General features: G+C 37.8%; 2 protein-coding genes and 2 long non-coding RNA genes across 5 annotated transcripts; 2 read left to right on the plus strand and 2 right to left on the minus strand.

Moving 5' to 3' along the window:
* Positions 1 to 7,719: 7,719 nt before the first annotated feature.
* LOC110303406 (uncharacterized) lies at positions 7,720 to 29,591 on the minus strand. The gene is made up of 3 exons (XR_002378920.2): positions 29,347 to 29,591; positions 8,630 to 8,792; positions 7,720 to 7,784 (listed from the first exon to the last, which is right to left on the minus strand). It is a non-coding gene; the product is annotated as an uncharacterized LOC110303406 (long non-coding RNA).
* On the plus strand, positions 29,577 to 65,785 carry Epyc (epiphycan). Of its 2 annotated transcripts, XM_021174501.2 has the most exons (8): positions 29,577 to 29,625; positions 32,923 to 33,012; positions 35,237 to 35,413; positions 49,880 to 50,054; positions 54,044 to 54,202; positions 55,002 to 55,204; positions 56,362 to 56,457; positions 65,218 to 65,785. In XM_021174501.2, the coding sequence occupies exons 3-8, from the start codon at positions 35,249 to 35,251 to the stop codon at positions 65,386 to 65,388; spliced, it is 969 nt and encodes a 322-aa protein (XP_021030160.1). In that variant the 5' UTR covers positions 29,577 to 29,625; positions 32,923 to 33,012; positions 35,237 to 35,248; the 3' UTR covers positions 65,389 to 65,785. The 2 variants fall into 2 exon arrangements, with proteins under 2 accessions (XP_021030160.1, XP_021030161.1); XM_021174502.2 differs by lacking the exon at positions 32,923 to 33,012 and having other exon boundaries at positions 29,582 to 29,625.
* Positions 65,786 to 75,991: 10,206 nt separating this feature from the next.
* On the plus strand, positions 75,992 to 77,859 carry Ccer1 (coiled-coil glutamate rich protein 1). Its single transcript, XM_021174722.2, has one exon. The coding sequence runs from the start codon at positions 76,443 to 76,445 to the stop codon at positions 77,640 to 77,642; it is 1,200 nt and encodes a 399-aa protein (XP_021030381.1). The 5' UTR covers positions 75,992 to 76,442; the 3' UTR covers positions 77,643 to 77,859.
* A 16,516-nt stretch (positions 77,860 to 94,375) lies between these two features.
* On the minus strand, positions 94,376 to 96,792 carry LOC115032136 (uncharacterized). Its single transcript, XR_003837775.2, has 3 exons — positions 96,644 to 96,792; positions 95,718 to 95,783; positions 94,376 to 94,440 (listed from the first exon to the last, which is right to left on the minus strand). It is a non-coding gene; the product is annotated as an uncharacterized LOC115032136 (long non-coding RNA).
* Between the last annotated feature and the right edge of the window lie 47,387 nt (positions 96,793 to 144,179).

A 144,179-nucleotide genomic window follows, 5' to 3' on the forward strand; every position in this document is an offset into this window, starting at 1 on the left:
AGAATGAAACGATGAAGCAACAGAAAGAGGTTCAGGTCCCTTGGAGCGAAACAATAGAGCAGTAGAAGGTGGTGGTTCACTATCATTCCTTACATATCTTTTCTTAGATCTTATATATTATCTCCAGTAACTGAATCCTTAAATTTTGCAGTTATTATAACATAGCATGCAAACTATACAGCTCTTATTTTGATTATGATTTGGGGGATTTTTCTAAATAAAACGATTGAATGTTTTCTAACGAAGTTGAAGTGTGATGTTTGTTTCAAGCACACCATTCCCAACGTTCATTTAGGAGCACGTTATAGTTAGAGAGTGTTATAGTCTCAATTATTTTGCTGGCGTGAGTACAAACAAATATGCTCTCCTATCTTATTTTGCTTCCAGTAAGCATACAAAAATTATAGTCTAAGTAAGTTTGTGATCAGTTTTTTAAAAGTCACTACTTGATTAGTCAGCAAGGTATACTTTGGTGTTGCAATCTTGTTCTATGAATTTTTCATATACCATAATTACAAATATATAATACAAAGATCAATACATGGATTTCTACATGCTTTACAAATGATTTTCCCAGCAAACTGATATATTTCAATAGAAAAATTACCATATACAGTTGTGAAATACTAAAAGAGTTCAGTAGATTCCAAAGTCCTTCAAAACCTTATCACATTTGAAACATGAATTCTCATTAAGAAAAAATGATGTGGAGTATTATATATCTATTTTCACACTCAATTTAGAATTAGATGCCAAATAAAATATTCTTAAGCCAGGAAATCAAATTAATTGCTATAAAATTTAAAAATTATTTTAAGGCACATACATTATGAAAATTATGTCATATACAATTACGACCTAGCTATTATCAGACCTGGAAAAACCATACACAGAGAAAAAATTATATATATATGTATATATATATATATATATATATATATATATATATTTACACATATATACATATACATACATACATATTTACACACACATATACACACACATATATATGTGTATATATATATATATGTATATATATGTATGTATATATATATATATATATATATATATATATATATATATATATATAACATGTCATGATTTGAAAATATATTTTTGGAAATTCAAAAGGAAAGAAATCATCCAGATGGGTAAAATTCATAAGGAATCATATTCTACATAAAGTCAGGATCTCTAATATGACCATCTCCCATTATATACAGACTGGTTTTCTGCAGTTTCTGTGACTAGTGTTCACAACACTTTGAAAGTATTAAAGGAAATATTCCAGAATTAAAAACATCCTAAGATGCAAGTTGTGCATCATTTTGAGAAAGACAATGAATGCCCTCACTGCCCTACTGTAACTCCCCACCCCCACCCCCCAAGTCAGGAAGAGACCCGTCCCTTTCTGCAGTGTCTCTGTGCTGTAAACTCTACCCGGTCTTTAGTCACTCAGTAGCCCTCTGAGTTAAGTGACCTGTGTCACAATATGATGTTCTTGGTCAAATACTCTATGCATGAGACACAAGGCCAGTGGCATCCTCTGCTTCATTTCATTTCATACTGTATGCATTGTGTCATCTCCAGTCATTCCCATTGGAAAGCATGCATTATGATATTTTGAGAAAGGAATATCAAATAACTTATTATCACAGACTGCTATTTTTATTCTCCCTCTTTATTAGTCACTACTGTGAATCTCATATTTGGGTTAACTTATAAATTCAACTTAGTCCCAGGTATGCATGTGATGGGAGAACATACCATAAATATGGTTTAGTACTGTCAGTGGGTTCAATTACCCACTATGGATCTTCACATGCATCTTACACAGATAATAAGTGAATACTTGCATATTCAGATCTGCACAATGATTTATCCTGAGGGAGTTAGTATTGTTTAAATGGAGACAGGATAACAAATCAAGTGAAAAGATATAAAAGCATTCCCAATCTGCGGACATTTCATGAAATGTTCCTGCCTGATATTTGAAATATTTGCCTCCTTTCTTTTCTTCTTTCCATCTTCCCTCCCTTCCTTTCAGTCTTATCACCACTCTCTCTTATCTCCACCTTCAATCTCTCCCTGTTTATTCCCATTCCTCCTTTCCTGCCTGCCATCCTGTATTATCTTCTTCTATCTGTTTCAAGTATTTATTACAGTGTGTGTGTGTGTGTGTGTGTATGTGTGTGTGTGTGTTGTGGTGTGTGTTGTGGTGTGTGTGTGTGTGTTGTGGTGTGTATGTGTGTGTGTGTTGTGGTGTGTGTTGTGGTGTGTATGTGTGTTGTGGTGTGTGTTGTGGTGTGTGTGTGGTGTGTGTGTGTTGTGGTGTGTGTTGTGGTGTGTGTAGATGCCCATGTGTTAGGCTGCATTGCATAGGTACAATCAAGTTTTGTTCAGTTTATATTATAGTGCATGACACAGAGATTAGTATAATATAAAAAAAAACATGAATAATTTTATTTCCCTGCCCTTACTTAGACTGCCTTGTCTGGCTTCAGTGGGACAGTGGACTGTCTTGTCTGGACTCAGTGGTAGAGGATAAGCCAAATTCAGCAGAGGCTTGATGAGTGGGGAGTAAGGGAAAGGTGGGAGTGACACCTAGAAAGGGGGAGGAATTGTGAGGGGGTACTGGGAGGAGAGGGAGGGCTGATATGGGGTTATAAAGTAAATAAACAAATTTAATTTTAAAAAGAAGATCATTTATTTTAGGCAGCTTGGAAATGCTTTTAACACATAAATGTACTTAAATTTAAGATGTAAACTGGATGGGTAGATAGATGTTGACACATTCTAGTTTTTGGTTAATTTATCCAATGATTTTGGGTGTCACTGTATTGAAATATTTACATTGTTACTGATTGGGGCCAGACGCTGAATATGTAGATGTTATTGCAAGTAATGTCAAACAGATCCATGGTTGGTTGGGTAATTTTACTGCCAACAATACAGGTCAAAGTATCCATATTCACATATGGTATTAGACCACATGGTAGTCATATTTCTGATGTCACATATGTGACTACAATGGAAAAAATTAAAGAGCATTAACTAAGAAATCTCCTTAAACAATTTTGAATCAAAAGGGTCTTTAACAATGTGTATTAGTTATGGTTTCCATTGCTGTGAAGAGACACCATGACCAAGGCAACTTTTATAAAGGACAACATTTAATTGAGATTGGTTTACAGATTCAGAGGTTCAGTCCATTATCACCAAGGCTGGAAGCATGGCAGCTTTCAGGCAAGCATTATGTTGGAGGAGTTGAGATTTCTACATCTTGTTTCTAGGCAAACAGGAGAAGACTGGCTCCCAGGCAGCTAGAAGGAGTGTTTCAAACCCTATGCCTACAGTGACACACTTCCTCCAACAAGGCCACACCTACTCCAACAAGGCCATACTTCCTAATAGTACCATCCCCTGGACCATGCATATTCAAACCACTACAAAATGCTTATTTATTTTATAATTTCAAACACAAAATAAAATAAATCACCACGCTTTACTGTCTTCCCTATGTAAGTAACATGAGCTTAACACAAATATGCAAGGAGAAAAGGTGACTACAAAACAACAGAAAGAAAGATGTGATAATAGAATGGAAGTTAATATAATAATAATGCTATTAAATAATATAGACTTCTAGAACAGGTGTGTTGGTACATGTCTATTGTCCTAGTAAGAGTAAGAGAATCAAAAGAAGCTCAACACTTTAATCACAAGAGTGGTCTGCTTATCAACCAGCCCCTATGCCAAAGCCACTAGAGTTATCTATTTATAAAGAAATATATATTTTTTAACTGAGAAAATCCTGAGAGATTTAAAATCCATGATAGTAACCTGGCTCAAAGATCAACTATAAAACATAAGTTTATCCTAGGGTACGCATATACAAAGGCCAGAGACTAGAGACAGAGGTCAACATAGACATTACTGTCAAATATGAATATTTGTTTGACAGATAAATACATAGGTCCGTACTTTAACATTGAAAGCTCTAAGAGATCTGCTGCATCTGGGAGTAGAAAGCTTATCAACCTGTGAACACTTCTTATTTTTCCAAAGTTATTTGTAGCATAGAGATTGTGCAGCTGTCAAACTAATGCAAAGAAAAAAGTAAGATCAGAATATTTATGGAACTACAAAGAAGCCCAGAATAAAAAACTTAGCAATGCATCCGAAGCCCTCTGTCTCATTAAGGACATGGCACAGTGAGTACAAGCTGCTTTGGTGAAAAAAAGATTATATTTTTTATTGGATATTTTATTTATTTACATTTCAAATGTTATCCCCTTTCCCAGTTTACCCCCTAGAATCCCCCCATCCCATCCCATCCCATCCCATCCCCTCTCCCCCTGCATCTGTGAGGGTGATCCCCTACCCACATACCCACTCCTGTATCCCTACCCTGGCATTCCCCTAGTGCTGTTTACCACTGCTCTGGTCTTTGTCAAGTACCTCACTGATTCTAGGCACTGAGTTCTATCTATAAAACAGACAGCAGTGCAGTCCGTCTTAAAGATTGAGAGAACAGATGCTGATCTTTTATCACCTGACATGTAGAAAGTACCCAATAAAGGATAAGTTAGAATTTTATTATTAGCTGGCACTCAGGCATAAAATTTTAAGGACTTTCCTTTCCAAAGAAGACCAATGTACAAAGCAAAAAATGGGGAAAAATAAATGATTGACCTGAAGTTAAACCTTTGAAGTCTTGATGAAGGGAAGACAAGGGTGATGACATAGAGTTGAAGGATGATGTTATGATGATTCATGAAATAAATTTGTTTAGCAGAGAGCAAATTATTTGGAGAAAAGACTGAGGGCTTAGTGCAATAAATGCAGATTGAAGAGGTTGTGGTACCTACAGGTTAAAAGGAAGTTATTTGAGCCTTAGGTATTATTTACAAAGTCTTAAGACTGAGCAATGAAAAGGAAATCAGAGAAACTAAACTTCTACAGTTTTGCTATATCTTTTTGAATAAAATACTATCATCCATTAAAACAAAACAAAACAAAACAAAACTTTCTTCAGATGAAAGCCCAATGACAGCTGTGATGACCTTCCTTGAAGTGGTTTTTCAGGGTGTTCATAGAGACCCATAACAATACAAGATATTGTCAGTGCTTTTGGTTGCCCATCAGAACTCATAGGAAATAATTTATTTCTAAACTCACTAAAAATTCATTCATAAATATGGTGATTTGAATGGAAAAGCCCCTATAGGCTCATAGAATTGAATATTTAGTCACTAGGAACTGGCACTATTTAAAAGGGTTTGGAGGTGTGGCCTTGTAGAAGAGAGTATGTCACTAAGGGTAGGCTTTGAGGTCTCAAGAGGCCAAGCCAGACCCAGTGTCTGCTTCTTCCTAACTCTTTGTGGATTCAGATGTAGAACTCTCAGCTACTTCGGCACCAAGCCTGCCCATGTGCCCTCATGCTTTTGCCATGAGAAGAATGGACTAAATTTCCTGAGACAGTAAGACTCAATTAAATGCTCTCATTTATACAAATTGCCATTGTGATTGGTGGTGTCTCTTCACCAGAATAGATACTGACTAAAACAGTAAGGCATGGAAAAATCAACATGGTACTGACCAGGATTACATCCTTCATTCTAGCTAGCTTTCACAATACCAATATGTGTTGTGTAGGTTTCTGGAAGAATAAGAATTATCAACAGTCTTATCATTTTTGAACCCTGTGAACTATGACCAGAGTGGAAAGTTGGTACAGATGTTAGAGTTACAACTTACAATTTTCTAATTGGATTTATGGACCATTCCATAGGAAGTCAAGTCCATTGTAGGTATACTCATAGCCCTCAGGGTTGACTACTATTGGTAGTATTGTAACTAGACGTATTGTCAAACTGTCCTCCAAACCCCTATGTCTACACTCATTGATTAGGACAGCTCTCAGCCTTAATCAAAGATGTTTCATTATAAAGTAGGAATGGATACAGAAAATGTGGTACATTTACACAATGGAGTACTACTAAGCTATTAAAAACAATGAATTTATGAAATTCTTAGGCAAATGGATGGAGCTAGAAAATGTCATTCTGAGTGAGGTAATCCAATCACAAAAGAACACACATGATTATGCACTCACTGATAAGTGGTTATTAGTCTAAAAGCTCAGAAAACCCAAGATACAATTCAGAGACAACATGAAGCTGAGGATGGCCTTGTCGGACATCAATGGGAGAAGGGGCCCTTTGTCCCGTGAAGGCTTGATGCACCAGAGTAGGGGAATTAGAGGGAACGGAGGCAAGTGGGAGAGGGTGGGTGGGTGGGAGTAAACCCTCATAGAAGCATGAAGAGGGGAATGGGAGAGGGAGTTTCTGGGGGGAAAATCAGGAATGGGGATAACATTTGAAATGTAAATTAATATCTAATCAAAATAAAGTACACAATAGTTAATACAGTGTCTTATTTGGGGTTTTCATTGTTGTGAAATGACACCATGACCAAGGTAACTCTTATATTGAGACAACTTTTAATTGGGACTGGCTTACAGGTTGAGAGGTTCAGTCCATTATCATTAAGGTAGGAACACTGCAAGATCCAGGCAGCCATGGCACTAGAGGAGCTAAGAGTTCTACATCTTCCAAAGGAATCCAGGAGCCGACTACTATCTACCAGCCAACTAGGAGGTGGGTCTCCACGCCTACCAACACAGTGAAACACTTCCTTCAACAAGGCTGTGTCTCCTAACAGTACAACTCCCTAGACCAAGCATATATATATATGTGTGTGTGTGTGTGTGTGTGTGTGAGAGAGAGAGAGAGAGAGAGAGAGAGAGAGAGAGAGAAAGAGAAAGAGAGAGAGAGAGATTGAGAGAGAGATTGAGAGAGAGGATTTATTGGAATGACTTACAGGCTGCAGTCTAGCGAATCCAATGGAAGGCCTAAAAATCGAGTAATTTCTCAGTTCATAAGGCTGGCTGTCTCATTTGATCTTTGGTGTACTCTGGAATTCTAAAGAAATAGGTTCTAAAGTCACTGAAGGAATGAACTTACTAGCAAGGTGGGGTAAATAGGCAAAGGGCAAAGGTGTCCTTCTTTTCTGTTCTTCTACAGGCTTCCAGAAGAAAGTGTGGCCCATTTAGATGTGGGTTGTCCAAACTCAGATGATCTGTAGTATAGCTGTGCCTTCCCAACTCAACATCAGGATGAAAGAAGTGTCTTTTCCTAGGTCATATGATCTGGACTAAAGGCGTGTCTTCCTGCTTTAAGATCCAGATGAGATTTAATTCTGTTTGTTGTTTTAGCTATAAAATATTATTTTTAAATGACATTTGGTTGAGCAAGCAAAATTTCTAAGTACAGAAAGTAACTCTTGAATTTATAAAGGTTTCCAAAGACAAGTTGAAGATTTCCTGGAGAAAGATTAGAACAGCAAAATGGGTAGAAGGAATTATTTATTACTGTTACATTTTTGGTTTTGTTTTTTGATTTTTTGTTTTGCTTTTGCAAAAGCCATCAATAAAATTATAGACAATATACAACAGAGTGTCAGAGTTTGTTTCCAATGAGAGAAATTCTGCCCTGTGTTCTGTTTTCAGGGCTTTTGCTTGTATTCAAACTAATACAGCAATGGGCAAAGACAAGTCAACAGGATGTCTTCTACTTCTGAAAATTCACATCATATAGCCACTCTTTAAATTAGTCTGGAAAATAAATCATGAAAATTAATTTGACTTACTTTAAGTTGAAGTCGAAGAGAGATGTCAGGAAGAGCTTCAGAATGCAGCATCAGATGCAAATGTGACAAACCTGAAGTTTTAAATGCAGAATTACTGATTTTGACAGAAATGGCCATTATCCTCTGTTTCAGAATTGTATAAAACAGTTAACAGTTCTATCTAGAAAATTTAAAGAATACATAAATGATTTCTTTCTGGCTGTGGAGAAAGGGGTGAAATCACCAAATATCAGTTCCCAGCTATGGTTTGTAGTGCTTGGGAGGAAGGGATCCTGATGTGTCAGGACATAGCTTGCAATGGAGCTGCCATCACATCAGTTTGGTTCTAGGAAGGGAGATACAGGGCACGGCTGATGCAATGACGGATATAGAATTATTTGGTGTTTGTGAAATGTTTAGCACTGCAATTCAACATAGCAACCTATTATGAATAGTTTATTTATATCTTATGTATATTCCCAATGTAATAAATTAATAAAATTCAAATCACTGAGGGCCACATAGTGTTGTGAGCTTTACAATTTAGTGTTCTGTAAATAATATATATGCTTGGTAAAATTCAAACATGGAGGACAATCTCCACTTGGGAACAACAACAGTTTTATTCTTCAGTTCTATCCCACTCTGAAAATCTAAAATCAGCTTTAAATACTTAAAGTAAATGTTTACTTGTTTTATGTTGCTTTATTTTCTCTATATGTTTAGCAAAATTCTTTCACTGATTTTTTTTTCTTAATTTAGAAACTTTAAAGAAGTTACTTAAATTCTATTATGGAATGTCCTATAGCATACTTTTGATATGATATATGATACATTAATATGATATATATATATCAATCATATTAAATATACATTACCATTTTCCTCTATTAAAGGTGTGTACTAAGTGCATGTCTCTATTTTAGCTGTATCTTACTGTAATCCAGAGAGTATCTTCATGCTGGCAGAATCATATCTTTGGGTGTGATTCCTTGCCTGAGCAGCCATATTGCTGGCTTAAAATTCCTCTATAGGGAACCATGAAATTCTTCTGTAATAATAGGACTTGAGAGGCATATTCAACCATTGTGAGTCTCACCCTATGAATAACAAAGCAACAAATGTGTTTAGAAGCAAAGATTATAGACCCTACTAGCTAGCACCTCAATCATGACGTAGAGACACATATACTGTAAAAAGAAATCTTTTGTTTAATCAATTATTCAGATACTTTGTTAGGCGATGCAAAAAAAATCTGGATATGCAATTGTCTCACTTTCTTACAACATTTACTGTTAAATAAATGTATACAATTTTAAGTTGCATATGTATTTTCTTTCCTGATGGGCAGTCCAACCATTGATCTACCAACTATTGATGCTCATTTATTCTGTTAGTTTAGGATTTCATAAGTTTTTGCCATAATTTGATGGAATTAGTTGTTATAGCTTTAAGACAAAAACAGGTTTTTGAAAAGGATTTGGGTGCAAGACATCTTAGACAAGAAGAAACCTACCCTCCTCTGTAGATTTCAGCCCTTACTCATTAGACTTAAAAATACATAAAGACTTAGCAAGTGTCATTTCAGCTGGAAGTGAAATTAATGAGTGATGCGTTGTTTATATCACTTCATTGCTCACAAGATGGCACATTTATGGGGGAGGATCTCAGCAAATGAGCTTTAAAAAGAATGAGTGATCATCTCAATTCTCAGGAACACTAAATGACAAAGATCAATAATTTTTATGTTATTTGACAGAATCGTTTGGTTTTAAGAAATAATTTGAAGTGTTTGCTAAAAGATCTCAGCAGAATAGAATGAGAGCTGCCACATCAAAGCTCTGGCATCTGTAAAAATGCAGCTGTGACCAAGTTTACTGAGGGCAATGAATTAATACTTAGCTATTCTAAAATGAAGTTATGAAATTGAGAATGCTCACAAAAATATAATAAGCTCCTCGTCTTCTAAAATGACCTTTACAGATGCCATGCAAGTATGTGCCAATGAGCTTTGTAATTAAAAGCTACATAATTAGTTCTGTGACTCCATGCCAAAACTATGTTGCAATTCTGCTAAGTTTAAATTGTGCAGAGTGGTAAATGAAAATGATTATTCTAAAATCTTGTCCCATTTAGCATGTTCTCCTCTATACACATACAGAACACACACACACACACACACACACACACACACACAGATGGGGGGAGGGAGGGGGTAGAGAGAGAGAGAGAGAGAGAGAGAGAGAGAGAGAGAGAGAGGAAGAGAGAGAGAGAGAAAAGCAGCTCAAATCTGGAAAGAATTATGTCATCTCTTTATTGGCAAACACAAAGGAAAAGTTCGCAAGAAAAATTGCTTTACATTTAATTTCTCATATTTCATGCATGCATGCAAGGGAAAGTTGGCAATTTTCTTCTATGTATCATTTGTTACAATCCTAAGATTGCTTAGTCTACAATACTGTAAAGATGTCCAAATGTTCTTTCTCATCTGCCTTACTAAATGACAAGGAGTTTGATTCCAGATGGAATATATTAAATAATATCATCTATCAAAAGTTACATAACTCCCAGAACATAAAACTTTTTGGTAAAACAAAGGAAAAACAGTTCTGGGGTTCCCACTTTACTCTACCCGCCCTTTCCTTTACTTACAGTGATGATGATTAGTTTCTAGAATAATATCTAGCAGTATTCTTGAAAATCAATAAAGATTCAGAAATAGCTATTCTCCTTTTCTAAATGAGAAGTGTACCCCTCTTACACTGCTTAAGCAAACATTTATTGGGCTGTGAAATTTCCAGGGAAGTGTGGAAGAATATGAAATATCTATATACAAGTATAGCCAGCATATCAGAGACAGTCATGAAATGAATTCATCTATTCTGAAATAAATAGAAATGTCAAGTTTTATTCTTTGTCTGTATTAAACAGAACAGGGTAACTTCTAGAATAAGAAATCTGAACCAAGAAAGCAGTTCTATCTGTTTCTAAACTGTTAGGCAAGCAGATATTCTAGTCTTTAAGGTTATAGGGAAGACCAAGAAGAAAAAAATGCAGTTAGACAGCACATCTGCTTTCAATCACTGAGGGTGAATCACGGGGTATTTGAATAGCATTTATTGTATTCATGCGACCTGGAGAAATTATGATAACCTAAACAGCAGGTGTTATGACTTCAGAATAAGTCAATGAAAATGTCCTACACACTGCCTCTTTCTTGCTTAATCCAGGAAGAAGCCTTGTGATCTCACAGTGGTTGGTGAAAAGTTAGATGACTTTTAGCCACTCAATTGACTTTATGTAGGATTCCTGGCCATCTCCAGATTAAGTTTGGTCAGTCTAAAAAACTCGAGATTAAAATACATTCTAATGCAGGAATAGATTACTGCTGATAATAAACTTCATCCTAAAAGACAGAGACAAAGAGGCACTGCCCAATTTCCCCTTTGCTGCTACTTCTACTATCCATACAAGAGATTTTGAGATAAGCATTTGGGAGTGAACGTCTCTTAGATGTTACACTAGTAAGGAATTAAAAAAAAAAAGACCTGAGGTAGAAAAGTCAATAAAAGATATTTTCATGAACAACAGAAAATTCATGGGGATGAGACCATTCCTGGACTCTTGGAGACTACATGGCACAAAATATGAAAATTCCATTCTAAGAGGAAAGCTGTTTCTTTATTCAAAGCTCTTTCCAGTCTGACTGTTTTTTTTTTCTCCTCTGTAAAATGGATAGCTGGATATTCCTAGATTGACAGCAACTGAAAACTTTCATAGAGTTTGAAAAATAACCATGTTAACATATGGACAGGGCTGTGGAGACATCTCAGTGGTGGAGCATGCATCTAATATGACGATGCTGGCTTGGGAAGACATTTGCAACAGTGAAAACATAATAGGGGATTAAGATGCAGGTCAGTAACACATGGCTTGCCTGACATATGTATGGCAGTGTGAGTTACCACCAGTTCTTATTCACAGAACTGCAAAGCAGAGAACAGAATTGCTTGTGTAGATATTACCTAATCCTGACCCTGTTGGGTGAGAGCAAAGGGGACCAGTTTTTTCCTCCACCCTGAGATTGCTATCTGAAAAAGAATAAATTTTCACCATCAAAAGCATCTCATTTTCCAATTCTGAACTCTAGGGGTACTTAAAGAAATATACTTTGTGTTACAATAAACTTGCTTGTTCTCCCTTCTTCATCAGAACCCCAAAACTCTCTTATGGCAATTTAACCTTTTTCAATAAAAACAATGCTACAAAACCATCTGTAAAATGAATAATTAGCAAGCCTAAACACATTCTCTCCACAGGAGAAATTCAAGTATCTGTTAAGGTAACTGGGAAAAACTGACAAATCTGCATCATCCTGTATAAGGTATCAGCCACATTTCCTCAGCATTTGGAAAGAAGTTTGTCAGTGTTTTAATTTTGAATTTTGAGGAAGGAGAAAAATGGGACAGAATGGCACCATGTGTAAGTAATAAAAATTCAATCTCAGACAAACCAGCTCCTCCCATAGCCCTCGCGATAAAAACCACTTTCCAGACTCTTCTGCAATTGATGCCAGATGTTAATCACGGAAGCAGAAGATAAAGAAGTTATGTTGTGAGAAATCTCCATTTTAAAGAGTAGGAAGTTAATTTATGAAGAAAAAAAAGGAGGGGAGGATGGAGCGCATCTGGTTAGGCTATCAGCCTTTGGTGACACAATAAATCATTTTTCCACAGATATTTGTGTTTTATATAGTCAAAATCTCCTCTTCAGGTTAAAACACATACTTCTGACGAGTAAAGTCTTGGACAGTTTGAGGTCAGCAGGCATATGACCAAAACAAACTGCTATTTTAAGAGGTTTTTGAGAGCTTTTATTTTTTGCATATTTAATTATCTTTAGATGATCCTAATCACATCTGCCACCTGTAGTTATAGCTCTGAATCCAGTCTTCTCTCAGAACTGAATCTACCTGCCACAGCTTTCTTAGGAGCACCCTGTCCCAACTGTTATTTTAGAACCAAAACCTCAGCATGCCTCAATTAATCTTCTCTTCCCTAAAATTTCTTTACTTGATCTGTCTTTCCACTTACAATGTGCTCTTTATTGTTGAGTAAAAATAAATTCTCTTTATTTAAAAATCGATTTTTTCATACAGTATGTGTTGACCACCATTTCCCCTCTCCCAATTCCTCTCCAAGCACCCAAATCCACACCCTTTATTTCTCTCTTTTTCATTAGAATACAAGCAAGCCTCTAAAAAATAAGATAAAATAAGGTAGACACTGACAAAGCAGTTTGAAGCTAAGTGGTTACATAAATGCCAAGGACGTCCTAAAGGAGGCATTTCAGAGAGTTTTGGGTTTGACTTTTGAAGGTTGTGGGAAATGACAGAGTCTCATTCATTGTGAAAAAAATCTGAGGTTACCATGAGAGTTCTGAATTCCCCTCCATGTTGCTTTTTCCTTTCCTTCCCTCTCTCCTTCCCTTCTCTCTGTTGTCTCTGTTGCCTCTTTGTCTCCCTCCCTCCCTTCTTCCTCCTCACCTCTCCATCCCTCCTTTCCCCCCACTCTCTCTCCCTCCTTCCTTCCCTCCCTTCTTCCCCCCTCCATGTTATGAATCAGAATGAAACAGATAGCCTTCTAGTCACATTTCATTTCACATTAGAGATCTAGGTGGAAGAGAATAAACATTGCAAGGGACCCAAGACAATAACAGCAAAGAAGTCTCTGACTTTAGCAGATGAGACATTTTAGGTCACATCTCTGCACTGATATTCAGCCTGTGTAACGAAAGGAGGGACAGTAACCAATTTTTACTGGGCAACGTCTAGCAAGTTATTCATAGTTAAGTTATTCTATTTCAGCAAACTCGTGGGAAGTCTTACTGGTTTAAAATAAAAGCAAAAGAAACCAATTCTAGTTCCTAGTTTCCAACAGAGAGTAAAAGAATAGTTTTGCTGTGGTCCAGACTTTCATGGGCATCTTATAACTTGTTAGTTATACTGCCTTAATTTGCAACCTTCAGTTGAACTCTAAACTGGCAATGTGGAAGTGCATTGAAACAAACAGCTATACATGATAACACTGCCAATAATACTCTGATGAGATTTCTTCTTGTAATATAATTGTCAAATCTAGTTAAATATCTATTACTTCCAACAAAGAAAGTTACTGTTTAGTGATCACAAGCTTATCACTGTGTTTTCTCAATTTCTATCTAAATTAGCAATATCTTAATATTAATAGAATGACAAATAGAATAATATAGTTGTTAATTTATGTAATAAAGTTATTACATAATTTTGCAATTATGGCAATATGCTTGATAAGGCTGAATATTTAATCTGATCAAAAGAGTAATATGAATCTACAATTAGTTTTTTGACTGAGTTTTCAAAAAATTAAAATGAAAACCTGCCTTCTTGTAGGCTTTGTTTCATTTGGTTTTTTGGTGCTGTCTTATTTTTTCTTTTGGTGTTGTTTTATTTTGTTTTCTTCATTTGGAGTTTTGTTGTTGTTGTTGTATTAGTTTCTTTTTTTTGAGAAAGAAATTAAAGTTAGGTGGTTAGAAAGGGGAGAGGTTGCAGAAGGGGTTTGGAGAGGGGAAGAATACAATCAGAGAATATTTAAATTTAGTTTTAAAACAGTAAACATATAATGAAAAAGAAAATATATAATTTCTTAAGTATGTGTATGTCCATATACATATACAAAGAGTTTAAGTGGTGTTTTACGATAGTGGGACTAAACTGCTTGAATTTAAAAAACACAGACTAGCATGTTAAAAATCAGAGGTCGGAAGCATTACCTTTTGGAGTTGTAGCATAATAGGGCTCCATAGACCTTACCAAACATCATTAGCTATTGCCTTGACTACCCTTCAGAACTTGATAGTAAACTCCTGCTGCTGAAGGTACCACATGCTTTAGCCATAGATCACACAGAAATAAAGTTGGTGTCCACTCAGAAGCTTCATCTCTATTGGCTAGAATTCATAGTGCTATGGTTTGAGGGAAAATGTTGTGAACTCTGTGAGTTGCTATTATATCCAGACTGGCAAGACATGTTCATTGGCACAAGAGTGGCACAAATGTCATAGAATAGCCATTCACTTTCTGACTGAATTTAAGTCCTATTCCACATAATGAAGCCCATACCTGGCACAGTTACATGAGCCAAGTACCTGTGATCGTAGTCTGTAGTGGAGAAATGACTACCACTACTCTTCTAAATGGCCATAGCATTAAACCAACTAACTCCCAGTGACTTATTATACCTATAAAGTAGTGAGTCTCTCAACCCTAGTTAGAGAAGCGTGTTTTTGTAGTATATGCTATTTAACACAGAGACCCACAACTTTGCAAGGCATGAAGAATAAGAAAGTTAGGAATGCTCAGTCATAAATGGGACATCTACAATACACCATCTCCCAAAAAGCCCAGGGAATGTTGTGGAAGAAAGTTTATAAAAGCCAGAGGTGATAGATGATTAGCAAGGATTTTCCAGACACAGCTAGAAACTTTCCTGTTTGAACTCACAACATGATGACACACACAAGATCTGCACATGTTTAAGCCAGTCAAAATCTCAGCATGGATAGCTTAGGAGAGTACGAAATTCCTTTCCTACCAAAGGACTTATTGGGAATGGATAGATGCTGGGTTAGGGTGTTAATTTACCTTTTGATGTGGCTTTTGGTAGGTAGACCATTCACTAGGGTAAGGCCACACATCCACAAGTATAAGGGAAGCACGAAACATATTAGTTTGGGGGATGAAAGAGAAAACATTGACACAAGTTGCATGAATAAAGAAGAGGTATTGGGATGCGGTAAAAAGGGCATGAATATGATCAAAATAAACTGTATGAAATTCTCAAAGGATTAATGAAAATGAAATCAAGATATTATGAATCTTATAGTAGCTAAAGTTTAATTGCTTCAATCCATAACCTGACTGTAATTATTTGCATAAAATGAAAGGATTCTAGAGTTGTAAATATTTATTGATTGATAAACTAACTGTTACTCAAATGCTGTCTCTGTTACTAGTTCTACAAACCACAGTCTACTTAGGAATGGATTTAGAAATTCAAAATTTACTTCTCAGAGCAAAATATGTTAATACTTTTGTCAAACAATTAACATTTATTAAATGCATCAATATTTTGAGCATAGATTTGCATAGCACAGCAGAAGAGTAATGCATAGATAAAGTAATTAGAAATAGCAACATGCTTAATTATCTGTTCTATTAAGAAAATTTAATTACAAAATTTAATCTTAACTCATAAAATTAAGTTTGTGCCCACAAATATTTACAGTATGTTGAAGTATACATGATTGGCTATCAAGTCACAGCAAACAAGTTCTTCTAAAATAAAATGTCCTTTTCCTATCTATCTCTAAATCTTGACAGAGTCATCTTTGACATGAGAATGCTAAACTTAATATTTAATAATCCTAAAGGTTTCCTAATAAATCTAAAAGGAAATTCTATTTCTTCAAGTTGGATTCTTCAAACATTCTTCTCTGTAAAAGATATGGCAGATGGACCTACCTATTACAAACACTTGTACAAACACAGTCTTTTCCTAAAATTCATAAAGGCTTGCACTTCCCATTCTTATCACACATGTCTGAGTTGATTCATCATCCTCAATTTAATGGAGCAATAGCAGCCAACATATCAAACTGTTGCTATAAACATTGCCCTTGGTACTTTTAATTTTGTACCATTCAAAAGTCTTAAAAATTAACAGTAGTAATATTTCTACCACTTGGCTTCTTAAATAGAAGACTTGGAAATTCCCCTTCTCAGCTTAACATATCAGCTCTTCCACAAAGGAGAAGTGAAAAACAAATACTGCATTGGCTGCCCAAATTCAGCTCAGAAGTTCCTCTACTGTCCAGGTAGTCTCAAAGGTCCCACTCAGGCTGACAGGTTTTCCACCTAGTTATGATCATCAGTGTATCTTGTTAATCTCTTTTCCTTATTTTACAATTTAAGAAAGATTATTTACAACACAAGTTGATTTGTCTAACAAATACACTTACATTGATTCTTATTCATATTTAGGAACAGAAAAGGGCTTTTGGGGAATTTGTAGCAAATTTTTTTATTGAATATTTTATTTATATTTCAAATGTTATGCCCTTTCCCAGTTTCCCCTCCACAAACTCACTATCTGGTCCCCCATCCCCTGCTCCTATGAGGGTGCTCCCGGGAATTTGTAGCAAAGTTTAATTAAAAACTTTCAAAAAATGAATGAGTGCATTACCACAAAACTGTGCACTGTTTATAGATCACTCTCTGCTGAGTTTAGGTATTCTTTTCTTTAGAATTTCCATGGGGATGAGATTAGCTGAATACCCAACAAATGGGAGAGAGAACCTGTAGAGACCATATTCAGCAGTTAGGCACAGCCCCCAACTGAGGGATTGGGGCCATCCACCCATCTCTAAACTTTTAACGCAGAATTGCTCCCGTCTAAAGAAAATACAGGGACAAAGAGTGGATCAGAGATGGAAGAAAAGGCCATTTAGAGACTTCCCCACCTGGGGATACATCCCACATGCAGACACCAAACCCAGATACTATTGCTGATGCCAAGAAGTGCTTGGTTACAGGACTCTGATATAGCTGTCTCCTGAGAGACTCTGCCAGAGCCTGGCCAATACAAATGCAGATGCTCACAGCCAACCATTGGACTGAGCCTGGGTCCCCATTGGAGGAATTAGGGTAAGAACTGAAGGAGCCGAAGGAGTTTGCAACCCCATAGGAAGAACGACAATATCAACCAACCAGACATGCCAGAGCTACCAGGGATTAAACCACCAACCAAACAGTACACATGGAGGGACCCATGGCTCCAGCTGCATGTGTAGCAGAGGGTGGCCTTATTTGGCATCAGTGGGAGGGCAGGCCCTTGGTCCTATAAAGGCTTCATGCCCCAGGGTATGAGAATGACAAGAACAGAGAGGTGGGAGTGTGTGGGTGGATGTTGGATGACCCTCATAAAAGCGGGGTGGGGAGGTGGAGTAAGGGGTTTGCAGAGAGGAAACCATGAAAGAGGGATAACATTTGAAATGTAAATAAATTAATAACCAAAAAGAAAAAAAGATAAAATAGAATTGAATCATAATGCTTCTCTGTATAGTGTCAGAACTTTTGGCTTTGGATCTTACCATATCTACAGATGCCTTTGACTGGGTTAATATCATGTGACATCCATGTGATTAATTTTAAACATTATCTTATGTTTATGTCTCTGTTTACACACTGCACTAACAAAATCATGAGCATTTGGTATAATTTCCTCATCTAAACAAATATGTTATGAAAATACCACAATTGCTCCCATACTGCAAACATGCAAAACTACATTTTCTGGCTTACAGTTCAGCTATGGTATCTTCTATGACGAGTCAGCAGAGTCTGACATAAGTCAATGGCTACAGAAGTTTCCAGAGCATATTTCAATCTATTGATGTGTACATTCTATTCACTGTTTAGTTGCTCTCACCTTCTTTTGACTTATAAAATAGAAATTGCAAGATAAAGATATTTGTTGTTGCTGTTGTTTTTAGAGCTTCTCAGATATTTGTTTTGATAGGTAATAGAAGAATTCTTAAATCCTCCAACTCGGTTGACAAGTCAGAGTGTCCTTTTATGGAGTCAATTATATGTTAATTCTCAAATCATCCACTCCTCTCTGCCCCTGCTTTGACTACAGTATCTTTTTAAGTTGCACGCAGTGCATATTCAGTATACAGTCTATATTTTGGTGCTTTCACGTTTTGCAAACTCTTGACAAATCACATTACATTTGGTTGTCTTGCTCTTCCATGCACAACTATGTGCCTCAAGTTGGAGACAAATACTAATTTTTCAAATACTTAAATTCTTTAAGTGTTTCACTTGTCTCATTTTTCAAGCATGTATAACAAGATGGCTTTCCTTATGGTGAGTCAAATGGTACTTGTGGCAATTGTATTAGTCAGGTGTATCTCAATAAGTAGATCAATAATCTGATGGAATTTATTAGACTGGCTATTAGGACCAGAAACTCTGTAGTTCCATAAAAACTATTCAAAGGCTGGAAACTAAATTATATGCTTAATCCAGAGGATGGAAGCCTCAGAATATCTGGGGGCAAAGATGATCCCTAGCCCATGGTTCTGGGCTTAAATGTTCCATGGAGACACCAGTGTGAGTTCATATTCAATGGCTGAAAAGATTGAAATCTTATTAAATGATAGTGGCAGAAAAAAAAAGCACGCATGCAGTCAAAGATAATAATAATTGGATCTTATCTTTCCAGTTTTCAGCTTTTCAGTTTTCAGAGTGGCTCTTCCCTCTTAGTTCTGTGGTCTGGAGGCCAGAAACATACACAGACATAGTCTGAAGTGAGTTTTACCAGTTTTCAAGTTGTCATTTGATTTTATCATGTAGACAGCAAAGATGAACTATCACATTATTCAAAAATTTAGAAAACCTTTGACCAATAAGATCTCATTCGGTAAATATTAACTATTGTCATCTTAGACTGACTGCCTCATTCATCTTTAAAATATTTTCATAGGAATATACCAATCCACTAATTGTTGAGCTCAGTAAATGACTAATGATGTGACTGAAATTCTCTGGCATAAAACTCTCCAAAGTAGCATTATTTAGTTTTTAAGTATCCATGAGAAATATTGGTACTTTTATTCATTGGCCAGCCATAAAGGTCTTAGCACTTTTTTTGTAAGTTGTTTAAAAACATTGTACCCATTTAATTCATTTTTACTTTATATTTATTTGGGTTGCATGCATGTGCATATGTGTGTGCATGTATGCAGCTCTGGGTAATGAGGTGCATCTGTGCACACGTGCATGAGGGTGTGTGTGTGTGTGTGTGTGTGTGCGTGTGTGTGTGCGTGTGCGTGTCTGTGTGTGTTGGTACATGTGGAGGTCAGAGAAAAAGCTACAGGAGTAAACTATCACCTTCTATCATTTCAGCTTCAGGTTTCTAGAGCCATTTTTGAAAGATTTGACAGTGAGGGCTATTAGCTGCTGATATATCTTCCCAACCTGTCTTTTTCAAATACTGAATTAAATTTTCATGCTAGTGTTCATTTTTATTTTCTATTTTATTATACTAAATTTAATTTTATAACCTCATTATCTTTTCATTATTTTTGTTGATTTTCCTTTCTTATTCTTAGAAGCCTTAAATTGAGTTTTAAATCATGTTAAATTTATCATGCCTTCAGATTAAATATTCATTCTACTAATTAACCTCTATGACTAAGTTTTTATCCAAAGTACTTGGAAATGCATTGATATTGATTTGAATGAAAATGGCTTTCTACTTTCTTCCAATATTTTTGTTGATCTCTGAGTTACTTAGGAAAACATTTCTTAATTTTGATGGAATCTGTCATTTCTTTATATTTGTTTCATCTTCTAGCTTAATGGAATTGCTGATACGCATTTTTTTTTTTAGGGAAAATGGTCTTATTATATTTTTCAGGTTTTATTTTTTGATTGATTTGTTGGGTATTTTTTTTCTTGCCTGCAGTATAAATACAACAAAAGTTGTATTTAAGGTTTCTGTTTTTAACTCTGATAACTTTTGGATACGCGTTCTCTTTTGTGTGTTTATTCCAGGAGATAGAATAGGCTAGGCAACGGATGGACCTGGAGGGCATCATCCTGAGTGAGGTAATCCAGTCACAAAAGAACTCACACAATATGCACTCAATGATAAGTGGATATTAGCCCAGAAACTTAGAATACCCAAGATATAAGATACAATTTGCTAAACACATGAAACTCAAGAAGAACAAAGACCAAAGTGTGGACACTTTGCCCCTTCTTAGAATTGGGAACAAAACACCCATGGAAGGAGTTACAGAGACACAGTTTGGAGCTGAGAAGAAAGGATGGACCATCTAGAGACTGCCATATCCGGGGATCAATCCCATAATCAGCCTCCAAATGCTGACACCATTGCATACACTAGCAAGATTTTGCTGAAAGGACCCAGATAGAGCTGTCTCTTGTGAGACTATGCCAGGTACTAGCAAACACAGAAGTGGATGCTCACAGTCAGCTATTGGATGGATCACAGGGCCCCCCAATGGAGGAGCTGGAGAAAGTACCCAAGGAGCTAAAGGGATCTGCAACCCTATAGGTGGAACAACATGATGAACTAACCAGTACCCCAGAGCTCTTGACTCTAGCTGCATATGTATCAAAAGATGGCCTAGTCGGCCATCACTGGAAAGATAGGTCCATTGGTCGTGCAAACTTTATCTGCCTCAGTACAGGGGAACGCCAGGGCCAAGAAGTGGGAGTGGGTGGGTAGGGGAGTGGATGGGGGACTTTTGGGATAGCATTGGAAATGTAAATGAAATAAATACGTAATAAAAAATAAAATAAAATAGGTTTGGATATTCTTGGCCATCTCAGAGTTACTCGATACTGTAGTTGGCTTTGATTCAGCACGACTTTCATATCTAATGTTTGTATAAAAGCTTAATTTTTGAAGAAAAATTTTCCAAAGAATAAGCCAGTGTTATATTCCAAGTTGGTGGGAAATGCTTTTATGAACTAAGTTGGCATTTGTGAGAAGCTTATTAGATCTTACTTCCCCAGGAATATCGAGCTCAGAACCTGGCAGGTAGAGCATAGCCACGTGCAGAGTATCTCCTTGGGAAAAATGCACAGTTATGGTTTTCTATATGATTGTTCACTCATATGTCCCTCTCTGTCTTGCTTTTCTCAAAATTAAATCGCACTGAATAAAGATCTCCTCATTCGCCCATTCACAACCCTTGCGTCAGTTGATTTTAGTCTGAGGATCATGTGACCTCCTTACAGGTCTGTGCCTTTTATGGTTTTTTGTTTGGTTTTATGGGAGTCCACACTACAAGCCGCTTTCTTCTACACAGTACATTTAAGCTCCTTGGAAATTTTATTTTCCTTTCCCACTTAACACTCCTTGTATAGTTTTATAGAGTGGGTGCTCATCCTTTCTGTCACCTCCAAATAAACTATGCAGAAGAATGTGAGATAATGCTTATAGTTAGCATGAGTAAAATAAAAATGGGTCTATTTTACCTTACCAGTCTTATTTTTTAATAACGCACATGATAACTCAAAATTTAATTCTTTTTACCATAATTTGATAGTATATACAATGAAAATAGCAGTGTTTACTACCTCAAATATTTCTTTATTCCAACCACATAGGACTCCTGGTCTTTTAATTAGCAAACATTTATTGAAAGAAAAGATTAGAAATTAATATTTGTAAACTTTTCTGAAATCATTGAGAAATTTATGGAATGTAATATGATCACAGTTTTCTCCCACTTTCGATGAGCTCCTTCCAGATCTATTCCTATAACCTTCTCATTCTCTTCAACCATATCTATATCTATCTATATCTATATCTATATCTATATCCATATCTCCAACACCAACTTGTTCTGCACAAATACTCCAAGCAGTAAAGCCATCCTTTGAAAAATGGCACATTGGACAGGAGCAACACCCTTGAAACAACTCACTTTTCCTCTTCCAGAAATCATCAACTGACAGTAATTCCTCAGTTAAGAGTAGGAGCTTATAAGCCATTCTCAGCCAAGCTAGACTTTTGACTGGCTTAATCAGGTACAGGACTTGTGAAAGCAACCACAACCTCTGTGCATTCATCAGGGTAGTAGTCTTGTCATGTCCAGAAGATATTGTTTGTGGTTGTCCACCATAACTTGATAGTAAGACTCTACCTGTAAAGACACTATACACTTTGTCATTTAGAAATTAACTTGGTAATGAGAAGGAAGCAGCCTTCTGTTAGCTGTCTTTTAGAATATCAGAGGTTTATATGTATGCTATCAAGGTAAAGAATAATACATACATACATACATACATACATACATACATACATACATCATTGATAATCTTAGTCAACTGTGAACTCTATGAACTACAAAAATGACCTCACTCATGAAAAGACGTGTAATAGTGGCACAACTGCTACAATAGAAGATCTATTCCACAGGAGGAAGCACACACACACACACACACACACACACACACACACACACAGGGCTCACAACCCAAGGCTGGAATTTTCCATGCCCCTCGGGTGGACAGACCATTAATATTTTGCTATATGGAGATGGTATAAAGCTGACCTCCAAATTCACATCTTGCTATCAGCTTATCAGTGCCACTCTCAGACCTTATCAGAGAATTTTCTTTGTACAGTAGACAGTAATTAACACAGAAGTTCACTACTTACCAAACTGCAGAGAATAAGAGTTTGTTGCAAGCACAGACACAAGAGTGATCTCTATAGCACATTACATGATCTTAAGGCTCAAGATGGGTGGGAAGCTTGCAATAGGCAGAGATGAGGGAAGAAAAAGAGAGAAGTAGCTACCTAAACCCTCTATTTTCCACTCAGCACAGCTAGCTGGACATTCTTGTTATCAAAAGAATAATAAAAATCAAATCAGTGTGTGCCAGCAAAATCAAAATACACCCCATATTTCCAACTAGATAATTTTTGCTAAGTCTGAAATTCTACAGTAGATTTCTTTATTATTGCAAACAGAATGTGGTATTCACAAAGTAGTCCATATTATAAGAAGAAGGTGGTACAAAATTCTATCCTCTGCCTGCACTGTATACAGCCAAAATAACACCTAAAATAATATCTAAAATAGTTTTCAAATAATAATAAAGTTAATAAAACTTCCAAACTTTTATTTCAAAGTACCTTATATAAATTATATAAAGTACCTTATAGTAATTATGAAACTTCTTTATATTACCCAAGTACATTTCCCATTAATGATCATGGCAGGAATACATATCTTTAAAACATTATATCTGAAATTACAGAAACATAAAATTAGGAGAAAGCAAACAGTAGCAACTTTCAAAACTCTGCTGAACGTCACCTTCTGATGCCAAGAGCAGGAGACCATTAATCACTGAAGCAAAGACAGAGTGAACGTTTGGAGGATCTTGTGGGCTCCAAATCAAAAGCCTATTCATATATGCCTAGGAAAGCCAAGGTACAAGTATATCATTCTGTAAATAAGTCCACGAATTAATTTATTTTAATTTGGGCCAAGTGAGTTAAACAAGTTAGACAAGCATAAAGCAACCTCAGCCAGAAGAAGACTCGCTATGAATAATGATAAATCTCACAGTGAGGCGTACAGGAGCCAGAAATTAAGACTGTCAACATAACAGGCTTGTGTAGACCTTATTACATATAAGGCAGAGAAGATTTTTATTAAGTAGCCCATAAATGTGTTATGTATAGTTTTCTTGCTCTAGTAAAAGCATCTATTGATTTTAAATGTTTTCTTCAGTAAAATATATTTACTAAAGGAGACAAAATTTATTGAGTTTATATATAATGTGCATAGTGTGTAGTTACCTCAATGGTGACTGAAGGAATCCAATCCACACTAGAAGACATTCATACAAGTGTTTGACAGGATAGATTTACTAAGAAAAATCTCATCAAGACATGCTCTATTTTGAAGCAAGCATAGCAAGTAGAGCATATATTCTTACTAGTCAATGGAAAACTCTAAAGGATTCAGGCCCCAAACATACAACCAAGGAAAAACATCAAGAAAAATCAGACAAATAAGTAAATAAAAAATATCATCCCATGTCACTGGTATAAAAGAGGAGAGCTGGAAATTTAGACTTCAGGTTTTGTTTTGTTTTGTTTTGTTTTGTTTTGTTTTGTTTTGTTTTTACAGAAAACCTATGTTGGTAGTGCAGAGGTTCAGGCAATATATTCCACCACACCACACCACACCACAGCACACATTTCCCTTGTCCCAGTAGTGTCTGTGTTATGAAACATTCATTAATGTAAACAGCCAGTGTTAATACATCATCATTAGCTAAGGTTCGTAGATAACTTTTATTAGTCTTCTAGTTTTATTATATGATTCTATGGGTTTTAACAAATATGTAGGGCTGTAGATAACCCCTTTTCTATTTCTGCAGGCTACCAAACAGCTTTGCTGTTTCTGAAATACCTGTGTTTGCCTGCAGTATTTTATCTTCATTTAGCCTGTGTCAAGTTGACATGAAAACATTTAGCACAGTATCTAAGGTCAACTATTACTAATGGGACAAAGTGAATGGTCTGAACAGAGTAAGTTTCATCCTGAAGCATTTACTTATGTGGGCTTGGGGAACAGTTGAATAGTAATTATTTTATAAGATTGTTGTGAAGATTAAGTTGAACATTAGAACCTTTTAATTTATGTTCAAGCAAACAAGACTGTGCATTGAGATATATACTAAATGTATATATTTTGAGCTAGTATTTCTGGTAATGAATGCTGTTTTTCATTAGTTCCTTCAACTCAGATAATTTCTTTTTTACATTTCAGGTAAGTGGAGTCAAATGTTTTAAATAAAATTGCACACAGTATTCTATAATAGCTTATAAAATTAATCTATTGGCATTATGTATCTTTTCTGGAGATATACAAACATAGTTGTGCTTTCAGTGATCAATATGTGTTTTTTTAATTTTTGCAGAATATTTATAGCCACTGAAACTTGTGATAAAAATATATAATTCATACTAAAACAATATACTAAATACTATATACTTAGTATATAATATTTAACACTAAAGTATTATAATAATATTTTAAACTATTATAGCAATAGTATAAATAATATATTAAACTAAAAGAGTATAAAATATAGTATTATAATAATAAAAACAATATAGTAAAACTAAACTTTTAAAGAAAGACTTTGTTTTGTGTGTATGTATGTATGTATGTGTGTGTGTGTGTGTGTGTGTGTGTGTTTGTCTGAGTGTATATATGAGCACTTGCATGCAGGTGTCAAATGGATCTAGAACAGGGTGACAGATCCCCTGGAAGTGTGTTACCAGAGCTTGAGAGCTGACCAGCAAAGGTGCTGATAACAAAGTTAGGCCCCTTTTAAAAAGCAAGCAACAAGCATTCTCAGACTCTTCAGTGATCTTTTAAAAGAATTACAACTAAAGAAGATATGATGAGGAACAATTTGAATCAAATTTCAATAATTAAGTGAGCATTAATGGTGTCTGAAGACAGTAGCTTCTATTTATTTTATCTATTTATCTATGTATCTATTAATGTATCTCTGTATTTCTCTCTGTGTATATGTATGTATGTATGTATGTATGTATGTATGTATGTATGTATCTATCTATCTATCTATCTATCTATCTATCTATCTATCTATCTATCTACTTATTTGCCAAGCTAAGTATTGAGTCCAGGCTTTGTATATACTGTACAAGCATTGTACTGCTGAGTCATTTATCCAGACTTTTTAATTTTTATTATGAGATAAGGTCTTATTAAATTTAGTTGTGCTCCTTTTGTAGCACAGGCTATCCTCAAATATCTGATCTGTCTGCTTCACCCTTCCAACAGACCATGATTACAGGTGTGTGACACTCCTTCTTACTTCTTATTTTAATGATTAATTGATCATGAGAAATTTGAATAATTATATGAAAAATTCAATGTGTCATAAGCTAAACACAAAGCAGAATACTGTAAACACTACACACCACCCATTACTCTTGGCATCTTGCATCCAGTTCACTTAGAAGACAGATAAGAATCATCACTTTAGAGAAAGAAGCTTGAAATCAGCCAAAAACGCTTTCAGAATGTGTCTCTGCTGAGATTCAATGACTTGTATTATTCAGAATTCTTTCCTTCTTTTTATGAGTCTCTAATGATTATCATCTCAATTTCTCTTTCAGGCCACCAAAGATTTAAGGGACGAATTTTGGGTCAATGTCTAACTTAATTCATTAGGTTATTGGATAATGGGTATTCATCAAATTCCTGTTGTCTCTTTTTGGCTGGAAATATACCAACCAAAGGACATTATTTAAACAATGTTTTTAAGGACATAGCTTTGCATAAAAGGGACTATATTAACTAATAATTTGCATGATAAAGAAATGTTATTTTAATTATTATTAGAAAGATTTCTTAACTTGAATGGAATGAACAGACACTGTGGAACTTGGGTTTCATTAGAACAGAGCATGATGTGAAATGAGTAGCCAGTAATTATATGTAATTCTCTCTCTCTCTCTCTCTCTCTCTCTCTCTCTCTCTCTCTCTCTCTCTCTCTCTCTCTCTCAAACTATTCTTTTAAAAAACTTTTTAATTGACAGGAATTGGCAGGTTTGATAGTGACTAGTAACTAGGAAAACATTTTGATAATGTGTCTCTTCCTTTAATGACTTAAAACCAAAAGATAAGAAATATGGAATAGGTATTGCCATCTCCTCCACTTTCAAGCTTAAGGAAAACAAAAGCCCTAGGAAGAGTAACACCCTTTCTCAGTTAGTACAGTGAAGCCCCCTGTCCTGGGCCAGTTTGATGTCTTGTGTTCTAAAAATTTTTTTTTGAAGTGACATGCCACACAGTGGATTATTATTTGGACATAAAAAGATGAACAGTATTGATAGATCATTCATAAAAGACCATATTGACAGTCTTATTTACACAAAAATGCCAGAAATGGCAGACCTACAGCCTGAAAGTAGGCTAGTGGTTGCTCACAGCAGGAAGACACATTGGAAACACTAGAGCTTGACCACTAAGTGGTGCAGGATGCCAATGGGCAATGGGAAAATGCTCCAAAAGTGATTGCTGAGATACTATCCCAGGGACAGAGGTGAGCTGGTCACATGACCGTCTAGCTCACTTCCCTTTTGGTGCCTGTCATCTGCGGCTTTCACTATTTTGTATCTTTTTATGTGTGCACATGTTATCTCCTCTAAACTATGAATTTTCCAAGTCTAAGAGCTTAGCCCTCCGCCCCGCCTTGCCCTCCCCCCATTCATGTCCAGAGAGTATTGCAATGCAATGCCTTACATGTGGTAACACTTAGTCAATATTTGCTTTTTAATTGTTCAGAATCATGAAATCTTTTACTGGCTGACTTGTAGTGTGTTGAAAGCTGATGTTTCATTTATGTGTTTATGGGTTTGTGGTGAGTGTGTGTGTGTGTGTGTGTGTTTGTGTGCACATACATGGGCTATGGTGCCTGTGGAGGCTGGAAGACAACCAAAAGAAAAACTAAATGGTAGCGAAATTCAAGTGTCTCAGCACTGGTCCATGCCATATTTTTCAATACTTACCAGTAGACAGATTTATCAGCAAAGAAAAGTAGAGCCTACGTCAAGAAACTCATACGCAACAGCTTGGAAAGCATCTTTGAATGGCATTTTGGTTAGCCTCAACAAAATTAGCAAAAAACTAATTAAAACAACATAGAAACTAATTAATCTATGAGCTTTTTGAAGAACTAGATAATTGTCATCAGTGCCAATAGTACTGCAACGATTAGAATAACCTAAAGAAATCTTGACACTTATTAATTGATGATTTATTTAATTAATTAAAAGAACAATGGCGGATGGCGAAGCTAGGGAGAGAGCTCAGTTGCTAAAGTATCTGCCAGTCAAATGTAAAGACATGTTCAAGAGATCCCTGCTACCAATAGAAAAAGATGAGGGTGGTGGATGCATGAGTTTGTAACCCCATCTCTGGTGAAAGAGACAGACAGAGCAGCCTGACGTTAGTGGGTGAATAAGATTATCTGAATTGAGGAGCTTTAATTTCAAAGAGATATTCTTTCTCAAAAATTTAGATTGAGAGCAATAGAGGAAGATATATGATTTATGCATTCCCATAAACACACATTTACACATAAAAAAACCAAAATAAACACTGAGCATCAATTGTGGATTGAGAGCTCTCATAGACACTGAAAATGTAACTCTGACTAGTAAAGTTTATACTATTATAGGTTTTATATCATGTAGAAACTATAATTGGAAGGACAGAATGAAGCAGTAATGAGAACGGGCAGAGAATCTCAGAGGAAGCCTGCCCAAGCAACATGCATATAAGCAAAGGGGTTGTAAAATGAAGCAAGCAGTAATATAGAGCAGGATAAGAAGAACAAGTCTATTTTCATGGGCAGGAGTCAGGAAAGCCTCCTGGTGGTACCACTTAAGTAGATGCTTAGCAGTATATTAAAACTGATAGGAGAAGATACTAAGAAGAGACAAGTGAACAAATATGGACTGTAAGAAAATAAAGAAAGAATGAATGAAATCCCAAGCATTATGTGAAGAACACACATACAGATTCTTGCCTAGACAGAGAAGGGAAGGCAATGATTTATAATAAGTACAAGTGGGTCTTAGAGAAGAAAGCAAAACACTTGGTGTTTATCTCTTTTTTGGTAATGAGACAATGCATATAGAACAGTGGTTCACAACTTTCCTAATGCTGCAACCCTTTAATACAGTTCTTCTTGTGGTGACCATTAGCCATAAAATTTGTTTCAATGTTAATTCATAACTATATTTTTTTGCTACTGTAAAAAATCATAATATAAATATCTCTCTTTTCTGATGATTTTAGGCGAACCTGTGAAAGGATTATTTGAACCCCCAAAGGAATCAAGAACCATAGGATGAGAATCACTGGTATAGGGATTATTGTGACAAAATGCATCTTATAAAAGAATCATCCTAAAACTACCATCTCTGAGTCAGCACTGTCACTTACCTTTGTGGATTTAAATTTGAAACGACCATTGTTTTGTGTAATTTTCAGTAGAAATATCTGCCACGTCCTTTGATAGATGGAAGGAGAAGAAAAGAGATGTGTTTACCTCTAGAGCATTAAGGTAATTGTTTATCTAACATGAGTGTAAGAAGAAAAAGGAGGTAGGGAAAAGGTGGTGGAACCTATGGAATGCAGCTCTCAGAAGAAATGAGATGAGAGTGCATTTCAGAGTATTAGAGCATGAAGTGACCAGGGATGGCAGTTGGAAGATGACAGTTGGTAAGTGGATAGCAATGTGGTGGCCTTTCTATTACATGAGGAGACAACACAATAACATGCCACCAACACAAATGAAATGTGTTTATCATCACACTGGGAATGATGACATGGGTATGTGTAAAGAGAGCCAGGGAGAAAGTTGAATCCAAAACTCTGACCAGTGGGTCAGGAAGAGAAGTTGTGGGTAATAAGTGAAGAATTTAAGTCCAAAAGTAAAGTCCAGAAAAGATAAACCTGTTGGTTGGGCAAAGAGACAAAATGTCTTGGGAGATAAAACGTTGGGAATGAATTCTCCATCCTTCAGCTATAAGAGTGAATGACTGCCAGAGAAAAACTTTGTCAGGAGTTATAGTTTAATAATAAAGCAAAGGAAGGAAAATCTTCATAAAGAACTAGAGACACAGGTGTTTACAGATTGGAGAACATGTAAGAGTCTAGGAGAAAACTTCATAAGATTGTGGGTGTAGGTGACACAGTGTGTGCGGGGAATGGTACAACCAGGGTTTTGCACCCCTACTAGTGTGTAGAAAGCCTGCAAGGCATTTGGGGGGAATTCATGGTAAATAGGCTATTATAGGGAGAAAACTTAACACTGTAAGCAATATTTTCATGTCTTAACATCAGTGGGTGAAATATATGTATCGCGCCTCATATCAGTTTGATGTGATCCTTTAGAATCCAAAGGGAAGCGAACAAAGATTATTACTGATGATTTTGGCTCATTATTGCTACCGAATAGAAAGAAAGAATCATTAGAAAAACACTTTTTTTTTTACACTAATGCTGTTAAAGCAATCACCCTAGTTTTTAGTTCTGGAAAGAGTTCTAGCCAAACGTCTTTGTAAAATGTTTTGGAAGCTGAGAATAAGCTCTATGAAACCCCAGTTATGAGCTAATGCAACTTGTCATAATGACTGATTCCCTGGGGTTTCTGATAAACAAGCTTAGCCTCTATTAAGAAAATTATCAGGAGACAAAAAAAGATGTTTACTATGAATAAAGGAGGCTAGAACTGGTAATTTATCCTTCCTTGCTGTTCAGTGTTGATTATATCCTCAGGAGCTTGCTACAAACTTGAGAACCAACAGTTCAAAATAGATTTTGAAAATTTCAAGAAGACCAAGTTAAAGCAATGGGAATGATTGAAGAAATTATCCATTTTTATAAAAAGAAATTGAAGGGTTATTAAGTTGAAAAAAGAGAAGTCTGGGGAATTATAATTTTTGCTTTAATTTTATATTAAGACAGGTAGCTCTATCTGTCTGTCTGACTGTCTGTCTACTTAAACAGAAGCTCATATAGACCACCTAGCTTCAAACCCATGAATCAGAAGATTGCCTGATTCTTACTCTCCTTCCTGACGACCCAGTTGCTGAGATGGTAGACATGTATCAGTTGAGCTCTGATTGGCAGAGGCTGGCATTTAAGCCCAGAGTTATGCATATATTAGGTAAGCACTCTACCAACATTCCCATGAAAGTCTTGGCTTTTAAATTGTGATAAAAATAAGACATCATTTAATCACCGGTTTAATAATGGTCATTATGGAAGTATTACTTCTGACACTAATTTTAAAAATTCATCCAGAACTCTGAAAGAAGCTCTGATAGACTAGGTCTGTCTCATGCATCCATTCTGTGCCAAGGCATACATGAAACTTAAATAATAAGAGAAGAAGAAGAAATGCTATGTATTTCATGGATTGTTATCAACCTATTGATCATTCTAAAGAACTCAAGAACCTTAAAACTACCAACCATTAAACAGGCCTTACAATAGAATCTAAGGAGCTAAGAGCTAAAATTTTCTTTATACCCTGCAGTCCCTATAGTCCTCAGACAAGATCAGTACCATCCAGGACCGGGAAACCAGGGGAAATATAATTGGTTTTCTCTCTCTTGTTCTACATATGATGTTGGATCATTAGCGTCTGACTTTCAATATCCCCATCTGTGGGTAGTCATAGTCATACTACCTCTGAATACCTTGGAAGAATAAAGCGTTTATCAAATATTTGACTCAGTGCAGGACATTTCTGCTAAACAGAGCTGGTACATGAAGCAAGAGTTGGCCTTTCAAGCCATATGCAAAAGTTGTTTCCACATGACAGATAAGGAAAATGTCTTCTTGCAAGGTGTCCTCTACTTTCTTCACAAACTTTCTACTATAGTAATTATCACTATTTCCATTCTAAAACAAAATTGGCCCCCAAAAGGAATATACAACAAATTAAGCCAAACAATTAGAAGCAAGTGGAAAATGGAAGTGATGGATTAAGAACAGTTAACATCATAGGTAAAGAAAATTTTAGGGCAGAGAAATTTGGAAAAGTGCTATAAAGAGAAAAGGAATGTCCTGAGAACAGATCTTCATATTCTGCATGTTTGCCAGAACCAAATTGGCTTTCGGAATCCAATACATCTATTTACATGGGTCCCATAGGAAAGATTATTGATGCATAAGAGTCAGGCTTCTAGAAGTCTATAAATTAGAATAGAATTGAACATGCCACTTTTATCTTTCTTTAGGAATTTCATAGTTCTGAAACTAAGGAATAGAAAGCTAACACATATATATTTTTTTCTCCCTGTCTGTAATGAAACTCAATTTTTCAAACCACTTCCCGTAAAAAAAGTTTAAAACATTTCTTTTTTTTTTTTTTTTTTTTTTTGGTTTTGGGGATATCTTGTTCTTATGTAATTTGATTTGTTGGGTTCTGTTAGATAAAAGAGGAAAATGAGCCTTTATAGAACACTCAGATCATATTTATATATTATTTCTAGAAATACTCCTTTTAAAATTGTTCATGCAAAAGGTTCATTGTTCATTGCTATCAAAGCATTCCAGGCAATCAGAATAATTTTGGCTATCTTTTCTTACACAAAGTGAAACAGATAAGTCTTTTGTAACATTTGAGATTTCAGTTGACATTAGTGAAAAGTGAAGAATGTAATTTAAGATGTGTAAAGTGAGGGGAATTATTTCATATTAGACTATTTACTTAAGAAACCCTCACCTACTAACCTCATGTTCATTCCCTTCCTTTCTTAACTGGTGAATTTGTTATAGAAGAGACCTACAAAAACTAGCCTTTTTCTACTTCAATATTTTAAGGTGACATTTTGGCAATTACAGCTAATTAGCATCGCTGCAAGCTTTGTGTACTGTGTAATTTGGATTATTTAGCTTAGCTTGTGTGACTATAAAATAATGCACGGTTTTTAAAGACAGAGAAGCATTCTCCAGGTTAGGTTTTTCAAACAGAAAGTTGAGTGTTACAAATTACACCTCCCACAGACCAGAATTCCTATCCATTGGTCAGGGGCAAATACCAAGGACTCTGTATGCTCAGTCACTCTGTGCGACTTCATCAAGTCGGAGCCAAAGGTAAGTTTTTACACATGCTTTCTTCTTTCTCCCCCTAGTATAACAACTTTTAAAAAAATACTTCAACGTGCTTTATGGTCTCCTGTTGGCTTTGATCGATACAGTGGGTTTGTTTTAATTTTGCTGCTGACCGTACATTGATATTATTCTTGGAAAATAGAAAATTGTGGATTAGCTTAAGAATTAATAACATTGGGCAAAATAGTTAATCTTAATAGTTTTAACAGATGTGAGTAAAATTACAGTGGCTTCCAATATATGCCTTAAATCAATATCTCTTACACTGATCACAGCCTTTCATAGCAGAAAGGCAACATTGATTTATGTTGACTGAAATATTATGCAGAAGGAGAAAATACTGGTCTTTTAGGTGTTTAAAATGTACTGATCATTATATGGCACTTTATATTTTGAATGTCCTTCTGTGGTAGGTATTTTAAAGTTTTAATTAAGTTGATGTTTTCAGGCTATTTTTATATGATGTGAAGCGAACAAAAAACTGAAAAATTCAACTATATTAAATACAAATGTAAATGCATAACCCAAGATGCATCTTTGTAACAAAATGTACATAAATACTCTCAAGAACTTTACTTCACACAGTTGCCTGTCCTTGTCCTGATAGCTTTTCTGGAAAGGCTAACTGCTATTGAACCCTCATATGCAGACATTTGAAATTGCAGAGAGACTATGAAGAGAGAAACAGTATTAGTTAAGTGCACATTTTCTTTGAATGATGGAATTTGTTAGAAATGTACAAGGAAACATTCTTTTCAGATATGGCAATGCTGACACTTTACACTGGAGTATGAGAATGTGGCTCATGGAAGATTTGTGAATTGTGCTGTCCTACTAAGCAAGACTGTTGGTTATTGCTCCTGAGAACTCTAAATCCTCAACCTCTAATGCTCTGTCCAAAGGCAACTTAAATAGAGCCAAATTCATCCAGTGTGAATATTATAAAGGATTTGGAGAAAGCATGGGAGAGGAGCGTAAGGAACTCTGTGCTGATCATGTTCTCAGAAGAATCAAAGATCCTCCTTCTTGTGTGAGCTTCATAAAAACTTGTTTCAAGTAACTGATGGTGCATTTAAGTTTTAAAGTAATAAATCTCCTTCTCCAAGTGTTCAGAGACACTAACATCAGAACTGTCCTTAACTAGAAAATGATCTCCAGAACATAAGATCTTTTCATATTACACATTAAGCAGGAAACTATACTGCTTTGCATGGTGAACAATTGATTATTGGTGAATATTCTCAGTATTACCAATGTAAACACTCAAAAAATAAGCATGAGAAACTGTCTTTTATTTTAAGCTAAACTATAGTCAAAGGAATATGTACCCACAGAACTAAAATACTTGAAACAATTATGCTAAGACTGTATTGGAGTCTTTCCAAAGACTCATATTATAATGAGAAACAAATTATGCTTGCTAAACAATTACAAAAGAAATACTGAGCCACTTGTATATGTGTACAAGTCCCCTTCTAGAGGGAACTGGGCAAATATTGCCTTTCTGACATGTATCCTTGTTGCTTTCTAAGACTACATCTCGGTTATAGATAATTAAAATACTAAGAAGTTAAAGTGACATTTTATATTGTGCTAGAACATTATAAACTACTGCATAAAATATTAATTCTGAAGTATATCAAATTGTACATGCATTCAGTTTTACAGGTCAACAAAGGATCAATAGGAAAAATAGCCTTCATTAATTTGTTTTGGGAAGGAAAACCCTTAGGCTTGGGCACACAAGGAAGAGTTATGCGTGTCAGTAGCATCACTAATGACCTCTCAGTCTCCTCATCTACACAATGGCAAGATCATCAATCTCCATCTTTACCATCATCCTCATCATACATCTGCATCTAGGGCTTCTTAAATGGTACAGAGAGCTCTGATGCTTGAAATCATCTGCTAACAAAAGGCCTTGTGACTCTGTACATTACAAACATTTTACATCCTAACGTTTTTCTCACCATGAATGGCATGATGCATCTTTTACTGTAGTTTGTGTTACAAAAATACGAAGGTGTGTGTGAATGGAACATTTGGCTCCTTGAAATTACCAGTGTACATGTGTTGTTTTTAAACTATGCTACAAAGAAAGAGACCAGCTTGAGTGTCTTGATGTTGACATTGATTAATCATTTCTATTTAGTATAAACTAATTCTAAGCTATTATCAGTTTTGTATTCTACATTTTCTGTTTAAGAAATCTTGAAAGATGGGAATTCTAGCAAGAGTTGCCCTGGGACTTATCATCATTGATGCTGTATTGGCTGCACCAACTACAGAGCTCTTTAACTATGACTCAGAAGTGTATGATGCCATCTTGGAGGACACAGGGACCTTTTATAACTATGAACACATTCCTGACAACCATGTAGAGGTAATGACATCTCATAGTTGAGGCTTTTAAATGCATTGAATGATCATAGATAAAAGCTGCTTTTTATTGTCAAATATTACATTTTTATTTTTTAAAATTTATTTATTTAATCACTTAATTTTTGGCAATAGTCTTTGCTGATAAACATATGTTGGACCTCAATTTCCTATATATATTTGGATACAACATGTGTAAGTTTTTCTATGGGAATGCTGGAACAGTCTTTTGGCTTCCAACAACAACAAAAATAGCATTGTGTGTGTGTGTGTGTGTGTGTGTGTGTGTAGTGAAAAGAAAATTTGAGAAATTTGGTTGTCTATCTCTACCACGTGGGTTTTAGTTACCAAAGTCAGGTAACAACCAAGAGCCTTCCTATGTCTAGCCATCTCGCCATCTCACTAGCCCAAGAAAGCAACAACATCTATTAATTACAACAGGTACATTTTGAAAAAGTAATTAGCAATGCTGAGGAGAATATGAAGAAACATATTTGAGGTAGAAACAAACAATAAGAAAAACAAAAGCCGTCAAAAAAGAGCATTCTTGTTTAGAACTCTGCTGCATACCAAAAGGGAATGTGCATTTGTGAATGGTTAATTTCCTCCCCAGCAGTAAAAGAGGCACTGGCAAGGTTACAGTCCGTTACATAAATCTAAGATGACATGTTTGTAATTAAATGCTGACCTTCCTTACGCTCTCACATAACTAAAGGATACAGGCTAATTCTCATGAGTCAGAAAGCAAACAGACCTTGAAGCATGATTAATATACAACACTGGCAAAAATGTAGATATAAATAAATAAGAGAGAAAATCAGATTAGCCTTAAAGGATCATTGTAAATTCTGAACTCTGTTTCAAGTGTAAATCTTTGAATTGCTACTTTTTATGGCCTTGACTACAAAATATCTAGACAAGATGATATGTTTAATTTGCATAAAACTTAAGATGCCAGAATGTTTGATACAACTCATGCTGCCCTATGAAATAAAAACCAGAGCTCAAAACAAAATATTCACACTTCTCTCCTTTACTCTTAAACCTGACTCTCCCCATATTTTAATCTCAACTTTCTTCTGTTTTTAATAAAGTTTTAGTCTCTTAGCAGTTATCTGCCAAGATAAACATTTTAGCTCAGATATATTTGATTCATTCCATATTTTAAAATAGAAATAAAAGAAGCCAGGGATTAAACATTTAATGATTATCACCAAAGAATTCTGTTTGAGTATTTCTGAGGAGTGGAATAAGAAATTAGTCCATTTCTTTCAGAAGACCCCAATGCACAGTGTAAGAAACACTGTTTAGTTCTGAGTCTTTCAGGTAAGACAGTGAATTTTTTTTCTTGAGATGACACCCTCTACATAAAATTTAAAGCCAGTTATCTCTGTTAGGATCCTGTACATTGTCCCAACTTCCCCAGATATTCTTGGAAGTGAGTGGAATATCTCATGCCGCCCAGTAGTTTAAGAATATGTCTGTATCAAGATGATTTACATACAATCTTTTCTCAATGAACAAACTCCCTTGTGCCCATCATGTAGGAAATGCCCCAGTGCTCGCCTCGTGCTAATATAATATCCCTCATTTGTGACAGGATTTTAGTTTAAAGCAGAACTCATGCTCACTTTATTCCTTGATTAAATTCTGAAAAGCTAGTACTATTTCCATTGAACAGACGCAATTCTAAAGCCAAAGCATTTAGATAACTTGCCAAAGATTTAATGTCAAGGCTACATCTACAAACAACATCATCTTAAAACTACAACACAAGTTCCATCTGAGTGCTAAGAGTTTGTATATTTTTCTCCTTGCTTCCTACACTTTTCTTAAGTATCTGCTCAACTTGATATTGTTTTTAACTGAACTGAATTCCAGATGCTCCAACACCCCTAATAGTACATGAAAAGGATTCACCTATGTTGGTATAAATATGAAGTAGAAGGAAGCTTTGTAGATAGCATTGGCTATAAACTAATTTTTCTACAGAACAATATCCCAGGACTATAAGGAATGACTGGACATAAATATACTACATTGTATGTTTCAGTTCTTGATAACAGCCTAAACACATAAACATATGCACATACTTACATGTGATAGCATATTATGTATACATCATATAGTTAACATATATCTCCTGTATTTAGTTCTTAGAAAAGGTTTTTGTACTTGCCTGGATGATTCGTCAAAAAGCATAGCTTTGAAACTGGTAGTCTTTGTGTGGTTTAACTATTAGATGTTTTCTGTTTCCAGGGTTTAGTTATTAGGTTGTGGGTAGTTCATCTCTCTTATGGTAAAGGGGACTCCAAACTGTCTTAAAGAGACTGCTAGACCACCTGTGAGTGGTATCATGTTCTAGGAATATATCCCATGACCACTGGTGCTGGTGGCATTTCCATTCTTCCTCTGCAGTCTATATGGCTTCACCCAAATAGATTACTTAGTCCTATGTATTTATCTTTTCTTAATTTGACCATGCATGAACCCCAGGTCTTCAATAAGCAGAAGCATTGTACTAGAGAATTCAAGAGAAGGAAGTTATTACAATAGTCGCTGTGAAATGGGGTAGAGAGTGTGTTAATGATGACATATGATGCTTTTATGAAGATATAAATCTTCATGGGTTCTTCATAGGAGGACAGTCTTTCCTGTCTCAGTTATAGGCATTACAACGTTTTTAAAAATTACATTTATTTTATTTTTTTGCAGTCCAGTCATTACCCCCCCCCCAGTCAAACTTCCCACAGTTCCACATCCCATTTCTTTTGCCCCTGTCTCCAAGAGGATGTCCTCAACCTGCATCCAACCTCTACAGGCCTCACCACTCCCTGGTGCCTCAAGTCTCTCCATGGTTTGGTGCATCTTCTCTCACTGAGGCCAGACCAGTCCTCTGCTTTATATGTGTCAGGGGGCTTGAACCTGCAACTGTATACTTCCTGGTTGATGGCTCAGTGTCTGAGAAATCTCAGGTGTCCAGGTTAGTTGAGACTGTTGGTCTTCCTATGGGGTTGCCCTCCCCATCAGCTTCTTCCAGCCTGTCCCTAATTCAACCACAGGGGTCCCCAACTTCAGTTCATTCAGTGGGTATAAGTATCTGCATCTGACTCTTTCAACTGCCTGTTGGGTCTCTAAGAGGACAGCCATGCTAGACTCCTGTCTGTAAGCACACCATAGCATCAGTGATAGAGTCAGGGTTGGAGTCTCCCCCGGTATGGATCCCAAGTTGGGCCAGTCACTGGATCTCCTTTCCTTCAGTCTCTTCTCCATTTTTTTTCCTGAAGTTCTTTTAGACAGGAAAAATTCTGGGTCAGAGTTTGTGACAGTAGGATGGCAGCCCCATCTCTCAACTTGATGCCCTAACTTTCTACTGGAGATGGACTCTACAAGTTCCCTACTTTCTTTACTGTTGGACATTTCATCTAAAGTCCCTCCCTTTGAGTCCTGAGACTCACTTACCTTTCAGGTCTCTGTTACATTGTAAAGGGTCCCCCCACCTCTCATGCCCTGAGGTTGAATATTTCTATTCATTCTGCTATACTTCAGGGCCTTTCTCTTGCCCCACCCACAATACATGATCTCGGTCCCGTTTTCCTCACCCCCTCCCCTCTCCCACTCAGGTCCCTCCCTCCCTCTGCCTCCCATGATTGCTTTCTTCTCCCTCCAAAGTGGGATTGAAACATCCTCACTTGGGCCCTTCTGCTTGTTAACCTTCTTGAGTTCTGTGGATTTTATCCTTGGAATTCTGTACAGTTTTTGCTAATATCTGCTTATTAGTGAGTTCAAATCATGCATGTCCTTTTGGGCTTGAGTTACCTCACTCAGGATATTTTCTAGTTTCATACATTTGCTTGAAAAACTCATGATGTCTTCATTCTTAATAGCCGAATGGTATTCCATTGTGTACATGAACCACATTTTCTGTACCCACTCTTCCCTTGTGGGACATCTGGGTTTTCAGCTTCTGGTTATCACAGATAAGGTTGCTATGAACACAGTGGAGTATGTGCCCCTGTGGTATGATGGGGCATCTTTTGGATATATGCTCAAGAGTCGTATAGCTGAGATCAAGTAGATCTATTTCCAGTTTTCTGAGGAAGCTTCAGATTGATTTCCAGAGGGGTTGTACCAGTTAGCAATCCCACCAACAATGGAGGAGTGCTCCTCTTTCTCCACATCCTTGACAACATGTGCTGTCAGCAGTTTTTGATTAGCCATTCTAATTGGTTCGACTTTGCTCCTTTGTTAAACTATATACCATTCAAATGAGTGTTCCTGTTAGTCTGTTTTGTATGCTTATAATTCTGGAACTAGTTGTTTTTTTTTGTTTTGTTTTGTTTTTGTTTGTTTTGGGGTTTTTGTTTTTGTTTTGTTTTTGTCTTCTTCTTCTTCCTTAGTTTCTCGTAACTTTCCAGCTGCCCTAAGTCCTTGTGTAGATTTTTTTGAAGCATCATTATATATTGCCTTAAAATTGCTGTTTGAATGTCTGAAATGTGAAATCATAAGTAAATACTAAGAACAAAACAACAACAACCAAAAAGAAATACAGGCAAAATTTCCTTCTTGGGAACGATTCCTTTGCTTTTCTTCTTCAGTGCTGAGGACAGTCTTTCTTGTCATAAATTTTTCAATGTGTATTTTGTTTAATGAGCATTTCATGTTTATTTAGCATATGCATTTACTAGATCAGTCTACCTAGTGTGTTTAAATAGAAATTACACATTATTTTTATTTTAATAAAAAGGCAGTGACTTTTCAAGACATAACTCATCTAGTGGTAACAATGACACTGTCTTGTGTCGTTGTAAGTTCCTTCAGTGTTTGGCCTAATAGAATATAGTTTCTCACTGTATCTGCTTTTGTCTTCAGTGTGTTAGGTTGTTTTGGTCAGACTCTGAAGAAATCTACACTGACATAAATATGCAGTACAAAGGGCAAAAAAAATTTAGTATCTGTTTAAAAGAGCTATGGATATTATTTATTGCTAGTCTAGAGCTTCACAGCATTTCTCACTGCAGATATTAATTTTGTTGTAGAATCTGAAACCTCATCAGACTTCCCTTACTCCTTACTATGAGATCCATTGTCTGTCTTGCAGTTGGATGCGTGACTTACTTATACATGGTTTGTTTCTGCCACACATTGGCTTTTTGAAAAGCACTGGTCCGTGAAGTTAGGTGGAACTTTCAAATGTTCATTTTTCCCATTATAGACAAACAAAACACAGTTGATAGCATTACTAAGCAACTCAGAAAAGTCATTAAAACATGGGCAAGCAATGCACAAAAGGAAAATATGCATCTGGATGATTTCGTTCGCACAAAAGCTGCTTCGATTTTTAAATAAATTAAGTCTGAGAATGACATTAAAACTAGTGGGTCTAAATACCACTAGAGATGATGAAACAGTTAGATTCTTTGAAGGAGTGAAATTATCACATTGATGCTGTGGGGATGGAGAAGGCCATGAAAGCAACTGCATTAGCTAACAATGAGAAGGAGAGTCTTCTTCTTCTGTCATTAGAATAGTGTGCCACTCAATGATCTAAGGACAGATGCTTAGGTGCTGAGACCCCAGACACAGCCTTTAGAAGAGTCAAAGTAATTATGGGCTCTTTATAGAAATGAAATTTCATTTTAGACAGCAAAAATACATTAGATTGTCAAAATAAAAATAGATCACAGCTTTCCTTTTTATCTAATATACTTTAATTGAGATACAATTACATCATTTCCCTCTTTCCCATCCTCTCTCCAACCACTGCAGAGTTGTTATTTCACAGTTTCTCCTCAAATTACACTTTTTCTTCTACTATTGTTGTTATAAACAGATGCACAAATATGTAAATGCAGCCTGCCAAGTCCTGTTTTTTTTTTGTTTTTTGTTTTTTTTTTTTGGTGTTTGTGTGGATATGGTTTCTGTGCATATAATTTCAGGGCTGATCACTTCATATTAGATAATGAGTTAGGTGGCTCAACCTTAGAAAGGGTGAATTTCAATCATCTCAACATTACTTGTCTGTAGCTCTTTGTCTAGGAATATTTTGTATTAAAATATTCTTAATCTTTTCTGAGAAAAATACTTAAATTATCATTATTATTACTATTCATTTCTTTGGGTAACAAAATATATGTTGTGACTTAATCTTTATGTTTCATTACTACTGCCACATTTGGGCCAAGTTTACAGTGCACGTGAACATTTCAAACATGAGGATTCCACATGCAATGTGTTTCTATTGAAAGAGAGATTCTAACACATCACCCTAAGTTAAACATTCTTTTGTAGGTTCCATGAAAAATACAAGTGAACCTGCCTCTTCCCTGAAGTGCCTCGAGTTGAAGGGGCAGGAGAGAGTTTTACTGATGAGTGTTCAGTGGGTTAATCTGATCAATTTCTCCAAAATTGTTTTATAGAGAGTTTTGAATCATCTAATTCTTATTTTTAAGATGTAACAAAACTGTAGACATGACATTTCAAGAAATACCATAATCCTGGTGTTTCCATGGGAAAATATATTGATAAACATTGTCAATCATTTCCTTGTGTTTATCTCACATTTTCATGAGGCTATACACATAAATTAATTCAGACTACTCATGAAAATAAGATATTATTGGGTTGACATAATAGTAGTAACTGAAGACGAGAGTTTCACTCAAAGTTATTTACCTAGTAAGTTTCAGAGTGACATTTAAGCTGGATTCTTTCCTTGCGCAGGCAAGAATACATTGGCAGTAACTACCTCTGTTACTTTTTAGCTTGATCTCTAATCTTGAGCTCTTTTAACTATGCCCAGATTGTGCTTTATTTTCTATGAAATTAAGTCATTAAAAAAATAACAGCTTTCAAGCGATTATGATTGGCACAGCATCACAATGTGAGTCTTAGCTGTCAATGTTGCTAAAAGCACAGCAGAGGAGAATATGTACCTTTCTGACTTGAAGTCAGCTCACGGAAATGCAAAGAAGGGATTGCCACACACTTCTGTCTGACTTGTTCCAAGGTACATAGAGGAAAGTGCAGTTTTTACTGTCAGGTATTCAGACTCACTAGTTTTAAATAATTAATATAGATTACTTGAATAAATTTGAGCACCATGCTCAGGTTTAAAGTAGAATTCCATAGTGCCAAACTTATCTGCACGCCAGAGTGTCAGGTTCATCTGAATACATCATTAACAGCCCAGGCTGAAAGCTCGGGGCCTTTTAACACTGAGGAATTCAGTTGTTGATATAACAGTTATTGAGTCTTGCCAAAAGTTATTTGCTCAACTAGGAGATATATTTTGGGAGACAGGTAAATTCAGGGATCCATTTTCATCAGTACAATCCTTAGTGTTTGAATAAATCTGCAAGTGACATTTATTTTTGAGCACTTTTTCTAAGACTGAGCAGAAGGGAAATCTGTAAAGTAAATTTGATCTGCTGAAGACCAAGGCTTACCGGTTAGGAACTGGTTGATAAAGTGGTAAGGCAATGTCAATAACTACATGGATACATGGTTTTGTTTTTGAATCTATTATTCCCAGGGAGGGTAAAGAGAAAATGTATACTTTAAAAGTGGCAGGAGATGCAATCCACTATGAACCCATTTCTGTACCAGGAGGCATTCTGTCACCATGTGCAACAACAGCAGTCAGATTGCCTAGCAACCGGGTGCATGCTTGCAGTACCAATTTTCTGACCTTAGTCAAGACTTTACATCTGTCTCAGTCTCTGTTTCTCGTATATCTTGTGATGACTGGGTAAAATGAACATGTTAATTGTTTAAGGAAGAGTCTTAGGCATAAAGGACATCTAATAAATGCAGTTATTATTCAAAGAAAATCTAATGAAGCTTCTAAGAACAAGGTCATGGTCATGACAAATTCCTCACAGGAAGGATGGGCCTTGAGTAACAGTGAGTGCTAAACTCCACTGTGCCTAGATTTATATCTGAGCAGATACTGATGAGATCACCTCTTTCTGTTCCTCGAGACTTAGAGTATAGTAGTCTTATAAATGTACAATTTAAATACTCCAGAGGAAAGGAAACTATATTGGTGTGTTGCAGTAGTGAAATACCAATTTTTATGATTCTATACACAAAATGCACATGCTGATAAATTTCCCATTCATTTAAGATCATCATGAATCTGATCAGCATCTCAGGTCATTTACATAAATAAATGTAATGAAAGATGTCTCAGCAGCGTAAGAGTGTGTGTCCTTCTTGCAGTAGCTCTGAGTTCCGTTCCCAGAACTCACTTCAGGAACCTCACAACCACCCGTAACTCCAGCTTCAGAGGTATGTGTTGTATCTGGTTTCCTGAGGCACCAGAACTCATACGAAAAGATCCACACAAAGACACACACTGAAACGACTGGAAAGACCTGTGTGCCCCCCAAAGAATCAAAAAACTGTGGTTAAGTTTCTAGTAACCCCATTCAAGGCCATTGTAATGAACTTTGGAAACTCATATCCCTGGTAGAGCAATTTCTCCTGTCTCCCTTCTTTGTGGCACACAGTGTGGCAGTCTCAAGCATCGGTATTTGTTTGAAGGTCATTTTACTTCCTGCAGATGCATCGAGTTTACATTCCCATTTTTCCACCCCAACCCTGTATTTATTATACTTGATGCTGGACTAAGTGTGTATTCTATCAAATGAAATACTCTTGGATGACATGAAGCCCTTTTCTAATAGGCTCTCAAGGATAAATACCCGTGAGGAACATGCCCAGTTCCTTCTCCCTTGCATCCTTCCATGAAACTTATGCAGTGTGGCTTCTGGGAGACTTTTCTAGTGACTTGCACTTCCTCTTGTCTTAGTTGAGGAACCAACCTTAGCACTTTCTTCAATGGAGGCTGCTATAGATATTCCATAAAACTTTTGTTGAGTAGTGAAAACCAAACTCTCTCCCTCAGCCTTTCAACTGCCCAGGATTGAATGAACCTTCCTGTCTGTTATACCCTGTTCCATACAAGAAAATGCTTCCCTGGTTCAGGGATTCTCTGGTTTTGTTAGGCATTTGAGATTTTGTCTCTGTCTCTGTCCCTGGTGTGTTTGTGTGTTTGTGTGTGTATGTGTGTGTGCGTTTGTGTGTGTGTGAACATGGATGCACACATGGGGAGGTCAGAGGACTAACTGGGGTATCAACTCTGACTTTCTACTTTGATTAAGACAGGGTCTCCTTTTTGTTTTTGCTTTTTCTACAGCAGATAATGGGCTTAGCTGGTTCCAGGACATCTCATAGTATAAGCTCTAAGATTAGAGATGCTCCGAAATATCTAGTTTTTATGTGGGCTTTTGAAATTCAAACTTGGATATCTGACTTGTATAGTAAGTGCTTTACTAACGAACCTATCTGGTCAGACCTGAGTTACTTTTATAGGTTTAAAATTGTCCAGCGTCAAATACACACTCACAATACTGAAATCAGTGTGTGTGTGTGTGTGTGTGTGTGTGTGTGTGTGTGTGTGTTGGCAAATGTATTCAGGTTACACGTTGAGGTACTTTTCCTGCCCCCCCCCAAGGCCATTTATTACATGTTATTTTCAAGTCTACTTACATTGTATTTTTAAATTATTTTCATATATAATCATTTTCTCCTTCGAGAGTGTAAATAGACTATAATCATATCCATCCCTTATTTTCCTCCCTCAAACTCCACCTCTATCCTTCCTCCAAACACATCCTCTTTCCTCCCTTTATGTCTTCGTTTGGATAATAAGTATATCTAATCTGTGATGTCCATATCGGTGGCCACACCCGAAAAGAAAAATGATTCTTCTCTCCCAGCAGCTAGCAACTGCTCACAACTGCCTATAAATGGTAGAGGTCAGAGATCAGTCACCTGTGTTGGGAAACACAACTTGGGCAAGGTCTGAAAGGTGGTAGCCATATCATGTCCAGAAGACAGCATATCACAACACTCCCATGCCCTAGATCTTTCCACTCCCTCACAACATTTCCTGAGCCTTAACTGAGGGGCAGTGATAAACAAGACTCATTTATAACTGAGCACGCAGTCTCCTGTTCTAAGTACTTTGACCATATATGCATCTTTCCATTACCTACTTCCCATCATAAAGGAAGCTTTTCTGATGAACTTCAACAGGATCCCACACCCGTTATAAATGTAAATATTTAGAACGTAAATTGACAGCATGAACACTTAGGTAACTTAAAAAAATAAACCAAATTTTACTCTAAACTCTATGACCTGCTTGGCACAGCCTTTCAAAAGAATTAACATACCAAATCATGAGACTTCCTGTGGAGCATTCTTCTACAAGAATACTGTTGGTTACCTCATAGTAGGTCTGCCACTACTGCATCAAAGGGCACATATTTTCCTGGCAGGTTTGATGTTGTGGTTTACTGGGTCCAGGACAAGGTGAAATTACAGCAGTCTTTCCCCCTCAGCAGCCTACGTAGCAGCTTTCTGTGCAATGAAAAGTAGCCAGGGGGGAGAACATTTTCCAAGCTGTCTTGGCAGATAGTGGGACAGGGGAGGATGTGTTTTGTTCTCAGCAAGTCAGCAAGCAGGCCTTCCTGTGTAGCTTTGGTGGGAAACTAAGGACCATAGGAATGGCCTCTGTTGTTTTGCAGACCTCTGGGGTCTTACTTGTGCAGGTAGGCTATGCTTTGCACTGTGGTTTTAATTTAGTGACCCATGTCTTCTGAAAGTGCAGCACCATGAATGTAGGACACCTCCATTCAAGCACTTCTTTATAAAACCTGGTATTCTGAAATGAATTTACTAATTAGTGGGCTTTCATAAGGCTCGTCTTACATCCCTGGTGTGCATTAGCCCACCAACTAAGTCTTTGACTTCTTATCTTTCTACCTCACCCTTAGTGAATTCTTTAAGCCTCAGTTTTATATCACAGGTAATATAGTGTCCCTAAAAATATATTTATATTGTCTCCGGTGGTAGGACACTTCATTATGGCATTTTCTTAATCCCGTCCCTTTGACACTCTTGTGTCCTCTTTGCCTCTTCAGTTCTCCTAGTATTATGTTGTAGAATGCAGAGCGAGACTTTCTTCTGTTTTTCATTACATCTTTTCAGATTTATTCTTTCACTTTTTATTCTATTTTCTTTTTTAATTCTCCCATGCATTACATCTCTACCCCGGTTTCCCCTCCCTCCATTCCTTTCAGTCCCTCTGTTCAGATGGTAGTTGTATCTTTAGTTTTTCTTTCTTTCTTTTTTGGTAATGCTTTAAAAGAAAGATGTCTGTATTGGAGGGACTCTATCCAGGAAAACAACCTAGGAGAAATGTGGGGTCCATTTCACAGAACATTCATTTTTCATATTATCCCCCATAATTAAACCAAATAAATCACACAGTTTTACAAATATTAATGCAATTGCATGAATCAGTCAGATATGTCTTCTCAAGATAAACCTATACTGGGTCCAAATAATTTTAGCAAAAGATTATCATTTACAATAGCACAGCCTCCTTTTATAACGAGGTTCTTCTATATAGAAACAGTATTGCTAATGACCAGAATTGCAAATCTTAAATATTTTCTAAGATTATTCTTATCAACATGAACAATTTGTACAAATCTCCACACTCTTTGATATAAAAATATGGTAATGCATTTAGCTTTTTGAGAAGTTTTCTTCAGGGAGCAGACACTTAGAAACTCCCATTAGTGTCTCATCGGTCCATCGCTCTGAGACAGCAGTGTCTGTTAAGGTGAACACCTAGCATCCAACCCAGCAGTGCAGGGTACTGACAGTGAACAACTCTGGCGATATCCTCATTTACCTGGGAGTTTCCTCTCCCCTCTCCCATGGCAATAGCGGCTGAGTTCTCCCAAACCCTTGATGTTGTGTCTTAGCTATGTCATATCTGGAATCTCCTCTTTTGTAGAAGTAAAATATACTCCTAAACACAGTCTACCATGACCAATATTGTAGTTCAAGGTTAGGAAACAAGGTATTAGGGAGATACAAGTTCCTGCAGAGCCAAAATTAAACAATTTAACAAAAACTGATATAGCTTGTGCTGCTGCTGTCCAGCACTGGGTTATTATCTTCACATGCAGTGATTATGTTTTAGAATATTTGTAAAGCTTGGAGAGATATAATGCACAAATTATAAAGTAAAGTCACAGAAAGCAAATCTGAATTAATAAAGAGGTAAAGGAAAAAGAATAGAGAACGAATATGAAATAATCAATAAATATTTACATCAAAGACTCAATTGTACTTTCCTGAGAGTGATACCAATTATAGCTGAAGAGTATTTGGGAGGTTCTGTCCGTAGATCCACAGTTAAGTTTCTGAAGCATAAGGAGACAAAGTCCATCATTCTGACAGACAGGTGTTCACAATTCCCTGGCTTCGCTTTTTAAAAATGAATTGCTTCTGACTTCATATTGCAGTTTGAAGACTGTTAGAAGAAGGGAAAAGATGAGAGCCCAAACAACTTTTATTTAGTCGTCAGAATAAATGTGTCTACTGTGCAGAGGATTCTCCAGGCACAGCATAATGGGGTTAGAGTTGTGCAGTTTTGCTGAAATGAGGACTCACTGCCTTTCCTTGCTTTAAAGGTTGCTCTTTTTATTTGCAAGCAAGCATGAACAAAGCACCAAAAAGCTGCTTGGCCTCATTACATCGGATGACAAACGAGACCTTACAGTTTTACATCAGATCAGTGGAAAAACAATTATCTGGGGGAGGGGGGGAGATGTGCAAACATTTTCCTACAGAGTTAAAGATTCAAGGCAATGTGTCTGGAATGTGTTCCTCCCTTCAAGAGGCCCCTCCATTCCATGAAACATCTGTCTCAATTTCCGCTCTTCCTGGAGCCCACTTTTCGTCTCTGCAAAGCCATTCCACCGAAGCTGCTTCACTATGACTGCACTGATGGGAACCGTGTGTCTTTCTGTAGATGCACCTCAGCTTCTCAGCTGGATATTTCTGGCCAGGATTTGAGCATCCTTGGATGCCTCCTGCAATATTAAGCAATCTGCTCTTAGATTTGTGTTTGAAAGCAGGCATCCACACATTCACAATGTCTTTGCACAAAATCCTTATGGTTATGTGCATATACGAATTAAATGCATCTTGGACAAGGATGTTTAAAGAATATATTCCATAAGTTTTATAAATTGCTTATGAGGCTTCAACCTAAAAGTACAAAGATAGAGGCATAATTCAGTTACTATCTAATAGGCCTGGGTATGAAATCAACATGTAGGGTAGAAAGGGGCTAAATGGAGAACCTAGGAAAACATTCTTTAAATTTATATTATTTTTATTAGTAATTAAATGTACTCAAGTCTATCAAAAGTGTAAAAATATGTCTCTTTAAAAATCACATAGTTATTATAAGACAAGCAGTAAATAACTAATCTAATTTATATCTCTGTTTTTGAAATTTCCATCCAGATAATAAGTAACAGAAATAATTTGCGCCGTTTTGCTTTTTTAATGAGTGTGAATTAATGCAGATGGGTGCACGCTGGTGTGATCAATCAAGAACATGAGGTTTCTCGTGATATCGTGGGAACCGCAGACAAGAGGAGTGGAGTCAGAGTGTTGCTGCTCCAAATGTTTTTATCAGATCTCCATCTGAGGCTTACAAGGTTATGGAGAAGAAATAGAAAGAATAGAAATAGAAAGGAATAAACCCTAGCATAAGGGAAGGGAACTGAAAATAAGTGATTTTAAAGCTCTTATAAATAATAACTCATACCAGAAAAGATGTAAGGCAAAAAGAAAGGGAAATTTGAGAAAGTATTCTGAAAAATTTCAGGTTTGTGTGTGTGTGTGTGTGTGTTTCCATTTTAAATGACTCCTATTGCCAGAGTTCTCAAAGATGACAATTTTAATATAATCAGATGTTGTTGCAGTATTTAGTATCCATGTGGAAATATCTATAACAAAATGCATCCATAATCAATTACATAGTTTTCACGCCACTATATATTTTGCCAAAGTTGGAAGATTAATTTCCAATAAAAGGCCATTGAGGGTACCACAAAACAGGAAGTAAAGATTTGATTTTCAGAAGTAAAAATCTAAAGGAAGAAAATATTAGTATCTCAATAGTTATCACCAAGGGATGGTGAGAGTGAACTGGGCTCACGTGTGAACGGGAATCTTGTGAATTTTGTTTTGCATAAGTTTGATTAAAATGAATCTAACAACTATGTTGTTATAAAGCTGTATCATTAAAAAAATAAGAGTGAGATTATTTACACCTGCCAAGTGAAAAAACTGTATGAAGCCCAAAGAAATAGCAACAAACGGGGGCATTGAAACCAGTTCCTAAGATTTAAGAAACAAACTTTAGAAAACAGTAATTGTATTTCTGAGAAACGTCGATGGGGTGAGGCCCACTGTGTTGATTGTAAGAACAGTAGTGACATCTTGTGGCCCAGATGGATACATTTTACATTTGTACTATGGGCATGGAGGGTGATTGAGGTTACCTTGAAATTCTGTTTGTTTTCAGACTGAGAAAGTGTCTGAGAGGCTTTCTGGGAACAGAGAGCTCCTGACCCCAGGCCCACAGCTAGGGGACAACCAGGATGAAGACAAGGATGAAGAATCTACTCCCAGGCTGATCGATGGTTCTTCCCCACAGGAGCCAGAATTCCCGGGGCTTCTGGGTCCACACACCAACGAAGGTCAAATAAGTTATTACTCAATTATAACCAAATACATATTGTCACTTCTCAAAACTATCAAGTTTTAAGTCACTCCTCGAGGAGTCTGTCTTGCATTGCAAAAGAAGTCATGAACTCTAAGGGAGAAATTAAGGGTGTTGCATTGCTAAGTAGTCATGTTGTCCATCAGTCTTGTAAATATGTATGCTTTTATCCATAGGTTGTTGCTGTTTCCAACCTTGGTCTGAGAAGTGTCTTATTAGAGTCTACTTCTGAGAGTAGACTCATTTTGTACAGAATGCTGATCATAAGCACCTGCGAGTGCTCAGCCATAGATGGGACATCTACACTAATGCTCACCCACCACACCAAAGGGCTCAGAAAAGATCTTGAAATAGGGAACTCAAAGCCATAGGTCTAGAAGGATGGGAGGGATGTTGCACCCGTAAACCTTACAACCATTCTAGTTACTAACACTAGATCAAGAGAGTTAAAACTCTAGCATGGGTGACAGAAGATCTCCAAAAACTCCACATCTACTAGGGAGGGAGCAATTAGCTTCCCAGTCCCTCAAGGGATACATTTGCAATTGTGTATGCATGGGTTGTACTAACTCAACTCAGTGGGTCAAAATAAATAAAAATAAATGAGGGCATATGAAGCTGGGGGGCAGATGAGATGGAAGATACTGAGGGAGTTATAGAGAGTAAGGGGTGTGCTTGATGAGGATACATGTATAAGTCTATGAAACCTTCAAAGAAGAAACAAACTTAAAATTAAACAATCTTGCCAATTTTCAACTCCACTCCAAAAGGGAAGTAAATAAGCCAAAGACAAAAGAGTCAAGAATGTTGGAATACACTTTGAGTCATGGAGTTACTCCTGCATTTTGTCCTCAGACATAAGACAGATTTTATTATAATGCATCTTTGTCCTGCTGGAAAGAATCAAATAACCAAAGACTCAGGATGGAATTACTTGCCTGGCATCATTACTTGGGCCGTGTATTTCCAGGGCCCAGCACTGGATGAACTGATGGAAAGTCATCCTCTGAGATCAGTGCAGCCCAGTGTAGACCTGTAAGACATAGTGGATGCTGATTAGAATAAGGGCAACATGTTGTGCTGACTGGGTATTGGCTGTCTGTGGGCCACCAGAACAGCACACTGCAGCCTTCTTTCACCCCTTATAGTCTTTCTAGGGTGTTAATAATACTTAATTTTGCCCTTCAATAAGGAAGTCTTAATTTGCAAAGGGTAGTGATTTGTGGTTGAAAACCAATTTATTAAGATTCTAGACTCTATTTGTAGGAAAATATTGCTCCTCTTCCCTACATCTCTCCATCCCAGAAGATAAGTCTCTAGAACTTACTTATCCTATATAAACACTTATTTATGTCAGTTCCCCTTCTACATTCCCCTGTGCCCTGGCAAACATTATCCAACTCACTATCTAAATTTTCAAGTATTACAATTGAATTGTAAAGTCTCATCCTTGCTATCCAGTCATTGACAGTGATTTATGTCAACTCTTGGCAAAACTACAAACCTTTAGAGTAGGAAACTCCTTGATAAACAAGAAAAAGAAATGCCAGTATAGTCTAAAGGTGTGCAAAATCATTGAAATGAATGAGTATAGAGTGCAGACGCACATACAAACTATTAAGTTAATTTCTTTAAGGAATACCTCATGTTTTTTCCATGTAGTTAAATTTCTATGTAATAGAAAGCCACAAACAGAACCAAGAAGACACATGGACAAGTTTATGAAATATCAGTTTCCCAGATAGAGAAGGCAGCCACATAGGAAAACGAAATGTACCTAAAGCAGTAAGAACAAGGAGGAATTTCAGTCATTTTCCTCTCTGTTTCATCCGTTCAAATCTACCTTTGCCCCCTTGCCTTCTCTCAAATCTGTGGCTTTCAGATGGGCCAGAAGAAACAAAAACATAATACTCAATCTTGTATTTATTTGCTTTTTAAAGAATTCTATTCATGATCACTATAGTTATATAATGTTCATGATTCACTCTCTTCTCTGCAACTCCTCCTACGTCTCCTCCCATTTATTTTTCTTTAAAAATTATTGACTAACATAAACACAAGTATGTATAACTGCTGGTATGTATGTATATATCTCCCTAAGTCCATCTAATGTTGCTCACTAGTGTTTGGAATTGACCACTTAGGGATGGTGAACCTGCCTGGGAGCTTGTCCCTGAAGGAAATTGTTTTCCCCTTTCTTGGCAGCCATTGACTAACTATAGTTCTTGTTCTAGGAGTAAGAGGTTACAACAGTTCTCACATCCACATTGATATGTCAGCTAGTGTTGTCATTATGCATGTCTTGATTGGATAACCCTGTTGTCGAGATTTCATAGCTATAGCTTCCCTGTCTTCTCTAAAAGAACTTCTATAGCAGCAGGTTTCTCACTCCTTTAGGTCTTATAAATCTTTTCATACTCTCTTTAATGTTACTGCTTGAGAAATAAATGTAGGAACTACATTGTAGATGTATCCATTGTAGCTGGGTATTTCACAGTCTATGCATTTTGACCAGTTGTGGATCGCCATAATATTCTTGGTCTATTATAAAGAGAATCTTCTTTGATGGTGAGACTTACTCTTATCTGTGGATACAAAAATAGGTACTTAGAAATATAGATAGAAATGTATTGCTTTAAGATATTAGCTTTAGTAGGCTCTCTTCTAGTGTCTTATCAGTTCCAGAGTCATGGATAGTTGGCTAGGTTCACTAGCCATCTGTCCTGTCTGTGCACAGGATCACGATCTTCCCCCTCCATGCCTTCTCCATTCTCCCAAGCCTAGCCCTGTTTGCATAACTTGGGCACAGTCCCTGTAGTATTTGTAATCAAGTCTGGGTTCAAAAAATTTTGAGAGAATAACAACAAATGGATATTTTCTTACTTTTATTACTAAGAGAAAACTGAGGGTATAATGAAGTGAAAATATAGATTACATTTTAATTTCCAGAAAAGAAGCATACATTCACAAATGTTTAACAGCTTGGAAAATGTTAGAGCATTAAAATTCAAAACTTTCTTTTACCAAATTAATCAAATTCAAATAGTCACAATCCATGAATACTAAAACCTAAATAAATCAGAGTCCAAGTGAATGTGTATAAATTATTCTGGGCAATTAATGCTAAAATATAAGATTAACACTATACAAAATCAAACATCCTCATTTAAAATTTATCATTGGAAATAGTGAAATTATAAATACTAGAGAACATATCAAAGATTAAATACCTTGCAGATTCCGTACTGCCAAGCCTCCCAACTCCCATCTTTCAATTTTAGTGAAAGGTCTTTGGTGAACGTTCCTGTATTTTTCTTGAAAATTTCACTTTTGTTATTTTTCTTATTCTCCATATGTATTACAAGTTGGCATTAGCGACCTCAGAGATTCCCTTTCATGATTCTCCATTGAAGCCAAATCCCATTGGACTTACATTAATATTATATATCAAGATATGTATCTGTGTGATTGCCACTCATCTTACATAGTAGATCACTAAACAAAGCTCTGCATATTTTGCCAATGTTTCAGTAGCCATTCTGTCATTCAGACCATCATGTCATTTATATGATATATATGTATCGAAGGAATAAATACTAATTTGTATGATCTCTTAAAACACATTTTTCAATGTAGTGTTTAAATATTGAGTCACACGTATAATGAATACGTGGTAATTTAACTTTATAAAAGATGTAATCTCAATATTTATGTTTTGAATTTATGTTACCTTTACATTAGCTGTAAAAGTGACAGTCATAATATATCCATGAAGATAATTTTACAAGCAATGTGGTAGAGGCTCTAAATTATTGACTTTAATGTACTACTACCTAAGACTGCTTTGAAAATATGTGAAATACCTCAGAAAGGTCTGAAAGATATTTTAGTCTTGTATATTAAACAATCAGAACCACATTTTCCTTAGAATTCTTTCAATGACACATAACCATTTTTCTGTTTCAGACTTTCCAACTTGTCTTCTGTGTACTTGTATAAGTACTACTGTATACTGTGATGACCATGAGCTGGACGCCATTCCTCCACTGCCCAAGAAGACTACATATTTCTATTCACGTTTTAACAGAATTAAAAAGATCAACAAAAATGACTTTGCAAGCTTAAGTATGGACATAAATATTTGTCTTTCCTTTTAGATCTCCCTGAATTTTTAATCATGTGAAATGTTGGTACTTAGAATGAAATTTTTATTCAAAAGAGCTAAAAATTACTTTCTTTTACATAAATAGTTGGAATTATGTTTTAATCATGGTAAGATGGAAGAACACATAGTAGCCAATGGGAAATTCTATAATTGTTATTTTCAAACTATTTTTACTAAGTTTAATTATAAATTGATTATTTTATAAGCTAAAACTAATTTTCATATTATAATTTTCAGTGCATTGCCATGGTATTAAATTAGCAAGTTTTCTGGGCTTCTTTGATGTGTTTGCATTGAAGCATAGTTGATTTATGACTGAAGCATATATACTTAAATTCTACTTTAGAACAGTTGCCTTCTTAGAAGAATTTTAGTAGTCATCTTGATGAAGCATTTCAACAATTTAAACATTTCTTTTTAATGTTTATGTCTTGGACCATCAGAAAAAAATGTAGCACTTTTTTTCCCCTGAGGAAACACTTTAAAGTGTAAATTACAGACAACGATTATGAAAACTGTAAAGAAAATAACAGCTATTCAAAATAAAATATCACTGTTGATGTAGTAAAATGGTAATTTGCTCTAGAAATATGAACACAGATCTCATTTGAAAAGCACTTTCATGAGCTAAGTATTTTATTACAGGTCCAATACAGGTTAATATTCATATTTATATTTGTGAAATGTACTTACTCATGTTTTGTTTGAGTCAACCATATTCAAGAATGTTTTGCTAATACCATATCCCTTTTCTTCTAGATGATTTAAAAAGGATCGATCTGACATCAAATTTAATATCAGAGATTGATGAAGATGCATTCCGAAAGCTGCCTCGCCTCCAAGAGCTGGTTCTGCGTGACAATAAGATAAAGCAGCTTCCAGAATTGCCAAACACTTTGACATTTATTGATATCAGCAGCAATAGACTTGGAAGAAAAGGCATTAAACAAGAAGCTTTTAAAGTAAGTTTTTCATGCCACATGCATATGGAAGCTCTCAGTTTCCCTTTGCTCTTGGTCATGGCCTAGCCCTTGCTCATCTCTAAAGAAAATTTCATGGAATGGCCTCTTTACCTTCTAAAACAAGCTCCTCTGCACTACCTATGGAAACTGAAAATAAGGTATATTTTGGTTCATTCTGAGAGTGGTCATGCCCTATGAACGTAAGGCAGGGCTCGAATTAGAAGTCGGTGGCCCTTAGACACATGTTTGCAAAAAGTTCCAGGAAGACAAGAAGGGAAATTTAGCTTTCCATAGAACTCTGCCCATGGGGAGATATCAAGTTAGGTGATTAGGGAGGAAGGAGGTATTGCTTTGAGGACAGAAGAACATAGAGTCTAGATTGAGTTATCCTTTGGGAATTTGTTTTGTAAGTGAAGAAAACAAGTCTGGATTTGTAAGCCCTGCTTAGAACAATGGCTGTTGCCAGAGAACAATAGCTAAATAGCTTTCTTATGCAACCCTCATCCCATACAAACTCTCTTCTAAATATGGGGTGAATGGTAAGTTTTTACTTGGTCTTTGAAAGGAAGAGTATTGTTCTCAGGGAGCTGGTGTTAGAAAGTGTGAACTTCTGAAGACTTAAATATCCTGTTAATGGTGGCTGAGTTTTGGGCATCTCATCCTACACACTGGCAAGTGTTGAAATGAGCGGACATCATGGAGATGAGTCACCCCTTCGCTGGGGAGTTTGGCTAGTGTACACCAGCTATTGTCTAAACGTTTTCTGTCTTGCCATACTCCAATTTTCCTCACTAAGCATTTCATCATTGGGTAAAAGAAATTTTCATTTTTTCCAAACGGATAAAATAAAAGAATGTATAAAGAATGAATATATATATATATATATATATACATATCCTCCAGGATCTAATTTTAAAACATATTCAGTGGAAAACAGCTGCCTCATATAAACTGAGAAATTATGTAGAACGCAAGAGGTTTTTTTCTATACAACTAAAACATAATTTTCGTTTCCATAAAACAATATGCTTACAGCCAAATATTCCAAAATTGGTAGAATTGTCTAGTAATTTAGAAACCAGGATCCTGATAGGGACATGTTAGTTTAAATTCACTGCATAGAGAAGAAAGTCAGTCTTCTATATGGTTGTTTACAGGATATGTATGATCTCCACCATCTCTATATCACTGATAACAGCTTGGACCACATCCCTCTACCACTCCCAGAAAGTCTGCGGGCTCTACACCTCCAGGTAGGTCTCATCCTAAACTGAGCCTGAAAATCCCAGGATGAAGGGAAATAGAAGCAAGCCAGGCCTAACAAATTCATCCATCATGACCTACTGATATATGTATCAATTTTCCTGCTTCTGTGTCTTTACCAGTCATTCCTTCAGCTAATAAAGCATTTGTATCTCCTAGGTACTAGCTCTTCTATTGCATTGATGGTAGCAATCAGGTGTTATTTTGATTCTTTTAGAAATAAAATTTAGATAGCAAAGATTTTTCTTTAAATTGAAAGTTTCATCCAGTGGAGACATACACAAGGTTCATAAAGGGATGGCAAAAATCTAGCTTGCTTTATAGTTCTAAGAAAAAAAACTTTTCAGGTTTAGTTTTATTTTTAATATCAGGTTTTATAATAAAGTTCAGTCCAAAGGCATCCACATGTCCTGACAAAATGACAAGTCATAATTTCTTCAGTCAAAGAAAATTCCATTTTTTCATTTTATCTTTTGTTAAAAACAAACAAAACTATTATAAATAAGGCTGCTATGAACATAGTGGAGCATGTGTCCTTCTTACCGGTTGGAACATCTTCTGGATATATGCCCAGGAGAGGTATTGCTGGATCCTCCGGTAGTTCTATGTCCAATTTTCTAAGGAACCGCCAGACTGATTTCCAGAGTGGTTGTACAAGCTTGCAATCCCACCAACAATGTAGGAGTGTTTCTCTTTCTCCACATCCTCGCCAGCATCTGCTGTCACCTGAATTTTTGATCTTAGCCATTCTGACTGGTGTGAGGTGGAATCTCAGGGTTGTTTTGATTTGCATTTCCCTGATGATTAAGGATGTTGAACATTTTTTCAGGTGCTTCTCAGCCATTCGGTATTCCTCGGGTGAGAATTCTTTGTTCAGTTCTGAGCCCCATTTTTAATGGGGTTATTTGATTTTCTGGAGTCCACCGTCTTGAGTTCTTTATATATATTGGATATTAGTCCCCTATCTGATTTAGGATAGGTAAAGATCCTTTCCCAATCTGTTGGTGGTCTTTTTGTCTTATTGACAGTGTCTTTTGCCTTGCAGAAGCTTTGGAGTTTCATGAGGTCCCATTTGTCAATTCTTGATCTTACCGTGCAAGCCATTGCTGTTCTGTTTAGGAATTTTTCCCCTGTGCCCATATCTTCTAGGCTTTTCCCCACTTTCTCTTCTATAAGTTTCCGTGTCTCTGGATTTATGTGAAATTCTTTGATCCATTTAGATTTGACCTTAGTACAAGGAGATAGGAATGGATCGATTCACATTCTTCTACATGATAACAACCAGTTGTGCCAGCACCATTTGTTGAAAATGCTGTCTTTCTTCCACTGGATGGTTTTAGCTCCCTTGTTGAAGATCAAGTGACCTTAGCTGTGTGGGTTCATTTCTGGGTCTTCAATTCTATTCCATTGGTCTACTTGTCTGTCACTGTACCAGTACCAGGCAGTTTTTATCACAATTGCTCTGTAGTAAAGCTGTAGGTCAGGCATGGTGATTCTACCAGAGGTTCTTTTATCCTTGAGAAGAGTTTTTGCTATCCTAGGTTTTTTGTTATTCCAGATGAATTTGCAGATTGCACTTTCTAATTCGTTGAAGAATTGATTTGGAATTTTGATGGGGATTGCATTGAATCTGTAGATTGCTTTTGGCAAGATAGCCATTTTTACAATGTTGATCCTGCCAATCCATGAGCATGGGAAATCTTTCCATCTTCTGAGATCTTCTATAATTTCTTTCTTCAGAGACTTGAAGTTTTTATTATACAGATCTTTCACTTCCTTAGTTAGAGTCACGCCAAGATATTTAATATTATTTGTGACTATTGAGAAGGGTGTTGTTTCCCTAATTTCTTTCTCAGCCTGTTTATTCTTTGTGTAGAGAAAGGCCATTGATTTGTTTGAGTTAATTTTATATCCAGCTACTTCACCTAAGCTGTTTATCAGGCTTAGGAGTTCTCTGGTGGAATTTTTAGGGTCACTTATATATACTATCATATCATCTGCAAAGAGTGATATTTTGACTTCATCTTTTCCAATTTGTATCCCTTTGATCTCCTTTTGTTGTCGAATTGCTCTGGCTAGGACTTCAAGTACAATGTTGAATAGGTATGGAGAAAGTGGACAGCCTTGTCTAGTCCCTGATTTTAGAGGGATTGCTTCAAGCTTCTCACCATTTACTTTGATGTTGGCTACTGGTTTGCTGTAGATTGCTTTTATCATGTTTAGGTATGGGCCTTGAATTCCTGATCTTTCCAAGACTTTTATCATGAATGGGTGTTGGATCTTGTCAAATGCTTTTTCCGCATCTAACGAGATGACCATGTGGTTTTTGTCTTTGAGTTTGTTTATATACTGGATTACGTTGATGGATTTCCGTATATTGAACCATCCCTGCATCCCTGGGATGAAACCTACTTGGTCAGGATGGATGATTGTTTTGATGTGTTCTTGGATTCAGTTAGCAAGAACTTTATTGAGGATTTTTGCATCAATATTCATAAGGGATATTGGTCTGAAGTTTTCTATCTTTGTTGGGTCCTTTTGTGGTTTAGGTATCAGAGTAATTGTGGCTTCATAGAATGAGTTGGGTAGAGTACCTTCTGTTTCTATTTTGTGGAATAGTTTGTGAAGAACTGGGATTAGATCTTCTTTGAAGGTCTGATAGAACTCTGCACTAAACCCATCTGGTCCTGAGCTTTTTTTAGTTGGGAGACTATTAATGACTGCTTCTATTTCTTTGGGGGATATAGGGCTGTTTAGATCATTAACCTGATCTTGATTCAACTTTGGTACTTGGTATCTGTCTAGGAACTTCTCCATTTCATCCAGGTTCTCCAGTTTTCTTGAGTATAGCCTTTGGTGGAAGGATCTGATGGTGTTTTGGATGTCTTCAGGATCTGTTGTTATGTCTCCTTTTTCATTTCTGATTTTGTTAATTAGGATGCTTTCCCTGTGCCCTCTAGTGAGTCTGGCTAAGGGTTTATCTATCTTGTTGATTTTCTCAAAGAACCAGCTCCTTGATTGGTTGATTCTTTGAATAGTTTTTCTTGTTTCCACTTGGTTGATTTCGCCCCTGAGTTTGATTATTTCCTGCCGTCTACTCCTCTTGGGTGAATTTGCTTCCTTTTGTTCTAGTGCTTTTAGGTATGTTGTCAAGCTGCTAATGTGTGCTCTCTCTAGTTTCCTTTTGGAGGCACTCAGAGCTATGAGTTTTCCTCTTAGAAATGCTTTCATTGCGTCCCATAAGTTTGGGTATGTTGTGACTTCATTTTCATTGAACTCTAAAAAGTCCTTAATTTCTATCTTTATTCCTTCCTTGACCAAGGTATCATTGAGAAGAGTGTTGTTCAGTTTCCACGTGAAGGTTGGCTTTCTATTATTTATTTTGTTATTGAAGATCAGCCTTAGTCCATGGTGATCTGATAGGATGCATGGGACAATTTCAATATTTTTGTATCTGTTGAGGCCTGTTTTGTGACCAATTATGTGGTCAATTTTGGAGAAGGTACCATGAGGTGCTGAGATGAAGGTATATCCTTTTGTTTTAGGATAGAATGTTCTGTAGATATCTGCCAGATCCATTTGATTCATAATTTCTCTTAGTTTCTCTGTGTCCCTGTTTAGTTTCTGTTTCCATGATCTGTCCATTGGTGAAAGTGGTGTGTTGAAGTCTCCCACTATTATTGTATGAGGTGCAATGTGTGCTTTGAGATTTAATAAAGTTTCTTTAATGAATGTGGCTGCCTTTGTATTTGGAGCATAGATATTCAGGATTGATAGTTCCTCTTGGAGGATTTTACCTTTGATGAGTATGAAGTGTCCCTCCCTGTCTTTTTTAATGACTTTGGGTTGGAAATCAATCTTATCAGATATTAGAATGGCTACTCCAGCTTGTTTCTTCATACCATTTGCTTGGAAAATTGTTTTCCAGCCTTTCATTCTGAGGTAGTGTCTATCTTTTTCTCCGAGATGAGTTTCCTGTAAGCAGCAAAATGTTGGGTCTTGTTTGTGTAGCCAGTGTGTTAGTCTATGTCTTTTTATCGGGGAGTTGAGTCCATTGATATTAAGAGATATTAAGGAAAAGTAATTGTTGTTTCCTGTTATTTTTGTTGTTAAAGTTGGCATTCTGTTCTTGTGGCTGTCTTCTTTTAGGTTTGTTGAGGGATTACCTTCTTGTTGTTTCTAGGGCGTGGTTCCTGTCCTTGTATTGGTTTTTTCCTGTTATTATCCTTTGAAGGGCTGGATTCATGGAGAGATAATGTGTGAATTTGGTTTTGTCGTGGAATACTTTGGTTTCTCCATCTATGTTAATTGAGAGTTTGGCTGGGTATAGTAGCCTGGGCTGGAATTTGTGTTCTTTTAGTGTCTGTATAACATCTGTCCAGGATCTTCTGGCTTTCATAGTCTCTGGTGAAAAATCTGGTGTAATTCTGATAGGCTTGCCTTTATATGTTACTTGGCCTTTTTCTCTTACTGCTTTTAGTATTCTATCTTTATTTAGAGCATTTGTTGTTCTGATTATTATGTGTTGGGAGGTATTTCTTTTCTGGTCCAGTCTATTTGGAGTTCTGTAGGCTTCTTGTATGTTCATGGGCATCTCTTTCTTTAGATTTGGTAAGTTTTCTTCTATAATTTTGTTGAAGATGTTTGCTGGTCCTTTGAGTTGAAAATCTTCATTCTCATCCACTCCTATTATCCGTAGGTTTGTTCTTCTCATTGTGTCACAACATTTGCAGATTGCTCTTTCTAATTCATTGAAGAATTGAGTTGGAATTTTGATGGGGATTTCATTGAATCTGTAGATTGCTTTTGGCAAGATAGCCATCTTTACAATGTTGATCCTGCCAATCCATGAGCATGGGAGATCTTTCCATCTTCTGAGATCTTCTTTAATTTCCTTCTTCAGAGACTTGAAGTTTTTATCATAAAGATCTTTCACTTCCTTAGTTAGATTCATGCCAAGCTATTTTATATTATTTGTGACTATTGAGAAGGGTGTTGTTTCACTAATTTATAATAGCCAGAAGCTGGAAAGAACCCAGATGCCCCTCAACAGAGGAATGGATACAGAAAATGTGGTACATTTACACAATGGAGTACTACTCAGCTATTAAAAAGAATGAATTTATGAAATTCCTAGGCAAAAGGATAGACCATCTAGAGACTGCCATACCCAGGGATCCATCCCATAATCATCTTCCAAACGCTGAAACCATTGCATACACTAGCAAGATTTTGCTGAAAGGACCCTGATATAGCTGTCTCTTGTGAGACTATGCAGGGGCCTAGCAAACACCGAAGTGGATGCTCACAGTCAGTTAGTGGATGGATCACAGAGCTCCCAATGGAGGAGCTGGAGAAAGTACCCAAGGAGCTAAAGGGACCTGCAACCCTTTAGGTGGTACAACATTATGAACTAACCAGTACCCCGGAGCTCTTGACTCTAGCTGCATATGTATCAAAAGATGGCCTAGTCGGCCATCACTGGAAAGAGAGGCCCATTGGACACACAAACTTTATATGCCCCAGTACAGGGGAATGCCAGGGCCAAAAAAAAAAAAAAAAAAAAAAAAAAAAAAAAAAAAAAACGGGAATGGGTGGGTAGGGAAATGGGGGAGAGGGGGGAGGGTATGGGGGACTTTTGGGATAGCACTGGAAATGTAATTGAGGAAAATACGTAATAAAATATATTAAAAAAAAACAAAAAAAACAAAAAATAAAACCAAACAAAGCAAAATAAAAACAGTCGAAAGTTATTTCTACTCCCATTAAACAGAATTTTATTTGTGGAGAATAAAGAAAAACATTTTCACAAATGTTATACCTAACAGTTTCTAAGTACACTTCACTGTTTGCCATAGCACACTGTACTCTGTGAAACAGTTTTAGCTATTGAAACAGTGGTCGATAATTTACTACATACCCACATGACTGTAACTTGTTTAATAGCTATAATCAGGATTCTCCTGTATATTCTAATTTTTCATGGAAAAAATAAATAGAAAAACTATCCATTACTTGCTGAAGTACAAGCAAGAAGTAATTTTTGGTTTTTAATGATTTTTCTCTGTATATCATGTTACTATTTACATCGGAATTTTTCTTATTCCTGGTAGTGTTTATTTCTATACTTTTGTTGTATTTCTGTATATATCTGAAACATGGCTAACTTGTTTCTTGAATTTTCCTGACCAGCATAATTTCCTTCATATATTTTAATCCTTTACAGAGAATTCTAAATAATGGAAAGGAAGAGTATGCCCTGACAAAAGTTAATATTATCTCAGTAACAAAATTAGGCATAGACAAATTTATCAACAGAAGAGAAAACTATAGATCAATGCATCTTATAAACATAATACAACATGGCAAGCAGCATTCCAAATCCACTAACATGTAAAAATAATTATATACCATTAGCAAGTAGTAGTTATTTTAGGAATAAAAGTATAATTTAACCATTATCAGTGAAATGACATAAATGTGTCATAGTAACAGAATAGAAGATAAAACTGCCTTATTGTCTAAGTACATACAGAAATGCCTTTGACAAAATTTAATGCCTCTTTCTTACAAAATCTCTAAAGACACAAAGCTAGGAATAGAAGGACGTTCATTAACCCAATCATTCCAAATCCACACAGATATAATACATTCTTGCTAAGCTCAGAAGCAAGATGGGGACTCTTTAGTCTTAGTACCTTACTAAATATTGTGTTTGACTGTCGTGCTGAGAAAAACAGAAAAAGTAAATTAAATTAATAATTAACACACAGATGGCAAAGGAAGCAGGTTTTCTTCTTTCCCTTTCAGCTGACAAGATCTTATACACAGAAAACGCAAAAGAATCCATTAAAATATATTTGAACTTATGAGAGAGTTCAGCAATGTGACAAGCTGCAAGATCATTTGCAAATATGAATTATATTGGTATATATTAACAACAATCTGAGAACTATATTAGGAAAATATTTTATCTATCATCTCTTTATCATCCATCAACTTAACATCTGTCTATTGTCCCTATCTATCTATCTATCTATCTATCTATCTATCTATCTATCTATCTATCATCTATCATCTATCTATCTATCTATCTATCTATCTATCTATCTATCTATCTATCTATCTAGTCTTTAGCACAGAGTCTTAGTATGTAGCCTTAGCCAGCTTGGAATTTCCTATATATCACAGATATAACCAGAAACATGTCAGCGATCCTCTTGTCTTTGCCTCCTCGGGCTGGAAATTTTAAGTTCACACTATCACACACAAATCCTTTCTCTTTAATGAAGGCACTTATTTTTAAATATAAAAAACTAATTTAACAAAAGAGTAGTAAGCATCATACAATCAAAGAAGCAGTACAGAGGTAAACGGTCATAAGGTCTAGATAAAGTGAAACACCTTAATATTATGGATTAGAAAACTGTAATATTGAGATGTACACGCTCCTTAAATTCATCTGCAAGTTTTGCATGTAGCAAATTATAAGGAAGTAACTAATCTCTCAGCATAGCATTGGAGTTCAGCAGTCTATCAGGCTATAAGGCCAACGTATCTCTGCATTATTCCATGATATTTTGAGATCCATAATTCATAGTATAATATTCTATAATGGTGTAAGATCAACTGTATCCTCTGCACACTGGCAACGAACAAATATACAATGAGCTAATACACCCACAGCACACTTTCAGGTTTGAAGAAAGCATGTGTTCTGCTGTTTGGGGTATATAATGTTGTAGCTACTTTTGAAAATACTTCAAGAGTTCCTCTAAATTCAAAATAGAGAGTTATAACTCACCAATTTGGTATCTGCATATATGCATAAGAGAAAAATAGTTTTGTCTCCACATAAAACTTGCACACAAATATTCATGAAACCAGTTTTCATGAGAGCCATAAAGCCATTGTTGTATTGGGTAACAATATACTCTTGCATTAACAAATGAGTGGATAAGAAAGAATATATATACATTTAATGGAATCCTCAGAGGTAATAGAAAGAAGAAAACATCATCATATGCTGTAACCCACATGGATTTTTTAACACATGATACCAAGTGAACAACCCTCACTACTGCCTCTTAAACCAATTTGAAATGTTCACCTCTTCTTTCCTCCAGTATTAAATATTTTTGGAAACATACATTTCTTTCAAAAATGACATTTAATAATTCCACACATGTGAACTCACAACAGAGAGCTCTATAATAAACAAAAGGTAAGTCGGTAGCATCAAAGAATAGGGGAAGAAACATCTGCTGCCTCACTTGTTCACTTCATCTGAATTGACTTTAATTCTAGGTATGCAGAAGCAGCTTCACAGAGCTGCTCAGGACTTTATGATCACTTTCAATCTTCCCAGAATGCTGTTCCCTTGACTTTCTCCATGCCCATGTATTCTTGTATCACAGAGTAATCAAAATTTTAATCATCCTTAGAAACACTTCTTTCCATAATTCCCCTCACCTGCTTAAATTCCATTAACATATATCCCATTATGTGCCCCATACTGGTAAGAACGCGTTTACTTTGTTAACTAATTCTATACTTATGGCACAAACAGTACTTGGTATATAATAATAATCATTGAATAAATAGTTTTGACTGGGGGAATAAATAAAAGAATTAAAAGAGGTGACTCACAATATCCTACCGTTTCACTCGGTACCTTGGGGGCGCCATGTCTTGCAGTACCTTGGGGGCGCCATGTCTTGTCTTTTCACTCTTTTTTTTTTCTTTTTTAGAATAATGACATTCTGGAGATGCATGAAGATACTTTCTGTAATGTTAAAAATTTAACCTATGTTCGTAAGGCATTAGAGGATATTCGACTGGATGGAAACCCTATCAACCTCAGCAGAACTCCTCAAGCCTACATGTGTCTACCTCGTTTGCCCATTGGAAGTTTTATCTGATGTTAGGATGCTAGGCAAATATCAGAGTTGTGATGTTTTCTGTAGCCAAGAGAAGCAGATATCTCTTCAGAAACAAACTCAGTATATTTGAGATGCGTTTAAAAAGGATAAACAATAAGCTAAGGGTGTTACGATAAAATAAGAGTTCAATAATTTAATTAAGCATGATTAGGTATAAATTAACAAAATATATAGACAGTAAGTTAAATGAATATGTATTCCAACTAGTCATCAAATCTCATCGAGAATTGTAGGTGTTCATGTCAAGTTAAATATGTAAGAAATAAAATATTGGTAATGAATACTTTAGATACATTGCTAACATGTAGACATTTTAATTAAACTTCTCTAGTCTTTATTTTCACTCATGTATGTTTCCCGCCTGATTCAGTTAAGAGCAGAAAAAATATTAAATGTGTTTGAAAGATAAATGGTCTTGTGAAAAAGTATTTCTTATAATCATAGTATGCAAATAACTGTATGTAATAGCAGTACACATTCCTTCAGTTTCTTAATGACATCTATCATCTATAAGAACATCAACTCATTTTGCAAACTTGGTTAGTTGACAGCTACCTGTATTCCTCTACATACAAAAAATGAAATATGAGATATAGAGCATATTAAAGAGGCTGTGATCACTACACTTGGGAAAGCAAAGAAAAAAGTGTAAGGAGAGGGTGTCTTTTGAAATCTCTTGAAAAATGAATAACTGTAAGTAAATGGTTAAAAACTGACAGAATACAAAGTTATGCTTTCATATATAAGACCCCAAGTTCAACACAGTGATTTACTCTACAACTGTATTGAAAAACCTTCCTCAGAAACAAAAGTAAAAACAATTCCTCCTCTCACAGAAATATATATCTGACAAATGTGTTACATAAAACCATTACATATCTATATACATGATCATTTATCTTCAAGTGCAAAAATACTGAGTATACTGAAACTTGCTTGTATAATTTCCAAACATTCCCTGGGGACGTTTCCACATGAGAGCAGCTGCTGGCATTCTGAAGTCATTCCATTCCATGGAAATGTGAATATGGCCTTTACCAAAAACTGTCAGAATTCCCAATGTTTGAGATTAAATAACTTCATAAACTTGAGAGTACCTCTATGGATAATATCATAGAAATAGGATTCTGAGTAAAATACCATTTAAGTTTTTAATAAGTGTTATGACCGTTCGTTAACATACACTAAGTGAACTTCCTTCAGCCTTGGGAAGGGGCTGGAGTGTGAGAGAGATCCTGAGCTTAGGGCTGGGCGGCTTACCATTGCTTCTGCTCATTCGGACCAGTTGTGGATCTGTATTCATCTCTGTCTGCTGTAAGAAGAAGCTGCTCTTCTGAGGGCTGAGAAAGACACCAACCTATAGGCGTAAAGATAATCATGTAGAAGGTAATCTAGGAAGATGGATAACATTTGAAATGTAAACAAATAAAATGATCAACAAATTAAAACAAAATAGAAGGCAACTTAATATTCTGTGCATTTAACAAAATAATAATAGCAGGCTCTCATCCACACTCCTCAAATATATTCAATAACTAATTTTAGCCTTTCTCCATATCATTTGTAAAGCCTGTACCATAGGCATTATAAATATAATTCAAATTATAGATGGTTTTTCTAATGTGTCTCATCCTTTGCAACTATTGTCCTTAGCTAGAGTTAGTTCTCAACTTGACACAACATGTAGTCATCTGAGATAGTCACAATTGAGAAACGGCCCCCAGATCTGATTGGTCTAATGCTCTGTGACAGACTGTCTTGAAACTTATAATTGATGTGGGAGAATTCAGTTCATTTTAGGCAGCACCATTTCTAGGCTGGTGGGCATGGATTGCATAATAAAACTTGCTGAGCCCGAGACAGTGAGTCGACAAATAAGAAACCTTTTCCCACAGTTACAGCATCCAGCAGCCTCTCTTGAGATCCTGTAAAGCACATGTTTTACTGCTGTTATTACTACTGTTAACTTTCTTGAATTTTTGAAAACTTCGGAGCTGTTGCATAATTAATAGCACTTTCTTAAGGTGATAATGATACTATAAATATGACACAATTATAAATTCAAAGCCACCATGCTTGTCTTACACGTGATAGAAAAACTTTGTGCTTATCAGAAAATTTAGCCTTTCTTCATAATAGAAAATGACTTAATAGTTCCTAGATGAGACATCTCATACCTCACAAATTTTTTAAAATAGCTGTGCATCTTCCCAGGTTTCCCTCAAAAAATGCATAGCCTCTTTTCCATTATACACACACACATACACACCACAACCTACTGAGTCCATTTAGTGTTACTTATATTTATGTTTTTACAGCTGACTACTTGGTATTAGATAACCCAGTGTGGAGAATTATCCCTAGAGAAAGATTGATTCTCCCTCTCTCAGAAATTATGGCCTATAGTTCTCTATCTAGGATGGGGCCCCATGGGATTTACCTCATCTATGTTGGGAGATCCATTGGTGTTAGCATTACTCAGGTCTTTTTAAACATTCATGCTGTTGAGCTTTCATATGTAGAGCTCCCCTGTTTTAAGTCTGATATAATTCCTAGGCCCATGGGTCTTTTGATCTTTCCAACATATCTTCTTTAATGTTCTTTGACCTTTAGATATAAAGGTTGTGTTGTATATGAATCAAATCAGGCTGGATAGCCCTGAGTCAATTGTTCATTGCATTTTCAATCAACCAGACACCCCAGGGACTAAACCACCAACCAAAGAGTACCCATGGAGGGACTCATGGCTCCAGTTACATATGTAACAAGGGATGGCTTTATCTGGCATCAATTGGAGGGGAGTCCCTTGGTCCTGTGGTGGCTCAATGATCCAGCTTAGGGGAATGCTAGGGCACTGAGGCAGGCGTGGATGGATAGGTGGGGGAGCACCCTCATAGAAGCAGGGGGCAGGGGAGGGGATAAGGAATTTGTGGGAGGGAAATTGGAAGAGGATAACATTTGAAATGTAAATAAATAAAATAACCAATAAAACAGAAAACAAAATAGATAGGATCTGAAAATTTGCTATAAGCAATTGTACGAAATCACTCAAGAGTGATGGAATTGCTGATGGCTGATTGAATTGCTTAGTAAGTAAATTACTTGCTTTAAAACATTAATGACCTTAGTTTGAGTCCTGGAAACTGCATGAAGGCACATACATACAAACATACTACTACTAATAATGAATACATTGAATGATTGTCATTACAGGTTGATATCCACTTCTCATGTTCATCAAAAAGCCAGGCTTATAGTTATAAGCACAAATACAATGTCCTGATATAATCAAAACTGCATAAATGCCCCAAGGATGGTAGTTCTTGAATTTTGTCAATAATAAACACATTATAATTAAATGCACAGCCGTCTTATAAAGTTGAGCTATAGCTAATTATGATAAATAGAGTATTAAAATTATACTATTACTATTGCACTAATAACACAGAAATAAGAAAATTTCAATAAAATCTGCCTTGTACGTTTCCATGGTTTTTTATTTCATAGAAAAATAAAATGAAATAGTTTTCAGGAAAAAAAAAGAAAGCTGTAGCTATCTTTAAAGGCTTCTATCTGCTTTATAAAGTAATTTTTGATGAGGAGTGAGATTTATACTCATCTGTGAGTATAACAGTAAGGATTTAAAATGTGGTTACAAATTATACTGATGATAATTAAAAGTGGTGATAGTAAGATCTTCTCTAAGACCCAGGGCATCACTAGCCATGGTTAGTTGATTTCTTTCCAGCATCAGGCATTCTTCCCCTTCTGTTTAGTGGGTCCTATGTCCACTTAGATATATGTTGTTTACTGTCAGGTTCTAAATACCACTATCGCATTTTAAATATATTGTCATGCTGAACATTGTTGAGATTCGCAAGTGCCACAGATGGATAGTACTACTGATTGCTTTCCTGCCTTTGTACCTTCCAGAAATATGAAATTTCTTCTCACAGAAGAAGTTGGGTGGGTTAAACCCAACGTGAATCCTCTGAATCCTATGTCTGAAATAAGTGTCTTCAGAGTCTACATCGAACTTCTAGGAGGCATCCAAAAGCAGCAGCAGCAACAGCCTATGATGTTTTGCGAATCTCTTTGTCTCCTGTCTCCCTTAACTAACAATTTGAATAAAGATTTCATATGCCTGGTACTTGGATTTTTGTTAGTCTATAGATCCCGGAAGGAGTATTATCTTCCCAAGTGATTTAACGTGTGTGTATGTGATTTTTGGTATATAGAAAACTATACTTACATTTTTTCAAGTATCCTTAGGGTTATTTTTTCTTGCTTCTGTCTCCTTCTCTATTGTCCTCCCTCCCTCTTACAAATTAAAGCCAACCCTTCCTCAATTTTTCTGCCTCTTCCTTTATAATCACCTGTGTCTCAGCAATTAAAATGTATTTTATTAGTTTTTTTTGAGAGTCATACTTTTTTTTTTATCATTTCTACCCACCAGCCCTCCCCAAACTCTTTCCCAATTCCCTATGACCCCTTCTCTATCCGAATAACTATGTATATGTTTCAATCTTTCAAAACAAATTTGTGCTGCTCAAATATTCTTGGATGCATGGTCTGCCAATGAAGAGTGGTCAACTTACCAAGTGTTACACTCTACCCAGGGTTATACACTTACAAAATGCTGTTTGTTTGTTCCTCTCTGTGAAGCTCATCATTGCCAGTAACTCTATGGCCTGGGGAAGGATTCTTTTTCCAACTCTTCTCCCACTGGGATTTGGTCTGGCATGGGATTGCACAGGGTTTGAAGATGCTGTTAAAAAATACTGTGAGTTCTTATGTGCAGCTACCCTGCTGTGTGCAGAAGATAATGTTCCATTGCAGTTATTCATTACTTCAGGATATTACATTCCTTCTGCCTCCTCTTCTTCAGTGATCCTGAGCTTTAGGAAGGAGATTGGTTTTGCTTAGTTCAGATTGTGACTCTTTCCTGCTTTTTCCCTCTTGAAGTAACAAACTATTAAACCATTTTTTTTTATTTTGAAAGGAACCCACAGTTGAGAGATATTAAATTTTAACAGAGACTAAATATTTTAAAGGACTGAATTTTTAACTGTTTGAATTTTAAGACCATGGGACATTAAAATTTTGGAATGCTTTATAATAAGTGTTGCTATTAACATGTGATCATGGAAATAAACAGGGAACAGAGGTGGTGGGCTATGAATCATGTATTTGTTTGTCAAGTTGACAAAGGTCAGTTGTGCTGTCTGGTTTTATGTCAACTTGTCATAAACTAGGGACATCTCTGAGAAGGGAACCTCTAAGACTGGGCTGTAGGCAAGCGTGGGAGGCATTTTCTTTCTTCTATTTTTTTCCTTTTCTATAAGACATTTTCTTAATTAGTGATTGATATAGGAAGACCTACCCTATTGTGGATTTTGACATTCCTGAGCTTATGATTCTGGCATATATATATATATATATATATATATATATATATATATATTCCAAAATTTATAAGCCATGAGAGCAAGCCAGCAGTCAGCACTCTTTCAAGGCCTATATTCGAACTCCTGCCAAGGAGTTCCTACCCTGTACAAGTTCCTATCCTAACTTCCCAGAATGATGAGATGAGAGTTGATAATTTAATTCAAATAAACTTCCTCTGCAATTTGTTTTTGATCATGGCATTTTATCACAGCAATAGAAACCTTAACTAAGACAGGGACCCTAGAAAGAGAATCTATAACCACAACCTTGCTAGACTAGCATAATTTTTCCTACATGCTATATCTTACACACCACATCCACAGTGTACTTACAGATGACCATAGCTACCAGCCCTCATCAAAAAACTTCTCTTTAGAGCACATGGAGATTGTCTTTGTTAGGGTTTTACTGCTGTGAACAGACACCATGACCAAGGCAACTCTTATAAGGACATTTAGTTGGGACTGGCTTACAGGTTCCAAGGATCAGTCCATTATAGTCAAGGCAAGAACATGGTTTAGTCCAGGCAGGAATGATGCAGGAGGAGGTAAAAATTCTTCATCTAAAGGCTTCTAGCAGAATACTGGTTTTCAGGCAGTTGAGATGGGGGTCTTAAAGCTTACAGTGACACATCTAATCCAACAAGGCCACACCTCTAAACAGTGCCCCTCCATAGGCCAAGCATATACAAACCATCACAGAAATCATCAGAGAAAAATATTAACTGCACACTATGCAGAGATGGACAGATAGTGGGAGCACTGACACAATGGATACATCTATATCAAAGCTACTGTATCTATGGCTCTGGGAACATCAACGAAGAGGGGGTACAAAGACTGTAAGAGTCAGAACACCAGAAAGTCTACTGTGAAGTGGCTATCCAAAGAAGACGGGAATAATGTCAGTATCAGTAGTCATGGTAGTATGAAGAGGGGGTAGTTTAGTGGGGATCCACTCCTAAACATGGAAATACAGCCAACTAATGGATTCTGGCAGAAGGAGAAATGATGTATTCCAAGGTTGAGCCCTTTTATTGATCACCCAATGCAATATATCATTTTAATCCTGAAACCACACACACACACACACACACACACAGAGAGAGAGAGAGAGAGAGAGAGAGAGACAGACAGACAGACAGACAGACAGACAGAGGAAGACAGAGAGACAGGGACAGAGACAAAGACAGAGACAGAGACAAACACACACACAAAGTGGACTCAGCAGGTAGTATTTGTATATTTGTGCATATGTTTACATGCATGTACAACAATAATAATCAAATAAAAGGCTATCAATTTGTGTGGGTCATTGTAGAGTTGGAGGGTAGGTATATGTGAAGGGAAGAGGGAGAAAAGGGAAAGAGGAAAATTATATGATTCTATTGTAATTTAAAATGTATATATATTTTAAAAGAAGATTTGAGCCGGGCATGGTGGCGCATGCCTTTAATCCCAGCACTCGGGAGGCAGAGGCAGGCGGATTTCTGAGTTCGAGGCCAGCCTGGTCTACAAAGTGAGTTCCAGGACAGCCAGGGCTATACAGAGAAACCCTATCTCAAAAGAACAAAAACAAAAACAAAAAGAATACGAAGATTTGAGTCTCTGTTCATTCTGAATACAGACAAGTGCTGAAGGAGTTTTGGATGAACTACTACTGCCACCAAGTGTTAGGACTACAACACAGAGATATCTGTTTTTATTGAAAATATAGCATAGGGCGTATCAAGCTATTTCAATATATCACATCTGTTTGAATTTCAAAATGTCAGCAGTTTCATTAAAACTGTCTAAATAAAGTAAATGCTGGGGAATCGATATTTTCTGGGTTTCCTTAATATACTCAGTCAAAAATAAACTTAATACAATTAATAAGCAAAACTGTTGGTGATTTTATTTCCACTAATGCGATGGCCATTATTATGGCATACAGACAGACAGACAGACAGGCATATGCACATTCGTACACACACACACACACACACACACACACACACACAGTACAAAGGAAATTTTGCTAGAAAGAACTATAGTGATTGTCTTTGCTGGTTTAAGGAACTGAGAGACTGCACAAAAATAGTCCATGCCATGTAACATGGTTTCCAAGGTCTTGAGTTATGCAGGTGGCCTTTGCCCCATGAAGGTAGCTTCCAGTGAACAGAAAACTGTTAGTAAGCCCAGGCACAGTCATGAGGGAGCTAATACTTGCAATAACATAAATGATTTTCTGCTTGGTTTCTCAGGTGACAATCTAACACATTCCTTTCTGCACCGCTCGGGTCGATCCTTAGTGAAGAGACAGCTATGCTGTTCCTCAGATCCTAACCACTAGAAGCTGACATTTCAATGAATTCTGCCTTAAGCAACTTCATCTGTCATAATTTGATTATGCAAAGACAAAAAAATGACAATGTATATGGACATCATAAATGTATCGTTTGAAGCTTGAATCAGAGTGTTTCATTTCTCAACATGTAATGTACACAAATCAAGTACAAATGTCTTTTTAAAAACCTCTCATCATGCCCCCTGGTGGTAATGTTAACCGTGACAGTAAATTGCCTTAAGCCATAGCTGCATTGCTCTGCCAGTATACTAAAAAGCTTATATTACAATCCCAATGTTATATATATATATAAAAAAATCTGAAAACCCAGGAGCTAGAGAGCGGTTTCAGTGGTTAAAAGTGTGTGCTCACCCTCTCCCACTCATTCAGAGGAAAAGGGGAAGGATTGTGGTAGAGAGTGATTGGGAGGGGGCAGTGAGAGGGATACAAAGTGAATAAGTAAGATAGATAGATAGATAGATAGATAGATAGATAGATTGATAGATAGATAGATAGATAGATAGATAGATAGATAGATAGATAGATTGATTGATTGATAGATTGATAGATAGAATTTAAAACATAACAAAGAGTGTTTGATCTTCTTCCAGAGAACCAAAGTCCAGCGCCTAGCACCTAAATGGGATTGCGTACAGTAATCTGTCATTGTGACTCCAGATGATCCCACACCTTCTTCTGACTTAGGTGCCTCCTCACATGTGTTATATACTTGCACAGGAACACATAGAAAATAATTTAAAATTTTAAAAATTTAAAAATTTTAAAATAGAAAATAAAATAATTTAGAAAAATAATTTTTTTTTTTTGGTTTTTCGAGACAGGGTTTCTCTGTGTAGCCCTGGCTGTCCTGGCACTCACTTTGTAGACCAGGCTGGCCTCGAACTCAGAAATCCGCCTGCCTCTGCAGAAAAATAAATTTTTATAAATCGTGAATTACAAACCATTGCTTTCTTAAGAACAGGGCAAATACTACTGACTCAATATGCTTTAGTATTTACAACTAATAAAGACATGCTAATACCATTTTACTAAAAATCAACTGATCAAAAATAATCAATGTAAATTATTGGTAAGAAGATACACATCTTTTCTTAAAAATTAGAAAAAGGGAATTTCACCATAATAATGTCAACTATTGATCTCACCCTTAAAACCCATCCTGAGACCTTTAAGAAACGTCCCAGCTAGCACTGAGCTATATTGAGTTAGACTACAGTGCCTGCCAACCTTATAAATATGCCTCTAGAAGAGGATTCAGGAGAGCAAACGAGTCATTGCTCTGCATTTTGAGTTTAATAGGTTACTCTAAACAAGCCACTGAAAGAGCAACATCCAATAAGCCTGTGGAGTCTATATTCCTGCCGCAACTGGAGCCCTAACTCAAGAAGATTCATTCTGGTCTGAGTATGCAGAGAATCTACACTAGACCATAGGAGGTTTCAGGTCTTTGGAACATGTCGCTTCTCTAATATTTACTTGATTGATGTTCCCAATGGGGGATGTTCTGTTTTCTCTAATTCTGTTTACCACAAAAATGTGATAGTAATATTCTAAGATATTTTTCCCATCTATATATGAACAAACCTGTAAGTGTCCTTGTTCTACAAAAATGAGCTCAAGGCACAGGGGATGTCTATTGTTGCATAAGAATTAGTGTAAGGTGTTTTTTGTATATAGTATATGAGAAGTCAAAATGAAAATGATGGTTGGTACTGAATATTTAGGAGTACCTGTGTTTTGTTTTTTTTCCTTCAGTCCTCTTTCCAACCCTGGGGGCTGCACACTATATAAAACAGAACCATGCCTACAGAATGGATGAGGAACCACAGGCTTCCTAAGAGCTTCCTAAGGGAAATAAATCTGATTCATGGTCATTTTCCTAAGTCAAACACTTTGTCTTACTGTGAAAGTTAAAGGGACCTGGTGCATGCATTATAATATTCTTATAATATTCTGATTATCTTTGCTTTTGTTTTTTTCACTGAATATTCCTGTTCTCAAAATCAAGTCCAAGATAATGCCCAGTCAACAGACTAATTCTAGAGTACTAGAGTTAGTAAGCTGCTTTCTCCTGTAGGTTTATTATCACAAGGGATCTGTGAAAGAGGAGTCCATAGTACAGGGATGCTGTGAGCTCATCTCTTTTACAGTCAAGTATTTTTGGTTTAAAGACTAGCTAGCTATAAAGTCTATCAGTCCCTAGCACATTGAATAAACAGGAGAGAGAGAGAGAGAGAGAGAGAGAGAGAGAGAGAGAGAGAGAGAGAGAGAGAGAGAGAGAGAGAGAGAGAGAGAGACTCAAACTTCAGTTCCTGAATCTGTGAAACCTGGTAGCCATCTCTTAAAGAAGGCAGGGAGGGCAGTATATGTTTGGGATTGTACACACTGATGTCTGTGCTCCTGTTTCATGTACCGTGAATCTAGCTTTTGAACACAGACTGGGGAAGAAATTGGGGCCTGATTCCTGTTACTACAGCTGTCCACAGAGCTGTAGAGAATATAAATTCCACTCGGGTTGAGATGAAGGCCCTATCTTCCAACATCTTTCATCAGACTTAAGAGAGAAATTTCAAATACTCCCCATCCCCTAAAAGTTGCCAAGGTGTGAGCATTGCCCAGATTTCCCTCTGCCTTAAATCCTACGTCATAAGAACCCCTGCGAATGTTCATGGGATATCTAGTTCCGGGAGAAACACCTCCTCCTCACAGAGAGAGCCACGTCCACTCCAATTGGCTGTCGTCCTAGGCAACCAAGGACGCAAGGGGCACGCGGGGGCCCCCCAGCCAGTATTTAAAGGCCAACACTGCCCGTGCCTGCTCAGTCCGGCCAGGACGGCGACGGTGAAGCACCTGGGTTGAGAGGGAGGAGCAAGGTAACAAGCGACCACTGCCTCTCCCGTCCCCAGCCCTAGCCTCGGCGGAGGCGGGTGTGTGTGGGACCTGGGAGTGGCTCTCACATCTCATCGCCCACCAACACCTTCCTCCCCCACCATCCTTACCCCACCCAACCCACCTGGGCAAGACAACCCAGGTGCGAAAAACAGTGATTCTGACTGAAGAGCGAGCAAGTGGAGAAGAAAGAGGGGGATCCTCGTGAAGAGGGAAGGCTTGGTCACAGTCAAAGGCACGTGGCACTAGGGACTCCAACTGAGGAGGCGCTGACTATTGACCATCCGATAAGGCCAAAGTGCCTGCTCCTAGGACGCTACCACTGAGACCCAGTGGAGATCTCAACCATGACCCAGACGGTCAACGAAAGGGAGGACCCCCTCAATCTGGGCGGCGGTGGCTGGGCATCCTCCATTCCATTGCGCACCTGGTCCTCCTACCATCGAAGGCAGAGGGGCGCTCCGATGTCCAAGCGGCGATACCGCGATGGCCCCAAAATTGAGTATGAGGCTTCCAGGAAACAACCCAAGCAACAGCGCAACCCTGGCTCTTGGTTTCAACCATCCAGAGGGCCCTACTGGGCCCTGTACTCCAACTGGGAGCGCTGTGGAGGGCCCTGGCGCCCACCTCTTATAGCATTCCAGAGCCCTCTGTGCCCAGCACAGATGATCCGGGCCTATGGTCTGCACCCGCTCTGCGTCTGCTGCTGTTCCTGCTGGAGCGGGCCCTGGAACCCCGGCTGGGAGAGACCCCCGGGTAGAAAGAAGCGCTGGGGACGCAGGGGTCGTGGTCTGCGCCGCCACCCTCGTCGCTCCTTCCGGAGGAATCCACCAATAGACCTGAGCAAGATGCTGCGCCCGGTCAACCTGTCCGGGTGGCGGGCACCTGGGATGAGAGCGCCACGGAACACCACCCAGTTCATCATGAACCAGGTCTATGAAGACATGAGGCAGCAAGAGAAGCTGGAGCGCCAGCAGGCAGCATTGAGGGCACAGCAAGCCCAGGCGGGTGGCATCTCCCCAGGAGACTCCACTACCAACGATGCGCCCCACAGCGGCGTCGAAGAAGATTCGCAGTTGCCGGAAGATCTGTATGGCTTCATGCAGGATCCCTCTCTAACCTTTAGTCCTGCTCTAATGCAGCACAACCAGTCTCCCATCCCAGGGCTGGTAGAGGAAGAGGAGAAAAATGTTGATGAGTGTGACGTAGAGGTTTGTGATGAAAAAGAGGAGAGCGAGGAGGAGGAGGAAGTGGACAGAGAGTCAGAGGATGAAGATGTGGATGCGGAGGAAGTTGAAGCGACTGGCAATGGGGAGGAAGGGGAAGAGGACCAAGAAGAGGAGTATATGTTGGAAGAAGAGGGGCTGGAGGAGGGAGAACAGAGAGAGGAAGAAAAATTCTTGCCTCTGGGAATGCCTTTGTCAATCCTAGTAGGGGACGAAGAAGAAAGAGATAACTTTATGAACTATGATTACTTAAGCCAAGAACAAATAATCCCCAATGTGCCAGAGGCAGATTTGTTTATGGTACCGGACATTAGCCATTAGTCATCAGGAAGGGAACTGAGAAACGAAATGGAACCGATTTGAGGCTAATATGGATTAACAGCTTGTTAAAAACAAATTCAAAAGTGAGTTCCATTAATAAACATCAATGTAAAACACCTTGGTTGGCCACGATAAAAATATTTAAACATTGGTGTGTTTGTGTATGACTATGGGTGGGGGAGGGGAAGATTTCAGATATATTTTATTGAAAATGATTAAAGGCCAAATATTTTATTACTACAGTTTGAATATTTTTCATTTGCTGTCCCCCTTCAGACAACTGAGATTTTTGTAGTTCAAAAATTTTGCAATATTGAAAACCATTTAAATGCCACAGCAGGTTTCTGAGCTTGAAATCCACAGATGTTTGTCACATGCTCAAGGTGGATGTACGATGGCCACTGAATCTCTGTCACTGCTCTTGTAACTGAGGGTGGTTCAAAGCAGCGTTTTTCTACAGATATAGGTGTTCTACCCTCAGTTTATTTTTTTATTTTATTTTATTTTTTGAGGGCTGTATTTTGTTAACCCCGTTTGTAGTCTGTTGTGGCTTAGCTCATATATATTCCTTGTTCTACAGTGGTATGGATCTTCCTCAGAAGAACATGAAGTTGCTTCTGTAGAACTGGTTATCTGCCATGGCCTCAGCAATCCATAATCCATGCATGGAGAGGATGCCCCATGGTCAGAGGTCAACTTGCACATCTAGTTAAGATCCAAGGTAACTGCACACAGCAGCACGGCTTGGATTGTCAAGCCTTGTTCTTGCATTGATTCCTTGATTACGTTCAGAGGAAATAGAAACATAGTTTTGCAGAGTGGATTAAAGAACACAGTGTTGACCTTGGCAGGGACTGGGGGTGGGGGAATGGAATATCTAATTTTGTTTCCCAGTTTGTCTTCGTTAAAAAGGAGAGTAAAACCAATGTGTAAATATGAGCCTGCATGAATAATCTCTGATAATCTGTAAGCAATTACCCAAGGATGATACCTCATTCCAAATACCAACTGTGGTTCAAACATTTTAAGACATAAAAACACATTTTCTCCTGCTTGCTTAAGTTCCATTGACAGCATACACCTAGAGTCATCCTAGATGAAGGATTTGAATACAACTTCTTCTGAATTACACTCTGTCAGTCCCCCTTCTTATTGTGTTGATCTCCTTCTTGTATATTGGCATTTACTTTCAGGACTATAAGCTATTAAGTAATAAAAGAATTAAAGCTGTCCTCCTCATTTATATTTAAGTAATAGAAATCAAATCAGCTGTACTCTGGTGTCCAATAGGATGAAGATGAAAAAAATTGTATGATTCTAAAAATCATACCAAACAATTACAATTTACAAGAGTAAATCACAAACATTTCCATTTCATTGTAAGGAAGTTTCTCTTTCTGTATGATTCAGTTTCTAAATGCCCTATATTAGTTGACTATTAGCTGCCTTCTAACTGTATGTATATATAAGGAAAACAACCTTTTGCCCCTGATACCACTGGTCATCCCGTACACATCAAAACTCAATCATGCTTCACCCAAAACACGAAACGCAAATATCACTGTCAAATCTATGTAGGTTTCAAGATATCTATTTAGGTTTACATGTCTTTACAATCTCATACCTGGACAGTTCCCACTTTTCTTGTGAAAGATACTTTTATTTTTTATTTTTTTATTCATTGTGAATTTTATACATGTACACAATGTATTAGGATCATATTTACCCTATTGCATTTTTTCCCTGGGTCCCCCAACACATCATCTTATCGTCCCAAATTTGTGGATTCTAAAACATTAAATTCAGCACATTAAATGACTCTAAAGTTAAAACATTTTTTATCACTACAAGGGATTTCTTAGTCACAGTCCTATTGCTATGGAAAGACCATGACCAAAGCAACTCATAACAGTTTCAGAGGCCACCCCTTTATCATGACAAGGACCATGACAGGCAAGGTGCCAGAGAAATAGTTGAGAACTACATCTTGATACACAGGCAGAGAAACAGTGAGAGCAAGCCTGGGATTGCCATGAATTTTTGAACCCTCAAAGGCCATCCCCAGTGACCCACTTCCTTTAACAAAGCCATATCTGATAATCCTTACAATCCTTTCAAATAGTGCTATTCCTGGTGACTATTCAAATCTATGAGCTTATAGGGCCATTATTAACCAACTACCACAGAGATGTAAGCAAATGTTCAAATTACATTCTACTCTAGGGATTATCATTCAACAGTTCCTGGACCAGAATTTGTTACTATTCAACAAGCAATGTGAATGATAATAACATGACGATACTCCACCAAAACCCTTCTGTCTGAAGGAACACCATTAAAGAAAACACAAATCATAAGGAAACCTTAGAGTGAGGTTGGGATATTTCTTATGTGTCTGGGGGTGAGGAATACAGAGTCTAAGCTAACCAACAGCTGGGAGGAGCTTTGTGACACAGAGGAACCAAGGACTGACCAAGAAGTAGAATCTCAAGGAAGAAACAGTCAATAAGAAGCAAAGAGGTAAGCAAAAGTCAATATCTACCTAGTGCCTGTGCTTCTCTGTATCGTTTGAAAGACATAAACAAGTCTTAATAGTGGCTCATTACTTAAGATTGTTTTGTAACCAGACACTGTGATGATCCTGTAGAGTAAATGAAATAATGAAGCAACACTTGAGTTGGAGAGATCGGCACTAATATATACCCGCATTACACATTTCATATACTAGGCCACACGTTGTCACTCAATGAAGTGTGTTGAGTTTTGTTTTGCATGATTGTTGAACCTACTCCTTACCTTCCATCCAGGAACTGTACACAGCTTCATCAGAGAACTTGAAGAATGGATCAGAAATGTTGAGCATTAGTGTGGCTCAAAGTAGACCCAGTGTGTATGTTTGGAGGTTAAGGTACACTGGCAGGAAAAAACATGTCCCAAGAAAACTTATTCTTAATGCCATTTTAAAAGTAGATCAGTTGGTCATGGTTATCTACAGCTGACATTTATCCTTCACTTTCAGGAATAGAGACATTTTGTTAAATAATCAGAAAACATTTCGAAGGCCTAGTTTTGATAAGTGTCATCACTGTCTTTTAGAGATAAATAGACAGATATACATATGTTCGACGAATACTTGTTATTTAATATGCATTATATTATAGTAATTGGATAGAATATAGGTTCTAATGAACATTGTGAGAAAAATTACTCAAGGTAAAACGGGTCTTATTGTTAATTCTCATTAGTTATTTTTTATTAAAGGAAATCAAACCCAATTTAAAAAAATCATAAAAATTATAGACATTATATGTATTCTAGTATTTTCCTTTTCCAGCCATAGACTAATGGACACATAACGCTCTTTCTGTGGTAATGCTGACTTTCAGAGAATGAAAAAACACACTTGATAGTTACAAGTCAACTTTGAGCCCTGAATACAATTTCATAAAAATCTACACTTCTATATATAAAGAAGACGTTATTTCCAACAAATTCTGTTTCATCCAAGTTAAAAACAAAAACAAAAACCTGAATGTCTTTCCAGCTACATTAGCTAATGAAATCGAGGAAATGATGCAAACATCAATTGATAGGTATTCTTTGAGGGAGAGGCTTACTTAAAATGAAATCTGGAAATGTTCAGGATTCCACAGTGCAGTTACAGCTATGATGTAGCAGTCAGGTTTATACATTTACAGTTCTTATTTATATTTAATACATCCGAGTCACTGTATTGGGTTGTTAGTGTACACAAAACAAACTCAGGATGTGGCTGCGCCTTAGTTATTTCATTTTTAGCTGCTATGTATGTATTTAATGTATTGCAAAATTAATGAGGACATATTTAAAATTAAAGTTAGCTGATAGATGAAAAAGAAGTGGATACATGGTAAGAATTCCTGAATGAATGCTGCCCTGGGGCCATGACATGTGAGAGAACAACTTTGTTTTTGTTTTCCCAAGGATAGTGATAACACTCCATTATCACAGAGACTGTCTATGAAGAACAGATACCCAAGATTTAATAGTTTTCTTATGGATCATAAATCATTGTATATTAGTATATGTTGAACTAAATTTTATGGTGAAAATAATGACCCTTTAATTTTGAACATTACATCAGAATAGTTCATTAATGTCAGGAAATCTTGTTCTACCTCATGATACTAAAGTCAGTCTGACCTAACAATGAACAGGCTTAACCTTGATGTCTTCTTTAAGCAGTTGGTAAAATTTTACAAATAAAAGTGCCTAGTGCTTTGATGTTTAAAGTAAACTCCATGAACAAACAGAACTTGAAGAAAGCTTAGAAGAATTTCATATTTTTAAGCTTTAAAAAATTGTCATTTACTATTAGTGTGATCTCAGAGAGGCTACCACAATTTTGGCTTTTAGTTTTCCTTATCTATATTATTTACATGAAATCTAGTGAGATTAATCAAACTTAATGTTACTATTGATACATAGTATCCAAATAGTACTTGTCCCTTATTAAAACAAGTAATATGAAATTTCTCAATGAGCAGAATGGTTGGTTGACTCTTGTCTTATTTTCTCTGGTTTAACTTCAGACATATACATTGCTCAGAACTTCACACAGAAGAACCATTCATATTTCCATAATTGGATCCATTCCTCAAATATTTCCTGTTCTTTATTGTGCAATTTCCCCTTCCTCCTAGTCAATGATGAGTTTAGGACTGACATTGTATCATGACTGGTGATAAAAATTATGCTCTATAGTAAGCAAATGATATTAGTATGCTTTATTTATTTATTTATTTTGGTTTTTCGAGACAGAGTTTCTCTGAATAACCTTGGCTGTCCTGGAACTCACTCTGTAGACCAGGCTGGGCTCAAACTCAGAAATCCGCCTGCCTCTGCCTCCCAAGTGCTGGGATTAAAGGCGTGCGCCACCACTGCCTGGCTAAGTATGCTTTATTTTCAAAACCAAGATAGTTGAAGAAATACTTCAAATGCTGATATAATTGAAGAAATAATTTCATAATACTTGTTAAATGGTTTATACTAGTTATATAAAGATAATTGAACACATTAACAATATGTAGTTATATATAATATACAACAATATATGCTGTTAATATGCTTGTCTTGTTCATATTTAATATATATGTATATATATATATATATTTATGTATGTTTCAACAAATACATACATTTTGGGTAGAAAATATGCAAGTAAGATATTTCTCATTAATAATTAAAACAAAGTTACACTCAAATACTCATGAATTAATGGACAATCTTGGAATTTTGTAATATGACAACATCATTTGTAAGTTATTAGTTGAAAAAATGCATATGCTTCACTTTAAAAAATTCATTATAGATGAAGATACAATGACAATGCTGAAGAATAGCAACATCCAGGATAAAACTATAGGAAGATGCACTTTAGATTCCAAAGCACATTTGAGCATATGCAAGGTTCTTAGCATACTTTATCAATTTTAAATGTGCAGCTACTCTCACAACATACATTTTACTTACCAGTTACATAAATAGGGAAATTCTAATGAGAAAATAGTTTCCTTTCCCCAGTTTTATATTTTTAGTTCAGAATTGTAAGCATGCTTTCTTACTTGAACAAACTTCTCTGTAGTCAATTTAGAATATTATCAGAAATCCATGTAGTAAACTTCAGGCTGTGTGTGAGTGTGTGTGTGTTTGTGAGTATGCATGTGTGCATATGGCATTATGTATGTTTATATACACACATACATATGTCATATGTATGTTTGTATATACACATGCATACATATAATATATATATACACACACATACACACACACACATATATATATGGAGAGAGAGATATGGAGAGAGAGAGAGAGAGAGAGAGAGAGAGAGAGAGAGAGAGAGAGAGAGAGAGAGACTACATTAAAATATTAAAGATAAACAAGGAGGAAAAGAGAAGAAAGGAAGAAAAGAATAAAAGGGATGGAGGAGGTAAGGAAAAAATTTAGAAATGATCTAAGTTTGGTCTGAATTCTGATAGCAAAATGTGGCCTCTTCAGTATGAGACCAACAGCAAAGGACCTAAGGAAGGTGTACAAATGTCCCTGCCTTCTGCTCACATATACAAAAGTTGTATGGCATTCTTGCCTGGCTACTAGTCAGGGGTCAATTTTGCTAGAGTAGATATATTCCTCACACAGCCAAAATGAATTAAAGGAGATTTATTTGAAATCATGAGGACATAGGCAAAAATGTTAACCTATATTTCTCTACATGCATACCTACCTTGTGGTTTACAGATGTTTATTGTTGCTTTTGGGGGGAGATATCAACAATTAAGAGACAAATTTATTGCTGGAACAAACTACATTGAAATACTTTTCTGGGAACTTGTCTAACGAAACATGATTTCACTTCAAAATATATTCAATATTTAGCAGGTGGACATTCACTATTTTAGAACTATCACTTACATACAGCTACACGCATGAAGAGACTCATATAGTCAAGTTTGTCGAACAGAAAGAAGGAAGAAAAAACATTGAGAAGGTTGTCCAAGAGGAAGACCTGATCTTTAAGATAGTAAAGACCTACATGATGTTACAGAGTAGCAGTTTTCCAGGACTGTGAACACTATCTCCATTGACTTTGTAACTCGTCTCGTCTAAAGCTTTTCAGTAATGTGCAAGGTCGCTTTCTCCATGGTAGACGATTACCTTCCAAATGAGAAGCTGACCTCAAGTGTGTAGACCATGAATGCATTTATCACTTTGCTTTCCATTTATTCACCTGTAACTGTAGATTTTTAAAACACAGATAAAAGGCATATAGATACTTGAGTTGGGAAATCAGAGGCCCAAGATGCTTTCATCTTATTTTGCATAAATTGTGTCCAGATATTTTCCATGTGAGGAACACTTGCAGAGATAGGACTTACCTGTGGAAATGCCTAGTCTTATTTCCATTAAAGAGAAATCTCAGGGGTGGTGGATATGGTTCAAGCAGTAAAGCATTTGCCCCACAAACAAGAAGTTCTGAGTTCAGATCTACATGGTGCACTAGAGATAAAGGGAGGGAGAGACCCGGGAGGGAGAGAGTAGGGGGAGGAAAATAGGGGGTTGGGGGGGCAGGACCAGGTATGGGAAGAGACAGGAGAGAAGTACAGAGAGTCAGTAAATTGAACATCAATATGTAGCAGTGGGAGATGGGGAACTGGGAGTAGCAACTAGAAAGTCACAGATGCCAGGGGAGCCAGAGGTTCCCAGGAGCCACAGGGATGATATTAGACAAAATACCCAACAAAGGGGAGATAAAACCTGTAGAGACCATCTCCATTAAATGGGCACTGTTCCCGGTTGAGGGATGGGGCCACCCACCAATCTCAAAAAATTTAAGCCAGAATTGTTCCTATCTGAAGGAAATGCAGAGACAAAAATGGTGCAGAGACTGGAGGAAAGGCCATCCAGAGATCAACACACCCAGGAATCCATCCCACCTGCAGACACCAAACCCTGACACTATCTTTGATGCCAAGAAGTGCTTGCTGACAGAAGCCTGGTATAGCTGTCCCCTGAGAGGCTCTGCTAGCACCTGACCAATACAGATGCAAATACTCAAATCAATCATTGGAATGAGCCTGGGGATCCCAATGGAAGAGTTAGGGTAAGAACTAAAGGAGCAGAAGAAGGCAATTATAACCCTAGAGAAAGAAAAACAATATCAATTAACCAGACCCCCCCCCCAGGACTCCCAGGAAGTAAACTACCCACCAAAGAGTACACATGGAGGAACCTCCAGCTGCATATGTAGCAGAGAATGAACTTATCAGTGGGAGGGGAGGCCCTTGGTCCTGTGAAGGCTTGATACCCCAGCATAAGGGGGATGCTAGAGTAGTAAGGTAGGAATGGTGCTGTGAGGGAGCACCTGACATAAAGGCAAAGGGGAGGAGCATGGGATGGAGACATTGTGGAGGGGACAACATTTGAAATATAAATAAAATAAGCAATTAAAACAAAAAAAGCTGGGTGCATAGATATACACCTGAAACCCCATGGTTCAGGAGGTGAAGATAGGCCAATAACTGGATGTCATGGTCCAGCCAGCCAGCCATTGATGAGCTCCACGTCCCAAAGTGAATTGGTTTCTGTCTCTGTCTCTCTCTGTCTCTCTGTGTGTCTCTCTCTCTCTGTCACACACACTCACACACACACACACACACACACACACACACTAAATTCGATGGTCCCTTGTACACCAGTTTGTTCCAAGTTTTCTCTATCAGCAAATAAAACAAAAAGTATATGTTAAATAAGATGTGGGTGGGAAGGATTTATAACATCTTTTACAGGCACACCTTGAACTACCTAGACTCTTGCTTCTTTTACATGTGTCCCTATAAACCAGCCAGCCAGACTTCTGCATCCTGAAATCTTATGTTGCTTTTGAGTTCCAGGATATACGGTGCTACACAGAGAGTGTCTCAAACAAACAACTATAAAAAAAGATTGTTCCAGATTTAAGACACTGATTCCAGGCTACAGCAGCTACATCTCATAATCAGAATGCTGAGTTTTGAGTTGGTTTCATATTGCTATTTCACCCTAAATTGATGCTGTAGATATTCAATATTATAATTTTAAGAATTGTCATGTAGCATTTGTTTTATAAGAGAATTGAGAGGAATAGCTGTAACACAAGCTGGGTGATTGCTAACATGTACTTTTCTATTTGTTCAAATTCTATTGGATGGATTTAATATCCCAGGATAATTGATCGGAATACTTTTATAACATATATGATTCAAGCTTTATATTTTCTTACACATTTCAGACAGACATTAATTGTATGGAACAATTTATGCCATTGATGTTGTCATGCTTGGACAGTTCCACAATGCATTTGAAGTATTTATGACTGATAATTCTTACCTATAGATATATTTATACTTCTCATGTATATTTTTAGTACCATTAATTTAATGTTAGTCTATGTAATTTACTGCTTCTCAAGTTTTAATCACATTTTTTCATTTGACACTACCAAAATTCATTGAGTTGACTTTCCAACTCAACGCTCCATATGCAGTTAGGGGTTTTGTATTTTCTTAGCTTTTGATTGATGGTGAATTTCCTTGAACTGGGAAGGCAAAATGTAGACTGCCAAACTAAAGTCCAGATGAAGTCAAAATGGCTCTCTGCAGTCTTTCTGTATGTCTTGCAGCGTTTTAAAGCCTATATTTTCATTTTTAAAAATAACAGTAAAATGTTAATATTTCCACTCTTTAAAATGTTATGTGGTTCCAAACTACTTTCCGCACAAATATTTAAACAGAAAACAATGTTAATAGAACTAACTCTTCTTTCTCTCATTGAGTTGTATGCTCTGAAAAGCTTAAACTTGTTCCCTAGCTTAATATACAGATGCCACCTTGTGGCCATGGCATATATGTCCTATGGTTGATAGATGTTTTATTCACAGGAGCATTTTTGAAAGACATAGCACAGTTGAGAGTGGATGTGTTCCCTAAGCCTCAGAAAGTCACCACTAACTAGTTACACACACATAAAGATAATAAGAAACTGTCACAATGTAAACTTCTGAGAATTGTAGATCTGCTTATTTAATTTGATTTAATCAGCATCTCATTCAGAAAAAAAGGTAAAAAAGGAAAACAGTACATTAGTACATGTAAGAATAAAGGGAATGGGTTGGCAAAAAGCACTGTAATATTAAAATGTATTTGCTGGGCCTTTAATCCCAGCACTTGGGAGGCAGAGGCAGGTGGATTTCTGAGTTTGAGGCAAGCCTGGTCTACAGAGTGAGTTCCAGGACAGCAAGAGCTATACAAGCAAGAGCTATACAGAGAAACCCTGTCTCAAATATATATGTATGTATTTGCTATGATATATGCATATATATATATATATATAGCTATGTGATTCCCTGTGTTTTTTATACACAAGACTAAGATATAGAGGGAAAATAAAGGTTTAAGAATTCCTTAGATTCACGTGTATTTTAGAATTCTGTGCATTTTTATGTGCTTCCAGTAACTTTACCTATTTATGTTTTATCAAAAAGCATTCCCAATGGAGGAGCTAGAGAAAGTACCCAAGGAGCTAAAGGGGTCTGCAATCCTATAGGTGGAACAACAATAAACAACAAAAACAACAACAATAAACAACAACAAATTTTGAACTATCCCCGGAGCTTGTGCCTTTAGCTACATATGTAGCAAAAGATGGCCTAGTCGGCCATCATTGAGAAGGGAGGCCCCTTGGTCTTGCAAACTTTATATCTCAGTACGGGAGAACACCAGGGACAAGAAGAGGGAGTGGGTGGGTAGGAAAGTGGGGGCTGAGAGGGTCTGGAGGACTTTTGGGATAGCATTTGAAATGTAAATGAAGAAAATACCTAATTTTAAAAAAGATTTAAAGAAAGCATTCTCACAGTGAATCTGTTGAGTCCCTTTTAACATATATGGACCACTAATTATGGTTTTCACTAACTGTATTTGTTTTCTTTCAAAGGTGCCAGGAAAGAAGAAAGTTAACAAGTTTGTGATTCATATGTTTAAATATGAAATCCAAATTGTTAATGTAATTAACGTTTAATACCTTAATCCTGAGAAGTACAACCTAACAATATGTGTTCCTTTCTTGACCTACTTTTAAAAGTGTACATGCTGCTCCTGGGACATGAGCATCATTTAATTCATTAATAATCTCAGCCATCAGTTAGAGCAATAGATTTCTGAGGGAAGAAACAACCGGCTTGTTTGTTACTGGTCTGACAAACTGAGGGTAATTGACATTTTTATTACTGTCCTATTTTCAGCTCTTCGCAGCTGTTCAGATGGTGTTTGGAGAGCAAACATGCAGGCTGAGAATGCCTGCCTTTGCTAAAGATGGAGTCTCTGTGCATACAGCTTTGTTAGCAATGCATTCATGGGTAGCTCAGAGTCCCTGGAGGAAGAGCAGATACTATCGTTCTATGAGCCTCATATTCCACTGTATGGATATTCACTTCACTTTGCAAGCTGTGCTAAGTTGTCAGTGATTCTCTTCCTTCTAGAAAAGTACATAGGGTAAAAACTGCATCATTTATTTCTAGTGGAGAATCCTATAATGGTATCAGTGTTTATGGAAAATAGAGAAACTAAAATAGCTATATGAAATGAATGGTAATTATTACCTAGTTCATTTCTAACCGAGGAGCAAAATGACTTACTCCAGTATGAGCTAAATCCACTTCTGTGGGGTAGAAAAGCAGAGGAAAGTGTAGATAGGGTACAGGGCACCTCTCTGGCATTCCAAAGCCTCTTCTCTTAGTAGGGTCCTTGGAAGTGACTAACTTTCACCAGAAATACTACTACTACTAATAATAATAATAATGAGTTGTTAATGCAAAGATCAATTCTCAATTCCATAGTCTTGGTGACCTTTGACCATGGAATCATGAAAGTGACCCACTTGGAAAATACTCACCACAACATTATTGCTCATAATGCATTAAAAAATGCATGTTGATGGTTTAGATCCTTCAATCAACACTTCCTTCATTTCTATGTTCACTTTATCAGACACTTTCCCTAGGAGAAACTTTATACTATTTATATAGTCTAAGTTCACCAAAGAATAGGCCAAAGCTAGAAACTACTAAAAGATTTGGTCAGAACCATGTGGAAGCCACTGCTTGGTTGCTACTACCATTAGTTCCATTCTAGATTGGAGAGGCTGTGGATAAAATGTTGCAGTCACTTCAGATTATTCAAGGATGCAATTTTCATTCAATATTTAAAGCCATGGGTTTTAGTCATATTGTATATGGTAATGCTGTCTTTGCAAAGTGCTGAGTCTCAGTAATTGAAGTCCAAAGGTCTTGTGATAAATTATTCATAGGAGGAAATATTTTGAAGAGAGCAAAGAAATAAAAAAAGAGTGCCAAATTGTCCTAGCACATCATTAGAGAGGTTTCCCAGCCCCTTTCCCCTTTCTTCTAAGGTGAAAGCAGAGTGAACACTCGGGTTGTGCAGTCCTTAATTGCCTAAATTAAGAATCAGCCCTTGCTGACAAAAGTGGATAATTACTGACCACCAGAAGAAAGAAGTCTAAGGGCTGCCACATGTAGTCATTGCTGGAAAAAATAATATGCAACATTAAAAACATGTATGATTATAAGGAGGCCAGTAAAAAGGGTAACATGAAGGTGAAGAAATGTCAAAGTGTTTGAATGAAGAAGCTTGGCCTGTGGGAGGAATCAGCAGGAAGAATCAAAATTTCAAAAACAGATTCAACTTAGAAAATAATTTAGGAATAACAATGAATAATCCCCCTTTCTTTCTAGTTCATTCAGGTCACCAGTCAGACCAGACATAAGGATAAGACCAGAGACAGAGATTTAACTTATGGAAGACGTTAAAACTGTTCTTCAAAGTAGCTTTCGGTCAATGACATATCTATGTTCTGTCTTAAACATCTTGCCTTGAGTTTTGCTACTAAAAATATAGATTAAGATAAGGTTCCCTCTCTCTCTCTCTCTCTCTCTCTCTCTCTCTCTCTCTCTCTCTCTCTCTCTCTCCCTCCCTCCCTCCCTCCCTCTCTCTCTCTCTCTCCCTCTCCCTCTCCCTCTCCCTCTCCCTCTCTCTCTCTCTCTCTCTCTCTCTCTCTCTCTCTCTCTCGCTCTTACTCTCATGCACACACTGAGAAACAGGTTCACATGTATACTACAAGAAAGAGAAAAGAGTGCATATGCATATATATATATATACTATAGTATATGTAGTATATATATTGTATATAGTTATATAGTATATACAGAGTATGTATATATATATAGTTATATAGCTATATAGTATACATACATAGCATATTCAGAGAATGTATATAGTTATATATTAAATATATTGTTTTTGTATATGTATATACATACACATATACACACATCTCCATATTAAATTATAGGCATTACTTTATAATTTATGGGTCTAGGTAGGGATTGTGTCCAGAACATTTTACCACTAATTATATGAACAAAATTTGCTCAGAATGATGACTAAACAGTACCACAGAAATGGTTGCATTAATAAACATAGGCTGTGCCACCAGCTTACCATTTAGTAAGGAAGATATTTGAGCAGGATGAGGTTTCTTTACAGTATGGGGTGTGACCTAATGAGAATAAGCATGTCTTGTGTCCTACTCTTTTCAATAAGCCTTACACCTATGTTTCTCTTTAGACCTTAGTCTACTCGATAATTCTTTTTAAATAATATAATGAAAGTAAATACATTTACTAACTACCCATCAGAAGATATTTGCAGGAATTTTGTAAACACATAAGTAGAGAAAACACAAAACATATATTAAGATGTTTAAAAACAAGATTAAAGACCTTAGAAACATCAACCTACAAAATAATAAGACCCTGCTGTGTCTGTCTGGCTCTGAGATTTTCATATAATAACTCATGTCTTCTGGGAGCATCTCTGTCTACCCATCCAGGATATTCTGTTTAAACTCTTGTACACATTATATTTTATTGTATTAGGACCAAGTCAATTTCTGTAAAGTTTCTCATATATACTTACTTTAGGCCAACCCATCTTTATCTTCTCCTCCTAGTTCCACACACTCTCTCTCTTATACCTTTAGCCTTGGGTTAAAAGATCCTAGATTCCATACCACTTCTTTATCCAAGCTCTTCATTTTTCTAACCCCACCATGTTGGTAATGCTTTGTCCCTAGTGTTCCACTGTTGCATTTAGTTTTTTTTAAAAAAAATCTCTACCACCTTTTCCAGGTAGCTGAGCTTGCACTCCCAGCCCCTCCTGGCTTAGTTCTGGTTCAGCTGCCACTAGCACTGACCTAGCCTTGCCAGTGAGCTGCTACACTGCTCTGACCTCTCCCTGATTTCTTTTGTTCCAACTCCCCATCCGCCCCCCCACCCCTGCGCAGCTCCACCAACACTGACCCAGCTTATCTTTCCTAACTGCTTTTGCTCCTGGAGGGGTCTCACTACCAGCCCTGCCTGAGACCTTTGAATTCGCAGATAAACACACACATACACACACACTCGGCTTTATTACTTTAGAATTTACCTGGCTAACTCAATTGCTGGTCACAGAATCTCCTCCCCTAAACGCATCAGTTAGTGCCCCCCACCCCCACCCCAACCTCCTCAGCTCCTGCCCATGGAGGATGCTGCAGGTTCTAGCTCCTCAAGATCTTACATGATTGTAGCTTGCTTCTCCTTCCAAAACTTGCCTAGGAAAAGCCCCTTTTCTTTCGCTGCATCTCCTTCTCCTCTTGGGACCTGGAAGTCCCAAGAAGTTCCCAGCCTTCTTTATTGACCAAATCAAGAACCAATTAGGAAACCAGTATTGGTACCTCCCCCTATACTCTACTTCTCTACATTCATTTTGCTTAATTTTACTAACAACTCCTCCTTAATGACTAACTCTGTACTCATGGTGGCTCATGCCTAGTTTCATGACTTCAACTACTTCACTTCAAAAATACAAAGATTTGAAAATATGATTCACATACGAGAAAGACCATGATGTGCTTGTATTTAGGAACCTGGGTGATCTCAGTATAATTTTTTTGAGAACCATCATTTTTCTGAATTCCATGTTTCCTTACATCCAAGTGATATTCCATCTTCTACAGGTACATTTTTCTTATCTATTCATTCACTGATGGATATCTAGGTTGATTTCAATTTTTACCTGTTGGGAACTGAGTCACAATTAGCATGAAAGTGGAGCTATCTCTGTAGTGGGTGTCTTAGTTAGGATTTCATTGCTATGAGGAGACACCATGACCAAGGCAACTCTTATAAAGGACAACATTTACTTCAAGCTGGCTTACAGTTTCAGAGGTTCAGTCCATTACCATCATGGTAGGAAGCATGACAACAGGCAGACAGATATGGTGGCTGGAGGACCTGGGAGTTCTACATCTTAATCCTAAGGCTGCCAGGAGAAGAATGGCTTCCACAACTAGCCAGGGGAGTCTCTCTCTCTCTCTCTCTCTCTCTCTCTCTCTCTCTCTCTCTCTCTCTCTCTCCCCCCTTTCCCTCCCTCTCTCTCTTTTGTACTTGGCAGAGCTTGAGCACTAGGAACCCTCAACCCACCTACACATTGATACATGTCCTATAACAAGGCCACACCTATTCTAACAAGGCCACACCTCCTAATAGTGCTACTTCTCATGGGCCAAGCATGTTCAAACTACCACAGTGGGTTACAAAATCCTATGGTATATGCCCAGGGGTGATAGAGCTGTGTTGTATACACTATTATTCTTGAACTACTGAAAATTCACAATCCAAGGATGATGGAGAGGGCTCATTCTATAAAGTGCTTATGGCCCAAACACAAGAAAACTGAGCTCAGATTCCCAGGACCTATATCAAAGGCCACACGTCATGGTGTGTGTTCATAACCCTGTGGCTGAGCATACAAAGATAGGTGGATGCCCAGAGCTCCCTGGCCATCTAGTCTTTGCTAAATCAGTGAACTCTAGGTTCAATAAGATTTTCTGTGTCTCAGCTCCAAACTTTGTCTCTGTTAACTCCCTCCATGAGTATTGTGTTCCCCATTCTAAGAAGGAACAAAGTATCCACACTTTGGTCTTCCTTCTTCTTGAGTTTCATGTGTTTTACAAATTGTATCTTAGGTAGACTAAGTTTCTGGGTCAATATCCACTTATCAGTGAGTGCATATTATGTGTGTTCTTTTGTGATTGGGTTACCTCACTTAGGATGATACGCTCCAGATCCATCCATTTGCTTAAGAATTTCATAAATTCATTGTTTTTAATTGCTGAGTTGTGTAAATGTACCACATTTTCTGTATCCATTCCTCTGTTGAGGGACATCTGGGTTCTTTCCAGCTGCTGGCTATTATAAATAAGGCTGAGACAGAATAAAGGACCATCCAGAGACTGTCCCACCCGGGGATCCATCCCATATACAACCACCAAACTCAGACACTATTGCATATGCCAGCAAGATTTAGCTGACAGGACCCTGATATAGCTATCTCTTGAGAGGGTATGCCAGTGCCTGGCAAATACAGAAGTGGATACTCACAGTCATCTATTGGATGGAACACAGGGCCCCTAATGAAGGAGCTAGAGAAAGTACCCAAGGAGCTGAAGGGGTCTGCAACCCTAGAGGTGGAACAACAATATGAATTAACCAGTACCCCCCCCCAGAGCTGTGTCTCTAGTTGCATATGTAGCAGAGGATGGCCTAATCGGCCATCAATGGGAGGAGAGGCCCTTGGTCTTTCGAAGATCATATGCCCCAGTACAGAAGAATGCCAGGGCCAGGAAGCAGGAGTGGGTGGGTTGGGGAGTAGGGCCGGGGGTAGGGTATAGGGGACTTTCAGGATAGTATTTGAAACGTAAATGATGAAAATATCTAATCAAAATACAATAAAATAAAATAAAATAAAATAAAATAAAATAAAGATATTCTGTGTAAAAAACTGTCTTGGTGAGCAATTGAGACAGATATGCAAATCATAAAAGCTGGCATCTACATTCACATACTACACTCGCATGTACATGTGCACACAGTTGAACATGCATACATACATAAATAACACACAAAAATTTACAATCACATAATTGACCAAAAAAGTCTTACCTATAAGTCATATGATTTTAATGAAGAATTATCTTTAGGGTTTTGTAAAAAGAGTCAACTTTTAAGGTCAGCAACTTACTCAAACATGGCATTCAATCTTGATCTAGTCAGGTATCATTTAAGCTTCCCAATGTTTTGTTAATTTCTTTCAAAATATTTTACCTAAAAAGTGATGTTAATGTTAGAATATGAGTATGTTCAATATGCTTTCAGAAATTTTGTAATTCTCTAAAATGGTCATCAAAAAAAAAAAAACTAGAAAGAAAATTGAAGATATATAGCCTGATTTTAACATTTAAGTAAATTAGATTGCATTTTACTTGCTACTGTTTGGAGGCCTAGAGAAAGCCATTGTAGACACTGAGTTTAAGGAAGAGATAACTTCAAGCTTTCATTTACTCAAAAACAAACAAAACAAAACCCAACCACGTTAGCACCTTCAGACCTGTTTGGGTACCAATAACGTTATTTAAAGTTGCTCTCAAATAGCAAAAGTTTCCCCAGATAAGTTTTAGTCTTGTACCAATATATAACTCCTTTCTAAAACCTATTTATTTTTATCACTGTATTGATATTGAAGAGTGAATGGGGAATCCAATTCAAATGTGTAAACAAAAGCTATACTCAGGCCTGATGTGAGCAATAGAAATAAAGTGGTGCAAACAGAATCTTTCCAGACCCTATTGGTATTGCTTTCTAGATGAACTCACTGTCTGGAATGTGGTAATCATTTCCTTTTTTCTTTAACATCTGTCATTGGAATTTAGCGGCAAGGTGGTGCATTGCAGATATAATGCAGGCTCTGTCGGCTTCCCCTAGATGGCGCTGTTTTCTAAGAAGCTACAGTCGTATTTTGGGTTTTGTTTTTGTTTTTTAAATTGAGTTGGTGTTAGCACATAAACCTTACACTAACACTGCTTTATATCTTCATGTATGTGTGTGGGGGGGGAGAGGGCTCTGTGTGTATAAATACCGAGACACACTATGAACATGATTTTAAAGTCTTCTTTCCATTTTCTGAAACCATTAAAAAATGCATTTGATTTACCTTAAAAACCTCAAATATACATATAAGAAATGATATGTCAAAAGGATATACTCTGAGATTTTTGTTAATTGTGGAAAAGGCTGTGAAATTTTATACTTGGATGTTAGTTTCTGGGCTAAATGCGCAACAATCTTTTTAAAAAGCATGCAGTGATTAATACTTTCTTTAGATTTACAGTGGATTTTTCTTGTTGGCCTCTCAGCCTTCAAAAGTGTTTTATTACATTATTGTGTGTGTGTGTGTGTGTATGTGAGAGAGAGAGAGAGGGGGGGGAGGGGGCATCGCTTGTACGTGTACGTCAGAACATGACCTGTAGGAGTAGGTTCTTTCCTTCACCCACGTGGGTTTAAGGGGTTAGAACTGGGGTCACCTTATCAGCCAGCACATTTACCTTCCGAGCCATCTCACCAGGTCCTCTAGTGTTCTTCTGTGATTCTTCATTCACGTGCTCAATTTTCTGGTTGAGTAAGGAGAGACCCTGAGTTATGCTTAGTTAGATATTTTATATCGAAAGGAAGAAACAATAGTATATAAAACAGCCAAGCCACTTGGAAGTAGAAGTGATGCGGAATAAAAACCTGCATAGAATTCACAAAAAAAGAAAACATTTCTTTCCTTTTCATCCTCTTCTCCCTTCAAAGGCCCACATCTTTGATGTTGATCGCTCTCACCCAGTCTCTCTCCCACTTTGCTTTGTAAATTCTCCACTTCTGTTTGCCATGTTTTGAATTTCCCACTGCTCCACCTAAGTCTTTCAGGTTCAAGAGACATGGAACTGGCCTAGGGGATGCATGGCTGTAACTTCCTCTCTTAGACCTAGTACAGAGTGCTTTGATGCATCCTACAATCCCCTGAAATTTTGAATTACAGTATCAGCATTATCACAGTCATTTGCAAGGAAACTTAATATGTATTACGTCCTGAGCATCGAACCCCAAAACCCCATTTTCTAAATGAACCATAAAACTAATTAAGGTCTTACATCCCAGTTGAAAAGTTGGTAACTGACAATGGAGAGCTGAGAGCTATTTCCTTTGTTGCTGAAAACTCACAAGTATTTTGCAGTAACCAGCTTCACAGAATGAAAAGGCAGCCCTGTGTAATAACCTGTGTCTGTAATCTCAGCTCTAGAGAGGTAGAAACGGGAGAGTCAAAAGTTCAAGGCACCTCTCTGCCACACAGTGAACTCTAGGCTATTCTGGAATGGAAATGAAGGTTCTATCTAAAAGTCCTAAATAGTAAAACAAAAGCAGAATATACTAAAATGTGACCCAAGCACTTCACTGCCATGCTGTGGCTCCTTCTGCCTAGCTGTACCTTGATGTTTCCTCTGCATTCAACATAAGAGGCTGCTTCAGATTCAAAGCGAAGTTTCTATAAATAGACTCTTGAAAAGGATTTGCTGTACCAACTTATATGACCCTTGCAGTGTTTCTGTCTGGTACCCTCAGAGGGGCCTTCGTCAGGAAAGGGTTATCATCATCAGGTTCAGGGCAGTCATGAAAACTTTGTCCTGGTTCCATTTGGAATCTTGATGGGACACCCTCCCCGTCTCTCACAAATGCTACCTTGGCAACTGCTCAGAATGTAAAGTGCCTCAGCCCCTGCAGCCTCAAGGATGGTTCCTCATCCATCCTCCCTATCTCCTTGATGGGCCGCCTCACTGCTCACTGGCACCACTGTTCCTAGCTCTTCTCTGTGAGGTATGAATCCTTCCTATCAGGGTCCAGACCCAGAGTCTGTGAGGGACAGCACAAAGCTCTTGTGTTCCATATAAAGGAACAGGGGAGAGAGCTTTTTATTTCTTCTGTGATTTATCTCTTAAATTAATACACACACAGACACACACACCACATATGCACACACACATATACACACACATGTGCACAAACACATACACACACACAGAGACACACGCACTCACAGACACAGACATGCACACACAGACACACATGGATTTTAATGGTGAATGCTGTGTTATATGAATGAACACAGGCAGGCAAATGCAAAGTTCTCACAGATGCCTGTGTTTGGCCCACAACTCCAGTTATCCTCACCACACGCACTCATGCAGAGAGGGAAACACATACACACACACACACACACACACACACACACACACACACACACACACACGAGAGAGAGAGAGAGAGAGAGACAGAGAGAGAGAGAGTTTATGTCCAGGCATGTAGTGAAAGTTGGAATAGCCTTTGTGCCTTTGTTCAGGGGCTGAGGAGGCAGTGGCTCATGGAAGTGGAGGTAAGAAGGCACAGGATGGGGCAAGCTTCGATGACCTAGGCCATTCTCTAGGGCTTTACCAGATGACACTTTCAACACAAATTAAAAGATAAGATTGTCAGGCATTTCCAGAGAAGGTTCACAGAGCATGAATCCGCAGGTTCAGAGTCCAGTTTCTGAGAACAATGAGGCTGTGTTTAGGGAGGATAAGTTTAAGGGGACTGGGAATAGTTATAAGCCAGGCCAGCCCCTTTCAAGATGCTCCCCTGGCACTCACAGCCTCTGCTCTGCTCAGCTCTCTGTATTCCTTGATAATAATGCTTCTCTGAAAACCTTGCCAGCCTTGGAAGATTCCCAAGTATGCAGTATGTGCTGTTATACTCATGAGAACAATACCCCCCTCCCCAAAGCCTGATGCTAACCCTCTTGTGAATAAGCTGTATTCCATGCTGGGTCCTTGTGTTGCTAGCCTATTGATCTTTAACTCTAATCAATAATTCTGTGATCATATACTGAGCCTTCCTGGAACAAGGATCCTTTATTTCCATGGTTCTCAACTTTCCTAATTTTGTGACCTTTTAGTACAGTTCACCACAGGTTGTGGTGGCCTCCCAACCATAAAGATATTTTTGTTGATTCCTGACAGCCTCCCCCATCTTACATCTCTGGGACTTCCTAAAGATCCCCCCCAATCCCTACCCTCATGCATAATGCTAACAGTGTGGCCATGGAACCTGAAAAGCCCCACCCCCTCCTGTAGCCAGTTAGAATCTCCAGTGGAGGGATAAACCAACCAACACACAAAACTTTGACCCAATTTTGTCCTATCTAAAAGAAATTCAGCAACAGGAACTGACAAACGGCCAACCAATAACCAGCTCAACTTGAAACCCATCCCATGGACAAGCACCAATCCATGACATCGTTATCGATACTCTGTTATGCTTGTAAACAGGAAGCTACCATAACTGTCCTCTAACGGGCTCTTCCTGTTGCCTGTGCTCTGCACTACTTGTCACCTGACCCCACCTGCCCTTGGGTGCTGGGGTTGTGATGGTGCAGAGTCAACGACACAGACTCTGGGAACAGGTGAGAAATGCCTCAGCATTTTTATTCCTTTTGAAAATTAAATTGCCACAGATCATACCTGGTTTCATATACATCACAGTTTTATAGTCTTGTAGTCGTTTCTTCTGTTTCCAATAGTATTATTGTGACCCAAAATTCTTAAACACATACATTGATATGTACACACACACACACACACACACACACACACACACACACACACTAACTCTTATCTCTGTGTTGCTGTGTCTCTGTCTGTCTGTCTCCTCTCTGTCTTTCTCTCTGTCTCTGTCTCTGTCTCTGTCTCTCTCTCTCTCACATACACACACACACACACACACACACACACACACACACACACACACACACTTCCATTCCCAAATGGGTAATGTTGCCTCACTAAACCTTTTCTTTGATTTTACAGAAACTTCATACCCTTTCCTTTGGTTTTTCATGCTGTCTGCTCTTTTCCTTCACTGTTACAAGTACCAGATCTGAACTTCATGTTATATCATTGAAACAGCTTTTTTTGTAAATACTTTCCTGTGTCTTCAAAACATTCCAGAAAAAAATTACAAATGCTGGGTCAAACAAAAATAGTGATTCAAAACTTTATGTATTTCACCTAGTTTTTTTTTTTAAAAACATGATCTTCAAAATATGACCCAGTGATATGAATGTAAGTCCACATAATTTGCATACAAGCAAAGCAAAAGATAATAATTTGTTATTTGTTCATGCTTTCTCCTATATTCAGTTATGTTATCTCCCATGACTTTTGAATTTTCTTTGTAAAAAAAAATTGAATTCAAAGATCTGAAAGTGAGATTTCTGGGTCCTACCCAGAAGGTGGGAGGGTTCACATATGGCAAAGGAAACTGTATTTTAAAGCAACTCTGCAGAGGATTGTGAAGGGAACATTTAGTAAAGTTTTCTGGAATTTTAATATTCTTGTTCCAACATTGCCTGATTTAGGGAAGAGTGTCTAGAAAGACAGGACTGGGTGGAAGAATCTATATTCCATTTTAGGGGTCCCAGTAGTCCTGTTAACGTTGTCATATTTATGGAAAAGTAAGATTGGAATTATCTGTGGTCTAAAACCACACTGGCCTTGAAAGGTAAATTGTACAATTAATAAATGCCAGGTGTTATATTAAAAAAATGTTTTAGCCGGGCGTGGTGGCACACGCCTTTAATCCCAGCACTCGGGAGGCAGAGGCAGGCGGATTTCTGAGTTCGAGGCCAGCCTGGGCTACAGAGTGAGTTCCAGGACAGCCACGACTACACAGAGAAACCCTGTCTCGAAAAAAACCAAAAAAAAAAAAACAAAAAACAAAAAAATGTTTTATTTACTTTACCAAACCAATTTGAAAACTATGTTAGTTATTAGTCGGTTTGATGCTTTTTCCTTCTTTCAAAACTTTGGACCACTCTGAATTTACCTCAAATGTTCAAGTGAAAACAGTATAAACTGTTGTAATACATTCGACTTTTTTCTTGCACACGTGATACTCATGCGCGCACCACCCTATATAACACACAGGCACTGTAACAGAGACCTCCCCAACATTGCAAATTCTCACAACACCTTCTTACCAATACTTTATCCATAACTGAAACAACTCACTGTTTGTTTTACTTTAATAACCCATGATTTTTCTGGCTTCCTACTTATGTGTTGTAAATAGTTTTGCACCTAGAAGTCGGGAATCCCGCGCACATCGGTAGGGGCTCTCATTTTCCCATAATTCCCATTTTCCTGTTAGCCAGCATCAACTGCATTCATATGGCCAAGTCCTCAGTGTGTGTGGGGCACTTCTGAAATGCTACATTCCATTTCTTTTTTACTCCCTTCTGTCAGTGGTTGCTTTATTAGACATAGACAGCTGGGAGAGCATATGTTTCTCTAAAGGAAACCTTTAAAATTCAGAGAGCACATTTTCAAAACCCACCCGGGTACGTTTCAGTTCTTATATCTGGAAGGATTCAAAAGTCAACCAGTTAGAACCTTCATTCTGAAGTTGAAGACACCATCACATTAGAAATAAATTCGAGGGCTCTGCATTAACTTTCAATAGACCTTCTCATAAATCATTGCAATTAATTAAAGACTCTGTACTTTCCTCTTTAAAACAAAAGAAAAATTAATTTCATTTGCCAGTTTGCATTTGACTTGCAGGGATACCTTTTGACAGAGCGTTGTCTTCAACCAATGTGTTGAGCGTGTTTGTAGATATTCTGAGATATATTCAGCCTATAGTCTACAAGTTAGACATACTGGTAAGAGTGAATATGTGCTTTCATACAAAAGATACAAAGGAGTCAAAAAACATACTGATAAAGGTTGAAGGCATCTTATTGGAGCCAAGCACTGTTTGCTTGGCATCCTGATGTCTGCACCTCATTCACACTTCTCATTTATCCTTCACAGCCTGTTCAGTAGAATGTAGATAGTGTCCTTAAATTGAACAAATTATACTAAGACTCTGAGAAACTTAATGCTCTGATTACATTGCAATAATACATTACATACATAAAAGTAAATTGATAAGGCTTGCCAGCAAGTTCCATTGATTCTACTTTCCAGTGAACCCAGGGTGTAACCACTCCACCTGAATGGCACCCGTTATTGCCTGGACTGTTTTGGTAATTTAACTCTTATCCTATTTTTGCCTTTGGTCTCCTTAGAGCCTGTTCTTAACACAGAGAGGAGCCTGGGACATTTGCCAGCTAATTCACACCTCTCCCCAAAAGTCTCAAATACTTTTCTAACTCATTGAGAATAAATGTCAAACTGCTTAATGTGTTATAGATCCCATGGAGCGTCTGGCTTCCTAGCTGTTAGCATGTCTTTGGCTTCTCTGTCTTGTCATTTTGTCCTTTGCATGCTATGATCTAGCCACACTGCCCAGCTCCCTGCCCTGATTCTCTGCAACACCTCCAACATTCCATGCATGTTTTTCAGAATTCTGGGGGTGAATCTATTTCTTCACAGTAAAATTACCTGGATCATCATCTCATCTATTTCAGATGCTTGGGTAAAAGCCTCCTTCTCAGTGAGTCTTTGCATAAATTGTTCCACATCCAGCCATTATGCTTGGATCTCTCTCTCTCTCTCTCTCTCTCTCTCTCTCTCTCTCTCTCTCTCTCTCTCTCTCTCTCTCTCTCTCTCTCCTCTCTCTCTCTTCTCCTTATTCGTGTTACTATCTATTATTGTAAAGAGGTAAATTTTAACAGCTTCTATTTCTTCAGCATTAAGAAAGCACAAGGCTAGGTATTTACACATTGGTGTGCATCACTGCATTTGGGCTGTGGCCCACAGTTGAATCTCTTCCACATATGGGTTATCTGTCTCATCAAGTTAGTTACTATTCCTGTGTATCAGGTAATGCTGCCCCAGTCTAGTACAACTCTGAAGAAGTCCTGCGCACCTTGGATATTCACATTCAGACACAGGCTGATGAGATTTTCTCATCTGCTACTGACTCAATTCAGTATATATAATCTCCCCATAATCTTTTTCCAAGAGCATTTCAAAACAGGCTTCTTGTAAGCAAATCATACTTACTCCCCATGAAACTCAACTGGGCCTCAGCACCATGGAAGAACATGCCATTCAATAGGCATGAAAATCAATAGCTTTTGAAAAAAATATCAGCTATCTAGATAAATGCAGTAGAATAATTTAAAAATCTGTAAGTAAGAAGAAATGTTCCTGAATCCCCATTTTTTCTCTTACTTCCTATAAGTTCCAGTGAGCAGCAACGGTGTGCGTCTGTGAAAAAAAATGCCAATAAAGAATAAAAGAGGTATATGTTATAAAACATTTAAAAACACCATCCTCGGAATTTAGGTTAAAAATTGGTTCTAGGAACTTGTTAGTGCTACTGTTTGTTCAAGAAATGGAATCAATCTATATCTAATTTTTTTTGGTATCTCAGTTTAAATCTCCATCAGGCAAAATCTCATAAAACATGTAAGTGGACACACTTGTTTCTGTGTGGAGGCAAAAGTTAGAAATATAAAAATGATTATGATGTGCAAAGTTTAAACTGTTTAAACAAAACAGTAGCTGATGTCAGAATCAATAAGCATTGAAAATCTGAGTAAGAAGTCAAGAATGACAAGCAACCCAGGTATCCCTGGGTAGGCTGCACTGCATTCATACAGCTCAAAGAACCATCTTTTCTAACTGTCTCCAATAAGAATGTATGCAACTCATGTTCTATTGCTGAAGTTTGTTATAGTATTTTATCATTCGCAAGAGCCAGGAGACTCTTTTTAAATCACCCCAAATGTATTTCTAGAACTTTAATTTATTTCATGCAGCTTTGGCCAGTGAACTAATAATGTATGACTATTAGTCTCTGGCCTTTAAGCAATAATTTAAGTACTTTAATTAATCAAGTGATGTTTTATTGAAGCTTGTGCCAAGTATTGGGCTGAGATCTGTGACAACTTTTAATCCATGGTCCTCTTTGGTGCCCTCTGACCCCCACAGAGTCCCAGAGTCCCTTTCATCTTTCTGTAGTCTCATTTTCATTTTGTTGCTCTTCCTTGAATGGAATCCAAATTCTCTACAACTTTCATAAATACTTCAGCAAAGACTTGATTATTGCCAAATATGGAAGCAAGATTATTATGATAAACTAGACCAGCTTCTATTAATATATTCTAGCATGATTTTAGCTTTTAAAATAATCGTGTTATGCTTGCTGAATCATCTAACTTTCACTACATGAAAAGTTTAAGCATGGCTTCCCTAACATTTGTGCACATAGAAGCTTTTCTTTCTTAAATAAGTCAATTCTGGACTTTATTTTTTATTGTAACTTCTCACTAGTCGTATTAGACTCTAGTTTGTTCAAGCTCTTTGCATTTCCTGTTTGAGTTAAATATTCTTCTTCAAGTTTGAAATGAATTTCTTGCCCACATTTTATTTTGGCCCACCTCATTTGTCTATTTGACAGGCTAGAAATTGTGCTAGATACTGAAGATGGCAAATATATATATATATATATATATATATATATGTATTATTATTATTTTAGAAAGGACAAATACATGCTAAATTCCAAGGACCAAGATAGAAGAATGAGCTAAACAAAAGGGAGGTTGTTGAATGAGGACTAGAGGATAGGTTAGCAGATAGACAGAATGCTAAATTGAGCTTATTTAGGTTAAGTGTGAATTAATGCAGAACACTGGAGTGTTGCTTTTCAGAGAGACAAAAGTATACAATTAGAAGTTTAGAGTGCACAATAGTAATTATATATGGCAATACTAAAAATTTTTAAAAAAAATATTTTATAGGCAAGTATTTTGTCTGCATTTGTCTGTGCATACCATGTGTGTAGGTCTGGTGCTTGTAGAAACCAAAAGTGGAATGTTGGTTCCCCTGAAACTGGAATTGGAGATGGTGTCATCCAATATTTGGTTGCTGGAAGCCAAGCCAGGATACTATGTAAGAACAGTAAATTCTTTTACACACTGAGCCACCTCCTGGCACTGTTAAAAAGTTTGTTTCTTACCACTAATAAAAAAATGCAAGTGGATGGAATAATGAGGAAATTAATAAACAAAATTTAACGTCATGAAATAGCTAATATGATGTATTATGTTTGACTCCGGTGGAATTTCTAGCATAACCAAAAAAAAATCATTATTACATACATGTTTCAACAATATACACCACCGATTCCATATCTGTTGTTTTCCTTTCATTGACAATACTTGTCATCAAGATAGATTTTTTTCACATAATAAATATATTCTGATTGTTAGTCCATCTACATGTTAAATAATAATTTTAGAAATGACAATGGCAGCACTTGTGTGATGACTCCAGAAATTCACAGAATGGTAATGAGCTTGACTCTCCAACCTGTACATTCCCAGGAAAGGCCAGTTCAAAACTATATTTCTGAAATGATGTTTAGTGACCTATACACAAGATGATAGTGATATACGTGCTTCGAAGAAAACACTAATGCTAGATATATTTTCTCAGGCAAGGGTTACCATCCCGCAGGTTCCACGTTAACAAGGCAGGCATACATATGAGACAAGATATGTTTAAACACGTACATCCAGCTTTAGATCTCCACCAGTTGTCCAACATCCTGTGATGGGTAATTAACAGGAATGACTAGCAGCAGTGGCTCACCATTCACTCATTCAGCATTTTCAGTTATTTCTTGAACATAACTACCACGAATAATGAAAACCAACTGTGCATTGTGCAATATGCCAGCTGGTAAAGAGGAAAGCAATTAAAAATGCCAATGTAACCAGAAGTAAGATGCATTCCCAAACAAAACCATGGCAGTACCTATACTTGCAAATTATATCAATATGCGGGAAGGGAAGGACATCATCTCCAGATTTTATGTCTGTTGCCAGCATTGCCAAGTAAGTCTTAATTTTTGTCACTGCAACCAGTGACATTCAGTAAATGTTACTATCAGCATTAAAATACACTCATCTGCTATGTGGAACCTGCCTGGCATTTGTAAGATTCAGTCAAACCCTATGGCTGATGGATGCAGTGCTGAAGATGCTGATGAGTACAGGCATAAAGGAGCATGAGCAAGAGATGCTGGCTCATCTCTAAGAAAGCATATGCAGTCCAGTCTGGGAAAGGACAGGCCTTTAGGCTAAATCCAAACCAGTTAGATGAAGGTGATCATCACTGAAGTGACAATGCGTACATCACTCTGAGCTACGATAAGTTATGCACAGCACCACCTCTCTTGACAAATTTACAGTCTCCTGAATTTTGAGGTTAAAACAATTCTTAACCATGATGTAAATTAAAATGAAAAGAACAATACAAAGGGATTCAAATACAGTGAGGGGGAAAAATCACTGGTGATTGAGATGATGCATACTAATATCAATTAAAATGAACAGAGATGGAGAGATCAGTTTGATGGGACTCGGACTCACCATAGTAGTAAGCCTCTGGGCAAGTCTGTGAGAGTTTCTAGATTGAGTTAACTGAGATGAGAAGACTCTCTATGTGTGGGAGAGTACAAATTCTGTGAGCTGACATCCTGGATGGTATAAGGAGAAGGTGAGCTGAACATACCATTCAGCTGTTTCCTGATGGGGATCTATTGTGAGCAACTGCCTGAAGCCCCACTTGCTGCTCATCTCCAACCAAGAGGGATGCTACTATTGAGCTGTGAGCCAAAACAAACTTGTACTCCTTAAATTTAATGTGCAGACACATTCTGTATTGTATCACTGAAGCTCACTATTGTCAACTTCTGTCGTGTTCCTTCTTTAGTCTGTTTATCTCATTAGTGTCATACACAAAACTCCCAGTTTCCATAGGTCTACATGGCTTCAACAGGCATGGCACATGACTGAAAGCAATTATTTCATGATATGTGATGATCACTTTGTTTATACTCAGCATGTGTATCACAGATGACCTTCAATTCAATGTTTCCACTTAGACATACTCAGCTCTAGAAGGCAATACATAACTAAAACATTTAGACTTATTCAGTAACTATTCTCTGCCACCAGAAGCCCTCATGTCTAAACTTTTGTATCAGTTCACTTCCGCAAAGTTAATGGGCTCAGCTTCTTGAGGACTCCTAAGCTCTGCCAATTCCGAGATAAGAATTCTGAACAATGAGCCATTGCTTTCACTTTCATAACAAATTTAAGGATGCTCTAGAAAACTAAAGGGGGAATGGTCTAAATAACAAAGATTTATGTCTCTAATTCTATTGTCTGGGAAGTTCAACTTCAAAGCCTGGTATAGTTGGATTTTAGGAAATACCATATCCCTATTGAGAAGATGGTGATCTTCCTTGGCATGCCGAAACATGATGGAGAAAAGGAAGATGAGATCAATAACTCCATTCTATTTTATTCCTCTCTTTTTAAAGATAGCTTTGTATTTTTTAAATGCATATTTTTGAGATTATAATATTGTTTTAACATTTCCCCCTCCCTTTCCTAATTCCTCCAGTAAACTTCTCCTTGCTCATTTTCAAATCTGTGGTCTCTTCTTTCATTAATTGGTGTGTGTGTTTAGGAATATAATATTAAATTCTTAACGACATAAACACTACTGTTTATGACAGTAGTGACTTATATGGCAGTATACATGAAGGGACTTTAGCTGGTCCAGGACTAGTAAACATGATTTGGCAGCTTTCCTTTCTCTCCAATTTCCTCTGTCTTGGTTAAAAAAAAAGCCAATTAGATTGCATTCCTAAAGCTAGCCACCAACTATTTCCTTATTTGGCCACTCTGTCCTCCTGAGACTGCCTACCAAGGTCCAGCTAAAAAAAGCTATTGAAGTCCTGCAGTGAAAAGACATCATTTTCTTCCTTCACTAAAAGGCCCAACCAAAATTAACGACCTCATCTTAACACAAGGTTTCCTCCTTTCAATTTATAACCTGACAATTGCCTATGAGCCATGCCTGTTTTCTCTCAATTCAATGGTTGTCCTTTATCCCTCCTGGATAATATTTCCTTTCCTTTGTCCTTTGTTCCTTTCCCCTTTCTTTGTCACTTATTCCTTGCCTTTTGTCTCTCTGGTGTAAAAAAAAAATTCTCTTTTGGGCTGAGTACTTGGTGTTGGGATGTGTTTAGCCAATACTGGTCCCTTCAGTATACAAACAAATGCAAGCACCTCTTTTTTTTTTTTTTTTTTTGCTGTGCAATTGTTGCATCATTTTTTTTATTACGTATTTTTCTCAATTAAATTTCCAATGCTATCCCAAAAGTCCCCCATACCCCTCCCCCACTTCCCTACCCACCCATTCCCATTTTTTTTGGCCCTGGTATTCCCCTGTACTTGGGCATATAAAGTTTGTGTGTCCAATGGGCCTCTCTTTCCAGTGATGGCCGACTAGGCCATCTTTTGATACATATGTAGCTAGAGTCTAGAGCTCCGGGGTACTGGTTAGTTCATAATGTTGTTCCACCTATGGGGTTGCAGATCCCTTTAGCTCCTTGGGTACTTTCTCTAGCTCCTCCATTGGGAGCCCTGTGATCCATCCAATAGCTGACTGTGAGCATCCACTTCTGTGTTTGCTAGGCCCCGGCCTTGTCTCACAAGAGACAGCTATATCTGGGTCCTTTCAGCAAAATCTTGCTAGTATATGCAATGGTGTCAGCATTTGGAAGCTGATTATGGGGTGGATCCCTGGATATGGCTGTCTCTAGATGGTCCATCCTTTTGTCACAGCTCAAAACTTTGTCTCTGTAACTCCTTCCATGGGTGTTTTGTTCCCAATTCTAAGAAGGGGCACAGTGTCCACACTTTGGTCTTCATTCTTCTTGAGTTTCATACGTTTAGCAAATTGTATCTTATATCTTCAAAACAACCCTGAGATTCCACCTCACACCAGTCAGAATGGTTAAGATCAAAAATTCAGGTGACAGCAGATGCTGGCAAGAATGTGGAGAAAGAGGAACACTCCTCCATTGTTGGTGGGATTGCAAGCTTGTACAACCACTCTGGAAATCAGTCTGGAGGTTCCTCAGAAAATTGGACATAGTACTACCGGAGGATCCCGCAATACCTCTCCTGGGCATATATCCAGAAGATGTCCCAACCTAGAAGGACACATGCTCCACTATGTTCATAGCAGCCTTATGTATAATAGCCAGAAGCTGGAAAGAACCCAGATGCCCCTCAACAGAGGAATGGATACAGAAAATGTGGTACATTTACACAATGGAGTACTACTCAGCTATTAAAAAGAATGAATTTATGAAATTCCTAGGCAAATAGATGGACCTGGAGGGCATCATCCTGAGTGAGGTAACACAATCACAAAGGAACTCACACAATATGTACTCACTGATAAGTGGATATTAGCCCCAAAACTTAGGATACCCAAGATATAAGATACAATTTGCAAGTACCTCTTAAGATCCGAAAGGGGCACCAGATCCCTTGGAGCTGTGGTTACAGGTGATTCTAAGTTGTAAATGCAAGTGCTGGGAACCAAGCTCAGATCCTCTAGAAGAGCAAAAAGTACTTTCATTTCAGCTTCAGAACCTCACTGAGCCATTTCTTCAGTACTTCCATAGTCTCTTAGAGAGATACAAGTCCCATTATGACATTTCCAACTTCAAAAGCCAACTACATCATGAAATCCCAGGCTCTTGAAGCCATGGGCATTCAGGATTTCAGCAAATGAATTCTGAAAACACAAGCATGCAGTCTGTACCAAAGGCAATAAATTGACGGAGTCAGTGCATGTTGAAGGATGAGGCACTTAACACATTCTAGCTTTCCCTTTTTAAGCCCCCATTATGACTGACTGGTTCTTTGGTTTGCTTGTTTCAGTCACAACCTAGTAAGTTTTCTATATTTGTCATTCAGTGGCTTCTGAAGGGCCACTGGAAGTTCTTATATTAGAGATCATGCTGATCCTTACACCTGACAACTCTATCTTCGTCACAGAGTGGAGATCTTTCAGCATTTGATATCAGTAATGAATGACAGTGTGATACTGTATAACATAAAGAGAACATGAGGTTGGAAAAGGTCCTACTGGAAGAGTTTAACAGAGGACCCCAGTGTAGCTTCCCTTGGTCAAGACTGGAGGCCAAACCATACAGGAAATAAAACAAAACAAGCAAAATCTTCAGAACCTTCGGCTTAGGGAGGAAGGCTGTAGATATATCTGTAGGTGTCAGTACAAAAAAAATAGAACATGAACTAGGCCTGTCTTGATGGACTTTGTAAGAATATTGCATATTCTGGTTTTTTTTTTAAGTTTATTTCATTTGTTAGGTGGTTTGGAGATTTTGAAACACTGTCTCACTATATAGTCTCTCTCTCTCTGTATGTATATATATATATATATATATATATATATATATATATGTATATATGTATATATATATGAATATATATATTCACACACACACACACACACACACACATATATATATATATATATATATATATATATATATATATATATATATACTTCTTTGTCATCTTGTTCTTCCTGCCTGTGGCCTTTTGCCTGCTAGACTAACACTTTACCACTGAGCTACATCCTCAGTTTTGTAAGAATCTTAATACTCGAGTCCAGAGAAGAGAAAAATAGGCTTAAGCCTATGGGAAGTGAGCCAAGAAAAATAAGTGTTATTACAGAAAGTCATTCCAGAGAGAAAACTATATTATTAAACACAGCCTGAGCAGGAGATAAGAAAAAGGATCATGTTGATACCAAATAGTCTTTTGGGAGTAGCAACCTAGAACTAATCCCGTTCCAGGTGAAGGGAGGTTAACTAGATCCAGAGAGAGAATAGAAATAGTCCTGTGGTGGGAGCCAATAGAGATAATAAGATGAAGAAGTAGAGACAGTGGAACAAGGCTGTACCTTTTCACACATACATACATTTATTCTGCTCCGTGTGTCTTCCAACTTCCCTCACAGATACTAGAGAAATGATCTTGTATAGCAAAGGCTTTTAAGAGTACTTTGTAGAAAGAGGTTTTGGTTTTAAAAACATCTAAGGCAGCTTCTTGAAATATTTTGCAGACTCAAGAGCTGATCCCTGATCCGACTCAAGCTCCATCAGCTCTTCCTCCTGCTCTGTAACTTGAGAGTCATCTCAAGCTCCTTCAGCTCTTCCTCCTGCTCTGTAACTTGAGAGTCATCTCAAGCTCCTTCAGCTCTTCCTCCTGCTCTGTAACTTGAGAGTCATATAATAGAGAGGAAGACAACTGAGCATCACATGAGGCAGTCATTGAGTCACTCTGCTGACTTGGAAGTGAAAGTAGAACTCACTTTAGACTCACTGAGAACTACTCTGCAGAGCAGAAACAGGAGAGTCTCCCATGAAGTCTTTTTTATTATCATTATTAAATATATTCTTTATTGACATTTAAAATGTTATCCCCTTTTCTGGTTTCCCTTCTGAAAACCCCAGTTCACATCCCTGTCCCCCTTCTCAACAACCCACCCACTCCTGCTTCCCTGTCCTGGCATTCCCCTATACTGGGGCATTGAGCCTTCTCAGGACCAAGGATCTCTCCTCCCATTGATGTCCAACAAGGCCATCCTCTGCTACATATATGGCTGGAGCCATCGGTCCCTCCATGAGTAGTCTTTGGTTAGTGGTTTAGAGTAAGGTAACCCAATCACAAAAAAAAAAAAAAAAAAAAAAAAAAAAAAAAAAAAAAAACCACACACACACACACACATGGTATACACTCACTACTACATGGATTTTAGCCTAGAAGCTCAGAATATGCAAGATACAATTCACAGACCAAATGAAGCTCAAGAAGAAGGAAAACCAAAGTATGGATACTTCAGTCCTTCTTAGAAGGGGGAGCAAAATACCCATTGGAGGAGATAAAGAGACAAAGTGTGGAGCAGACTGAAGGAAAGGCCATCCAGAGACTGCCCCACCTGGGAATCCATCACATATAGAGTCATCAAACCCAGACACTATTGTGGATGCCAACATGTGCTTGCTGACAGGAGCTTGATATAGCTGTCTCCTGAGAGGCTCTGCCAATGCCTGACAAATACAGAGATGAATGCTCTCAGCCAACCACTGGTGTGAGCACCATGATGTCTTTTGTTTGCTTTTTATTACCTTACTATTCACTTGGATTAGAATATCAAAATAACTTGGAGAGAGATTTTCTACAACAGAATCAACAGTGAGAAAAGATGTCAGTAAAACAATGCTATTTTTTTTCTAACATCGGAGGCCTAGCATATATTACCAATTAGTTCTTTACTTACATATCCCAAATGATTAATAAAAGTAAAAGCCATTTCATGTAGGTTATAACCCATACCTGAGTGTACAGCACTCTCATATGGCCTACCACCTTTCTGCCTTTAATTTCTTCCCTCCTTGTTCTTCCAAAATATAAAATAAAATTATTTTCCATCTTGATATTGCTGCTCTATAAATATGGTTCTGCTTTTCTTCCAAAGCTGTTAGACCAAGTGTATGAAGTCATTAGAGCAGCTTAGGAGAACAAGTTTCTCACTGGGACCACAATGTTTACATTGTAGCATCCCAGTGAATGAGGACTCTTTGCTAACCACCTTTTGAAACAATTTATAAAACTGAAAGTTACAGGAGATAATCATTTTAGTTTTACAAGTTAAATAATCATTTGGGATATATTATATGCTTGAATCATACAGACATTGTGTCATTTTGTTCTGATTTTCTAACTAAAATTAAGTCATACTATATGAATTAATTTTTTTTAGGAAATTGTACACACTTCTGAAGGTATGTGCAGTGTAGTACCACTGTACTAACATAACCGTGTTCAATACGTGTAGCCTTTGAGAATAGTCAGTAATGTGTGCTCTAAACTTAATTCTGAGTTCAATTTACTGGACAGAATAAGCATGGAAACATGTTTCTGAGCAACATGTATTCATTAAATACTAAGTAGCAAATATGACTCTTAGCCTATCTTAGCCCTGGTTGGATACCCAGGGCTCCAAGAATTTTAGTAACTTGTTCACAGTATACAGAAAATTTACCTCTTTTCTGATGATTTATTCATTTATTCTTTTTGTTTGTTTTTTGGTTTTTCAAGACAACAGAGTTTCTCTCTGTAGCCCTGTCTGTCCTGGAACTCACTTTGTACACCAGGCTGGCCTTGAACTCAGAAATATGCATTTATTGCTTTAAAATGTGCTTTATTTCACCACACATTAGGATATTACACATCTGCCCACCTCCTACTTTGCTCTTCATTTATATACTGTAGTATTACATGCTTACAGCAGCAAAGATGATGACTGGCTGCCCCTAAGTTAAAATATAAACTCCCCTCCCCCTTCCAGGAAAGCCCCTAAAGGGGATGTGGTCATCTCTGTCTAATCCCTATGACTGAAATTTGAGTTAGTAGGTTCCTACCCATGATGAATATTATCAGTGATCAATGTTACTAAATCTACTTTGAGGGCATCATTAGGGCATATTGGAATTCCAATATGACAGCTGTCTTTGACATAGGATATCAATTGTAATAAGTGGTATTAGGGGCACAGAGAAGTTAATCATTGAATTATTCATTGGATCCTTAATCTTTGTTTTCTCTATTTATCATCTATCTATCTATCTATCTATCTATCATCTATCTATCTATCTATCATCTATTTAATCTACCTATCTATCTATCATCTATTTTTCTTTTACTTATTCACTTTACAACTCTGACCCTCTCCTGGTAACCCCTTCCACAATTTTCCCCCATCACAACCTCCCCCTGTCCTCTGAGCACACCTGACACCCCCAGGATGTGGAAGAACATATCCCATGTACAGGTAACAGCTTTTGGGATAGCCCCCTCTTCCCCAACTCTAGTTGAAAACCACGCTGCATATCTGTTACATATGTGCAGGGAGGCCTAGGTTCTGCCCCTATATTTGTTGGTTGATGGTTCAGTCTCTGAGAATCCCAAGGGTCCAGATAATCTGGCTCTGTTGGTCTTCCTGTGGGGTTCCTATCCTCTTCAGGGCTACGATCCTTTTTCTGTTCTCCCATAAGGGTCCCTGTGGTGTTGAATAAGCTTGGCCCAAGGAGTATCATTATTTGGAGTTCCAGGCTTATTGGAATAGTGTCTTAGTCAGTGTTTCTATTCCTGGACAAAACACCATGACCAAGAAGCAAGTTGGGGAGGAAAGGGTTTATTCAGCTTATATATCCCCATTGCTGTTCATCACTAAAGGAAGTCAGGCCTGGAACTTAAGCTGGTAAGGAAGCAGCAGCTGATGCAGAGGCCATGGGGGGATGTTTCTTACTGGCTTGCTTCCTCTGAATTGCTCACCTTGCTCTCTTATAAAACCCAGGACTACCAGCCCAGGGATGGCACCACCCACAATGGGCCCTCCCCCCTCAACCACCAGCTGAGAAAATGTTCCACAGCTGGATCTAATGGAGGCATTTCTTCAAGGACGGCTCCTTTCTCTGTGATAACTCCAGCCTGTGTAAAGTTGACACATAAAACCAGTACAACTGACCCCTTTTCAACTTGACACACAAACACATCACTATTAAGCCTCAACCATTACTTTCTTAGTCATCCCCAAGATCTAAATAACTTTAAAAGTCCCATGGCCTCTACATCTTAAAAGTCTAATCCTTTTAAAATATACAATATATTTTAAAATTCAAAGTTTTTTAAAAATTCAAAGTCTCTTAACTGTGGGCTCCAATAAAATACCTGGCTTCAAGAGGGAAAAATATTAGGGCACAGTCACAATGAAAAGCAAAATGAAACTCTAACTGTCCAATGTCTGGGCTCCTTCAAAGGCTTGGGTCATTCCTCCAGCTCTGCCCTTTTTACCACACACCTTGTCTTCTAGGCTCCAGATATCTGTATTCCACTGCTGCTGCTGTTCTTGCCAGTCATCTCATGGTACTGACATCTTCAAAACACTGCTGTCTTCTGTTTCAATCAGGCTTCACCAATAACCTCTCATAGGCTCTTTTCATGGTACCAAGCCTCAACTCCTTTGCATGACCCCTTCAGTCCTGGACCATCAATTGCAAATCAGGCCGCACCTTCACCAATGGCCTTCCACAATGCTAAGCCTCAGCTGTTCTTCATGCCCTTCATGCCTTCAAAACCAGTTCCACATAGGTGCCTCTTACACATTACCATGTCCAACCACAGCACAAGGTACGACCTTGGCTATCTCTGGAACACAGCCTCTGTGCTCTCAGAAATCACTTCCCAGAAGATTTCACCTCAATGATGCTGGTCTCTTCCTAATAACCACTAATTTCTCAGTTCCAGCTAACCGGCATCAATAGTCCCAGCAATGCAAAAATTTCACTGTAGTAGTTCTGGTATCTTGTTAATCACAGCTGATTCTTCAGCACCAGCTAACCAAAACTACAGAATCTTCATAATCAAAATATCAATAGACCTCATAAGAGTCGTTAATCTTTCCTCTGAAATTTCACAAGCCAGGCCTCTATCTTCTGCACTGTTTGCAACATTATCTTCCAAGCTCCTATACAACATCTCACAGAGCTCTTAACACCAAATGGATCTTCTAGCCCAAAGTTCCAAAGTCCTTCTACAGTTCTCCCCAAAACATGGTCAGATTGTCACAGGAATGCCCCATATGCTGGTACCAATTTGTCTTAGTTAGGGTTTCTAATCTTGGACAACACATCATGATCAAGAAGCAAGCTGGGAAGGAAATCATTTCTTCAGCTTACATTTCCACATTGCTATTCATCACTAAAGCAAGTCAGGACTGGAACTCAAGCAGGCTAGGAATCAGGAGCCGATGCAGAGGCCATGGAGGGATGTTTCTTACTGGCTTACTTCCCCTGACTTGCTCAGCTTGCTCTTTTATAGAACCCCAAACTACCAGCCCATGGATGGCACCACCCACTGGGGAAGGGTCAATGGGCCCTTCCCCATTGACCACCAACTGAGAAAACAACCCTCAGCTGTATCTCATCAAGGTATTACCCCAACTGAAGCTCCTTTCTCTTTGATAACTCTAGCTTGTATCAAGTTGACACACAAAACCAGCCAGTACAATTGATCCCTTGTCAACTTGACACCCAAACTCATCACTGTTAAACCTCAACCCTTATACAAAATCAGCCAGAACAAACATGTATGGTATTCTTGGAGGAAGAGTGTCAAGGTGGGCATGGGGTTTAAGATGCTCATGCTAGCTGCCTGGAAGTCAGTGTTCAAGTATCCTTCAGATGAAGATGTAGAACTCTCAGCTCCTCTTGCATCATGCCTTCGGGGACACTGCCATGCTTTGAAGATAATGGACTGAACCTCTGAACCTGAAAGCCCGCCCAATTAAATGTTGTTCTTACAAGAGTTGACTTGGTCATGGAGTTTGTTCAGAACAGTAAAATCCTAAGACAATCTCTAAGCTCCATTTAATGTTTGACTGTGGGTGTCTGCATCTGTTTCAGTCAGTTATTAGGTGGAGCCTCCCATAGGAGAGCCTGTCTAAACTCCTGTCTGTAAGTGTAACAGTGTATCACTAATAGTGTCAGGGATTGGTGCTTGCCTATGGGATGGGTCTCAAGTTGGGCTGGGTATTGGTTGGCCATTTCTTTAGCCACTGCTCCGTCCCTTGTCCCTGCATTTCTTGTAGACAGGATACATTTGTGTTTGAAAGTTTTGTAGGTGGCTTGATATCACTAACTCCCTATCTCCCCACTGAGGTTCCTGCCTGACTACAGGAGGTTGCCTCTTCAGGTTTCATATTCCCAATGTTGTGAGTCACAGCTAAGGACACTCCCATTGATTCCTAGGTACCTCCCTTATTCCAGGGTTCTGTCACATCTTAAAGCTTTCCATTCCTGTCAGTTGCAGATTTCTATTCATTCTCATGTCCATCTAGCCATCTTTCCTGCTCCCCCACACACCTGATCCCAACCCACATTTTCCTTCCCATCTCTCAGACTCAATTCCCTCCTTTAATTTCCCACTTATGACTATTTTATTCCCCCTTCTAAGTGATATTCAAGCTTCCTTGCTTGGGCCTTTTTTCTTGTTTATTTTCTTCGGGTCTGTGGAATGTAACCTGAATATCCTATATTTTATGACTAATATCCTCTTATCAATGAGTACATACAATGCACGTCCTTCTGGGACTGGGTTACATCATTCAGGAAGATATTCTCAAGATCCATCCATTTGCCAGAAAAATTCATGTCTTTGTTTTTTATGGCTGAAATGTATTGTGTACCCAAATTTATGCAACACAGTGAAAGTGGTGCTAAGGGGAATGTTCATAGTGATAAGTGCTTCCATAAAAATATTAGAAAGTTCTCATACCAGCAATTTAAAAGTACAACTGAAAGTTCTAGAAAAAGAAGAATAATTAGGAGGAGGAAAAGGAGGAGGAGGAGAAGGAGAAGAAAGAGAAGAAGGAGAAGTAGGAGAAGAAGTGGCATACCAAAGAAAGTAGAAGGCAGGAAATAATTAAAATCAGTGCTGAAATCAATTAGTTAGAAACAAAGAAAACAATAGGCAGAATCAATGAAAAGAGCTGATTCTTTGAGAAAATCAACAAGATAGACAAACCCTTAGCCAATCTAACCAAAGGACAGAGACAGTATCCAAATAAATAAAATCATAATAAATTAAAAAGGAGACATAACAAGAGACACAAAGGAAATTCAAAGAATCTTAGGTTTTACTTCAAAAGCCTATATTCCACAAAATAGGAAAAACTTAATATTTGTTTTTTAGTGAATGCTAATAAATCCCCAATTATAAGTATAAAAAAATTCTAGTCATACTCCTCGAGCTTTTGGTTAACAAAACTTCCCTAAGCTCCATAGTCTGGGTCTGTAATTCTTAGTTTGGTGTTTTTTGGAAGGACAGAGGAATTTTTTTTTTATATGCTTTGTGAGTTATTTGCATCTTTAACTATTTTGAAAATGCAAAAGTATATAAAGTTATACATTCCATCAAGGTAGTCTTTGAATAGCTAAAAAACAGACAATATATATTTTAGCCTTTAAACAGTTTGTACCTATACTATGCAGGTTACTAAATTATCTTTGTTCAAGAATACTGCCTTATTGAGTAAGGAAATTTAGAATGTAATGATCTAGAATGTAAGAAAGAAGTGTGTTCTATAATTTACTTCATTTTGCAATGAGAAGTTTGTGAACATCACATCTTTATTACTAAAGTGTTAAAAAATATTAAGACCATTATAAATAAAGGGACCTGGTTCTGAGTTTTCTGAGACGAGAACATGAGTATTATGTATGAACTTAAAAGTTGAATTTGTCGATGTTCACTACACATCTACTGAATCAAGACTCTGGGGACAAGGTCCAGCCATCTGTGCGATAATGACCCTCTCTGTATTGGATGCACTGTCAATGCACGCTGGCCTTAAGAGCCATTGACATTAAAACTCTTTCCATCCAGATCTTCTTAACATAGCCAGGGGAATAATGAATGGCAATCCTTACTAATTACTATCAGGACAGAAATTTAAGTCAGTGATTTAGCATAATCAACCCCATGTGGCATTCTTTCCATATATAGAATATATTATTGACTTCTCAACTCAAGAGTTGGAGAAGTATTTCTCAACTTTGCTATTTTGTGCTTGCTAATGACATTCTAATTTGACATGGATGCCATTTTCCCCATGTTTTGACCATGGTACAGTATGTGTATCCTTGTGCAGAATGTTGAGTTTTCCTCCAGTGACTAATCTGTAAACTCAATGAGATATTTTTATGGTTTGATTTTTCATTGACTGAAATTCAATTCTCTCCCAACTGCTCAACAAAAGATAAAACCCTAAAATCATAAACCAGATCACTGAGAAAGTTATTTTTAGCAAATACCAGTAGTCAGTGTTCAGCATGCCTTACAGAGATACTAGCTAGACACTATCACTTTTTTCTGACAGATATTTCCAGCATATTATTCACAAATGTTATATGCTTGACCTAGAAATCCAAAAGATGGAGGTAGTCTCTGATTTTTGGTACCATTTAGCTGGGTCATGACTCAGAGAAATTCAAATATACTCTTCTATTAACAGAGTATATTCTGCTTAAAATATTTAATCCTAAATATATAACTGCCATGTACTCAGTCCATATGATGTTGTTTATACATATATGATTTCATATCTGACCACTTGGCATTGTCTAACCAATTGGAAGGTACTTAATGACACATTACTGTCTTATTACCAAAACCGGGGCAGCAGAATTCAACCTTACCTGAGATAACTGCTTACTACCCTCATTGTTAGCTATGTGGCTTTGATAAAGCTTTAACAATGGCTTAGTCTAGAAAGGTTTCCAAAGGGTTGAAGAAGATGTTGGATAATAGGCATCTGATGGGATATGGTAGTTACCAACTTGGAGAACATATAAGCTGGAGTGTTTTGTTTTGTTTTGTTTTGTTTTGTTTTGTTTTGTTTTGTTTTGTTTTGTTTGTTCCTCACAGAGACTAGTATATAAATAACAGAAGCCATGAGTGGTCCAGGTAGACTTTTAAAGGCACCTGAGTGGATGAGATTTAAACTTCAACCACTATGACACATAGCAACTAGGAGCAGCACCTTTCCTTATTGTGTTTAAAGTCATTTTAACTGAACACTGAAGAGTTGGTTGTGTGTTGGACATTCGTCCTTTCCCTTTTCTTCAAGATTTATCCAGTATGGTCAGTGGTCCAAGAAAAGGATAAGACTGGTAACAGCCAGGGTGTGCCATGCTAAATATAAGTGGAAGTACACAATTAAATAGAAAATAGTGCACATGATTAGTCCAAGTTCAGGTCAGTGATTAATTGGGAAAGCCATTAGAAATCAATTCATTAACACAAATGTAAAAAAAATATCTTTGGACCATCTGCAAGTCTGCATTCTAGGATTTCCTTCTTTGGCAGCAAATTATTTAGTAAGTTCGTATCCATGGTAATTCAATCGCTTTATGATTCATTTTTCTGCAAGTGACATTTCATTTACTATCATGGTGTCTTTTTTTCCTTTTTTAAATGTAACTATGGATAAAGTTAAATCAATTTTTCCAATAATAAATAAATAAATACATCCTACTATATTTTTTTCTTTTTCAATCAAAACTAGTTTAAATGCTTATAACCTGTAGGCCGTTTCCACCAGTTCTCTTGAAAATGGGGAGCTCATTATATTTACATAGTTTAAGCTAGCTCTCTGTTTTGTTCATTAGCATTGCATCAAGTTCTTCCCCTTAGCTTATGTGTGTGCCCTAGTGGCAGCCCTTTTATTAGTAGATTATAACAGCCGAAAACCCTTTTCTTAGTTTACTCATCAGAGTCTCAGTGTACATGTGCATTGCTCACATATGCTAAAATGGATGGCGCACAAGAGCTTTTAATTTAGGGACTAAGCAGGGTCTGGGTTGTTCTGGCCTGTTCCCTCTTACTTTAGGATTTTGACTTTTCAGCATATACTACAGCTAGTCTTTGAGATTACAAGTTATAAAGGAGAAGGAGATGAAACAGAGTTTGGTGTAATGCCACCAAAGGTAAAGTCTTGTAATTCTGATCTTTAACCCTGTCATCCTATTTCAGGGCATGTGGGTTTTGTTGTTTGTTTGTGTCCTTGCTTGCTTTTGTTTTGTTTTGTTTTGTTTTGTTTTGTTTCTTTTCTATAAATTCTGTTCTAGCATCTCTACTTCTGCCATTGACCCATGAAATTTGTTCTTTGTATCTGGAGAGATATTTTACATTATAAAATCAAAAAATGCAACACTACTCTTACAAAGAATTCATTTCCTTTGTAGATCCTTAGAACAAATTCTAGCACCTTTACCAGTATATATAATGCATTTCACTTTATGATCTAGCAATAGTCCTCATTTAATGTTTCACTGGACTATATTATATATATATTTTTTAAACTTTCAGGGACCTTTCTTAAGATAATGACAAAAATATCAAAGATTAAGTCATTTAATTTAGCTTCACCCATATGGGTTGTTAACTTGAAGCTAGAAGATGTCACAAAAATAACTAGAGGTTATATATGCCTCAAGGAACACTTTATTTCTTTTTAAAAGTTAGATTACATGTATTTAGTGTGTGTGTGTGTGTATGTGTGTGTGTTTGCAGCACAAATGTATGAACAGGAAAAAAAATCACACATACAGTCATTTTAAAAAGTGAAGGTTAAATCTTGGGAGATACCAGTTCCCCTCCCCCCTCCAGCATTTCTGTTGAGGTTAAGCGTCTACTGACCTAGCATTTAAAAGGAAAAAACTGCAAAAATAAATCAACAAAACCAAAAACAACAAAAACAAACCAACAGCATAAAGGAAAGGAACATTTTCCTGCTTGGATGGAGTCTTCCTTCCCAGCATCCAATTAGGAGGCGTGCTGTGCAGTGGAGAAGCACTTGTGTGTGTGTGTGTGTGTGTGTGTGTGTGTGTGTGTGAGAGAGAGAGAGAGAGAGAGAGAGAGAGAGAGAGAGAGAGAGAGAGAGAGAGAGAAAAGACAATTTGTGGGACTGGGTTCATTGTTTCAATTGTGTAGGTCCCATAAAACAGATACAGGTCTTCAGGCTGGACTGCATATTCCGCATATTCCTTTACCTGCTGAGTCAGCTCACTCCAATTCTGTTTCTCTTTCTTCTGCTATTGATTAAGTACTAGCACCCTGATGTTCACAATCACAGTACAGTCCTGGATATTTCCGGTATACTGGAATACTACTTGTTCAAATATTTCCCTTGATGTAAAACCATCTCAACTGATTCTGCAACAATGTATCACAGCCTTCCTGCCACTACAAGTCAACATTATTCCAGGCACTGTACCAAATGATGGACAATATTCTATCCAGCATTTTAATTTGATTTTAAACAAGACATCGTGTTCATTTATGATGCAGGGTCCCATGGCAGGAATAAAATGTTGTGTTAATCATTCTTTCTATAAACTGATATGAATATCAGCTATGCTACACTGGTTTGATATTGGATGCTGGCAACTTACAGTATGTAATATAATGAGATATAAATTTTATAGCTTGTTGTTACTAAGTCCTTATGAACACTCTTCAAGCTAAATAAATGGCTAATGTATAAAATAGATATGATTATAGGTATTGCTGATACACTCATATGTTTGTGCATTGTATCAATATTTGTTGAGCACTTAAGCTATTGACAATTTGTTTTGAAAGATGTAAAGCATAAGATGGTAGACAAAACATCCCACTCCTTTATAGTCTTCATTAATTTTAAAAATACACACAGTGAATATATATGTAAATTTTAACAGGACTTGCTTGGTACATTTGGCAGCATCACACTTTAGTTAATGTCCTTGGAGAATTAGTGTAAGGAGGTAACACTTGAAATCAGGACTAGATTAGTTAGGGAAGCAGAAAACCGGCCTGAGTAGGGCCACAAGCCTCTTCAGGTCTGACCAGCACCTGGGTAGCTAGAGCGCAGGGTTGGCTGACACCCGCCAGCTACCCACGACACCCGCCACAGGATTTTGAGACTTCTGGTGAGTGGTACACAGCTTCTGCTCCAGTCCAATCGCGCGGGTCCTGAGACTGCTTTGGTTGGGAGGCAGAAATCCGGCCTGAGTGGGGCCACAAGCCTCTTCCAGTCAGACCAGCACCGGGATAGCTAGGGCGCAGGGTCAGCAACACTCACCAGCTACCCAAAATACCCACCACAGGATTTTGGAACTTCTGGTGAGTGGAACACAGCTTCTGCTCCGGTCCAGTTGCGCGCTGGACCTGAGACTGCATTGGTTAGGGAAGCAGAAGACCGGCCTGAGTGGGGCCACAAGCCTCTTCCAGTCAGACCAGCACCTGGGTAGCTGGAGCTCAGGGTCGGCTGACACCCGCCAGCTACCCAAAACACTACCACAGGATTTTGAGACTTCTGGTGAGTGGTACACAGCTTCTGCTCCGGTCCAGTTGTGCGCGGGACCTGAGACTGCTTTGATTGGGGAGGCAGAAATCCGGCCTGAGTAGGGCCACAAGCCTCTTTGGGTCTGAACAGCACTGGGGTAGCTAGAGCGCAGGGTCTGCTGACACCCACCAGCTACCCACCATACCCGCCACAGGATTTTGAGACTTCTGGTGAGTGGAACACAGTGTCTGCTCCAATCTTTAAACAGTGACAACAATAACAACTAATGCCAGAGATTACCAGATGGCAAAAGGTAAACGTAAGAATCTTTCTAACAGAAACCAAGACCACTCACCATCATCAGAACCCAGCACTCCAACTTCGCCCAGTCCAGGGCACCCCAACACACCGGAAAAGCTAGACCTGGTTATAAAAGAATATCTCACGATGATGGTAGAGGACATCAAGAAAGACTTTAATAACACACTTAAAGAAATACAAAAGAACACTGGTAAACAGGTAGAAAACATTAAAGAGGAAGCACAAAAATCCCTTAAAGAATTGCAGGAGAACACTGCTAAACAGGTAGAAGACATTAAAGAGGAAGTACAAAAATCCCTTAAAGAATTGTAGGAGAACACTGCTAAACAGGTAGAAGACATTAAAGAGGAAGCACAAAAATCCCTTAAAGAATTGCAGGAGAACACTGCTAAACAGGTAGAAGACATTAAAGAGGAAGCACAAAAATCCCTTAAAGAATTGCAGGAGAACACTGCTAAACAGAAGACATTAAAGAGGAAGCACAAAAATCCATTAAAGAATTGCAGGAAAACCAGACCAAACAGGTGATGGAATTGAATAAAACCATCCAAGACCTAAAAAGGGAAGTAGAAACAATGAAGAAAACCCAAATTGAGGCAACACTGGAGATAGAAACACTAGGAAAGAAATCTGGAACCATAGATACGAGCATCAGCAACAGAATACAAGAGATGGAAGAGAGAATCCAGTTTCAGAAGACTCCATAGAGAACATCGGCACGACAATCAAAGAAAATACAAAATCCAAAAAGATCCTAACTCAAAATATCCAGGAAATCCAGGACAAAATTAGAAGACCAAACTTACGGATAATAGGAGTAGATGAGAATGAAGATTTTCAACTCAAAGGACCAGCAAATATATTCAACAAAATTATAGAAGAAAACTTCCCAAACCTAAAGAAAGAGATACCCATGAACATACAAGAAGCTTACAGAACTCCAAATAGACTGGACCAGAAAAGAAATTCCTCCCGACACATAATAATCAGAACAACAAATGCGCTAAATAAAGATAGAATACTAAAAGCAGTAAGGGAAAAAGGTCAAGTAACATATAAAGGCAAACCTATCAGAATTACACCGGATTTTTCACTAGAGACTATGAAAGCCAGAAGGGCCTGGACAGATGTTATACAGAAACTAAGAGAACACAATTTCCAGCCCAGGCTACTATACCCAGCCAAACTCTCAGTTACCATAAATGGAGAAACCAAAGTATTCCACGATAAAACCAAATTCACACATTATCTTTCCACGAATCTAGCACTTCAAAGGATAATAACAGAAAAAAACCAATACAAGGACGGAAACCACGTCATAGAAAAAGCAAGAAGGTAATCCCTCAACAAACCTAAAAGAAGACAGCCACAAAAACAGAACACCAACTCTAACAACAAAAATAAAAGAAAGCAACAATTACTTCTCCCTAATATCTCTTAATATCAATGGACTCAACTCCCCAATAAAAAGACATAGACTAACAGACTGGCTACAGAAACAGGACCCAACATTTTGCTGCTTACAGGAAACTCATCTCAGAGAAAAAGATAGACACTACCTCAGAATGAAAGGCTGGAAAACAATTTTCCAAGCAAATGGTAGGAAGAAACAAGCTGGAGTAGCCATTATAATATCTGATAAGATTGACTTCCAACCCAAAGACATCAAAAAAGACAAGGAAGGGCACTTCATTCTCATCAAAGGTAAAATCCTCCAAGAGGAACTATCAATTCTGAATATCTATGCTCCAAATACAAGGGCAGCCTCATTCATTAAAGATACTTTAGTAAAGCTCAAAGCACACATTGCACCTCACACAATAATAGTGGGAGACTTCAACACATCACTTTCACCAATGGACAGATCATGGAAACATAAACTAAACATGGACACAGTGAAACTAACAGAGGTTATGAAACAAATGGATCTGACAGATATCTACAGAACATTTTATCCTAAAACGAAAGGATATACCTTCTTCTCAGCACCTCACGGTACCTTCTCCAAAATTGACCACATAATTGGTCACAAAACAAGCCTCAATATATACAAAAATATTGAAATTGTCCCATGCACCCTATCAGATCACCATGGACTAAGGCTGATCTTCAATAACAAAATAAATAATAAAATGCCAACACACACGTGGAAACTAAACAACACTCTTCTCAATGATACCTTGGTCAAGGAAGGAATAAAGAAAGAAATTAAGGACTTTCTGGAGTTTAATGAAAATGAAGCCACAACATACCCAAACTTATGGGACACACTGAAAGCATTTCTAAGAGGAAAACTCATAGCTCTGAGTGCCTCCAAAAAGAAACTAGAGAGAGCACACATTAGCAGCTTGACAACACACCTAAATGCTCTAGAACGAAAGGAAGCAAATTCACCCAAGAGGAGTAAACGGCAAGAAATAATCAAACTCAGGGGTGAAATCAACCAAGTGGGAACAAGAAGAACAATTCAAAGAATCAACCAATCGAGGAGCTGGTTCTTTGAGAAAATCAACAAGATAGATAAACCCTTAGCCAGACTCACTAGAGGGCATAGGGAAAGTACTCTAATTAACAAAATCAGAAATGAAAAGGGCGACATAACAACAGACCCTGAAGAAATCCAAAACACCATCAGATCATTCTACAAAAGGCTATACTCAACAAAACTGGAGAACCTGGATGAAATGGACAAGTTTCTAGACAGATACCAGGTACCAAAGTTAAATCAAGATCAGGTTAATGATCTAAACAGTCCCATATCCCCTAAAGAAATAGAAGCAGTCATTAATAGTCTCCCAACCAAGAAAAGCCCAGGACCAGATGGGTTTAGTGCAGAGTTCTATCAAACCTTCAAAGAAAAACTAATCCCAGTTCTTCACAAACTATTCCACAAAATAGAATCAGAAGGTGTGGCCTCCCTTCCCCCAGCCTGGAACCTGCTTGCTCAAGGGTGGAGCTACTGGCTCATTCGTCCTGCCACGCCTACTGCTGGAACCTGCCTTTGCTGCCTGGAGGCACACACGTGTTCGTCCTGCTACTGGACCCTGAGTTACTTGGCGGGATATTGGGTTCCCTCCCCCTTCCTTTATAACTGAGTGTCTGGAAATAGTAAAATTGAGCTTTGATCAGGATGTTGTCTTAGCTCCATTCTTTCTTCCTCCCCGTCTAGATTCCTCTCTTTTCAGCGAACTGCCATTCTCAGTTGAACTGTTCGTGTTGTGGACTGCGGGCAGGCCGCAACAGTTGGCGCCAGAACTGGGACCTGAAGAATGGCAGAGGGATGCTAAGAGAAACGACTGCTGTGTGGAGCTCCACAAGAAAGGAAAGGATCTTCGTATAGGAGGAGCATCGGAGCAATGGACAGGTACACATGCTAGCGCTAGCCTAAAATTTCAGTTTTGTAAAGTGTTGCTGAGGATGCGGTAGGATACGAATCAAGTTTGAATCAGTGCTGACCCAACACTGTTTCTGCTTGGGGTCAGTAGTTCGTTAATCGGAACTAGATATGGAGACAGGCGGTGTGCCGCAGCTTTTTAGAAAGCTGTTTAGGTGGAAGAAGGAAGGGTTTAAAGTCATGGATCAGGCGGTTGTTTTTAGCTTTCAGGAGTTGCTTCAGGCCAAAGGAGTAAGGCTTGAAGTACAATTAGTAAGAAATTTTTTAGATAAGATAGTTAGCTGTTGTCCATGGTTCAAAGAAGAAGAAACGATAGATTGTGGAACCTGGGAGAAAGTTGGTGAGGCCTTGAATATCGCTCAGACAGATAATTTTACCCTAGGTCTCTGGGCACTTGTAAATGATGCTATAAAAGATGCAACTTTTCCAGGGCTAAATCGCCCTCAGGCGGAGCTTGTGGTATCTCAGGAGGAGTGCCTATCAGAGAAGGCCTCCTCAGAAAAAGATCTTCTTAACTCAAAAATTGATTAATGTGGTTCCTATCCTAAATAGTAAAATTTAAGATAAGATATAAAGCAATGCCTCTTTATTAAAGCGTTAAAGCTTGCTTTAATAGGTATTCATAGGTATTAATTGATATCCAAACTTCGTAATATGATAGTAATGCTTCTAATATTGATTTTAACAGTGATAAATTGTTTTAAACATAGGTTTTGCTTTCCCAAAGTTGTAGGTATTATCCTAACCTTGCACAAAAACTTAAAAATTATGGTTAAAACTTCCATTGTTCCATTGACTGCAGCTTGCAGTTTGATTGCAAATTTAAGATTAATGCTCAGATTAAAAAGTATTTTACCTTTGAGTCAATACAGGGCTCTGGGCAGTCCCAGAGCGGCTTGTGGCCCTTTCTTTTGTTTTGCAAACAATGCCTAAAAAAGTTTTTCCCTGTGTTCAAGAAAATTTCTTTTTAACAGTGTTACAGATCTATTCAGATGTTTAAAATAATGCTTAAATTCAAAGATTTTTTGCTTCTAGTAAACTGGTAATCACTAGAAAATTTTGCCTCTATGTATGGCTAATATAGCTTTACATTATGTAAGAAAAATGTTTATTGTTTCTGCTTCTTTACAAGAAGCCAAAAGTTTTAATCTTTCAGTATATATTGTTTCCTAAGTGGAAAGTATTTTATTAACTAATGCTTCTCAAGGGAAGTTTACCTTAAATCCTTGCTTGTCATTTTTCCAGTTTAGACTAGCTTCTAGCCTTTTAACTTTACGGCAATAGTACATCAGAGACTGTATATTCAGACTTAGTAAAATTAGTCATTTAATAGAGTCATAATGATTTTTCACTCTTCTTCAGTGTGACCAGCCATTCTAACTCAATCTTAGACTGGTCTAATATTCAGTTCAATTATTAGAGATTCCTATATTCTAAATTACCTAGCAAAGTTAATTCAGAGCATTTCCCCCTAGGTCACCAAAAGCTCATCTTGCCTTCACCTTATTTGTCCTAAACTTTTTGCAAACTGACATTAAAGGTCAGTCTGCAGCGAAACGCCACTGGCACCCAGTTACTTCTAATTTGAGATTAACTTTAGTTTTACAATTTGCATCTAAATAAAGTACCTTGACTTCTCCAAACAGAAAATTTACATTGCTACACTCTCATTGTTTAGATTTCTTCCTTTTCTCAAGCAGGTCAATCTACATTCTCCGGTTCTCCGCCCCTAAGAGCAAGCAGGTGGTACTGCTAATCTCCCTTCCAAGGACATCCCAGCATGTGGCTTTTCAGTCTAAGATAAGATTTAGATTTACCAGGAGAGCTAGGGAAGTAGAAATTTCATATATATTTACAGAGATTAGTTCTTATTTTGATAGAGATGGGCTTAGTCCCTTAGCTGGCCTCTGGCTTTTCACCCTTGCTGTTACTGCAAGGTGTCCTTAGTTCCTCAGGCTATTGGGAATAACAGGTATGAAGAGGAAAGACTTTCAGCTCCTATTTTAACCAAAATTAATGGTGTTAATACTGACATAATTCTTGTCTAGGCCTTGCTAAATCTGAGGTTGACAAGTCTCATATAGAGACCTCGCATAACTCAGAACTGCGATACTGATTCATAATCATATGAATACAGTATGGGTACCGCTTGGCGCAGGAGATTACTGCGGAGGGAAGGTCCAGCTTGACCGTTTCTGAGTTCCCTGTGCGACACACCTGATTTGAAAGAGGTTGGTATCTGATTCCAGCTAAAAACCAAAAATACTTAAGGCTCTGCCTCCCCTCCCCAAAAGATACCAAGAGCCACAGATGTGAGTTGTTATAATGCTCACGGGAGGAATCAGTTCAATGTCCACTCAAGTCAAGGTTAAAGGCCCACTCATCTATGGATGAAAAGAATCATTTGATCACCTCTGTTAAGCATTGCCTATTTAATCTTAATTAATAGGGGGGAGAGAGGTTGGAGACCTTGCTGTCATAAGGGCAGGCCCTTCACTGCCTCCCACCCAAATAAAAAATCCAACTGGCCTTGTACTAAAGAGCTGGTCTTACCCCCTTCTCACTGTTTCCCCTGCCTGTCACCCAAAATTGCTGAGGATTATCAGCTCAGTGTTATTCTAAATTTGTTTAGTTAAACTCAGCCAGGGTTCCAACGCCCTACTTAAAATGCAAACAGGTAGCTACCTATTCAGCACTAATTAGCATTATAAAGTCAGAGCCTATTCTGTTAAGTGGTTTACTAGGATAATAAAGACAGTCTTAGCCAAATACAGTTTACCATTAGAAAAGTTAGGGAATCCCACGGAAACAGGTTTTTTCTTTAGCCCTAAGAACTCAGGCAGAACTATTGAACATAGATAATTTTTCTGCCTCAGGCCACCCCCTTTTTTATTTTTGTTTTGTTAACTAATGGGAGGAAATGTGGCCTCCCTTCCCCCAGCCTGGAACCTGCTTGCTCAAGGGTGGAGCTACCGGCTCATTCGTCCTGCCACGCCTACTGCTGGAACCTGCCTTTGCCGCCTGGAGGCATACACGTGTTCGTCCTGCTACTGGACCCTGAGTTACTTGGCGGGATATTGGGTTCCCTCCCCCTTCCTTTATAACTGAGTGTCTGGAAATAGTAAAATTGAGCTTTGATCAGGATGTTGTCTTAGCTCCATTCTTTCTTCCGCCCCGTCTAGATTCCTCTCTTTTCAGCCAACTGCCATTCTCAGTTGAACCATTCGTGTTGTGGACTGCGGGCAGGCCGCAACAAGAAGGTACTCTACCCAACTCATTCTATGAAGCCACAATTACTCTGATACCTAAACCACAAAAAGACCCAACAAAGATAGAAAACTTCAGACCAATATCCATTATGAATATTGATGCAAAAATCCTCAATAAAGTTCTTGCTAACTGAATTCAAGAACACATCAAAACAATCATCCATCCTCACCAAGTAGGATTCATCCCAGGGATGCAAGGATGGTTCAATATACGAAAATCCATCAATGTAATCCATTATAAAAACAAACTCAAAGACAAAAACCACATGATCATCTCGTTAGATGCTGAAAAAGCATTTGACAAAATCCAACACCCATTCATGATAAAAGTCTTGGAAAGATCAGGAATTCAAGGCCCATACCTAACCATGATAAAAGCAATATATAGCAAACCAGTAGCCAACATCAAAGTAAATGGTGAGAAGCTGGAAGCAATCCCACTAAAATCAGGGACTAGACAAGGCTGCCCACTCTCTCCATACCTATTCAACATTGTACTTGAAGTCCTAGCCAGAGCAATTCGACAACAAAAGGAGATCAAAGGGATACAAATCAGAAAAGATGAAGTCAAAATATCGCTTTTTGCAGATGATATGATAGTATACATAAGTGATTCTAAAAATTCCACCAGAGAACTCCTAAGCCTGATAAATAGCTTCGGTGAAGTAGCTGGATATAAAATTAACTCAAGCAAGTCAATGGCCTTTCTGTACACAAAGGATAAACAAGCAGAGAAGGAAATTAGGGAAACAACACCCTTCTCAATAGTCACAAACAATATAAAATGCCTTGGCGTGACTCTAACTAAGCAAGTGAAAGATCTGTATGACTTTGTAAAAATGTAACTAAAACATTGTAAAAATGACTATCTTGCCAAAAGCAATCTACAGATTCAATGCAATCCCCATCAAAATTCCAACTCAATTCTTCAACGAATTGGAAAGGGCAATCTGCAAATTCATCTCGAACAACAAAAACCTAGGATAGCAAAAACTCTTCTCAAGGATAAAAGAACCTCTGGAGGAATCACCATGCCTGACCTAAAGCTGTACTACAGAGCAATTGTGATAAAAACTGCATGGTACAGGTATAACGAAAGACAAGTAGACCAATGGAACAGAATTGAAGACCCTGAGATCAACCCACATACCTGTGGTCACTTGATCTTTGACAAGGGAGCAAAAACCATCCAGTGGAAAAAAGACAGCATTTTCAACAAATGGTGCTGGCACAACTGGCGGTTATCATGTAGAAGTATGCGAATTGATCCATTCCTATCTCCTTGTACCAAGGTCAAATCTAAGTGGATTAAGGAACTCCACATAAAACCAGAGACACTGAAACTTATAGAGGAGAAAGTAGGGAAAAGCCTGGAAGATATGGGTACAGGGGGAAAATTCCTGAATAGAACAGCAAAGGCTTGCGCTGTAAGATCGAGAATCGATAAATGGGACCTCATAAAGTTGCAAAGCTTCTGCAAGGCGAAAGACACCATCAATAAGACAAAAAGACCATCAACAGATTGGGAAAGGATCTTTACCTATCCTAAATCAGACAGGGGACTAATATCCAATATATATAAGGAACTCAAGAAGGTGGACTCCAGGAAATCAAATAACCCCATTAAAAAATGGGGCTCAGGACGCGGGACCTGAGACTGCTCTGGTTGGGGAGAGAGAAATCCGGCCTACATAGGGCCACAAGCCTCTTCCTGTCAGAAAAGCACCGGGGCAGCTGGGGCGCAGGGTCGGCTGACACTCGCCAGCTACCCACAACACCCGCCACAGGATCTTAAGACTTCTGGAGAGTGAAACACAGCTTCTGCTCCAATCCAATTGCACGCGGGACCAGAGACTGCATTAGTTAGAGAAGCAGAAAACCGGCCTGAGTAGGACCACAGGCCTCTTCCGGCTGGACCAGCACCGGGGTACTGTCAGCTACCCACGACCCCCGCCGCAGGATTTAGAGACTGCTGGTGAGTGGAACAGAGCTTCTGCTCCAATCTTTAAACAGTGACAACGATAACAACTAACCCCAGTGATTACCAGATGGCGAAAGGTAAACGTAATAATCTTACTAACAGAAACCAAGACCACTCACCATCATCAGAACCCAGCACCCCCACTTCGCCCAGTCCAGGGCACCCCAACACACCTGAAAAGCTAGACACGGATCTAAAAGCATATCTCCTGATGATGGTAGAGGACTTCAAGAAGGACTTTAATAACACACTTAAAGAAATACAGGAGAACACTGCTAAACAGGCAGAAGACACTAAAGAGGAAGCACAAAAATCCCTTAAAGAATTGCAGGAGAACACTGCTAAAGAGTTACAAATCCTTAAAGAAAAACAGGATAACATAATCAAACAGGTAGAAGTCCTTACAGAAAAACAGGAAAACACATCCAAACAGATGATGGAAATGAACAAAACCATACTAGACCTAAAAAGGGAAGTAGACACAATAAAGAAAAGCCAAAATGAGGCAACACTGGAGATAGAAACCCTAGGAAAGAAATCTGGAACCATAGATACGAGCATCAGCAACAGAATACAAGAGATGGAAGAGAGAATCTCAGGTGCAGAAGATTCCATAGAGAACATCGGCACAACAATCAAGGAAAATGTAAAATGCAAAAAGATCCTAACTCAAAACATCCAAGAAATACAGGACACAATGAGAAGACCAAACCTACGGATAATAGGAGTGGATGAGAATGAAGATTTTCAACTCAAAGGACCAGCAAACATCTTCAACAAAATTATAGAAGAAAACTTCCCAAATCTAAAGAAAGAGATGCCCATGAACATACAAGAAGCCTACAGAACTCCAAATAGACTGGACCAGAAAAGAAATACCTCCCGACACATAATAATCAGAACAACAAATGCTCTAAATAAAGATAGAATACTAAAAGCAGTAAGAGAAAAAGGCCAAGTAACATATAAAGGCAAGCCTATCAGAATTACACCAGATTTTTCACCAGAGACTATGAAAGCCAGAAGATCCTGGACGGATGTTATACAGACACTAAAAGAACACAAATTCCAGCCCAGGCTACTATACCCAGCCAAACTCTCAATTAACATAGATGGAGAAACCAAAGTATTCCACGACAAAACCAAATTCACACATTATCTCTCCAGGAATCCAGCCCTTCAAAGGATAATAACAGGAAAAAACCAATACAAGGACAGGAACCACGCCCTAGAAACAACAAGAAGGTAATCCCTCAACAAACCTAAAAGAAGACAGCCACAAGAACAAAATGCCAACTTTAACAACAAAAATAACAGGAAACAACAATTACTTTTCCTTAATATCTCTTAATACCAATGGACTCAACTCCCCGATAAAAAGACATAGACTAACAAACTGGCTACACAAACAAGACCCAACATTTTGCTGCTTACAGGAAACTCATCTCAGAGAAAAGGATAGACACTACCTCAGAATGAAAGGCTGGAAAACAATTTTCCAAGCAAATGGCATGAAGAAACAAGCTGGAGTAGCCATTCTAATATCTGATAAGATTGACTTCCAACCCAAAGTCATTAAAAAAGACAGGGAGGGACACTTCATACTCATCAAAGGTAAAATCCTCCAAGAGGAACTATCAATCCTGAATATCTATGCTCCAAATACAAAGGCAGCCACATTCATTAAAGAAACTTTAGTAAATCTCAAAGCACACATTGCACCTCATACAATAATAGTGGGAGACTTCAATACACCACTTTCACCAATGGACAGATCATGGAAACAGAAACTAAACAGGGACACAGAGAAACTAAGAGAAATTATGAATCAAATGGATCTGGCAGATATCTACAGAACATTCTATCCTAAAACAAAAGGATATACCTTCTTCTCAGCACCTCATGGTACCTTCTCCAAAATTGACCACATAATTGGTCACAAAACAGGCCTCAACAGATACAAAAATATTGAAATTGTCCCATGCATCCTATCAGATCACCATGGACTAAGGCTGATCTTCAATAACAAAATAAATATTAGAAAGCCAACCTTCACGTGGAAACTGAACAACACTCTTCTCAATGATACCTTGGTCAAGGAAGGAATAAAGAAAGAAATTAAGGACTTTTTAGAGTTCAATGAAAATGAAGCCACAACATACCCAAACTTATGGGATGCAATGAAAGCATTTCTAAGAGGAAAACTCATAGCTCTGAGTGCCTCCAAAAGGAAACTAGAGAGAGCACACATTAGCAGCTTGACAACACACCTAAAAGCTCTAGAACAAAAGGAAGCAAATTCACCCAAGAGGAGTAGACGGCAGGAAATAATCAAACTCAGGGGTGAAATCAACCAAGTGGAAACAAGAAAAACTATTCAAAGAATCAACCAATCAAGGAGCTGGTTCTTTGAGAAAATCAACAAGATAGATAAACCCTTAGCCAGACTCACTAGAGGGCACAGGGAAAGCATCCTAATTAACAAAATCAGAAACGAAAAAGGAGACATAACAACAGATCCTGAAGACATCCAAAACACCATCAGATCCTTCTACCAAAGGCTATACTCAACAAAACTGGAGAACCTGGATGAAATGGAGAAGTTCCTAGACAGATACCAGGTACCAAAGTTGAATCAAGATCAGGTTAATGATCTAAACAGCCCTATATCCCCCAAAGAAATAGAAGCAGTCATTAATAGTCTCCCAACTAAAAAAAGCCCAGGACTAGATGGGTTTACTGCAGATTTCTATCAGACCTTCAAAGAAGATCTAATCCCAGTTCTTTACAAACTATACCACAAAATAGAAACAGAAGGTACTCTACCCAACTCATTCTATGAAGCCACAATTACTCTGATACCTAAACCACAAAAAGACCCAACAAAGATAGAAAACTTCAGACCAATATCCCTTATGAATATTGATGCAAAAATCCTCAATAAAGTTCTTGCTAACCGAATCCAAGAACACATCAAAACAATCATCCATCCTGACCAAGTAGGTTTCATCCCAGGGATGCAGGGATGGTTCAATATACGGAAATCCATCAACGTAATCCAATATATAAACAAACTCAAAGACAAAAACCACATGGTCATCTCGTTAGATGCGGAGAAAACATTTGACAAGATCCAACACCCATTCATGATAAAAGTCTTGGAAAGATCAGGAATTCAAGGCCCATACCTAAACATGATAAAAGCAATCTACAGCAAACCAGTAGCCAACATCAAAGTAAATGGTCAGAAGCTTGAAGCAATCCCTCTAAAATCAGGGACTAGACAAGGCTGTCCACTTTCTCCATACCTATTCAACATTGTACTTGAAGTCCTAGCCAGAGCAATTCGACAACAAAAGGAGATCAAAGGGATACAAATTGGAAAAGATGAAGTCAAAATATCACTTTTTGCAGATGATATGGTAGTATATATAAGTGACCCTAAAAATTCCACCAGAGAACTCCTAAACCTGATAAACAGCTTTGGTGAAGTAGCTGGATATAAAATTAACTCAAGCAAGTCAATGGCCTTTCTGTACACAAAGGATAAACAAGCAGAGAAGGAAATTAGGGAAACAACACCCTTCTCAATAGTCACAAACAATATAAAATGCCTTGGCGTGACTCTAACTAAGCAAGTGAAAGATCTGTATGACTTTGTAAAAATGTAACTAAAACATTGTAAAAATGACTATCTTGCCAAAAGCAATCTACAGATTCAATGCAATCCCCATCAAAATTCCAACTCAATTCTTCAACGAATTGGAAAGGGCAATCTGCAAATTCATCTCGAACAACAAAAACCTAGGATAGCAAAAACTCTTCTCAAGGATAAAAGAACCTCTGGAGGAATCACCATGCCTGACCTAAAGCTGTACTACAGAGCAATTGTGATAAAAACTGCATGGTACAGGTATAACGAAAGACAAGTAGACCAATGGAACAGAATTGAAGACCCTGAGATCAACCCACATACCTGTGGTCACTTGATCTTTGACAAGGGAGCAAAAACCATCCAGTGGAAAAAAGACAGCATTTTCAACAAATGGTGCTGGCACAACTGGCGGTTATCATGTAGAAGTATGCGAATTGATCCATTCCTATCTCCTTGTACCAAGGTCAAATCTAAGTGGATTAAGGAACTCCACATAAAACCAGAGACACTGAAACTTATAGAGGAGAAAGTAGGGAAAAGCCTGGAAGATATGGGTACAGGGGGAAAATTCCTGAATAGAACAGCAAAGGCTTGCGCTGTAAGATCGAGAATCGATAAATGGGACCTCATAAAGTTGCAAAGCTTCTGCAAGGCGAAAGACACCATCAATAAGACAAAAAGACCATCAACAGATTGGGAAAGGATCTTTACCTATCCTAAATCAGACAGGGGACTAATATCCAATATATATAAGGAACTCAAGAAGGTGGACTCCAGGAAATCAAATAACCCCATTAAAAAATGGGGCTCAGGACGCGGGACCTGAGACTGCTCTGGTTGGGGAGAGAGAAATCCGGCCTACATAGGGCCACAAGCCTCTTCCTGTCAGAAAAGCACCGGGGCAGCTGGGGCGCAGGGTCGGCTGACACTCGCCAGCTACCCACAACACCCGCCACAGGATCTTAAGACTTCTGGAGAGTGAAACACAGCTTCTGCTCCAATCCAATTGCACGCGGGACCAGAGACTGCATTAGTTAGAGAAGCAGAAAACCGGCCTGAGTAGGACCACAGGCCTCTTCCGGCTGGACCAGCACCGGGGTACTGTCAGCTACCCACGACCCCCGCCGCAGGATTTAGAGACTGCTGGTGAGTGGAACAGAGCTTCTGCTCCAATCTTTAAACAGTGACAACGATAACAACTAACCCCAGTGATTACCAGATGGCGAAAGGTAAACGTAATAATCTTACTAACAGAAACCAAGACCACTCACCATCATCAGAACCCAGCACCCCCACTTCGCCCAGTCCAGGGCACCCCAACACACCTGAAAAGCTAGACACGGATCTAAAAGCATATCTCCTGATGATGGTAGAGGACTTCAAGAAGGACTTTAATAACACACTTAAAGAAATACAGGAGAACACTGCTAAACAGGCAGAAGACACTAAAGAGGAAGCACAAAAATCCCTTAAAGAATTGCAGGAGAACACTGCTAAAGAGTTACAAATCCTTAAAGAAAAACAGGATAACATAATCAAACAGGTAGAAGTCCTTACAGAAAAACAGGAAAACACATCCAAACAGATGATGGAAATGAACAAAACCATACTAGACCTAAAAAGGGAAGTAGACACAATAAAGAAAAGCCAAAATGAGGCAACACTGGAGATAGAAACCCTAGGAAAGAAATCTGGAACCATAGATACGAGCATCAGCAACAGAATACAAGAGATGGAAGAGAGAATCTCAGGTGCAGAAGATTCCATAGAGAACATCGGCACAACAATCAAGGAAAATGTAAAATGCAAAAAGATCCTAACTCAAAACATCCAAGAAATACAGGACACAATGAGAAGACCAAACCTACGGATAATAGGAGTGGATGAGAATGAAGATTTTCAACTCAAAGGACCAGCAAACATCTTCAACAAAATTATAGAAGAAAACTTCCCAAATCTAAAGAAAGAGATGCCCATGAACATACAAGAAGCCTACAGAACTCCAAATAGACTGGACCAGAAAAGAAATACCTCCCGACACATAATAATCAGAACAACAAATGCTCTAAATAAAGATAGAATACTAAAAGCAGTAAGAGAAAAAGGCCAAGTAACATATAAAGGCAAGCCTATCAGAATTACACCAGATTTTTCACCAGAGACTATGAAAGCCAGAAGATCCTGGACGGATGTTATACAGACACTAAAAGAACACAAATTCCAGCCCAGGCTACTATACCCAGCCAAACTCTCAATTAACATAGATGGAGAAACCAAAGTATTCCACGACAAAACCAAATTCACACATTATCTCTCCAGGAATCCAGCCCTTCAAAGGATAATAACAGGAAAAAACCAATACAAGGACAGGAACCACGCCCTAGAAACAACAAGAAGGTAATCCCTCAACAAACCTAAAAGAAGACAGCCACAAGAACAAAATGCCAACTTTAACAACAAAAATAACAGGAAACAACAATTACTTTTCCTTAATATCTCTTAATACCAATGGACTCAACTCCCCGATAAAAAGACATAGACTAACAAACTGGCTACACAAACAAGACCCAACATTTTGCTGCTTACAGGAAACTCATCTCAGAGAAAAGGATAGACACTACCTCAGAATGAAAGGCTGGAAAACAATTTTCCAAGCAAATGGCATGAAGAAACAAGCTGGAGTAGCCATTCTAATATCTGATAAGATTGACTTCCAACCCAAAGTCATTAAAAAAGACAGGGAGGGACACTTCATACTCATCAAAGGTAAAATCCTCCAAGAGGAACTATCAATCCTGAATATCTATGCTCCAAATACAAAGGCAGCCACATTCATTAAAGAAACTTTAGTAAATCTCAAAGCACACATTGCACCTCATACAATAATAGTGGGAGACTTCAATACACCACTTTCACCAATGGACAGATCATGGAAACAGAAACTAAACAGGGACACAGAGAAACTAAGAGAAATTATGAATCAAATGGATCTGGCAGATATCTACAGAACATTCTATCCTAAAACAAAAGGATATACCTTCTTCTCAGCACCTCATGGTACCTTCTCCAAAATTGACCACATAATTGGTCACAAAACAGGCCTCAACAGATACAAAAATATTGAAATTGTCCCATGCATCCTATCAGATCACCATGGACTAAGGCTGATCTTCAATAACAAAATAAATATTAGAAAGCCAACCTTCACGTGGAAACTGAACAACACTCTTCTCAATGATACCTTGGTCAAGGAAGGAATAAAGAAAGAAATTAAGGACTTTTTAGAGTTCAATGAAAATGAAGCCACAACATACCCAAACTTATGGGATGCAATGAAAGCATTTCTAAGAGGAAAACTCATAGCTCTGAGTGCCTCCAAAAGGAAACTAGAGAGAGCACACATTAGCAGCTTGACAACACACCTAAAAGCTCTAGAACAAAAGGAAGCAAATTCACCCAAGAGGAGTAGACGGCAGGAAATAATCAAACTCAGGGGTGAAATCAACCAAGTGGAAACAAGAAAAACTATTCAAAGAATCAACCAATCAAGGAGCTGGTTCTTTGAGAAAATCAACAAGATAGATAAACCCTTAGCCAGACTCACTAGAGGGCACAGGGAAAGCATCCTAATTAACAAAATCAGAAACGAAAAAGGAGACATAACAACAGATCCTGAAGACATCCAAAACACCATCAGATCCTTCTACCAAAGGCTATACTCAACAAAACTGGAGAACCTGGATGAAATGGAGAAGTTCCTAGACAGATACCAGGTACCAAAGTTGAATCAAGATCAGGTTAATGATCTAAACAGCCCTATATCCCCCAAAGAAATAGAAGCAGTCATTAATAGTCTCCCAACTAAAAAAAGCCCAGGACTAGATGGGTTTACTGCAGATTTCTATCAGACCTTCAAAGAAGATCTAATCCCAGTTCTTTACAAACTATACCACAAAATAGAAACAGAAGGTACTCTACCCAACTCATTCTATGAAGCCACAATTACTCTGATACCTAAACCACAAAAAGACCCAACAAAGATAGAAAACTTCAGACCAATATCCCTTATGAATATTGATGCAAAAATCCTCAATAAAGTTCTTGCTAACCGAATCCAAGAACACATCAAAACAATCATCCATCCTGACCAAGTAGGTTTCATCCCAGGGATGCAGGGATGGTTCAATATACGGAAATCCATCAACGTAATCCAATATATAAACAAACTCAAAGACAAAAACCACATGGTCATCTCGTTAGATGCGGAGAAAACATTTGACAAGATCCAACACCCATTCATGATAAAAGTCTTGGAAAGATCAGGAATTCAAGGCCCATACCTAAACATGATAAAAGCAATCTACAGCAAACCAGTAGCCAACATCAAAGTAAATGGTCAGAAGCTTGAAGCAATCCCTCTAAAATCAGGGACTAGACAAGGCTGTCCACTTTCTCCATACCTATTCAACATTGTACTTGAAGTCCTAGCCAGAGCAATTCGACAACAAAAGGAGATCAAAGGGATACAAATTGGAAAAGATGAAGTCAAAATATCACTTTTTGCAGATGATATGGTAGTATATATAAGTGACCCTAAAAATTCCACCAGAGAACTCCTAAACCTGATAAACAGCTTTGGTGAAGTAGCTGGATATAAAATTAACTCAAGCAAGTCAATGGCCTTTCTGTACACAAAGGATAAACAAGCAGAGAAGGAAATTAGGGAAACAACACCCTTCTCAATAGTCACAAACAATATAAAATGCCTTGGCGTGACTCTAACTAAGCAAGTGAAAGATCTGTATGACTTTGTAAAAATGTAACTAAAACATTGTAAAAATGACTATCTTGCCAAAAGCAATCTACAGATTCAATGCAATCCCCATCAAAATTCCAACTCAATTCTTCAACGAATTGGAAAGGGCAATCTGCAAATTCATCTCGAACAACAAAAACCTAGGATAGCAAAAACTCTTCTCAAGGATAAAAGAACCTCTGGAGGAATCACCATGCCTGACCTAAAGCTGTACTACAGAGCAATTGTGATAAAAACTGCATGGTACAGGTATAACGAAAGACAAGTAGACCAATGGAACAGAATTGAAGACCCTGAGATCAACCCACATACCTGTGGTCACTTGATCTTTGACAAGGGAGCAAAAACCATCCAGTGGAAAAAAGACAGCATTTTCAACAAATGGTGCTGGCACAACTGGCGGTTATCATGTAGAAGTATGCGAATTGATCCATTCCTATCTCCTTGTACCAAGGTCAAATCTAAGTGGATTAAGGAACTCCACATAAAACCAGAGACACTGAAACTTATAGAGGAGAAAGTAGGGAAAAGCCTGGAAGATATGGGTACAGGGGGAAAATTCCTGAATAGAACAGCAAAGGCTTGCGCTGTAAGATCGAGAATCGATAAATGGGACCTCATAAAGTTGCAAAGCTTCTGCAAGGCGAAAGACACCATCAATAAGACAAAAAGACCATCAACAGATTGGGAAAGGATCTTTACCTATCCTAAATCAGACAGGGGACTAATATCCAATATATATAAGGAACTCAAGAAGGTGGACTCCAGGAAATCAAATAACCCCATTAAAAAATGGGGCTCAGGACGCGGGACCTGAGACTGCTCTGGTTGGGGAGAGAGAAATCCGGCCTACATAGGGCCACAAGCCTCTTCCTGTCAGAAAAGCACCGGGGCAGCTGGGGCGCAGGGTCGGCTGACACTCGCCAGCTACCCACAACACCCGCCACAGGATCTTAAGACTTCTGGAGAGTGAAACACAGCTTCTGCTCCAATCCAATTGCACGCGGGACCAGAGACTGCATTAGTTAGAGAAGCAGAAAACCGGCCTGAGTAGGACCACAGGCCTCTTCCGGCTGGACCAGCACCGGGGTACTGTCAGCTACCCACGACCCCCGCCGCAGGATTTAGAGACTGCTGGTGAGTGGAACAGAGCTTCTGCTCCAATCTTTAAACAGTGACAACGATAACAACTAACCCCAGTGATTACCAGATGGCGAAAGGTAAACGTAATAATCTTACTAACAGAAACCAAGACCACTCACCATCATCAGAACCCAGCACCCCCACTTCGCCCAGTCCAGGGCACCCCAACACACCTGAAAAGCTAGACACGGATCTAAAAGCATATCTCCTGATGATGGTAGAGGACTTCAAGAAGGACTTTAATAACACACTTAAAGAAATACAGGAGAACACTGCTAAACAGGCAGAAGACACTAAAGAGGAAGCACAAAAATCCCTTAAAGAATTGCAGGAGAACACTGCTAAAGAGTTACAAATCCTTAAAGAAAAACAGGATAACATAATCAAACAGGTAGAAGTCCTTACAGAAAAACAGGAAAACACATCCAAACAGATGATGGAAATGAACAAAACCATACTAGACCTAAAAAGGGAAGTAGACACAATAAAGAAAAGCCAAAATGAGGCAACACTGGAGATAGAAACCCTAGGAAAGAAATCTGGAACCATAGATACGAGCATCAGCAACAGAATACAAGAGATGGAAGAGAGAATCTCAGGTGCAGAAGATTCCATAGAGAACATCGGCACAACAATCAAGGAAAATGTAAAATGCAAAAAGATCCTAACTCAAAACATCCAAGAAATACAGGACACAATGAGAAGACCAAACCTACGGATAATAGGAGTGGATGAGAATGAAGATTTTCAACTCAAAGGACCAGCAAACATCTTCAACAAAATTATAGAAGAAAACTTCCCAAATCTAAAGAAAGAGATGCCCATGAACATACAAGAAGCCTACAGAACTCCAAATAGACTGGACCAGAAAAGAAATACCTCCCGACACATAATAATCAGAACAACAAATGCTCTAAATAAAGATAGAATACTAAAAGCAGTAAGAGAAAAAGGCCAAGTAACATATAAAGGCAAGCCTATCAGAATTACACCAGATTTTTCACCAGAGACTATGAAAGCCAGAAGATCCTGGACGGATGTTATACAGACACTAAAAGAACACAAATTCCAGCCCAGGCTACTATACCCAGCCAAACTCTCAATTAACATAGATGGAGAAACCAAAGTATTCCACGACAAAACCAAATTCACACATTATCTCTCCAGGAATCCAGCCCTTCAAAGGATAATAACAGGAAAAAACCAATACAAGGACAGGAACCACGCCCTAGAAACAACAAGAAGGTAATCCCTCAACAAACCTAAAAGAAGACAGCCACAAGAACAAAATGCCAACTTTAACAACAAAAATAACAGGAAACAACAATTACTTTTCCTTAATATCTCTTAATACCAATGGACTCAACTCCCCGATAAAAAGACATAGACTAACAAACTGGCTACACAAACAAGACCCAACATTTTGCTGCTTACAGGAAACTCATCTCAGAGAAAAGGATAGACACTACCTCAGAATGAAAGGCTGGAAAACAATTTTCCAAGCAAATGGCATGAAGAAACAAGCTGGAGTAGCCATTCTAATATCTGATAAGATTGACTTCCAACCCAAAGTCATTAAAAAAGACAGGGAGGGACACTTCATACTCATCAAAGGTAAAATCCTCCAAGAGGAACTATCAATCCTGAATATCTATGCTCCAAATACAAAGGCAGCCACATTCATTAAAGAAACTTTAGTAAATCTCAAAGCACACATTGCACCTCATACAATAATAGTGGGAGACTTCAATACACCACTTTCACCAATGGACAGATCATGGAAACAGAAACTAAACAGGGACACAGAGAAACTAAGAGAAATTATGAATCAAATGGATCTGGCAGATATCTACAGAACATTCTATCCTAAAACAAAAGGATATACCTTCTTCTCAGCACCTCATGGTACCTTCTCCAAAATTGACCACATAATTGGTCACAAAACAGGCCTCAACAGATACAAAAATATTGAAATTGTCCCATGCATCCTATCAGATCACCATGGACTAAGGCTGATCTTCAATAACAAAATAAATATTAGAAAGCCAACCTTCACGTGGAAACTGAACAACACTCTTCTCAATGATACCTTGGTCAAGGAAGGAATAAAGAAAGAAATTAAGGACTTTTTAGAGTTCAATGAAAATGAAGCCACAACATACCCAAACTTATGGGATGCAATGAAAGCATTTCTAAGAGGAAAACTCATAGCTCTGAGTGCCTCCAAAAGGAAACTAGAGAGAGCACACATTAGCAGCTTGACAACACACCTAAAAGCTCTAGAACAAAAGGAAGCAAATTCACCCAAGAGGAGTAGACGGCAGGAAATAATCAAACTCAGGGGTGAAATCAACCAAGTGGAAACAAGAAAAACTATTCAAAGAATCAACCAATCAAGGAGCTGGTTCTTTGAGAAAATCAACAAGATAGATAAACCCTTAGCCAGACTCACTAGAGGGCACAGGGAAAGCATCCTAATTAACAAAATCAGAAACGAAAAAGGAGACATAACAACAGATCCTGAAGACATCCAAAACACCATCAGATCCTTCTACCAAAGGCTATACTCAACAAAACTGGAGAACCTGGATGAAATGGAGAAGTTCCTAGACAGATACCAGGTACCAAAGTTGAATCAAGATCAGGTTAATGATCTAAACAGCCCTATATCCCCCAAAGAAATAGAAGCAGTCATTAATAGTCTCCCAACTAAAAAAAGCCCAGGACTAGATGGGTTTACTGCAGATTTCTATCAGACCTTCAAAGAAGATCTAATCCCAGTTCTTTACAAACTATACCACAAAATAGAAACAGAAGGTACTCTACCCAACTCATTCTATGAAGCCACAATTACTCTGATACCTAAACCACAAAAAGACCCAACAAAGATAGAAAACTTCAGACCAATATCCCTTATGAATATTGATGCAAAAATCCTCAATAAAGTTCTTGCTAACCGAATCCAAGAACACATCAAAACAATCATCCATCCTGACCAAGTAGGTTTCATCCCAGGGATGCAGGGATGGTTCAATATACGGAAATCCATCAACGTAATCCAATATATAAACAAACTCAAAGACAAAAACCACATGGTCATCTCGTTAGATGCGGAGAAAACATTTGACAAGATCCAACACCCATTCATGATAAAAGTCTTGGAAAGATCAGGAATTCAAGGCCCATACCTAAACATGATAAAAGCAATCTACAGCAAACCAGTAGCCAACATCAAAGTAAATGGTCAGAAGCTTGAAGCAATCCCTCTAAAATCAGGGACTAGACAAGGCTGTCCACTTTCTCCATACCTATTCAACATTGTACTTGAAGTCCTAGCCAGAGCAATTCGACAACAAAAGGAGATCAAAGGGATACAAATTGGAAAAGATGAAGTCAAAATATCACTTTTTGCAGATGATATGGTAGTATATATAAGTGACCCTAAAAATTCCACCAGAGAACTCCTAAACCTGATAAACAGCTTTGGTGAAGTAGCTGGATATAAAATTAACTCAAGCAAGTCAATGGCCTTTCTGTACACAAAGGATAAACAAGCAGAGAAGGAAATTAGGGAAACAACACCCTTCTCAATAGTCACAAACA

The sequence above is a fragment of the Mus caroli genome, unplaced genomic scaffold (assembly GCF_978045245.1).
Source record: "Mus caroli unplaced genomic scaffold, Mus_caroli_1 scaffold_9, whole genome shotgun sequence".
NCBI lineage: Eukaryota > Metazoa > Chordata > Mammalia > Rodentia > Muridae > Mus > Mus caroli.

What these genes read in the sequence shown, in the direction of transcription:
- Ccer1 (XM_021174722.2), top strand. Translation starts at nt 76,443, where the DNA reads ATGACCCAGACGGTCAACGAAAGGGAGGACCCCCTCAATCTGGGCGGC.
- Epyc (XM_021174501.2), top strand. Translation starts at nt 35,249, where the DNA reads ATGGGAATTCTAGCAAGAGTTGCCCTGGGACTTATCATCATTGATGCT. An exon ending in GGGTCCACACACCAACGAAG is followed by an intron (nt 50,055 to 54,043) that starts GTCAAATAAGTT and finishes TTTCTGTTTCAG; the next exon opens with ACTTTCCAACTTGTCTTCTG. An exon ending in TTAAACAAGAAGCTTTTAAA is followed by an intron (nt 55,205 to 56,361) that starts GTAAGTTTTTCA and finishes GGTTGTTTACAG; the next exon opens with GATATGTATGATCTCCACCA.